We start from the raw sequence: 139,431 nt of genomic DNA, 5'->3' as shown, positions 1-139,431 counted from the left end.
TGTTCATCGATTATAAGTTAAAAAAAAAAAAAAAAAAAAAAGGCCCCTGAAGCAAAGGCGCCTGGTTTGGGGGTGGGCTTGTTACAATGCAGCGCTCCACACTGAGGGGAATCCCTCCAGTTCTGGGGCTTGAATTTCACAGGATGGTTTTCTTGGAACTAAAAATTGACAACGAAAAACATCGTTAGGAAAAATAAAGGGGTAAAGAAAGCCCAACGCGTTTGTTTGTGTTCGAGGCATCACCAGAGGCGAGAGGAGAGTGAGATGCGGTTGGGATTTAAGTAACACATGTGTGAGATCTCCCCCTCCGCCCCCTCCCCAAACAGCTGGTATTTAGCAGCTTGAGATTTAAACCCCACTCAAGGGTGCTGCAGGGGGCTGCAATAGGGTCAGTTAATCAAGAAGCAAATAACTGGCACACAGCTGAAAAGAGGTTAAATATATTAATGAATTGCAGTGCTGAGTGTTGCCTGTAATTTTTTTTCAGCTGTAAAAGATTTTCTTAGCTGGAAATTCACGTTCTGTTGTATAAATGAGAGGTTTTGCCTGTGGCATCTTTCGTCGTTCTCCCTCTTGCTTTCCAGCCAGGCCAAATCCCAGCACTGTCTGCTCTGGGGTTTGGCTGAGGGCTTGTGCCTTCACTTTTGGCCTTACTTTTGGAAATAAAGCCTTTGTTTCTCTTCCACCGTAAAGCACCGCTATGGAGAATCGCCCAGGCCGGCTGCACCAAAACCCTGCCAGGTTTCCAAGGTAAACCTCCCAGGGAGCTGTAGCTGCTGCAGGGTTTTCAGTCAGGTCTGCAGGGGTGGCTGTGAGCCCCTGGCAGCCTGGGGACCCGCAGCCAGCTCTTGGTCCCCTCCGGGCATGTGGCAGTGCCACTCCCAGCACTGTGGGACTGCTGGGCTGGCACAGGTGGCAGCAGTGACAGGGCTGTGTGTCCCCATGCCTCAGTTCATCTGCTGTGTGGTTTAGAATCTCATCCACGTGCTGTAGCGCTTTCTGTTCGGGTCTTTGCTATGTGTTTCACCAGGATTGTAAGAGATTTCCTTTTGGAAATTCACAGGAATTTTGTTAAAAAAATTATCAAGACTGCTCATTTTGTCGAGGGCAAAAGACGGTTTCTTGAAAAATTTAATGTATTAGTTTTACTGTTTGTGTTATAAAACATATATGAGGAGAGCTTTTTTTCTCTTTTTTACTCCATGTTCTGTGATTCTTGTGTAACATCATCATATTCTTGGAGAATTTACATTGTATGTGGTATGAAACCTACCATGACCTCTGAAAACAATACATCCTTTAATGTGGCTTCGGGGAGGGGCTAGCGAGGGAGTAGCCATAAAAATCTTCAGGGTTCAAGATGAGGTTGAGATTTTTGTGAGTGCTTTTGTCGTAGCAGCAACTGTTTGATTTAGTGGCCCCTGCTACAATGGGTTGGGAGAACAAAGCCAGAATATCCCGTGTATGAGTTTGTTAAATGTAAGACCCGTCAGGAAAATTGGGGAGGGGGGTAGGGGGAGGCTTCCTCAGCTCTCTCTCTCTGAAATAAAACAGGTATTTGAAAAAATTTCTTACCAATTGCTTTGTGTCCTAATCTGTGTTGTCTTGTGTAGCGTTTGAAACCAGAAGAATCAGTGAGATGAGAGGTGACAGGGAGGAGGGAGGGCTTATTCACTTAAAAATTGCTATTCTTGTTATCTGTTTTGATATTCTAGTGAAATTTCAAGGCTAAGGGAGTTCAGAGCACCCTCAGTGCAAAACTGCTTTGGGTTTGCTGGTGCTTTACCATTTCTGTGCAGTTCCCTGTGGTTCTGCCCCTTCTCTCCCATCCTTCACCCACACCAGGGGCTGCATTATGTGGGGTGAAAACTGGCAAAGGTCAGGAGCAGCAAACCCATGGGCCTGGCCACGGTCCCTGCAGGATTTTTAAAAGATCTAACCTCTAAGGCTTTCTGTAGGCCATCATTTTTCATCTCCCATTTGTCTGTGGGGAGCACGGCCCCCTCTGTGGTCCCTGGGCTCTGTCTTTGTTCCCGGGGTGTGCCGCTGCTGTTTCCAGCTCTACCCTGCAGGCCCAGGAGCAGTTTCTGCCGGAGGTGAGTGCAGTTCCCGTGGCCGTTCTCACCGTGGGCTGGGGAGATGGAGATGGAGATGGAGATGGCGAGGGAAGGTTCTGGTTCCTCCTGGCTTCAATCATCCGGGCTTCCCGCACTGCCGGGTGATGGCCCCATTCTTCCCACAGCAAAACCGGCAGTGCCTGGGAATGAGCCCTCGCTGACGCGGTGGGCCGGGGCAGCCTGTCCTGCCTCGGGCCGTGTGTGGGAGCCGCTGCCATCCCCGGTGCCGCTGCCCCGGGCCGGGCGCTGCTGCTGAGCCGGGATTTATGGCATGGCACGGCTCTGCGAGCAGGGGGAGGGCCGCGAGCTGGGCTGAGCCTCAGCTAAACCCTGCAGATAGGAGATCCTCTGTCCTGGCTAATCCCCGGCCCCCTCCCCGCGCTTATCAGATTGCTCAAGGTGGAGATTATGCACTCGGTGGCTGCAAAGTCATGTTTAGCTGCCTCCCTTCAGAGATGCTCAGATAGCCCCACTCCTGGTTGTACCCACATTCCTTTGGGTGCAGCACATACCTGAGGGGGTCTGTCATGTGAAACTGGGGATGTTTTGGTGCAAATCAGGAATGTTTATTCGCTTAAAGTTTGTATTTCCTTTGTTCATCCCTTTATTTTAATGTTTTGGAACAGTGAAATTTGCAGAACAGTGCAAATGTGCATGCTGTGCATAGCAAACCTTTTAGAGATTAACACAGATTGGTTCTGGTTTCTACTGGGTTTAAGCTCTGGAGAAAGCTGCTTGTGAGTAGGAGCAGCTGGTTTAGTTTTTTACTTGGCTTGTGTAACAGAAAACTGGTTTAATTTCTGGTCCCAAAACATTTGGCTCATTCATTTCTCTTGCATTCACATGTGCTGCAGCAGTAAGAAGCTACACCCTGGTTTGTCAGCTTGCTTGGGCTTTATTGAGGCTGGAGAGGACTTCACTGTGACTCTTACCTCCTGCTGCTCCACAAATCCATCCTGTGGATAAACACCTTTGTCTCACAAAACTCCCTGGTCAAATCTGAATGAGGAAAATCGGCTTGGTGCTGTGCTGGGGCGAGTTTGACCCAGCTCATCTCCACCAGTCAGTGCTGCCCAAAGGCTGAGCAGTGAGTGTGGGCAGCACCCTGGGCATGGTGTGGGTTTGTGTGTGCCCACTGTGAGCTCCCCTTGGCTCCCAATGTGGGTGACGGGCACGGGGAGCTGCTATGCCCTGCTCTGTGCCCTCCTCTGTGCCCAGGCAGCCACAGAGCCCCTGCCACCTCCTGGGTCCTGCTGGGCCATGGGTGTTTCTGTCCCCGTGGGCAATGGCACTGTCCTGCCTTCAGGCCAAGGAACACCAGAGACAGCCTGGTTTAACCAGCATCCCTAGGAGAGGTGTGAGGGAGTGAGAAGCAGCAGAGTGTGGTTTCTTTCTCTTCTTGTGCCTGGCTGAGCCAGGGTGATCCAGTCATCTGGGTAATGTTTGGCATTTGGGTATTCTCCCCATGGAGAATACTGGAATACTGCAGATCTGTGTGTCCCTGAATGTATTTGAATGGCTCCCACCTTTGCAGTGCAGATCTGTTTGCAACTGTTGGGATTTTATGGGGTTAAAACACAAGGTGGGGCCTGGGGCAGCTTGGCCTGGTGTACAAGGGGTTAAACTGTTGAGCTGTGGAACATCTGCTGCAGGAAGAGCTGCTGGTGCAACTTGCTGGCATTATTTTAAGCTGACTTGGTTGAAGTGGGGTTTAGGCCTCCCTATGCAGTAGGAGGTGATGAGAGTCTGGGTGCCCTACCTGGGTCTCTTCACCATCGTCTTCCTTTCTGCTTGACATCCCTGTCTGGACCAAGCCGAGCATCATCTCTGCTCTCTCCCTCAGGCAGTGTTGGAGTCTTAAAATACTGAATTTAATGTGACAGCTCCTGTTGTGGAGAGCCCTGAAGTTTACATTTTTAGTCATCCAAAGGCTTTTCAAAGATTTGGAAAAGGACCAGTAAAATCACATCACTGTGGCTCAGCTGTAGGAGGGTTTCTGTAACGATGCTCTCTCAGGTTCTGGGCAGTGAGGCTGTTGAAGCCCAGAGGTGCCCCTGGAGTCTGTGAGATGTGACAGGATTTCACAGTCACTGCTGTCTGCCAGGTTTCTGTATTTGCACTCTGTGCAGTTGAGGTGGGACATTTATTTCAGAACCCTTTTTTCCCCATTGGAGTTTCTGTTCCTGTCTGCTAAGAACAGCGGGGAGGTTGATGGAGGCTGCTGGGGAGAGCCCCAGGGCCCTGCCTGGCAGTGGGGAAGGGGAGGATGGAGCTGTCCCTGCGGGATGGACCCTGTGGCCGCCCCTCAGTTACACCCACCCGACAGAAACCAGGCCAGGCTCCCCTCAGAGCTCCCTCTTGCCTTGCAGATGAGCGGGTGGATCAGCGAACCTGCCTGATCTGCGGGGACAGGGCCACGGGGCTGCACTATGGCATCATCTCCTGCGAGGGCTGCAAGGGCTTCTTCAAGAGGAGCATCTGCAACAAGCGCGTGTACCGCTGCAGCCGCGACAAGAACTGCGTCATGTCCCGCAAGCAGCGCAACCGCTGCCAGTACTGCCGGCTGCTCAAGTGCCTGCAGATGGGCATGAACCGCAAAGGTAACGCCGGGAGGGGGGACACTGCCACGTGGGGGCTGCCAGGGCCATGGGGAGAGGGGACACTGCCACATGGGGGCTGCCATGGGAGAGGGGAGAGGGAACACTGCCATCATGGGGCTACCACAGCATCCGGGAGAGGGGACACTGCCACATGGGGGCTGCCCGGGCCATGGGCAGAGGGGACACTGCCACCGTGGGGGCTGCCCCTCCCTCAGCTGCCATCTTGTACTGCAGTTCTTCCTCCCAAACTCCCTGCAAAAAAACTCCAAGACTTAAGCAAAATCATGCATGGATTAAAAATTTTGCACAGATACTAAGCTCTGAGCTGCTTCATTCCTGTACGGAGGAATGCTGTGGGTCTGGGGGGTATCAGGACTGTGCTGTGGGTCTGGGGATGGCTCAGAGCCCCTCACCTGGGGGTCGGGGCTGTGCTGTGGGTTGGGATCAGCCCGGGTCCCTCACCTGGGGGTCGGGGCTGTGCTGTGGGTCTGGGGATGGCTCAGAGCCCCTCACCTGGGGGTCGGGGCTGTGCTGTGGGTTGGGATCAGCCCCGGTCCCTCACCTGGGGGTCGGGGCTGTGCTGTGGGTTGGGATCAGCCCGGGTCCCTCACCTGGGGGTCGGGGCTGTGCTGTGGGTTGGGATCAGCCCGGGTCCCTCACCTGGGGGTCGGGGCTGTGCTGTGGGTTGGGATCAGCCCGGGTCCCTCACCTGGGGCCGCTCTCACCTGCGGGAGCGCAGCGCCACCTGCCGGCCGCGCGCCGCCCTCCCTGCTCCGCTCCTGCCCTTCCTTTCCTCCTTTTTATTTTCCTCCTTTCCCCTTCCCTTTTCCTCCTTTCCTCTTTCTTCCTTCCCCCAACAACCGTGTGAATTTCACTCCCCTCTGGTGTCTCCTCCAAGGCCAGGGAGGCCTCAGGCAGCCCTGAAGGTCCTCAGTGTTGGGTTCTGGAGGTCTCTCTTCCTGCCCTGGTGCCCAATTGTGGCATTGTTGGGTTGGAAAATCCCTTCGATATTAGGTCTAAATACAATAATTTTTAAATTCAGATAAGGGGCAGGAAAACCAGGTTTGAGGAGACTGGCTGTCATGCAGCCCCGGACCAGGATGGTATTCCAGAGAGTCCATCTGGATTTGGGAACCATTCTTGAGGCCTTTTTGATGGACCACCAGCAAAAACATCGTTACATTTTGTTACAGCTGTAAGCTATTTTCTGCTAAAATTATGCTTTGAAATCAATCTGAAATCAAGGCAATTTGGGAAGCTTCTAAATCCCTGTTAGTGGTAAAATACATTGGAAATTGAGAAAAATTCCCCTAGAATTCCTGTAATTCCAGTAAGTTTAAAAAACCTAAAGGGGATAACAGCTAACTGACAGCTTTTTTTATTTTTTTTTTTAAGTGGGAAACTGATATTTTTTAAAAAGAGCTTTCATAGGAAATGCACAGCCAGTGTTGTGCCTTGCTGGGGTCAGTGGTTGGGGTTTGGGCAGGCACAGCTCAGCTCCCATGGCCCTCTCCTCTGCCCTGCTGAGGCACTCCCTGAGCTGCAGGAGCAGCCTCAAGGCACACGGGGAGGATTCCAGCTGAGGATATCTCAACCCAAGCAGCAGCGTGGGGCAGAAATTTTCGCTCAAATTTTGTGTCCTTTTCTGCTCCGGGAGGGCCTCCTGCAGCCCCTGTGCCAAGCAGGGTGAGGCTGTGCAGCAGCAAGGTCACCGTGCAGCTGGGCAGAGCCTCCTGCCAAGTCTGGCCAGGTCGTGGTGGGAAAGAGATCAGGCCCTGATAAACAGGGACACGGAGCAGGGCTGCCACTGCCTCTGCAGAGACAGACAGAGGGAAGGGCAAGGTACAGAAACTGCTCCAGGTTTATCCCCTTAGCTGGATTGCACTGCAGCTCCCTGGAAATTGATTAAAGAGCCTTAAAGAAGCTGAGAAATGAGGCTGCCCCTCTGAAATGCAGCTGTGCAGCTCAGGGTGGTAACTTGAGGTTTAAACAGCAGCTTTGCAAGCAGGCAGCAGGGTCAGACATCTCCCCTCTGTTTTCTGGGTGGCTGTAGGAGATGGGACCCTCTGAAGGCACAGCAGGGTTAGAATCCAGCAGTGCAGTGCTGTGTGTCTGTGCTGGTGGCTGCACTGGGGGTGTCTCTCTGGTGCTCCACGGGGCTGTGGGTGGTGGAGTTGGTCATGCTGGCCTCACATCTCATTTTCCAGCAGTCCTGGGCATTCCCTGGGTTATTTCCAGGGATCAGATAGAGTTCCTTACCCTGTTCCACTTCTCAAATTATGCTGAAATTAATTGTGATAAGGGATTGCTATTTCCTCATTACCTGTCAGTCAAGGAGCACATGAAGAAACTAAAATCCTTGAGTAATGCTTGTAACCCCATTGATGTGTCTGTGCCTTTTGGGGAGAGAACCATGCTCTGTGCTGCTCAAGCTCTGGAGGTTTCTCTGTAAACTTCTTTAATGAAAAAAATGAATCTTTTAAGGTATAAAACTTCTTTCAACATAAATAGATATCTACTTAATGCCCTGCAGTAGGGTTCCTCACTAAAGTTTGGTTGTGTCTTTCAGCAATCAGGGAGGATGGCATGCCAGGAGGCAGAAACAAAAGCATTGGACCTGTCCAGGTGAGCACGTGTGGCTGTCCCTCGTGGTTCCCTTCAGCTTTGGTCTCCTGGGCTGAGCCTCCATCACCTCTGGCCGTGCCTCCTGATGGTGTGGCAGGCTCTGGCTCTGTCAGGAACACATCAGGAGCTGTAGATGGTAAATGGAGCTGGGTGCTGCCTGGACACACGGACAGGCTCCCTGCACCCTGTCCTTTGTGAGCCACACAAGGACGTCTGTCCCTCCCTGACTCCCAGTAAATCTCATCTGCCTGCTGCAATCCCTTCAGCTGTGGCAAGCAGGGCACCAGTAAATGTCTGTCTGATTGATGGCCCAGCTTGTGCAGAGATGCCTTGTAAAGAGAGGGAATTCAGCACAGCAGCTTGTGCCACAGCCTGAGGAATGATGGCCATTTCCAGCTTGCTCCTGGAAGAGAGGTCTTTTAAAAGTTTAGTGTTTATTTTAGCAAAATAGAAATAACACTGAAAGCAATTTCTGTGGGTCTGAGTGCCTGGGAAGGAGCCCTCAGCCCAGCCCAAAGTGTGAGGAGCCAAGCAAGCTCTGCTCTGCTGCGCAGTGTCAGACACAGCCTGCAACCACACAAACCTGTTTTCTGCTGTTCACATTAAAGAACATACACAGAATTTAAAAAACACATACAGAATTTAAAAAAAAAAAGCCTCTAAATTTTTGTTGTATTTTCCCCATTAGTGGTGGAATATTCCTCCAGGGTCATGCCCAGCACTTTCTTGAAACTTTATATTACAGTGAACTCAATGTAAAAATTTCTTTACTCTATTTTAGCTTTGAATATGTTACTCTCGAGAACTTAAGTATCAGATGACCAATAGCTACTTCAGGTGCCACCTGGTTCTTATCTGGAGGAAAATAGGGAGCTCTGTCTCCCTGTAAATGTTTTCCTGACTGATTTTATATGTGTCACCTTGCCTCTCTTGATTGCTTTATCAAACCAGAGCCTGCCCCACCTCCTGTTTGCCATTCCCCCTGCCAGTCCTGAGTGATGTTCCCAATGCCCTGGCCTCAATTACTGCCAGGTTTCTCAGGGTGTGACAGTGGCTGATTTACAGCTCCTTGCCATGTCCATCTGACATCATCTCCTCCTGTGTCAGTTCCTGTCTGCTGTGCTGCCCTCACTTGAATGGTGCTGCTGGAGGTCACCACGATCACCTGTAAATAGAATTTTCCCTGTGTGTTATTAAATGCAGGGGTAGGATGTGGTACCTGCAGGGGGGCAGGAGGCTCAGCCCTGTTGGGGGTGTTTGCAAACAGAGGCTCTGCTTTTCTGTTCCCAACCATTGTGTTCTGTATTTGACAGATATCAGAGGAAGAGATTGAGAGAATTATGTCTGGGCAAGAATTTGAGGGAGAGGCAAACATGTCATGGAGCAACAATGGAGACAGTGACCATAGTTCCCCTGGAAATGGAGTTTCTGAGAGCAACCAGCCTTCACCTGTTTCTACTCCATCTTCAAGGTGGGAATGAAGAATTTGGTGTTACAGGAATCTTGGATTTCTTTCCCTGAGTGATACTTGGGGTCAGTGTAGGGAAAACATGTGAGTGCATCTTTGTGTAAACAAGATCATGCAGCAGGTTCTTACCTCTCTGATTGTGTTCTAAGACAAACAGGCACTGGTTGAAAAGAATTGAACTGGGAAATGAGATGTTTGTGAACAAAGGAAGAAATCTTGAGATACAATTATATTTAAAATATACTCAGTTTATATTGTTTGTGTTTTCTGCAGATGTTAAGAACTTGATCACCTTTCGTTGCTCATTCTGCATAAGCTCTTTCTCTGCACTTTGCTCAGATTCTGAAAATAAAACCATTTATGTTAGTAATGGGTGGTGTTATGTTAAAGTTGGCTGCTGTGAGTGCAAACCTCCTGATGCAGCCTTTGATTGCAAACACTGTAAGAATCTCAGACCTGATCCCATCTGCTTTCAGTGGCAGCTTAAGCTTGGCCTTGTTTGTGTTCTCTGGCTGTGCAAGTACTTAATGTACAGTCCTAAATTCTGGCCCTGTGAGGAGGCTGGGGTGGAAAGGCTGGGCACAGGTGGGTTTTGGGTTTCTGCTTTGCTCCCTGAATGGCAGCTCAGCAGCAGCTCCCAGATCTCCATCAAATGGAACCAGTGTCCAGCCAGGCTGGGTGTGCAGCAGTTGCTTTCCCTATTTCTGTTCACATTTCTGGTGGAGCTGTATGTGCCACTGCGCTGAATCAGGTGGAGTTTTGGGGGTGTACTGAAGAGCTTTTCCTTCTCCAGTAGGTCGGTGGAGCTGAACGGCTTCGCTGCACTCAGGGATCAGTACCTGGGCACGCCGGTGTCCACGCACTACCAGTACCTGCCGCACCTTTTCAGCTACTCGGCGCACTCGGCGCTGGTGGCGCCGCAGCCGCGCAGCCTGGAGCCGCAGTCGCACGGCCTCATCAGCCAGCTGCTGTGTGCTGAGGACCTGGAGCCCCTCAGCACCCCCATGCTCATCGAGGACGGGTGCGTGGGGCAGGGACAGCCCTGGGGCGGGCACAGCCACGGGGCAGCAGCAAACCTGACCCCGTCCCACCGGGCTGGGGCTGGCTGGAGCTGGGGCTGGGGATGGGGTACATGGACCTGGCTGGGGCTCCAGGCTGCATGCTCTGGGTGCTGGGCAGGTGGGTGACCCCAGCGGCTGTGAGGACTCCCCTCAGCCCCTGCCCAGGCTCCTGTCACCAGGTGACACCCAATTCCTTTAGCATTTGCCTTGTTTCCAAGCTCCCCAGATGTCAGATGATGTCATTCAACGTTTTTAATGGTTTTTCTGCCTTTGTACTAACTGTGCCTGCAGGTACAAAGTGACTCAGGCAGAGCTGTTTGCGCTGCTGTGTCGTCTGGCGGATGAATTGCTTTTCAGGCAGATTGCCTGGATCAAGAAGCTGCCGTTCTTCTGTGAACTCTCCATCAAGGACTATACCTGCCTGCTCAGCTCCACGTGGCAGGAGCTGATCCTGCTCTCCTCGCTCACTGTTTACAGCAAGCAGATCTTTGGTGACCTTGCAGATGTCACCTCCAAGTACTCTCCCTCTGATGACGAGCTGCACAGGTGAGATGGGATGAGGAGCCATGGGAGCCCAACACACAGGTGTCCTCTGACCACCTCCTGGGACAGGTCACTGTACCTGTGGCTGTTTTCCTCTTCTGTTTTTTAGGGAACAGTTGTTCCAGGCTTGGAAAGCACATCATGGTTAGTCAGTGCTGGATCACAACTCCCTTCTGCAGGGAAGGGCACAGTGATGTGTGGGGCTGTTTGAGTTCCACGTAGTAATGCTGTTGTCCTCCAACAGAGCCTTACAAGCCACCATTTATGAGGAGGGTAAAACTGACCAACACTTTGGGTAACCCTGACACACAGGAAAGAAAGTCTTATTTAAAAACCCTTTGTGCCAGTGGAAAGGTTGTTCACATAGCTGGTTGTCTGTATTATCAAAGTGTTCATTATTAATTGCTATTTCTTTGTTTTGATTAGATAAATTTAAAGATGTTGCAACTTAGCTCTTGTTTTTTCCATGGTACAGACTATCTGATGCTCTGAGGAGCCTGCCTTTCATTTATCATGTTGGTCAGGGTGTTGTTTTTTGGTTTGGATATTTTATTTGGAGTCTTGGTGCCAGACAGATTCTTCTTTTGGTAGTAGAGTCCCAGTCTCACCATAATTTGGCAGAACAGGTGGGATTTAGAGGATTTAAACACCTGCTCTTTGCTCTCTGCCCCTGCTGGGCTCACGCTGCTGCTGGAATCACCAGGAGATGTCTGATGAGCAGAGATTTAAACAGTGCTGTGCTCCTCGGCCATTGCGGTGTCTCGTGGCTCCTGGGGGCTCCTTTGTGCATCTGTTGTGACAAGCAGAGGCACTGGCTGGCTGAGCCCGTGGTGGGAGCAGGGAGCTGGCCCCAGGTGTCTCATTTCCTGGGACAGGTTGCTCTGCGGCGCTGCTCTGCGCAGCCATTCATCGTGCATCTGGTGCAGCTCCTGCGAGGAGCACTGAGGGTCATAGAAAACCACAATGACACTTGTTCTTGCATTCAGCTGTCCTTTTGTTCCTGCTGTCCTGGTCAGAGCCTCACAAGAGAAGTGTTTGTTTCATTTTGAGTTTGTGATAAATACAAGCGAGAGGTAGGACAAGGAGACAAAGGAGGAATCCTCACCCTGCAGAAACCGGCAATTCAGAGCTGGTCGCCTTGAAGGTCCTTCAGAGAAGATCTGTGCACATGGATGAAAATAGGTGTTCTTGGGAGAGGAATGCTTCTGCAGTCTCCTCTTGTGATTTAGCTTTTCAAGTGTCATTAATTGTCATTAGTAACCTGGGAGAATGCACACCCAAAAGCCATTTAGTGGGAGCTGCACAGATGAGGGGACTGGGGCTGTGTGGCTCCCTCCCACTGGTCTTCATGGTCCTTCAGCCATGGCTTGACTGTCTCCAGCAGCAGTGGGATGGCTCATGGGTATCAGTCTCCCTGTCCAAAGCACTCATGAGATATCTAGTCTCTTTGGACTCGAGAGGGGGCCTTTAGGAGAGGTGTCCCATTTGTGGGTGTTCTCAAAGAGCCCCCAGCTCCTCTGGCATTGGTCAGGAATGACTGCAAAGAGAACTTCATTAGAGCTCACACCTGGCTGGAGAAATGTCACTGAGCAGGGATGGTCTGGCACTTCAGGGTTAATTTCTGCTCTTAACAAAATGACAAGAGCAATGCTAAAGCATAGGTGACAAACAAAGGCATAGAATGAGCTCCCCAACTCCTTTGTTTTAATTGCTTCTAACAACTGGCTAAACGTTCTGTTTGCCTGCTAGATCAAGTGTTTTCTTTTATTGTGCTGTTTTTCTGAAGATGAATATGAAATGAATAGACTCCTGACCTCCCCCAGCACTCCTGATAGCGCTTCCCTTCCCCCTCCTCCCCAGCTGATGCCGACAACTCCCAGCCAGAAACTTGCCTGGTGTAAACTGTGAGGAAAAGTGTGTGGAGGAGTCAGTCCTCGAGAAGAAATAGGGCTGTGAAAAACAGAACAGCTTTGTTTGAAAGGGGGAGGAAAGTATGTGCAGAAAAGTAAGACAGTTCAACTGCAGGAATGAGAGAAGAGCTCTCCTGGATTTATGAAGTGATGAGTGGCTGGTAAAAATGTGCATGCTCTAAAAACAATTAAACCCCACGGATGACTGAGTGGTCTTTGTGCTCATTAACTTCTTGAGCTTTGCAATCTTGCACCTGCAAGATTTTTAATGTCAACTGGAGAGCAAGAAAACTTGTACAACTTTAGATTAGCCGACAAGGCTTTCATCACTTACAATATTACTTTCTTGAAGAACTGACCTGGAGTTCAGACAGCTTGTTTTCACTTCACAGAGGTCAAACCCCATCATGCATTTTACAAATAACTTTGAAGTAAACAAACACACATGCCAAAATAAGGTATTATTCAGTGAAAAAGGTTCTATTTCTGTTCTATTCAGAGATGGCTTGCTGGCTGTGCTCTTATTCTTTGTGCTGCACAATGCCAGAGCACGCTGAAGCTTCCCGAAACACTTCTGTCCCACTTCTGAGTGCTTCTGCAATATGTGCCTGCTTTGAAGCCGGGCTGTTGTTGCTGTGAGATGTGTTCCCAAGAGGCTGTTCTGGCCCTGGGCAGGCGTGGGATGGTCTGGAGGTGCCTGCAGACACCCACAGCCCTCCACACCCTCCCACTCCAGCCTGGTCCTTCCCCGTGGCTGTTTCATGGTGCACATGTGGGGTATTTCTCCTGATGAAGTGTGGCACCCTCTTTAGCAGGAGGACCTCGTTCTGCACCCACAAAATCTCCATCAGGCAATTTTCCAGGAGGTTTTGGGGTGTTCCCTGTGCATCAGTGTGCCCTATGCTGCCCATCTCTGTCACTGGCTTTGCTGCAGATTCCTGCCTCTGTGAAACCTTCTCTGCTGTTAGAACAGGCTGGTGGTGAACTGAATCACCAAGAAAGGGTTTTTTCCTAAAAATATCTGTAGATTGTGGGCTCCCCATCCCTGGGCCAGACAGGATGGGGCTCTGAGTAACATGGTTTAGTGGAAGGTGTCCCTGCCCTTGGCAAGGGAATGGGACTGGATGAGCTTTGAGGTAATTTCCACCCAAATCATTCCACAATTCTGATTCTGCATTTGTAACTGAGACATTTTCCTCCTTATTTTTGGTACCCGCAGACTTCAGGCAGTTTTGATGACTTTTTAAAAAAAATTCTCTTGCAAGGTGTTAAAATCTCTGAAGCTACTTTAATGAGCTTCATGCCTTCACTGTCCAGGCCGTGTGCTGTGTGTGCTGATGTGATCTCTGTCCTGCAGGTTCAGTGAAGAGGGGATGGAGGTGATGGAGCGCTTGATCTACCTCTTTCGCAAGTTCAACCAGCTGAAGGTCAGCAATGAGGAGTACGCCTGCATGAAAGCCATCAACTTCCTAAACCAAGGTGAGGCAAACAGGAGCTACCAGCCACACTTGCTCGTTTTTATGCCTCAAAGGGTGAATTTGTATGACTGGTTCCTCTCTAAAATTTTTAGAGTTTTTCAGAGTCATTAAAATGTTTACGTTAAGGATATATCCTTAGGTTGCTTAGCTGGGTTCCTACTTTTTAGGTTCTATACCTAAATCTGACTCTTCACAGTGAAAGGTAATCACAAATGAAGTATTTGCATGCAGGCCATGAATTCATCCTAGGAAAGGGCTGTATCCTTCTGTTGATTAATAGCATATTAAAGCTGGCAGTTCAGGCTCCTCCAAGACCCTGGGCATTTCAAAATCCATGCAGAGACAAATGCTCAGTGAATAGTGTTCAGCTGTAATTTTGGAAATAAATGTCCCCAAAGTCTTTTGTACTGTGAAAGATAGTTGCAGTCTGTAAAAATGTGCTGCGGGCTCCTTCCTCCCCCGCTCATTTCCAGAGGGAGATAATGCTGACACTTCAATCTGTGCCGGGCTGAGGTTCCGGTTTGCTTCCCTGGGCAGTTTCCTGACACTGGATAATGCACTTCTTGAGCTGTCTCCATTGTTTTCCAAAATGTATTTTCATTAACTTCCTGTCTTCTTTTATTTTTAGTTGAAGTTTGCAATTTTTTATGTGAAATACCTGAGACTTATTTTTAAAAGTCAGCTTTTGGGCAGTAGATCAATGCCTCTTCCGTCAGATGGTCTCCCAGCACCGAGCCCGCTCCGCAGCTTCCTTGCTGCTGTGCTGGGTCCTCCCAGGACCTGCCAGTGCTGCTGCTCACGCTGCCAGTGGGACATCCTGCCTGTCCCTTCTTCCTCTGTGTGCGCTGCCTGACACTGGCAAAGCTAAATTTAAATAGAAGAACTTGACAAGTTTATAAAGCTCCCATGACATAATTCATAAGCAGATGGGGAGGAATGTGATGATATCTTTAATTATAGAGGTGAGCACTGTCCTCAGCCAAGATGATACACCTAAAACCAATGTGTTCCTGTGTGAGGAGGTGTTACACTGATCTGCTGTGAGGACCAAACCCTGACACCTGACTGTGCTGTGCCAGGCAGGGATTTCAGGTTGCTGGGGCTGTTCTCTCCAAGAGCATTCATTGAGCTGCAGGTGAGCAGTGTAGGACATTAGCTGTTCTCTTTCCAGCCTTTTGTGGAGGGAAATCCTGGATCCAGACACACATATAAAGACACATCTGTGATGCAGGCACAGCAGGAGGGGAGATGGGAATTTTAGTATTGGTCCAGGTGCTGGAAGCCAGTCTCCAAAGCAGGGGCCCGGATCAGAGTGACAGAAACCAGCCTGTCATGAAGAAGTGGCAGTAAGTGTAAGGCTGCCGCTCTTCTGAGAGGTGTTTGTCATGTTCTCATTGCTCTGATTGTATTCCTTTGCAGATATCAGGGGTCTGACCAACGCCTCCCAGCTGGAGCAGCTGAACAAGAGGTACTGGTACGTTTGCCAGGACTTCACAGAGTACAAGTACCCCCACCAGCCAAACCGCTTCCCGGATTTGATGATGTGTTTGCCAGAGATCCGCTACATTGCAGGTAACCTGAGTGCTTCTGAAAGACACTTAACTTGCTGCAGTGAAACTCTTGTGGACTTTGCTCGAGGATGTTTGTGTGGGAGCATTTCCTATCAGAGTTTCTGCCCATCTTTAAGCCCATCCCATTGCCCTGAGCTCATCCAGTCTGAGGGGCTCTTGGCAAGGTGTCCTGGTGGTGCTGGTGGGCACAGGGTTAGTCCCACTTGGGGAAGAGGGGCCTTGCTCCAACCTGACACCCTTGAAGTGCATTCTTTAGTCTCCCCTTATTGTTCTTTCACTCCCAGATGGAGTGCATTTTGTCTCAAAAGGATGTAATCCTGGTTTGAGTAGTTATCTGATCAGAATTAGGGAGATCCCTGAACTGAGCAGAAAGTGATCAGCAGAGTTCAACCAGATCAGTGTAACCCCTAGGGTTCCTCATCTGGACCTCGGAAATCCTCAGGTGAATTCTCAGCTGCAGTTGCATTGCTAATTAGATCTCCAAGGCCTGGTGTTACTAAAACTGTTCCTGGATGTTATGGCAAAGGGAGATGCTTGCCTCCCTGTGTCAAGGCTCCATATGCTTTATCCTACTCCGTCATAATGAACTAGATAATAATCTCAGAGTAGCTCTCGTAATTTACTCATGGAGATCAACAAGGGGGTTTGAGGTGAGATGGGATTTAGCCTTTCCCACTTTCTGTAAATACTTCTCCATTGTGGAGAAATCATTTTGATCTGACTTTGCCCATTTATTTTGCTTTCTATTCAGTAAATAAATCATATTGTGTCCAAATGCATATCAAATGTCTAATGTAGCTGTAGGATGATTAACTGTTTCTGAGAAAGGTTCAAGGTAAAACCATCTCCAGTGCTGCTGGCTTAGGTGTCTCTGAAATCTGATTCAGTTGTGGCTGCTAATTCTGGTTTCTTTCTTACTAGGAAAAATGGTGAATGTCCCTCTGGAGCAGCTGCCTCTCCTTTTTAAGGCCGTTCTACATTCCTGCAAGACGAGTGTGAGCAAAGAGTGAGCGCAGCCGGCCCGGCCGGTGCCTTGCGCGGAGCCTGGGGCTGGCTCACCCGGACAGGGGCAGGGGCCATCCAGGCAGGAGACAGGGCACTGCGCCTCCCTGCCCTCGTAGCAAGAATCTTTTTTGTTTGTTTTTGTTTTTTTACTCGTTTTCCTATATATTTATTTCACGACAGAGTTGAATGTATGATCTTCAACACGATGCACATGGTTCTGTAAGAATGCAGCAGATGCATTCTCCAGCAGTTTACAGAATGTGAAGATGTTTAATGTTACAGTGTTTGTTAGGGTTAGTTCTTTTGTATTTGGGGCTGGGGACCGAGATGACTAAGACTACCTCAAGGAGAAGATGCTGTTCATGCACTGCTCTTTCCATGATTTGCATCCAAAGCATTTGTCACAGAGAGCAAATGTTGGCAGAGCTGTTATTATCCCAAAGGGACGACTTTGGAGAAGTGGGTGCTAGAGAAGTGCCAAGCTTTTTCTGTAATTTTAAAAAGGCAGGAGTGGAGACGGAGAAGTCTGTCCAGGCAGCTGGTTTCTTTTCCCCTGGCAGTTTTCAGATGCAGGTTTCCAGTGGGATGGCAGTGCTCTGAGGGGCTCCCTGGCCCTGTCCTGTCTGGGGGGCTGCAGGGGGGGTCTGTCCCAGCCCCTCCTGACCAGCTGCCCTCTTACTATTGCCACAACACCTGCCAATTCCTCTGAATTTGTGTTCCTGCAGTTCAGGACAGGCTCCTGGCATTGCACAAAGGTGCTTCTGTTGCTAGAGGATGGCAAGGACTTTATCATCACTTCCTTAAAATCCATCTAAGTTTACAAAAGCAGGAAAAGCCTACTTAGAGAAGAGGCAGGATTGCCCGTGTTCCTCCAACATGGTACCTGACTTCTGAGGCTTCTGCATTGCAGCAATCCCCATTTTGGGAGCAGTTAAATGGGGCCTATGTAGTGGGGTGAGGGACTCCAGTGTCCTCTGGCATGGCTTTCTCTGCTGGACTCAGGGAATGGATGTTCCATAGATAGATCCTGCCAGGACTGTTCTGTTCCTTATGGAATCCCAGGAAAAACTACATTACTGCTGTACTTGGTTACCTGTCATGTTCTAGGTGTTGCCAGGCTTGGATTTTCCATCTCACAGGCTCTCCACAGCTCCAGATGGAGAACTGGTTTAATGACAGCTGATTAGCTGATTGAGTGATTGGTTGGTGCTGATGTTTAGCTAAACTTGGGCATTCTCATGAGTGATCTCATGATTTCCTGCTCATGATGGGGAGGTTTGGATGAGATGCTCTTGATCTCATCTCCTTCATTAGGAATTAATATTCAAAGACTCTGTCACTCTCCTAGACAGCCTTGGCTGGATTTCCTTCCCTGCCTCCTTAGATGTAAATCTGGCATTCACTTAGCAAGGTGGCTCCCCGATAAGTGTTTGAATGCTGATTTTAAAATACTTGTAGGAACAACTTTTGTTCCCTCAGGGCAGGAGGGACGAGTCACTACCTTGTCTTTCCCTGGTGGCAGCTGCGTGGCACAGAGCAAGCACAGCTCACAGGGCTGCAGCTGCTGTGCATGAATGTGATGGTGAGCAGGAGGAGAATCCCATTCCCCAAAGTCGTCCCTCCCTGCTGTCCCAGCGGGTGCTGCTGCCTGCAGCCCGAGGGCAGCTGTGCCCTGCGGGTTTGGCACAGCCTGCTCACACCACTCCAGGGCCTGCTGCTGCCTCACCACGGGCATCCATCCTGCTGGGGCAGCTCCCAGCTCCACGTTTCCCTCTTCTCAAAGTCCATAGCTGTTCATTTTCCATTATTTAAACAGGAGGTTACGGGTACCAGCTGCTGGGCACAGCAGTGGCTCAGCTCGGTGGAGCTTCGCACCCAAAGGTGGTTCCATAAATCTCATTTACTTTCTGTGTGTATTCTCAGGAAAGCCTTCTGCATACAGCCAATACCTCACGTGTTCAGGGGAAGATTGTAGTGTATCTGTTTGTGAGTTAGAATGTATTTCTCAGCTTTTAAGTTTAATTTCCAAATAGCTTGATATGATCTTTTTATTACGGGTTATTTCTGGCTTGCTGTTCTATACACTCAAGGAATTGTTAAAATTGCATAGGAGTGATTTTATTCTACAGTTACTGAATTATTATAATCTGTTGATGAATAAGTGTTTTAATTAGTGTACATAAAAGCAGTAATCTTGTTGCCAGCTACCCAACAAAAATAATCTGTTGGGTAATCTGCAGTTTTCCAAAATAGCCTCCCAAAACTAATGCTGTACCAACAACAACCAAAAACCTAAATTCAGTTATGATGACAAACAGACATGAATGTTCCACTTTCTGTTGTAGAAAGCAAATTTTACAGCGGTTGATTGGCAGCAGTATCCGTTCCCAAATACACATTTGCCATAGGGAGTAGAAAATCCTTCCTGAACTGACAGGTAAGGAAGCAGCAAACAGACCAGATGGAATCACAGGACAGTCATTCCTGATATCTTCTGCACCAAGTCCTCTAATGACTTGTATTTTTTAAACAGGGTAATGTGAATGTGTTGCATTGCAAACTCAGGTATTATGAGAAGGTAGGAATGTAGCTAGAGATGTAGAGACGTTAGGTAGATGTATTTGTGAATTTGGTTTGAAGGACACCCTGGAAAGGTTGGAATTTTTGTTCCATTCTTCATGTAACATTCAGTTTACAGGGACTCATATTTTATTTGTGCTTAATGCTACTAGGGGGAAGTTCATTATCTTTGGTATCTATCTGCTCTTGCTTATCTGACCTTCTGTCATAGAGAAATCTATCAACAATAATAGTCTTTGGTAGAATTTTCTGCCATGACAAGTCAATTTTTATCCCTGATTTGAAAGATAGATTGGCTGGCTGACCCCCTCTTCTCCTTCAAAGCATCTGTGCAGATAGAAAGCTGAAGAGTTACTTTTAATCCGAGCAGAGATTTGGGACATAAATTCAAAGTGCTCAGGGGAGGCTGCTGAGGAGCAGCTGGAAGGGTCCCGCTCACAGGGCTGCACCCGGGGCCTCAGCAGAACCTTCTGGAAAGTGAGTGAGTTCTCTTCCCCTTGGGCTCAGGCTGTGCCAGGGGCTGAGCCTTGACCCCTCAGTGTGGCTGCTCTCATTGCTGGGGGGGCCGTGGTGGCCCCGTCCCCAGCCATGCAAAGGCTCAAGTGGCTCTGCCCTGATCCCTCCCCTGTGCCAGCAGGACCTGCCCTTGCTCCTCCTTGCTCCTCAGGCTTCTGCACAGACCCACAGCCACTTCAGATAACGGAGCGTAAGTCTTGTCCTTCAAACCAACTTTAAAAAAAAAAAAAAAACAACACTTGAATTTCTTTTGTCTTTACTGCATTTTTTAAAAGGAAAAAAAGAAAAAAAAATATTCTCCTGTGAATGTGCTATTTCCCATTCATTCTTTCTTTCTTGGTTTTGATTTGAAGCTTTGAAGCTCGGTGTCTGTGAAAATGTTGTTATTTCTCAGGATAATAAGCGGCAATCATCCCTGCCACATGAAAGGCAGGAGAAAGGGGGAAACTTGGGGAACTAGTTAAAGTATGAAACTAATTTTTAAGTTGTAGATGATGTGTAAATGGAGGGGAGTGCATAGCTATCAGTATCAAGCTGTGGTGTTTCTCTGGGTTCACGGTGTGTTGTTTCAATGCACAGAAGCTCAGGGATAAGTATTTAAAATGTGACCCAGAGAAACCCTGGTTTTGATGTTGCAACAGTTGCTTCTTTCCCGACTTGTCTGGAGGGCCCTGGAGAGCTGACAAAGCCCCAAATGGGGATTTTGGGGGGAAAACTCTGGGTTTGGCTGTGGGAAGTTTGCCTGCTGAAGGCTCAGACGTGGTGCTGTGGGCAGAGCATCCCAAAGGTGCACGGGGCTGTACAAGGCTGTGCCCTTGCACCAGCCAGCAGCTGGGGACCAGCTCTGTCTGTGGGGCTCTATTTCTGCATTCCCTCATCCTAAATGTTTGACTGTTCATGAAAAAGGGGAAACAGGAGTTTCTCATTGTGTCCCTGGCAGCCAGTTGCAGTGCTCTTTACTCTGTTGCTTATGAATTCCTAATTTTCATCAGTTCAACTTTCTCAGTGTGTAGGAACAGTCAGCTTGAGAAGGGCACTGGTGTGTGACTCTGATTGGGTTACAGCTGCTATGAGTGTCCAAACAGCCCCATCCAGCCACGGACAGGGCCAGGAGTCAGCAAAAGTTAGAAGGGCTGAAACCCCTTCCCAGCACCCTCAGCCAGACTCTGCAAATCTGAGTTTAAACCAGCCTCACAAAAAGCTGGGGAGGCCAATCCAGGCAGTGTCTTTCCCTTGGAAAAAAAAAAAATTAAAAATAGCTCCTGTGAGCTGCCCTCTGACAAGTCTGTGAAAGAAGCAACATGGATCAGTGGAAGAAATGCCCCCAAGGGCAAAAAGAAACAGAAATTGAGACCAGATGACGATCAACCTTAACAAAGCCTTTTGTGATTCATTGTTTCTTTCAATTTATAAAATGTCTTGTAATAGTTGATAACATTATTGACTCAATTTCCATAACTAAACTACCTCGTGTGACATCCTGTTTATCATCTCAAAGGGATTGTGTGAAAAACTAAACACTGCCAGTGTCTGTTGCCAGCGAGGAGCAGGGGCTGTGATTGCTGGAGTTGTTTCCCTTCCCGTGGGCTGGCTCCTGTCACTGCTGTGTGTCCTGTGCTGAGGCTGAGCTCTGCTGTCCCTCCCTGGGGACAGTTTGGGTTTTGTGGGTGCCCATTCCAGCTCGGTCCTGGTCAGGGGCTGCCCGTGTGGCCTGGGACCCCTCAGTGTGACCGTCCTGGGCAGCCCGGGGAGGCAGTGGGTCAGTTTGCTGCTGTGTCGGCCCCTTGCTGGTGTGAGGGATGTTCCCAAGAGGGTCAGTGCCAGCTGCTGGCTCCTTGGTGACATTCCCAGTGATGGTTTCTCCCTCGATTTTTCCCACAATCCCTTGTGTAAATCAGGGAAGCAGGATGTTCAGCATGGCACACGGTGAGCATTGGCGCACTCAGAGCCGGGGCTGGGGCAGCAGGGTGTGCCTGGCCCCGTGTCACCACCGCAGGGCAGCGGGCCCCGGGAGCTGCCCCCTCCCCACACTGTGACCAAATGAATGTTTCTGCCGGCGGCTCCGCCTCAGCCCGCCCGCCCCTGCTCCGCTGCCCCGCTCTGGGACTTGACTACCTGTGGAAATGTGACCAATAAGTGTTGAATGCATGTTTAGTGAGTGTTTAGCTGTATGAACTAATAAATGTGAAATGTTCTGCACCGCTGGTGTCTCCAGGCTGTTTGTGCCTTCCCCTTTGGTGGTGGCTCTGTCTCAGGGTGCTGCTGGAACGGGTTGTGGGTGTGGGGAAGGCCTTGGGGCTGCTGCTGTGGCTGGGAGCTGGGATAAGGGCACTGTGCCACCCAGGATTTATTCCCAGTGAGGGGCACTGAAGATCAGCAGTGGTGGGGCTCCCTGGGAGGTGGCAGAGGATGCTCTGTGCATGTGGGCTGCCAGGTTTGTCCTCACCTGCAAAGGAAGCTGGAGCTGCACAGAGGTGACGAGGCAGCCTCTCCCCTCAGCCCGCACTCACACGAGGTGCTGCCTGGAAAGCCAGGCTGGAGTGGGAAAAGTACCAGCACCTTTTAATTTTCAGCTCAACCCCTACTGACCACTGTATTTTGATTAGAGCTCTGCTTCCTTTTCATCTCGGTGCTCGGGCGGGTGACAGCCGCGGCGGCCCCGCGTGCGCGGCGCAATAGTTTATCACCGAAGGCCGGCGGCTCTATGAATTCAGAGCCAGCGCGGAACAAATCACGCTGTCACTAACGTCAAACTTGTTAACCTGATCTTTGGTGGATCACTAGTGTCAACATTGCATGGGACATACATTATCGGGCCCAAGGACTTAGGGAGATGTGTTTGTCAGCCTGCTCTGTCACAGTCCCACTCTTGACCTTCGCTAAGTAACTTTCAAGGGTAAGCTGCTTTCCTCTTGACAGGAGTGGCTGTTCCCAGGAGTGTCACCCCATGGGCACTGGCTGGGACAGGGCTGTGGGGTCGGCTGGGTCACCTCCCTGCAGCACCGCAGTTAGACCAGCAGTGGGTGAAATATCTGCTGGGATGGTCCTGGGGGGCCTCTTACAGAGCTGGGGAAGGTTCTCCATTGATGTCCACCCTGCCCATGTCTATTATGAGCTCTCCCCATCTTGTCACCAACTGCTCCCACATCTCTCCTCATCCCTTCCCCAGTCACAGTCTGTTTGGAGTTCACACCTGAAAAACAGACTTCTGAGGGCAGCAGACTAGTGGGTCTCCATTGTCTGGTCCATCACAAGTCTCTCACATCTCAGTTTGCCAAGTGTGGACACTTCCAATGCGGTTGGTCAGCACTGCAGAGGTCAGATGAAGGATATTCATCACCATGGATGGGCTGGTAAGACCATGGAGGGGAGGTGTGTGGTCTGGGTAAGCTCCTGTCCAAACTTCTGGGGTGAGTTGGGATTTTCAGTACCTTTATTGGGTGGTGGATCCCCTCCCTGCAGCCTGCCGTGAGTACGAGGGGAGCAGCTGGGTGCTGGGGGGCCAGCAGGTTGGGGCTGTGCTGGAGAAGATGCCTCATGGCTGGGGGGACCCTGAGACAACTGCTGGGTCTGTGCTCCACATCACTGTCCTCATGGGCCGACCCTGCTAATCAGCTGTGAAAGAGAGAGAGAAAGCTGGAGAGAAATCCTTCTCTCTGCTAACCTCATCACAATAAAGATTCCTATAAAGAGCTCTTATCCTTGAAGAAAATGAGGCACATAAGCAGGAATAGTAAACAAAAGGCTGTCATTTTGACCCAGGAGTGCTTCATGTTGTTGGCAACTTCCAAGAGGAAACATAAAGAGAGGCTGCATCCAAGTCCCAATTATGCAGAACTATGTGACTGATATGTCAATGAGTCCCCCCGGGAGGAGACCACCAGCACTTCCCAGCGCTGCCTGCGCAGCATCTGCACCCGCCGCCACGGCCGGGCCGCGCGCGCCCCGAGCGCAGGCGTGTGTGGCATCGGAAGAATGCGGGGGACAAGGTAATGTCATGGGGAACGCTATCGCCCGAGTCCTCGCCGCACGCGCATTATCAGCGCGGGCCCCGGAGTCAGGGACTGCGGGCAGGCAGCGGCGTTTGGCAAACAGTAGTGCTGGCCACACCTGCTGCAGGCACGCTCCGGGAACGTGGCGCAGGCAGGAGGGCTGCCCCGCGCCGATAAGCTGAGTGGATGGAGATAAAATCCAAGCAGGAGATATGCTTTGCTGAGCATCAAGGCTAAGCACCAGCAAGGAGCCAAAGCACGCTGCGGCCCGCCGGGTGGTGTGGGTCCACGGGCTCCGGCTGCGCCGCGGCCGTGAGGGAAGGAGACGGGACCAGGAGACTCCAAACCAACTGTGGGAGCTTTGGTGACAGATGTGCCAGTGCTTGGGCCCATCGAGGGCACAGAGCTGTGCTGCTCCCATGGCCAGGACAGCACTGCTCAGGGCGGCAGCTTTGGGGCCTGTCCCCATCCCTGAACATCCTCTCACCAGCACGTCCCCTGCTGCTGGAAGTCAGACCCACCTCATCCTTCCCTCCAGGTGCTGTGGCTTCCAAAATGTCGCCTGTCTGTGCCTCCTTGCTGTCCCCAGGAGCCCCTAAGGCCGCTGGCAGCCGGCTCTACCTGGTGCCTGTGCAGCCACTCCAGCGCGGCCTTCCCAAACCCACCCTCAGAAATCCACTCTGACGCCACGGCCAGGCCGAGCCGGGCCCATGCGCCGGCCCTGACCATGGCCGCACGCCTGCTGCAGGAGCCAGGCCGCAGCCTTGGCCAGGGCCCGCGCAGAGGAAAGTGCCCAAGGCCAGCAGGGACGTATTTACCCCCGAAAGCACCTTGCTGCAAAAATAGCAAGTGGCCGGTGTGAGGCCGGGGCTTCCCAGGGGAACAATGCCTGGCAGGAGGAAGCGGCCGCGGCCAGCCCGCAGCCCTGTCCCGCCTCGCGCGGCGCTGAGCCGCGAGCGCTGTGTGCCGGCCCGGCAGGGACCTTGAACCTGACACAGATTTATTTTCTCTGACATTGGCATCGCATCGGAACATCTGGCATGTGGCTGATAATTGCTGGGGATCAGGGCGGAAGCCACTCCAGGCCTGGCGCTTCTTCCAGAGCTCTGTTTTCATTAGTTTTTCTCCTCTCTTCAGCTGCAAAGCAAGGAAAAAACAAGCAGGGCTGTGCAGCCCGCACTCCCACTCCTCTCCCCTCAGCACCCGGGGCTCGCTGCTTCCCTCACTCTGCATGGGAATGCTGCAGGGCACCTCACTGTCACACTGTGTCGGGGCTGTGCTGAAACAGAGAGAGGACAAAGCTTTCCCTGAGCCGGGACTGTGGGTCCTGCTGTTTCACCCTGGTTACAGAGCAGAGCCGTGGCACAGCCTCTGCTGGGCTGGTGTGGGGCTTGAGGCAGCCACCCCTTCTCAAGGCTGTCGTCACTGTGGGATGAAACGGAGAGCAGGATACTGTGCAAACATGTGGGGACACACCGTGGTGATGGATGGATGGATGGATGGATGGATGGATGGATGGATGGATGGATGGATGGATGGATGGAGCATGGGGCTGGCAGTGAGAGCAGATCCCCTCTCTGGCAGCATGGAAGGGTTTCTCATGCAGCCTCTCGCCGTGGCACTGCAGTTCCTGTGTTGCACAGGACGATTGGAAGCCGAGATCTGCCGGCACAGTGCCTGTGGGCAGGATGGAGCATGGCAGTGAAACGTGGGGAATCACACATGGCAAAAACACAGCCAAGGTGTGGCTGCTAGGCCCAGGAGGGGCACTGGCTTTCAGTGAGTGCTGTTCTGGCAAATGAAGAGCTGCTGGCCACGGGCACAGTGAGCCCCAGGGACCTGGGTGTGGGGCCCTGAGTGTGGAGGAGCCTCCTCCCACCCTCCCCTGCAGAGGAGACTCTCAGGGCTGAGGAGGCCGTGGCTGCGTCCTGGTGCTGAGTGGGTGAGGTGAGCTCTCGTTCCTCCCAGAGGTGTCCTGCCCCGTGCCCTCGGCCGCCTCCCTCCTGCCCTGGGCCATAAATCAGGGTGGCCGTGGGTGCTGGGGCTCTCTGGTGCCCCCCACCTCCCTGCGGGGTCTCCCTCCCAGGGCACCTTATCTGCTCCAGGGGTTCCACTTATCTTCGCTGTCACTTTCTAATGCTAGTTTATGGGCAGCGTTTTGTAGCTTAATTATGATGTTTTTCAGCATGGTCACGTGGCTCCAGAAGCCAATAAGGCACCGAAGTGGGTCCATCCTGGCTGAGCCTGGCCCCCATGGGGAGGAGATTGGCCGGTGTCCTGCCCGGGGCGGCGTGTGCGCAGCCAGAGCCCCAACACCTTCCCAAGAGACGCGGGTCCCCATAAATCCCCCAGCGTGCCGTGGACGGGGCACGGTACCCACGCCCCACGGAGGCTTCTCGGGTCACAGCCCCTGGCCGGTGGAGAGCGAGGCTCTCCCACCCCCCGGCCCCACGCGCAGCAGCCGTGCAGCCGCCTCGCGGTGAGTACGTGTCCGTGGGGGGATCCCGCTCCCATCCCGGCCATCGCCCCGCCACGGCCGCCATTCCCTGCCATGGTGGCGGCCGAGGCCGGGGCTGGGGACGCGGCAGGGCTTGGTGAGGAAGCGGGAGTCGTGTGTGGGCCTCCGCTTCCCGTCCCGGCCCTCGGCGGGCGTGGGGATGGCGGCTTTGCAGATCACGGGCAGCAGAGCGAGGCCTCACCACAGCCTTGGCCCCACGGGCGAGCCGCTGGTCAGAAGTGACAGATCGGGCTGCTGAGGGGCTCTGGGAGCCCAGCTGGCAGTGCCTGGGGGTCCCCGGTCACCCGAGGGTTGGGAGTTGCCCATTGGAGCACAGGCAGCCTCCAGACCCTGGAGCGGGCATGGGAAGCATCTGGGACCCCTTGACCCATGGGGTTGGCTGGGCCTGTGTCCCGTCCCCATCCCACAGTGACAGAGATCACAGCCTTCAGCTCTGAGTTGCTTTTGTTCCTGGCAGTGTTTGCTCAGTTCTCCCAGCTCAGAGCCCCTCCCGGGCTCCTTTTCCAGGATGGCAGGCCCTGCTCCGTGGCTGCCTGGCAGCTCCCCCAGGAGCTGTGGTGACTGTTGGGGCCCTGGCCGAGGGTTGTGCCGGCAGCGGGAGCGCTCCTTCCCGGCTGAGCAGCGCTAGCCCGCGCTGCAGAGCGCTCTGCTGCTATTCTTAGCCCGGGCTCCATTCCTGGTGGCTCTGGAGTGATGCTCCACTGAGCCCATTTCCTGCTTGCTGCCCTCCCTGCCAGTGCTGCTTCTTACCCGCTGCACCCGTGGGCAGCTGTGTGTGGGGTGAGCTGGGTGGGATGAGATCTGTGGGATGAGCCCCTAAAGACAAACCATGCAGGGTCAGTCTGGCAGGATCAGCCATGGGGCCATCAGCCATGCCCTTCCTCTGTGGGGCACTGCCAGCAGCTCAGTCCCCAGCTGTGCCCCTCGGGCACCCAGAGCCTCGGCCCCGGTGCTGCTGTGCTGCCAGCAGGCTCCCACCGTGCTGGGACAGGCTCTGCACCAGCCACGAAGGGTCCCTGCCTCTGTGGGAGCCCTGCAGGACGGGCTCAGCACCAGTGCCCAGCTCAGAGCTGGAGCCTCGAGCTCCCCACAGCCAAGCCCCAGGCGAGGTGTGTGGCCCGGGGGCATCCTGATAAACAGGACATGCTGGGAGCCAGGGTGCTCCTGTGCTGGCCTACTGCCATCATGAACATTTCATCAAGAAACCCTAATTGTGAAGCATGGATTCAGTACCTGCTGTCCGACAGGCAGACCAGGACACCATTGGGTGCTCTTGGTCGGTGGCCAGTGCTAGGTCCAAACTCATCTCCTCAGTGGTGGCCCCAGAGGAGATTCCAGGAGCTGCTGCACACCTCAGTGTTCCTCACACAGCTCTCCCTGGGCTGGCAGGGGCTGCTGGTGGGGGATGATTTCTTTCTCAGAAAGCTGGTGGTCCAGGGCTGTGCACCAAGCAGAGCAGGCTCTTGCCCAGACGTGGTGAATTTTGCTCCAGCCCTGAGACTCCTGGTTCTCAGCAGGTCCTGCCTCTCTCAGGCCAGACCCTCCAGAGAGGTCGGGGGACTTGTTGTTGCCCACAGACGGTGTGGGGGAGCAGGGAGGGTCTCACCCCCTTCCCGCAGAGCGGTGCCCCTTGCCTGTCCCTGGGGGAGTCTCGGGGGGATCCCCGATGCTGCCGAGGCCTGGCCGAGCCGCTCCCCAGCCCGGCCGCGGTGTCCCCGCTGCCCGGTCCCTCCGCCCCCGCCCCGTCCGTGCCGCCGCGAGCCGCCCGCTCTCCCAGAGGAGGTTCCCCAGCCCCGGGGGGCTGGCCGTGAGCCCGCACCAACATGGAGATGCTCTTCCAGGCGCTATAAAGAGCTCCGGCTCCCGCACCTGCCGCTCGGTCTCCACCGCGCCCACTCCCGGTCCGCACCCAGCGCCGGGGCTGGGGCCGCCGTCCGTCCCCTTGCCCGTCCCATCCCGTCCCGCTGACCGCGGCTCGTCCCGCAGCAGGGCCGCTGGAGGGGATGGACTACTCCTATGATGAGGACCTGGACGAGCTGTGTCCGGTCTGCGGGGACAAGGTCTCCGGGTACCACTACGGGCTGCTCACCTGCGAGAGCTGCAAGGTAGGACCGGCCGGGGCCGTGCGGGGCCGGGGCCGTGCGGGGCTGGGGAAACGCGGCCGGGGCCGTGCGGGGCCGGGGCTGCGGGGGGAGCGCTGCACGGGGACGGGGGACCGGGGCTGTGCAGGGAGCGGGGAGGGGGCTCTGCAGGGCCCGGGGCAGCGGGACCGCCCGCGGGGCTTCTCTCGCCCGATTTCGTTAGCGGCGGATTCGCGCCCGGCGGCGGGAGGGGAGCGCGGCCGCGACGGGAGCCCCGAGCGCGGCGGGAGCCCGTGCCGAGCGCGGCTGGCGGGGACGGGGTGCCGGTGCCGGGATGCCGGTGTCGGTGACCGCCGCATCGCCGCCGCCCGCCGCCGCAGGGCTTCTTCAAGCGCACGGTGCAGAACAACAAGCACTACACCTGCACCGAGAGCCAGAGCTGCAAGATCGACAAGACCCAGCGCAAGCGCTGCCCCTACTGCCGCTTCCAGAAGTGCCTGACCGTGGGGATGCGCCTGGAAGGTAGGCATGGCATGGCACGGCACGGCACGGGCCGGGGGGCGGCGGGGCCGGGGACCGGGTCGGGACTGTGCGGGGACTGTGCGGTTGCCGGGACCGGTCGCGCTGTCCCCGCCGCTGCCACCTCCCCGGGCCGGTCAGTCCCGCCGCCGCTTCGATTCCGTTTTTCCCTCCCAAGCTAAGGGAAAAATCGTTTTTTCGCGTCGTCTCCTTCTTTTCCTTGTTTCATTTTGTTTGTTTCATCGGGGTTCTTGCTGCTACGGCTTCAACTTTCCAGGATTTTTTTTTTTTTTTGCTGGCAGGAAGGTTGGGAAATAGCAAATAAATTACTGTTTTCCTTAAGGACATAATTCCAGAAGCCGAGACTTAAGAAAAAACGTTAAAAATTATGGGGATCGCAGTAAAACTGCCGCAGACCCATCACGAATTATATTTTTCCTCTCGGTGACATTTAGTATAACGGATTTCTGACCCCCGGGGGGACGATCCCAGCCCCACAGCCACCGCCTCTCTGTGATGTCGGCGCAGAGGATCCCGACATCAGAGTCGGGCCCCGACAGCCCGTGCCGCGGGCTCTGCAGCGCTGGGCATCCAGGAACGAAATGTATTTGAGGGGCCAGGTGGCTGGCACGGGATGGCAGAGCAAAGGCAGGGGCAGAGGAGCCCCCCAGCCCCGAGCCGGCCGCCCCCTCCCCACATCTCCCCTGAAATCGTTTGCGTTTTGCAGCGGTGGGAGCGGGCTGAGTCCCCCGCCCGAGCCTGGGGGGCTGAGCCGGGCTCGCTGCTCGGGACACGGCGCGGTCCATCGCAAAGTCCTTCGTGTTCTGGCTCCTGGCAGGGCGGCCGCTCGCTCCGGGAGGGGTGGGAGCCTGCGAGCAGAAGCGCAGGAGTGAGACACAACATCGATTCAGCCCCTGCAAACTCCCGGCGTGGGCTGCCTTCCAAACCAGATCCCAGTTCCACTCTCCTCCCTGGGCTGGGTGAACTGGTGCCCTAAATCCGTCGGTGCATGCTCTGGCCGTTTAGATCGATGTCGCCAGGGGATTCGGGCCCTGGGCAGGGGCTGGAGACCCCACGGCAGACGGGCAGGGACAGAGGGAAAAGGCACGATCCCAATTTGTTCCTTTCCAGCAGTTTCTGTCGTGTATGCGTGGAGGTGCTTTAGCCCCAGAGCTGTCCCAACAGCCTTTTTGTGCGTTTCTTGCTGCTGGCTCCTCAGCAGAGCTGGGCAGATGAGACAATCACCCTGCGAAAGTGATATTCCATGGAACCCTCTCTTTTGTAGTAAAAACGAGACCACCTTTTTCATCTCCGAGTATTTTTGGGCAAGGCATCTGAGGTGATGTTTTGGAGGTGAGTCTACAGATCCACACAACAAGAGCACCCCCGAGGTGATTGATTTTGGGAACACGGTGTTGACACAGGCACCCCTCAAAGTGCCTGAAGGGAGGTGGCAGCGGGAGGAGAAGCGCAGCCCTGGCCGCAGCTGCCCACAGCCCTGGGGGCACTGCCCATGGCACCTTCCAGGCCCCTGCCCAGGCAGAGAAAGGGGAGGCAGAGCCTGGCAGCACCTGCCCCAGCCAGGGCTCTGCACTGCGGTGAGAGCAGGCAAGGCAGTGCAGGTGGGAAGGGGCTGAGGGTGCTGGGGACCCCTCCTGCCACCGTCTGGGTGGGTGCCTCGGGGATCATCTGCAGATGGTTTTGGGGTTGTTGCTGGGGGTGCAGGCGCTTCATGGGCGGCTCCACTTGAGCCCCCTTGCCCTGGAGGTCGGGATGCAGCATCTTCCTCTCGGCTGTCAGCCGGGACACAGCAAATGGCAAGTTGTTCTCAATCCCAAGTGTGGCACAAATGGCAGGAAAAGCAGAGCAGGAGGGAATTAGAAGGCCTTTTCTCTCTTTGTGTTCTTGCTAGGAGAGGGGAGGAGGTGTATGCAGTTGCCTCTGGAGGGCTTGTGAGACCAGGCTGTGAGCAGCTCTCGCTGTGTGTGGGAGCGCAGGCAGCCCTAGGAGGGTCTCTGCTGTGCCCCCTTGCCCAGGGTCACAGGGGTTTGCTTTGGGATGCCATCCCCGGGCGTCACTGCGCCCGACTGGAGCAGTGGTGGGATAACTTCGAGTGGGTGTGAGATTTGGGTTTTGGCGTGCTCTGAGGTTTGCGGCCAGGGCTACCAGACCTGCCTGTGCCAGCTCGGGCTGCCAGCCTGTGTGGGACCCCAGCAGGGGCGAGCACAGGTCTGAGTGCGGCCTGGGAGCCGGGAGCTGCCCGGACAGCTCTGCGCTGCCCAGAGGGGCGTGGGCCGGCTCTGGGGAGCGGGACGCTGCACCCCTCTCTTCAGAGGCTGCCGCTGGCAGCCCGCTCCAGCGAGATGCTGTTTTCATGAATAAAGAATGAGGGAGGAAGCCAGGGCGGCTCTCCTGGGAGCGCATTCCTGCTCGTCCTGGAAATGCTGCTGCTCCCGGCCACCCTCCGCCTTTCCAGCCTGCCCTGGGAGCGTTGGGGAGGTGCTCCAGCTCTCCGGGGGGGCTGGCTGTGAGCCCCAGGACAAGTAGGCGAAAGAAAGGCAGAGGTAACAGCTGAGAGGCAAAGCGGGACCCGCTGGCTGTCAGCAGGAACACGAGATAGCGGAGGGGCTCTGCCTTTGATGCTCGCTGCGGGCTGCTCTCGCCGGCGCACTCCTCCCCTGCTCCAGCCCCCGCTCCTGCCTGCAGCGATCTGGGGCTCTTCCCAGGGATGGCCGGGCAGAGCCCCGGAGCACGGCAGGGCAGGACAGCGGGACAGCTCCTTCTGCAGAGGAGCACCTGCTCCCCTGCACGTTGGCAGGTCCTTGGGGTCTTTGCTTTGGTGGAACATCTGCTTTGCTGCAGCGTCAGAGGGACTCTGCCAGCGGGATGCCCCAGCAGAGCCTTCGCTACGGCTGGGACCCCAGGGCCGGTGGGGAGAAGTGCATCCCAGCCGTGCTGCCCGTAAAAGGGGCAGGGATCTGCTGAGAAGTAGCACGTGCAGCCTGAACGGAGGGAACCAGGGTCCTGAGGGGACTGTGGGGTCCCAGGCTCTGTAGGGACAATGCCAGAGCTGGTCTGGTGACACGGGTTGTTAAAATTAGAGTGTGAAATCCCCTTCTCTGCCCAGGCTTTAAGGGCTGTCCCCTCAACCCACGGGGAATGAAAGCTGCTTTTTCCCCCAGCTCGTTTCGTAGTGAAAGCCCGAAGTCTCTTCGTTTCCTGCAATCCCCAGAGGCTCTGAGGGTGACATTGGCTCGGCTGGGAGTGACACAATCTTTCTGCAAAGGTTTCCCCAGTGCTCCCCAAACTCTTTTTGCCACTGTGTCCCCCAGCACTTTCCCTGTGCCCTGTGGAAGCCCTGATCTCTCTCCATGTGGGTTCACTGCAGCCTCTGCCCTCTCTCTGTCTGCAGCTGTCCGTGCAGACCGGATGCGTGGAGGGAGGAACAAGTTTGGACCCATGTACAAGCGGGACCGTGCCTTAAAGCAGCAGAAGAAAGCTCTGATCCGAGCCAACGGCTTCAAGCTGGAGAGCGTGCCTCAGATCATGTCCCCGGTGCAGAGTGACTACAGCCTGTCCTCCAGCATCCACAGCATCCACGCCATGTCCAAGCCCCTGCCGCCCAACCCGGCCGCCCTGACGCCCGTGGACTACGAGCGCAGCCCCTACGGGACCCCGTCCCTGGGCATGGCTGTGCCCGGGCACGCGCCCCTGCCCGGCTACCACTACCCCTCCTTCCCCAACCGCACCATCAAGTCCGAGTACCCCGACCACTACACAGCCGCCCACGAGGCCGTGCCTGCCTACGTGTACCCAGAGACCTACCCCAGCAGCTCGCCCCCCGACATCCCCGAGCTCATCCTGAAGCTGCTGCAGCTGGAGCCCGACGAGGCCCAGGTGAAGGCACGGATACTGTCCTGCCTGCAGCAGGAGCAGGGCAAGGGCCGGCACGAGAAGCTCAGTACCTTCGGCCTCATGTGCAAGATGGCCGACCAGACCCTCTTCTCCATCGTGGAGTGGGCACGGAGCTGCATCTTCTTCAAGGAGCTGGAGGTAGGAGCTGTCAGTGGGACGGGCGCTGCTCTGGGGGGACGATGGGGCAGGGTTGAGGCTGCCCATCCCCGAGGATGGGATGTGGCTATGGGCAGGATTGAGGTGAAATGTTGTGAGGACGGGGAAACACCCGTGGACACAGGCCTGGGGCCATCACTGCAGATCTGCTGGCACGTGCCAGTCCTGCTCCCAGCTCCTGCAGGGCTGGAGGTGCCAGGGCCAGGCTGTGGTGCCGGAGCGATTCCCACTCTGTGTGGGGCTGATGATTTCAGATTCATCACAGCAGGGGCAGCTGTTGAGGCAATTGCCGGCAGAGTGACTGTGGTGTCAAGCTCAAGACATAATTGAAAAATGTAACGTTGAGGAATTATAGTTGAGACAATTCTCTCCCCTGCCTTTAGGAGGAAAATCGATGTGGTCAGGTGGGCGCTATTAGCACCAGGCAGCAGGGGCAGCCCGAGCCTGCTCCAGAGCCGTGTCTGCTGCCAGCAGCCCACGAGTGTGCCCAGCTGGGGGACATGGAGCTGAGCTCCATCCTGCCAAGGCATCCCCTCTAGCAAATGTCCCTGAACATTTACTGCAGCCAGGGAAGGGTTAGCAGGGCTGGAGCAGCTTCTGCCATCCTGCACACCTTGACAAGCTTAAAGAAATTTTCCATTCATGTTCTGGGCTGACTTAAGATCCCAAACTAGTGCAAAAATAGGAGAGAAAATTTTGCAACATGGCCAAAACCCAGAGCAACATACTGGGGCAGCTGTGATGAGACTCAGGTGCTTTCTTGTGTTTCCAGCATGAGATTGTACTACCTGGCTCTGGCCAAAATTACCTTCTTCCAGTGGGACTGTGCTGTAGGACAGGACCAGGCTCTTCCCTGTGCCCAACAATGGGTGCCATGGGGCTGAGTGTGGCCAAGCCTCGTGGCTCAAAATAGCCCCCATCGTTCAGAACAGTGTCAGGAAATGGCATTGTGGGGGTGGGTTGGGCTTGTTTCAATCATATCAGTGTCCAGCCTGGATTTTGGGAACAGGGTGGTTGTTGTTTGGCAGGAGATATTGTAAACAGTGTAAATTCAGTTCCCAGCTGTATAGCTGTGTAGCCTTGTAGCCCCATTGTCAGCGTGATTGTGCCACCAAAATAGGCTGTTCCTGTGTGAATCGGTGTTGGCGGGTGCTCCTCCTGCCGTGGGACTCTGGGGGGGTGGCAGTGCCTCAGGCCTCACCTGGGCACAGCTACCAGTGTCCTGCTGGGAGCAGGGCGTGTGCCCTGCCATGCTCAGGACAGGGGGTTTGGTGCTCAGCGGGTGCCCACATCCATCACTGCCATGCTGGGGGCTCAAGTTTTTGCCTTATCCACATGGTGATTACGGGGTGCATTCCCAGCACCTCCCAGGGCTGGGGACTGCACAGGGCCCACAGCCCACCCTGGCTCCAGTGGCAGAGGGGGAATGAGGCTTGGCTGTCCTTGGCTCCCTCCTGTGCACAGAGCCCCGGGCAGCGCCGAGCCCAGCACAGAGCAGCCCTGGTATCCTCAGTGCCCCCACCTGGGGCTGCCCCTGCCCACCCCACACGGCTCATCCTCCCTGGCCAGGGCAGAGGCTTTTCCAGGCATGGGAGAGCAGCCAGTGGGAAGCAGGAGCAGCTCTGAGAACCTGAATCCCCATTCCTGCTCCTGCCTGGCACATAAAGCCGGCGGCGCCGGGGCGGTAAATGAACTCCTGCTAGCGCAGGGTTTATGGCTCTGCCCTAAAGCCAGCACGGAGCAACATCGCAATCTCCGGGATCGATGGCGTGGCAGTCCCTGCTGGGGGCTCGGGGCTCTCAGGGCAGGGCTGCAGCAGCCCTCTCCATGCCCTGGGAAGCTCTGTGCGAAGGTGACAGTCCCCAGCCCCAGCAGGGAAGGGCTGTTGGCCGAGGCCAGAGCAGGGATCCAGGCTGGAAAGGCGCCGTGCTGGGACACCTCTCCAGGGCATCGTGCCAGGCTGGCACTACATGGGAGGAGGTGCAGGCAGGTGAGAAGGGGGGTGTGGGCAGATTGCTCCATCATGGATTGCCCTGCCTGAGCTGGCCCAGCACTGCTGTGCTCCTTCCACAGGGCTGTTAGCAGAGACCTGGCTTCTCCCTGGGTCCTCACAGGGAGCCTGGAGAGGATGGAGCAAATCTTCAGGGGCATGGGGAGCTGCTGGCTCACACCTGGTTAGCACGAGCCTTTGGTGCCTGCCCAGGGAGAGTGGGAGCAGTTTCCCCTGGAGCTGGCCAGTCTAGCTCCCATTCCCATTCCCACCCTAGCAATCTGCCGAGGGCAGAATGGGTGCCTTGCTCTGCTGTCTCCACACTCCTGGCCTGGTGGCTGGGCCGGGAGACATCGGGAGAGCCCCCCTGGCTCCAGCGCTGTGCCCGGGGAAGGAGGGGGGCCACGGGCTAATGGCCTCTTGACATCGGCTCGCACGCCACGTCCGCCCGCAGGCGCGGGGCAGTCAGATTGAAAACAGATTTAACTTCCCAGATATATCGTTTCATTTAAGGGCCAGTAATTCTGTCAGTCTGCCACTGACAAACGAGGGTCCCCATGCCAATCCGCCGGGAGACTGATGTCGCGGCGCTCATCCCGTGTCACCAGGAGGAGAATTACGGACTGCGCTGGCCTTCGGAGGCAAGACTAATAACGCTGCTGGGCAGAGGGGATTTGGGGGCCCGCCTGCTCATCGAGGGCCGGCCAGAGCCGCGGCGCGAGGCCGCGCGGGCGGAGGGGGAAGAGGTCAGCGCTGACGCCCATAAATACGAACTTTAACTGAGTCTAGATGAGATGTGTCAGGACTGAGGGAAGATTTGCAGCATCTTTTCAGGAAGAAAAATATAGGCCGAGGGTGAAATATATTTTGTTGGGTTGTGAGTCTCAGGCAACTTTGTCCTTTCAGATGTAATTTTTTTATATGTATATGGAGAGACAGACAGAGGGATGTGCACGCACGCAGGCGCTTTTGCACGCTCACATTGTGTCTGGTTTTGGTGAGGTTTATACACACGAGTCTTGCACAGCCTGGTTTATATAGGTGTCACTGCCATACCTACATATCAATATCGTGAGCACAGGGCTGCAGTGACCTTTAGATTGGGATGAGCAGCCAGGAATGTTAAACAAATTGCCGCAGTTCCAGCCCGAAGGCCAGGCTGGGCTGGGTGTGCAGTGGGTCCCTGCAGCGCTGGAGGGGCACAGCACTGCTGCAGGGTGCTGGGATGGTGCCGACCCCTTCCTCAGCCCTTTTGTGCCAAGGGCCTGGGGCAAACCACCCTCCATGCACAGGCAAGCTCCAGGGATGGGGGCATGCTCAGGGCAGCACTGTTCCCACACACCCAGGGGTCCCTGAGGTCACTGGGTCTGTCTGCTGGGCTGCCCTCCCTCAGCTGTGCTCAGAGATCCCAGAGCCACACAAAGCCTATTTGCAGTCAATTGCTGCCTTTAACATGTGGGTCATCTTGACCCCATCTCCTGGCCGATGGCCAGAGCGTTTTTGGCAGATTTAAAATCTCCTTCTGGTGGTGGATGCTGCAGCAATGTTTAGCATCCCGTGCACTGGGGGAAATGTGCTGTTGCCCTGCCTGCAGAGCCATGGTGCCCGTGCAGCCGGGGCTGCAGCAGCCTGGGAGTCAGCAGGGAGATGGGATCCTGGCCTAGCCACACTGGTGTGGGTGGGTATTTGTTTTAGGATGCACATCGTGGTGGTACCTGGGCAGGGCAATGGGGACCTGCACTGACCATTAACACCTTGGACGTGTGTGGGTTTGCCATTGCGGGTCGCTGGTGGACACCAATCCCCTTCCACACTTCTCAGTAGCCGAGGTGATGGCTCCTGCTTGCACTCAGGAATTCCTGGGGCTGCTCGGGGCGCTGGCATGTGCCACACACCTGCCAGAGGGCTGTGGGGCAAATCCTGGGATCTGGAAGGACGCCTGGAGGGCATCTGTGTGGTGGGGACAGGTCAGGAGTATCCGAGTGCTGCTTGGGCCCGTGGCTGGGGATGGATGTCCTGGCACCAGCTCAGGGCTTCCTGCCAGAGCAGGGCTGCTGGTGGGCCACTCTCCTTCCCAAAGCAGCGGTACCCAGGGTACCCAGGGGCTGTCCTGAACCAGCCGTGCAGGGAGCAGGGAGCACCGAGGCGCTGCACCATCCCTGCCTGGCCTGGGCACACGCTGGGAGCCCCAACACTCGCAGGGACTCCCTCACCTTGTACCTATGACCCTACAGGGAAGGTTGCAGAGGATTTAAAACTACCTCCACATGCAGGTCCTGCATTCCCATTCCTGGGCAGCACCATCCCTGCCTCCCCTCCAGCACCTTTCCCACAGAGAATTGCATTTTCTGTGGGTTGCAGCCCATCAGGGATTGCTCTTCCAGGGTGGGGAGGGTTTCACGGCGTGTTTGTGAATGGGTTAAATGCTCGCTTCAAAAAAAGATAAGGATTGCCTCTCAAAGACAGCTTGCATCAGGCCTTTGATAAAGCACTCTGAGGAAGAGCCTTGACATTAAAAGGAAGATCCTTTGCTTAACTTTTAACGGGAGCGTGCGTGCTGCCGCCTCACCTTGCTGGGAGGATTGATTGCCTCTGAGTGCCCTCCATTAGCAGCCCCTGCTCCTTCAGGCCAGGCCAGGGCGGGGGGCACCGGGGACCCCAGCCTGAGCCCCTGCAGCAGAGAGAGCCCCAGTGCCAGAGCAGGGCCGTGGGGGCTGCCCGCTGCCCCCCAGCCTGGGCATGGCACACCCTGCTGGTGCTGGGCACAGCCCCACGGAGCCCCCAGCCCACCCCATCGTGTCCCCAGGCCCATTCCCCCGTGCCATGGCCGCGTGGCTCTGGTGCACTGCGACGTTTCCAGGAAACACCACGGCACATTGGAGCGTGCTGGCAAAGGAACTGCCCTGCAGCAGCCATGGAGGGTGAAATGTGCTGCTGAGGGGCTTCAGGCTTCAGCCAAACACCCCTCAGAGCTTGGGAGAAGCTGATTAGTAATTTTTAAAGGAAGAAAATAAGATTTCAGAATTATTGAAGTGCTTTCTTTGGAAAAGCTAACTTTTTAAAAAGGTTTTCAAGGCAAAGCCTTCTGTCTGCCTCTTCTGGAGCTCATCCCGCTCAGGAATGAGGCACAGGAAAGAACTTCCAAAACAACTCCCTGACTGAGCCAGAGCGGAGGCTGGGACAGTGCAGCTGGGCTGGCCCCAGATCCCTGCTTGGGTTAGCCACACATCTCTGCTCTGGTTAGCCACAGATCCCTGCTCTGGTTAGCCACAGATCCCAGCTTGGGTTAGCCACAGATCCCTGCTTGGGTTAGCCACAGATCCATGCTCTGGTTAGCCACAGATCCCTGCTCTGGTTAGCCACAGATCTCTGCTCTGGTTAGCCACAGATCTCTGCTCTGGTTAGCCACAGATCCCTGCTCTGGTTAGCCACACATCTCTGCTCTGGTTAGCCACACATCTCTGCTCTGGTTAGCCACACATCTCTGCTCAGGCGGGCCACTGCCACAGCTAGCCACTCGCCTCACAGCCCTGTCACAGTGCCCACAGCCCCACAGCTGGGCAGGAGTCACTGCCTTCCCACCCCACCTCTTCCCTGCCCTGCCACACTCCCAGCTCTGGCCACCCACCACCCTCGAGAGACAAATCCCCACGGCTCGCGGGGAGCGCCGGCTCTGAGACCATAAAGCTCTTTCTCATCTGGCTTCTATTCCTTCTGCAATCTCCCAGCATGGGTTTATTGCAGCCTCTTCAGCAGAACGAGGGCATTATCCAGCCCTGTGATGCTGCATCTGTCTTCCCTCTATTAACGGGGGAGCACAATGGCCCTGCGGAGCTCGGCTGCTGGCACTGGATTTGCTCCTCGGGGCCGTGGTGGAGGCAGTTCTGTAATCCCAACCCTTTCCCCACACTGGCCCTCAGCAGAGGGGAGTCAGGCAGGGCAGGAGCTCAGCTGGTTGTGGGAAGGAGTTGGGGTTCAGTGGGGAGCAGTGCCGAGGCGATGGAGCCGGTGACCTGTGGTGTTTCTTGGCAGGACAGCGGGGAAGGCAGCGTGATGGCTCTGCAGCTGCTGGCTCTGCAGCACCCCACCAGTCACTGCTGCTCCTGCAGCCCCCGTGCCCTGTGACACCTCTGGGGACCCTTCCAGGCAGTGTCCTGGCTCAGCCCTTCCCAGGGACAGTCCCAGGTGTTTCTCTGGGCACACACACACAGTGGCCCATGTGCAGCAGGGCACGTGGTCACAAGTGCGTGTGTTGGTGCGTGGGCAGGGCCGGGCTGGCAGCTGCAGGGCACAGCGATGTCCCACACCCAGCAGCTCCCCCAGCCTGCCATCCTGGCCAGGACTTGGGATGGGCACTGCCCTCTTTCGTTTTAAAGTATCCAGAGAGGCTCTCTGGACACACAGGCCCTTTGTGCAGCCACCGCGTGCCCCTCCCGCAGTCATTTTGTTAAAATTTGTGCGCAGTTTGAGGAGGTTGTGCCTGCTGGGGGAAGACCCGTGCTGATAAGAGCCAGCCAGTGCCACTGAAACATGTTGAGCTGCTTTGAAGGCAGCTCTGCAAAGCCACCTGCCCGAGGTGCCCCTTTCTGGGGTGCAGCTCCAGCTCTCCATGCTCACCCCGGGGGATGCCCCTCCCATGGGATTCCTGCCAGGCACAGCGTGGGTGCTGTGCCCTGCAGCACAGGGGGTGTCAGCTCCTGCTCTCTTTCAGGTGGGTGACCAGATGAAGCTGCTGCAGAACTGCTGGAGTGAGCTGCTGGTGTTTGACCACATCTACCGGCAGCTGCAGCATGGCAAGGAGCACAGCGTGCTGCTGGTCACTGGCCAGGAGGTGAGGAATGGCCTCAGGTCTGTGGGGGTGCTGTGGAGGGGCAGTGGGGATGGGCAGGGGCTGCAGGGGGGAATGGAGTGACTTCTTTTTTTCTTTCATCCCAGTGTGGCCAACTCGGCATAGGGCAGGCAGGGGGTGTTGTTACACGCTGGGTCTGCTTGTGAAGAAGGTCCCATCCTGTCCCATCCTGTCCCATCCTGTCCCATCCTGCCACACAGCTCCTGGCTCTGGAGAATAATGTTTCTTAAGGAGAGACCAACAGCCCCACCTGCACTGTCAGCAGTGGGATGGGAGGAGGGGCCCCTTCCCTCCCTGGAGGTGGCTTTTGGAGATGTGGTGCCTGCAATTCCAGCACCCTATTTAAAATGGTGTTCCCATTCCACCCATCAGTCTTTTTGTGACACCCCCACTGCTCAGTCGGTGCTCGGGGCTGGATCCAGCCCCTGCCCCGTGTGAGGTGCCCTGCAGCAGGCTGCGGGGGACGGGGGCTGCCGCAGCTGATGCCCCCTGTCCCTGTCGCAGGTGGACATGTCGGCCATCGCAGCCCAGGCCGGCTCCATCCTGAACACGCTGGTGCTGCGGGCGCAGGAGCTCGTCCTGCACCTGCACTCGCTCCAGGTGGACCGGCACGAATTCGTCTGCCTCAAGTTCCTCATCCTCTTCAGCCTCGGTGAGTGCAGCAGGGGGGCACTGGGGCGGCGCTGCGGGGTCTGGCTGTGCTGCACACACGGCCCGGGCTCCGGCGGGGTCACAAGGGGGCTTTTAACGAGGAGCCGGGAGCGAGAGGGGGCTCCTGTCTGTCCCCCTCTCCTGTCCCCCAAAGCCTCTCCCCCTGCGGGGCCGGGCTCTGCTCCAGCTGCAGGGGACGTTGTCACCCCGCCTGTTTCGGTGGCTCTCCCATGGCAGGGGCAGGGAAACAAGCGCTGATACGGCTGCGGAAAACAGGCGTGTTGACAGAGGCGGCCGGGCCGGGCCGGCCCTATCAGCCGGGATTTGCGTCAGAGAGCCGGGCACAGCGCTGGGCTCGGCTCTGATTAGGCTCGGCCTGGAGCCTGCGGTGGGGCACGCCGGCGCGTTCACACCTCCCACCTCAGCCAGACTAAATAACCGCAGAGCCGTGGGCGTTGCTGCCCTGCTGCCACAGCCCGAAACGGGCCCGGCGTGGCACAGCCCGCTCCTGCGCCTGGCATCCATCCCGTGTCAGCCGAGCGCTGGTGCTGGCACGGTGAGCTTGGGGGGCTTGGTGGGCATGGTGAGCCCTCCGCCGTCCGTGGCAGACCTGTCCCCATCCCCATCCCCATCCCTGTCCCCATTCCAGTGCCTTGCCTCTGTGCCTGCACTTCTGCACCCGCGGGGTCCCGGCCAGGGACCAGCGGTGGGAGCTGCGCTGCTGCCCCGTCCTGCACCTGCAGCATCTCCTCCCTCGGCTCTCCTTTCCTCTGGAGCTGTTTGGAAACCCAGAGAAGGAGAGCCGATAGTTCGTGCTCCAGCAGTGATAAGGTGTGGCACAAACAGTGCCCGGGCTGGGAAATGAACGAGCCGGGGGGCTCGGACCCCGAGCCAGGACCTGCCCCGGCTGCTGCCCGGGGGCTCAGCGCCAGCAGAGCCGGGTCCCCCATCTGCCCGGGTCCCCCGTGTCCCCTGGCACGGCACAGCCCGGCACAGCACACCATAGCACAGCACAGCACAGCACGGCACGGCACAGCCCAGCACGGCACAGCACAGCACAGCACAGCTCAGCACAGCACACCACAGCACAGCACAGCTCAGCACAGCTCAGCACAGCACGGCACGGCACAGCACAGCACACCACAGCACAGCACAGCACAGCACGGCACGGCACAGCTCAGCACAGCACGGCACACCACAGCACGGCACAGCACAGCTCAGCATAGCACAGCACACCACAGCACGGCACAGCACAGCACGGCACGGCACAGCTCAGCACAGCACGGCACACCACAGCACGGCACAGCACAGCCCAGCACGGCACAGCACAGCACGGCACAGCTCAGCACAGCACAGCACAGCATGGCACAGCACAGCACAGCACGGCACAGCACAGCACAGCTCAGCTCAGCACAGCACGGCACGGCACAGCTCAGCACAGCACGGCACACCACAGCACGGCACAGCACAGCTCAGCATAGCACGGCACAGCACAGCACAGCACAGCACAGCACAGCACAGCACAGCTCAGCATAGCATGGCACGGCACAGCACAGCTCAGCACAGCACGGCACAGCACGGCACATCACAGCACGGCACAGCACAGCACAGCACAGCACAGCTCAGCACAGCACAGCTCAGCACAGCACAGCTCAGCACAGCGCAGCCCAGCACAGCACATCACAGCACAGCACACACGGCACAGCCCAGCACGGCACGGCACGGCACAGCTCAGCACAGCACGGCACAGCACAGCACAGCACGGCACGGCACGGCACAGCTCAGCACAGCACGGCACAGCACAGCGAGCAGGAGCAGTGTCCCCCCGACGGCCTCCCCTGAGCAGCGGCTTTCAGGGAGGGCGTGGAATCCAATAGCCGTGTTTTCCCTTACATCATTTTGCCCCAAATGCAACTTTTTCTCTCCATATTGCAGAGCTCACTTGGAGTAATTTGCCCTTCGTAGGCTCAGCTGTAGAGGACGGGATTGTGTATTATGTGCAGGATGTAATTGCCTTTAACAAGAGAATTTCCCCATTTACCACTCTGCCACAGCACAGTCAAAGCCAAGCCCTGTTCACAAGAGCTGCCATTTGAGTTCTAAATAGATTTCTCTCCTGAGCAGGTAAAGAGATTTAATTAAAATTAGGGCTTCTCAAAATAGCAATATTTATGAGGACGGCACAGGTTAGCTTTGTTCTACAGAAGGGCTTAATAGAGCCTTAATGGATTGACCTATCATTCGATTTCATGACTTACATTCATGAAGCAGCTACTCTTGGGGAGGGGAGGAAAAGAGGCTTTTATAGCCCACATTCCCTTAAGCGTTTGCAATTTATCAGCAGCTTCTCCCAAACAAAAGGAGCTGTGAATAGGAAGAACACTTGAGGGCATAGAAATAATCCCAGGCATATCTGTATGTGTGATGGGAGGCTTTGTCACAGGACAGTCTTTGCAACTGCTGCAGTGTCTCTAAATGAAGTGAGTCAATGTTATTTGGACAACATTCTTTATTCCTTGCAGGAATGAAAAGATTATTCAAATATTCAATTAAACAGTGAATAGGGTCTTTCAGAGAACCAGGTGAGTTCATCGAGTAGAACTAGCTATTGTTGAGCCAACTCAGGGGATAGATTTGACATTTATCAATATAACTTCTTTTTTTTAATGACATGCACAATAACCTTATGCAGATAAAGAGATTTCATAACAACAACCCGGGTAGCAGGAGACAATAGGAGCAAATGTGCTGTCAGAGTGAAAAGGGAAGGGTGATCTGATCCCCTGCACCTTGGCACAACCTGTGCCCTTTGTGCCTGCCCCCGCAGTGCCCGTGGCCGTGGGCACGGCCCGGGGCTGGGGCTCCCCGGGGGCTCACGGCTTCCATGGCTGGGCTGGGGCTCCCCTCCCTGGGGCTCCTCAATGCCCCCGGCCACACCTCTGACCCCGGCAGGGCTGCAGCAGCCGTGGGTGCCACCGTCCCTTCAAGGGACCCCAGACTCCCAGCTTGGCCAGACCCGGAGCTCAGATTTCCCCGTTTGCAGCCCGTGAGTGGGGATTTGGCACATCAGGTCTGTGTGCAGCACAGCCAGGGGGCTGTGAGCGAGGCAGTGCTCCCGAGTACCTCGTCCTGCACAGTGAATCCACTGAATCCCCTTGGCCTGGATGCACCGTGCCAGGGCTCCTGGGGTCTCTGCTGGGCAGGTGTGTGGGACCTTGGCTGTGTGCAGCTGCAGGTGGTGATGGGGCAGTGCCCAGCCCTGGTTCCTAAAGCCACAGAAATCTGTGTGCAGGGACAATTGACCCTGCCTGCCCCTCGGTGCTGCTGCCTGCTGAGCTGTCACTGCCCTGCTGAGCTGTCACTGCCCTGCTGGCACCAAAGCTGGCAGCAGGATTATGGGAAGCTGCTGTGGCCCTGGCCAGGCGTGGAGGATTAGGGTTTCCAGGCTGGTGAGCCTGGTTGCCACATTGGAAAGACCAGGTTTATCAGGGAATTAATTCAGCCGCTTCCTCGACCTTCAGGAATTAAAGAGGGCTGATGGCAGCGGCTCCCGATGTGTTGGCACAGCTGGCAGCACCTTCTGGATGTGCAGCTTCCCTGGCAGCGAGGGCAGGGAGACAGCAGTCCTACTGCCAGGGGCTTTGGAATCTGTCTCCAGCATCAGGGAACACCTGGGCAGCGGGGCAGGGATGGAGAGCCCTGGCTGGGTGGGGATGGGGTGTGGGACCCTCCTGCGCTGTTTTCACGCAGAGTGTGGGTCCCTCCTGGCACACCCAGCACGGTGTGGCGCAGAGGGGGCAGAGCCGTGAGTTTGGCACCATTTCACACCCACGCTCCCCCCTGCAGACGTGAAGTACCTGGAGAACCACACGCTGGCCAAGGACGCGCAGGAGAAGGCCAACGCGGCGCTGCTGGAGTACACGGTGTGCCACTACCCGCACTCGGCCGACAAGTTCCGCCAGCTGCTGCTCTGGCTGGCCGAGGTGCGGGCGCTGAGCCTGCAGGCCGAGGAGTACCTGTACCACAAGCACCTCAGCGGGGAGGTGCCCTGCAACAACCTCCTCATCGAGATGCTGCACGCCAAGCGGACTTGAGCGGCCAGGCAGGAGCCGGCAGCACCGCAGTGCCTCCAGCAGGGGCAGGGCAGGGGCATGGGCAGGGCAGGGGCAGGGGCAGGGGCAGGGGCAGGGCAGGGCTGGCACAGGGCTGCAGGAGCCTCCCCTGCCTGCCCTCCTCTGCCATGCTATGTAACCTCTGCCCTTGGAAGCGCCCAGCAGGTCCGTGCACAGCAGGGGCAGGTGAGGCTGCAGGGCCGTGCCTTGGCACTGCCCCGTTGGCAGCGCTGACCTCAGCTCCACGCACACCTGGTGCCCAAACCTGTCCCCTGCCAGCCCGGCCCAGCAGCACCAAGGAAGGGGAAAGCCTGTGCCGGCTTTTCTCCTGTTTCTGCTCCTCCTGCTGCCCCCACCAGCTGTTCCTTGACTGCCACCATCCCTCCCCGACCCTGCCCATGTCTCAGGGCCCTCGTGCGCAGGGCAGGAGAGAGGGGAGGTGAAACCCCCCAGGCTGGGGTTTTCTGGTGGCTGAGGTGTCTCCAGGCACTGGGGAACACACAGAGGTGCTGGATTTCTGCAGGAATCCACACAGAATGTGGGGGCCGTGCTGGAGATGTCGGCCCCATGCAGCAGTGCCAGGACCTCAAGGTGCAGATGCCAGGTCCCAATTGCTGCCAGCTCTGTCCTGAAGCTGCCCTGGCCGGGACAGGGCAGGCAGGGCTGGGCAGTGCTGAACCCTCAGCTGAGGAGCATTTTCCCAGTGCCTGCTGGTGCTGGAGGCAGCAGCTCTGTGCCAGCCACAGTGCCCAGAGCCCAGAGCTGCCCACAGGCACCACAGCTCAGTCCTGCCCACAGCTGTGGGGGCAGAGCAGCCAGGCTGGAGGGAGGTGCAAGCTCCAGCATGTGCTCAGGATATTGGGGACACTTGGGGAGCTCTGCAGTGCCCCCCTGCATTTATGTGCTGAGTGAGTGGGTGAGGAGGAATCAGGATTGACCTGGAATCATGCTGGGCCCCCTGGCCCCCTCCTTTGCTCTGCCATGAACCCAGGGGACAGCAAATGCTGTGCCAAAGCCACAGGCAAAGAACTCTCTGTTCCTGCCCCACCGTGGGACTGGGGCTCACAGACAGGACTGGGAGCACTGGGGGTCTCAACCCCCCAAACTGGGCTCTGCTGGACTCTCACTGTTGCTTTCTCTCAGTCTCAGCCCCAGCCCTGGGGCTGGCCCAGCCCCTGCCCCACAGCCCCACAGCCCCACAGCCCCACAGCCCCCAGCCCCCCAGCCCCACAGCCCCCAGCCCCCCAGCCCCACAGCCCTGGGGCTGGCCAAGCCCCAGCCCCCCAGCCCCCAGCCCCACAGCCCCACAGCCCCACAGCCCCACAGCCCCACAGCCCCACAGCCCCCAGCCCCACAGCCCCACAGCCCCCAGCCCCACAGCCCCACAGCCCCACAGCCCCCCAGCCCCCCAGCCCCACAGCCCCCAGCCCCACAGCCCCCAGCCCCCAGCCCCACAGCCCTGGGGCTGGCCCAGCCCCTGCCCCACAGCCCCACAGCCCCCCAGCCCCACAGCCCCACAGCCCCACAGCCCCACAGCCCCCAGCCCCACAGCCCCACAGCCCCACAGCCCCAATGCCCTGCAGCATGGCTGGGGCTGTCCAGGGCTGTTCCAGGGCTGTCCTGTGCCCAGGGGCCACTGCAGCTCTGCAGAGCCGGTGCCTTGAGGAGCCGTTTGCGGAGTTTGTTAGACACAGCAGAAAGAGCATGTTTGTCTCTGCTTTAACACGTTTGTGCATTTTCCTCCTGAAGTCTGTGGTTTGGTTTCACCTTCTTCTTTTTGTGGACTTAACTGGAGAAAATGTTTTGGGAGGTAAAAGATATTTTATTTTCAGAAAATGAAAAGTGTCCTTAAGTGTCTCTCTCTGTCTCTTACATCCTTTCCTCCCTCTCATCCCTGCCCTTCCCCACTCCCCCCCATCCTTCCCAGGCAGAAGGTTACCAACTTCCTTGTCAGGAGCAAACCACTGTAATAAATTTTGCAGTTCATTTAAAATGGCAAAGTTTGTATTTTTTGGCTGTCTTTCTGACCCTTGTGGTTGGTGCTTGGCATGGGGAGGGCTGGGTGTTTGTGGGGGCACTCCTGGGGTGTCACTGCCTTTGTGGGACTGGGACAGCGTGGTTGGGGCAGGGTCTGCTGCTGCCTTTGCTTCTGGGCACTGGGGACCCCAGACTGGTTCAAAGTGCTCCTGGGAATTGCCACAGTGACTCTTAAAGTGTTTTGCAAGTGAGTGCAGGAACAGCAACATTTGTGGGCAATTACTGGGCAGTGCCCTGGTCCTTGCACCATGGCCAAACCCCATCTCTGGGCTCAGCCTCTTCCCTTGGACACAGTGCAACAAGGCGAGGAGGTTGTCTTTAAAATCAGCATTTATTGTTGTCATAATCAGCAAAACTCACCACATTTTCTGTGTCCTAAACACTACAGAGGTAATAGGAGGAGAGGGAAGGAAAGCAGTGCCCAGCTGGAGAGGGGCCAGGCCAGCTGGGCAGGAACCCAAGCAGAGGCAGGGAGAGGATTTCTGTCCTAAGCAGCAGAAGATGCTGTTGATGTCAGCTGGCTCAGAAAGGGCTTGGAGCCAGCTGCTGGCTTCCCTAGAGCATGTGCTTCCTACCCAGCCTGTCCCAGCTCAGGGTGCTCCCATCCCCATCACCACGGCAGCGTGGGCACTGCCTGGGCACGGCTGCCCTGGGCAAAGCTGGGCTCTCCCCATCCCTCTGCTCCAGCTCCTCCAGCAATGAGAGCCACAACCCTGCAGCAATGAGAGCCACAACCCCAGCGCTGCCAGCAGGAACAGGGACAGGGACAGTGATGGCAGAGCCACAACCCTGCAGTGCCAGCGCTGCCAGCAGAGATGGGGACAGCGGTGGCAGCGCTGTCCAGGCCAGCCCTGGCTGCCCTGGCAGGGGCTGCAGGAGCCGTGGGGAGCCCAGAACACAAATACCCACCCCGGGGAGGAGCAGGGCAGTCGTCAGCAGCAGCCCAAGCCCCATGGGACCCCACTCTGCCCTGGTTTGGCACGTGGGGCTGGGAAGGAGCGCAGGGTGGCAGCTCTGCCCTGGCTGGAAGCTCTCCAAGGGAAGCCAGCTCCTCCAGCCTGCCCTCCTTCCTGCTGGAGCACCCTCTGCACTGCAGGTCCGTCACCAGAAGCTTCTCAGAAACCTAAAGCAAAAGAGAGAAGGTCTCAGCTCTGCTGGCAGCAGGGGAGGGCAGGGGTCCCTCCCAGGCCTGGGGGAGAACTGGAGGGACCCCACAGCCCAAATCTGCCATAGGGCAGAGCTGTGGGTGCAGCTGGCATGGGCTGGCACAGCGAACCCTGCCTGCCAGTGGTACAGCTCTGCCACCCCAGAGAACCCCTGTCCCTTTGGGGGTCCTTGTGACAGGGAGCCAGAGCAGCCTCCGTGCACAGGGCCATGGCTGCAGGGAAACCCTTCTCCCCTGAGCACAGCACCCAGTGCTGGGAGCACGGGACAACGAGGTTCAAATGGCATTTAGGGACAACACCAGCTCTGCCATGGCAGGAGCACTGGTGCCCCATGGGCTGCATCTCCTCCCCAGGGCACACAGGGACACTCCAGGACGGGCCCTGGCACCAGGGCTGATCCCACCACGGGCACCCAGCAGGGCTGGCGTGGATGGGCTCTGCATTTCTCCCCGTGACACTCAGGAGATTTTCTGGCTTTGAATCCCAAAGACTCACAGATTCCTCATTATTTCAGTCCCAGCTCATGGAACACAATATGGTGAGAGTTGCAGAACTGCTCGGTATCGATCAGTGGAAGGCTGGGCTGCGCACACAGGATCCATGTTGCTATGTGTGGCTTAGCAACATATAAATGTATTCAAACAGAATAATGAAATTATCGTGGGGAAACAAAGCAGCCATCACTTGAGGAGATGGAGGATGTGGAGGCCTCTTGGAGCCCTTGTTTGTCAAGACAAGGAAGATGGGACTTATTGTTTGTGCAAATATGTGAACGCCCCAGCCATGCCCTGCTCACAAAATGTGTGTAATGAAGGCAGGCAGGGCTGGCTGCACAGAGCAGCTCCCTACAGCTGCCTGGAGCTCATTACTGCAGAGCTGCTCCTTGGACTGAGCCCCTGTGGGGGGAGGCCCTGCCTGGCTCATGCCACGGCCACGCTGCAAAATTCCCCATTTCCCTGGCTCTGGCCTGGCACTCACCTGGATTTTATCCACCCTTATCCTCACCCATCCCACCTGCCCATGGACCCACTGCCTGTCCCTCCACTTGGGGCCACTGCAACACCCAGAGTTCTCACTGAGGCCCTGGGGTAGAGAGGGGCTGCTCCCACCCCAGACCCAGCACAGCTTTCCTGGGACACACAGGTGGAACAGGGAACAAACACCTTTCCTGGCTCTGCCACAGCTCCTGCTGGCAGCAGCGCCATTTCATCAGCTCCCTGGCAGCTTCCAAATAAAGGTATCTGGGGCTAAACACATCCCTTTTCATTAAACTATTTGGGAGAGAACAAACAGAAGGGGGGCAGTGTCTGTGCTGGGATCATCTGTCCCCATTCTGCACCCAAGGGCTCCACAGGGCTTTGCTCTGTGAGCAGAATGGGAAGGCATAGCCTGGCCCAGCCTGGTGTTCCATCGCCCTCTGTGCAAACCTGAGCTTCTAAAACCACACTGAGGGCTCACCTGAGGAAACAAACCAAGCTAACAGCCCACATCTTTGCACAGCTGGAGTTTAATGACACACGTGGGCTATAAGATGTGCAGCAGAAGGTGAGGGTGGGTGGGCAGAGCACAAACGCCCGTGGTGGGTGCAGGTCTTGCTGCCTCTGAGACCCCACAGCCCGAAATGCTGCTGCACAAGGTAATACCCCAATAGCTGCACAGCTACTCCTGGGTGCCACCATCCCTGCCTCTCCCAGGTGTCAGTGTGGGGAGGAAAGCTGCCCTGCTGCTGGGTGCCATCATCTCAAAACAGCCTGAGGCTGCCCTGCTTACACACTTCATGTGCAGCAAAATCAGAGACCCGCTAAGGCACTGCTTGCCTTGACAAAAGGAAATGTCACAATGCAGAAGAAATATGGTCACTGCACCCCTGGTGTGTGCTCACTGCACTGTCCACCTGAGGGTCCCCCCAGGAGCTGCACTGGGAGTACCCAGCAGTGATTGTTAGAGAAAATAAAGTGAAATACGCTGCATTTGTACTGTGAGGAGCTGGGGACTTGCCCAAAGCCAGGCTGGGGAGCTGAGGAGGCAGCAGGGAGCTGCCACCCAGCAGAGGGCTGGGGCTTAGAGGGATTTCTGGTTTTAATGCTACCCACCTCCACGGTGACATTGGCCTTTCCACAACCTGAAACAGAAGGAGCTCAGTGGCTGCTTTTAAGCTCCTAAATCCAGCCCTGTCTGAATAGCCACCTTCCCCAGCCTCCCTGCTCTGGGATCGTGGCACTGCCAGCACCCTGCAGTGCTTTCTGCCACAGCTGCTGGTCTGAAGCAGCCCCGGCAGGAGGAGCTGCTGCCCCCCAGGCCCTGCCCCAGAGCGATGGGGCTGGGGGCAGCAAAGGCTCAGCACAGGAGCCTCAGCCCCCTCTGCCCCGGCCCTGCCTGTGCCCCCAGGAGCTGGGGCACACAAGGAGGGGCAGCAAGAAAGGTACAGAGACACGGGCAGAAACCAGGCAGGTGCCTTGGGGTGGGACCTTTGGCTGAGCCGCAGGAGAGGCAGCACCACTGGGGCTGCACAGCCTGTCCCTCCTCTGCTCAGGGCACTCAGAATTCCCACAGCCTGGCCAGGAACCCAGCAGGGCAGTTTGGAAATAAAATAATCCTGTCCTGGAGGCTGGGCAGAGAGAAGCTGCCCTCCAGCACACAGACACAGCAACCAGCAGCACCAACAAAAACTGCAGAACACGATGGAGGCAAATTTACCTGAGCACTTGAACGCTGTCAGCTCCACGGCCTGGAAAGGGAGGAGGTGTTAGCACAGGGTATGGCTGTGGTGGCTTTGCTGCTGGCTGCCCCCAGCACAGCCCTGGGGCCAGGCAGGGCTGCCCAGAGCCCACCCACCCCCTGTCCCTGCCCAGGACCCAGAGCCCCCAGCCCAGCCCCAGGGACGGGACCAGCAGAGGGTCCCAGACCCAGCTGCCCCTCTCAGAGCTGGGAGCTGACACCCCGGTCCTAATGCCTGCTCTGGGCACCCTGCCAGCCCCGTGGGCACCCACCAGGCTGGATGCCATGCTGGAGAGCACAGGAAGAGCCAGGAAAGGATGAGGGCACCCCTGTGCTGCAGCAGGGAGAGCCCACACAGTCTGCACTCTCTGCTCAAAGGATGGTAATGCTCTGGGAGATGTGAAATCCCTACTCCCAGTCCAACAACAACAACAAAGACCACCAAACAACATTTAAAAAAGCTGAAACACGAAGAACATCTTGTCTGTGTTTGCATCTCCATTCGCTCAGTGTTTTGTCATTTTAAGTGTTTTCAAACACCTTTAAGTAGCATCTTCTCTTCATCCAAACTATTGTGCAGCTGCCAGTGACATTCTGAGTGTGCTGCTCACCGTGACTCAGCCAGGGAGCAGGGAAACAGCCTGGCTTACATAACTGAGGGCACTGACAGCAGCCCCTGCACAGCACAGCACAGGGCACACGGGGAGGGCACAGGCGTGCCCAGCACTGCCATGCCCAGCACTTTGTGTGCCCAGCACTGTGCCATGCCCAAAACTGTGCCATGCCCAGCCCTCTGTGTGCCAAGCGCTGTGCCATGCCCAGCACTGTGCCATGCCAAGAACTGTGCCATGCCCAGCCCTCTGTGTGCCCAGCACCATGCCATGCCCAGCACTGTGCCATGCCCAGCACCATGCCATGCCCAGCACTCTGTGTGCCCAGCACTGTCCCATGCCCAGTATTTTGTGTGCCCAGCAGTGCCATGCCCAAAGCTGTCGTGTGCCCATCCCTGCCCTGCCCAGCCCTGTGCCCAGCCCTGTGCCCATCCCTGCCCTGCCCAGGGCTCAGGGCCCTGCCAGCTCTGTCCCAGGAGCTGCAGCCCCAGCCCTGCAGCACCTGCCTTGGCAGAGAAGGGAAGCCCCACATTAAAATGCAATGTTTATGCACAGCAAAGCCCTCGGTGACCCTCAGGGAGGGAAGCACTTTGTGTCTGTGCTGCTGGGAAATGCCACGGCCTTGGCATTCAGGGGATCTGCTGCTCCTGCTGGATCTGGGGTCCTTGGGCTCATCCTGGGCCCACGTCCTGTACCCGTGCCAGGGGCTCACCCTGACCCTGCCCACACTGCCAGCACCTGGGCCTGGGGAAAGCATCGCCGAGAGAGCCCTGGTGCTGTGCAGGGGCAGTGCTGCAGCATTAACCACAACATAAATCACCAGAGATGGAAATATGGATTTTACTGAGTGCTTCCAGAACGATATGCCAGCTGTAGAAGTATTATCTATTGGATAAATAAGAGCTGTCTATGTGACATAGGTTTTCAAAGGATAAATATTAGAGAGGGAAAGAGAGATCCTTCAGTGAGGGACTCATGAAAGTAGTGCTGGATTTTATTCTGAGGGAATTACAGCACTTGTATGTCAAGTACACAAGGACTGATGATCATTTCAAAAGCAGGAGATGGAAGTGGGAGCAGAGTAGTCAAATTTAAATTGTTCCCTGCTTTAGGCCGTGCCTTGCTGAGCTCTCCATCCCCATGCAGGCAGCACAGCCCCTGGCACCTGCCCCACTGCCTGATTCAATCTGCTGTCCTTGGGAAAGCCTCCTGCTTGATCCATACCCACCCCAGCCTAGGGGTTTATGGCCCGAATTCAGCACCACCTCCTGTTCCTGCAGGGCCCAGCTCTGAGCCCCCTCCTGGCTCCCCATGGGCTCAGGGCGAGCCCTTGCCTTGGCATCTGACTGGATTTGGCACAGAAGTGTTCTGGGACCTCTCCTGTCCCTGCTGTGCCCCTGCCAGCTCAGGGGTGTCCCCACAGACCTGCTGAGCCCTGCCAGGGGTGCAGGTGAGGAACAGCAGCTGTTACATACCGGCCTCTCGGGGGACGTGATGGATGAGATGCCCATGGGAATTCTGGCTCCAAAATTTCCTAAAGGTGAAGCAGCACAGTGAGTTCACAGACCAGAGAACAGAAATGTTTATGCTTTCCCAAGAACCTGGTGCTTTGTGTCCCCCACTGCAGCTAAGGGACCAAGTGGCTTTTCTGCATCACTGCACCCACAAACTGGTTGGAGAATGCAAAACCTTTTTGCCCCAAAGTCAAAACCCCTATTTTCAACTGTCACCTTTGCTCTTCCTCCAGAAAATTAGTTTTGAGACACTGAGATGGATTTTTGCCTCAGGAGAATGCAATGCTGCCATGATGCTGATGAGAGCACCCAGCCTGGGCCAACAACAACAAAACCCCTCTCACCTCTGCTGGTGATGCTCTTCACTGGAGGGTCCCTCTGCACTGGGCTGGGCAGGGCAGCCTCAGGGGCAGGACTCAGCCTCCCTGTGTCCCAGGAGCTCGTGTTCCTCGGGCTGGATAAGTAGTTGATGGGATGAGAGCAGTTCTGGAATGACAGGCAGGAGATGCAGGACAGTGAAATTGCAACGAGCCTTGGCTACACCCAGATCCGACTTCAGAGAAGGATTTCATCATCCCTGCTTTGGCTCCCATCCCACCCTGGCAGAGCAGGCTGCTGCCTAATGGGGGCAGGCTATCTTTGGGTCTGTGGTGTCCAACAAGACCACAAAGAACGCAGACACACATTAAAAAATAATATTTCTTTCCATCATCGTCTCCCCAAAGCAGACCCACAGCACAGCTGGGACCCTCCTCTGGTGGATGAAGGGGCAGCAGGGATTCCTCCCAGCTTACTGTGAATGAGAGGGCTTTCTTCTTGTCCTTCATCCTCTGGATGGCATTCCTCACCTGCAGCAGAGCAAGGACATGAGAGAGGCCACAGCAGCGCCAGCACAGCTGGAGATGCCCCAGCAAGTCACGGAGAAAGAGCAGCCAGGGCAGGAGCAGCACAGAACCCAGCTCCCCCAGTGCCAGCACAGCTGCTGTGACAGGGACCGAGCCCATCTCTTACCTCGCTGTTACAGACAGCATAGACCAGGAATATGTACAGGCCCTGCAAGGGAGGGAGCAGAGGAGGGGTCAGAGATGCACGGCTGGTTTGTGCTCCTCTGCACGGAGCAAAGGGGCACCCTGGGGTGGGTGAGGCTGGCACACAGCGTGGGCACAGCCCAGCAGGGACAGGGAGAACCTCCCACACCTGAGACCAGGCTGTGCACAGAGCTGCTGCTCTTGCTGCTCTCACACACCAGGAGGGGAGCAGAGAGCAGTGGCACCTCGGGCACCTCGGGCACCTCGGGCACCTCGGGCACAGCTGTGTGAGGGACGTGCCCAGAGCGAGCCTTGCCTGGGGGCCACAGCCTGGGGCTAATTACAGCTCCAGACCCACGATGCTGGCCTTAAGGCAGCCCTATCTGGCCCACCAGATTTATGTTATATCTGTGGGTGTTTTGTTATCGCAGCTAGATAAATCAGCTGCAGCAGGAGATGCAATCCATCTTGCCTCCAGCCAGCCCTGCTCTCATCTGCGCGCTCTTGGCAGGCCGTGGCAGGCCCCTGGCACCGTGCCCTGACCTGTCCTTCAGCCAGCAACGCTGCTCACTCCCCCAGAGCAGATTCTGGCCAGCCTTCCCAGGCAGGTCTTCCTTGAAGGAATCATTCTGGATCAGCGTGGGGAGGGCGGCGGGGAGGACAGGAGGAAGGAGAGGGGGAAGGAGAGGAGGCCCAGCTGCAGCAGAGGGTGGGAGCAGAGAGGCAGCTCTGGGGGAGCCCCTCCTGCCCCCTCCCCTTCCAGCCTGTCCTGCCCCTTCTCCTTCTCCTTCTCCTGCCCCTGTCCCTTCTCCTTCTCCTTCTCCTTCTCCTTCTCCTTCTCCTTCTCCTTCTCCTTCTCCTTCTCCTTCTCCTTCTCCTTCTCCTTCTCCTTCTCCTTCTCCTTCTCCTTCTCCTTCTCCTGCCCCTGTCCTGCCCCTGTCCCTGCCCCTTCTCCTGCCCCAATCCCTTCTCCTGCCCCTGCCCTGCCCCTGTCCCTGCCCCTGTCCCTGCCCCTGCTCTGCCCCACAGCACCAGGGCTTCCCTCCTGCTGCTCAGCCCCTGTCTGTGTTCCTGCCCTGCCTGCCTGCAGAAGGAGTTTTCATCTTTGGTGCCAGCACACAGGGCAGCCCTGAGGACAGGCTTGGGCTGCTGCAGGCAAACAGAAAAGAGTCAAACAAAACCCAACCCCAACCACAGAACAACTGCGCAGGACCCACACGTGAAGGGACACGCCGGCCTCAAAGGAAATTCCAAGTGGTCCATAGGAAGTAAGCAAAGGGGCTGGAACAGGATGGCTTTCTCTCAACTCTGCAGCTTCTCGGCAGCATTTATTTCTCCTCTGGGGCAGATTGTCCTGAACTTGGTAATGAAGGGACATGTGCACAGGGTGACACGGCCACCACGGGGTTCAGGGGTGTGCAGGGGTGTGCAGAGGCACGCAGAGATGTGCAGGGGTGTGCAGGAGTGTGCAGGGATGTGGAGGAGTGTTCAGGGGTGTGCAAGGGTGTGCAGGGGTGTGCAGGGGTGTGCAGGGATGTGCAAGGGTGTGCAGGGGTGTGCAGGGGTGTGCAGGGATGTGCAAGGGTGTTCAGGGGTGTGCAGAGGCACGCAGAGACGTGCAGGGGTGTGCAGGGGCGTTCAGTGCTTCTCTAGCTCCATCTACAGCTGCCTTCTCTCAAGGCTGGCAGGCCTCTGTTGATGCTGTGGATCGCAGGTGTCAGCACGTGTTCCAGGGGGTTTTGTCACCGTGTGTCCCCGAGTTCAGACGTCCCCAGTCCTGGGAACAGCCCCAGGGCACCAGAGGCTCATTCCCCAGGTGCAAACAGCAGGAGGGATGCCTGCCCCATCTGGCTGCACAGGTACCATGTTAATTACCCATTACTGGAGCAAATAAAAACTCTAATGAGTTTGTAACTGCCAATTTGCAACCACACTGATGTGAGAAAAGCTAGCACAAAAAACAAGGTCTGAACTGGAAACCTGTGGCACCAGCAGGACACTGCCAGAGACTGGTGCTGAGGGCCATGCAAGGTCTCCAGAGCTGTATTTTGTATCTTGGAAGGATGAAATGAGTTTCCCCAGACAAATGGCCCAGTGCCTGGGGAAAGCTGGGCTGGCTTCAGGGCTGCAAGGGCAGGCAGAGTGCCCTGCAGGTGCCAGCCTGGCCCTGCCCTGGTGGCCTGGGCACCCATGGGATGCAGCACTCACCTGCAGGGAGTTCAGCACGATGAACACGTAGGCCCAGACGATGCTGAGGTGCACCAGGAGCCCACAGAGCCAGGTGAGCCCCAGCACGGGCAGCAGCACCAGCACGGGCTTGGCTGTGGCCCTGCGGGAGGGAGAGCTCAGGGTTACCCGGGCACACTTCAGGGATGAAACTCTACCAAGACAGGAGCTGTGGAACAAATTCCTCTGCAAACAAAATAAGTTAAGACAGGAAAAACCAAATATTTCACCTCCCAGACCCCAGTGTGCCAGCCCTGCTCTTCATTTATCACTGCAAGTTAGCGAGAAGGGAGCTCTTTGACGTCATCAGCCATGAGAAAACAGCGATTTCCCCCCAATTTCTGCTGCAAGGAGGGTTTCTCTATTTGTTTTATTTGCACATGGATGTCACCCTGCCCTCCAGCAATGCCCTATCTTTGTGCTTCTGTAAATTTGGGAAAATTTATTTATGCTACAGGGGAACAATGCGTGTCTAGCAGGGGTATCCGGCGCCAGCTAACAACAATAAAAATTCACAGAGCATGATAAAGCAATGACTCAGGCAGCAGTTTTTTAGAGGTCTCTCAGTATTGACTGATTACAGAAGTCCCCACTGCCTCTCCCCCTGTGTGTGTAACCCCCACCAGCTTTACTTTCAACCCACCAAGTCCCAAGCTTGGATTTCTGCAGGCGCTGCCAAGGGTCTCCTGTCCCAAAGGGGTGAGATTGAGGAGCGTGAGTGCAGATGGAGACCAGCACAGAATGTGCTGGCTGGGCTTCTCATCTGGGGTTAGAGACCGTCTTTGGGTGGGACACAGCTGCCCTGGGGAGAGAATCCCCTCTGCCCTGCTGCTCTTACTCTCACACCTCACTGTCTTCCCTTGGCTGAGCTTCTCTGGCCAACCTGTGCCAGCGCCTCAGCAGCTTCTCTGGAAAGGATTTCCTCCTCGTATCTAACACTGCCTCACAGGTTTCCCACCCATGGCAGCCCCGCTGGGAGGGCTCACCAGAGCTGTGTTCCAATCTGGCTCTCCAGGCTGCTGTTGGGGGTCAGCATCCTGGATCTCCTGCGCGCGCTGGCCACGGTCACGGTCACCACGCGGAGCAGCACCAGGCTGTTCACCTGCCAGGGACAGAGGCACAGAGCTGGGCTCATCCTGCAGCCCCAGCTCCTCAGGTGAGCCTCCTCTGCTGGAAACTGGGGTCACAGCTTGGGGACAAACGTCACTGCCAGGAAAGCAGTGAAACCAAAAGGCTTCACTGAGCTATCTGCACAGGTGTGAAATCTAGGAAACATCCCAAAACTGCTCCCACACAACCTCTTCCCTGGTAAAGGTCTGTTCTGGACCCCATAAACATTGTGCTTTTTTCTGCTGCTGTGTCATGTATAACGATATTTCAAGGATGTAAATATTCCTGTATTAAAGTCAGACCCTTTGCTAAGGCAATGTCACACAGCACATTCCTAACTGAACAGCCAACCAAGAACTGGTCAGCAAAATTTTCTTAAAGCACTTTTTCCTATCAAAAAGCTTTTTTGATTAAAGAGATTTACTTGTGTTGCAGAAGTCTATATAAAGCAAAACAACACTTTTCCTCTAAAAGCAGCGGGCACAATGGGCTGCACCCCTGACCCTGCCCTGCTTTTCTGGAGCAGCCCCAAGGGAGTCCCCCCTTCCCAGCAGGGCTTGGCACTCACAGCCAGGATGAGGAGCACAGGCCCCACGAAGGCCCAGATGACGTTGGTCTGCACGTTCAGCCAGCAGTGGTTGGCTGCCACATACTTGTCAAAGGAGCTGGCAAGGGTCACCCCCACGATGAGGACTGGAAGCCCTGCAGAAAAACCCACAGGTTAAACCCTGGGAAAAGCAGAGATGCCCCATGCAGGGCACCGTGCGCCAGACAATTGCCTCAAAACCCCCCTGACCAGGCAGACTTCAGCGTGAGCCTCCAAAACCCCACGAGCAACATCAATCCTCTGCAGCTGAAATCTGTCCTGGCTCAACACAGCCAGATTTACAAGCTGTCAGCATCTTTCTCTGAGGTATAAAGCATCCCAAGTCCTGAGTCCTGACCAAAGCAATTTATTCCTCAGATTGCTTTTTTAACAAAATGGACAATCAAAGACATAAACCAATCCAAAATGGTTGAAGTGGTTGCCCAGTGTCCAACGAGGTGTGTGCTCCTTGAGCAGCACATCCCTAAAGAGGCTCCTCTTTGACACAAATCTCAGCTTATTCAAATAATTCTATGTCCCTAAAGGCCTCCCTCAGAATAAAAGGTGCTTAGTGAGGAACGCATTTATATTTAATTACTATCGGACAAGAGTGATGCTGTCCAAGAACGAGAAGTTACCATAAATCTCCTCCATTTTGTTAAATTAACTTCTGGGTTTAGAAGTATAACAGAAATGCCGCTCAACTTATATTTTAAGACTAGCAATTTGACAAATAATTCCAGAGAGCTCTGAAGGCCACCAGCACCCAGTTCTCATATTAAATTAAATCAAACAATTGTGCATCTCTCCTATCAAAACTTTCACTAGAAAAGAAAAATAGTATTTTCCTGAGGAGCCAAGGCAGAGGAGTGTGCAGATACCCCAGCCTGTCACGTAGTAGAACCTCATTCTCCTGCCTTCACTCATGTTGACTGCCACCACTTTGCTCCAGAGGAGAAGCCCCTCCACCAGCATCCATGAGAAGGCTGCCATGAAGAAGAGGTGCAGGAAGGCAGTGACCATGAAACACAGCACCTGGAGGGGCAGAAACCACACTGCACAACGTGTATATGTGCATCTCCAACAGAGAGACGAGTAACAGGTAATTAATAAAGGGGTAAGGTAATTAGACTTTAATTAATTTAAGGGAATTAGCAAATACTTCTGTTCTGTTGCTCTGACAGGGGCGCTGGAGCCTGGCCACGTGGGCTGAGCGGGCCATTCCTGCCGAGCTCACCTGGCTGGGCTTGGCCAGCTCGCTGACCATGAGCAGAGCCTCCCCTGCAGCCAGGGCCAGGATCAGGTTCTTGTGCACCGTCGTTCGTTCACTCTTGGGGACGCTGCGGAGGGACAGAGGGAGCCCTGAGCTGCAGCCACACTGGAGGGCCCTCCCTGTCCCCCTGGGCTGGGCAGGCCTGCCTGGGCCACTCGTGCCACTCCCTGCAGAATGACAGTGAGGGGGGCAGAGGACAGCCCTGCTGGGCACGCCCCTGGTGCTGGGGACACCTTTGGGCACAGCTGCTGAGCCCTTGGCCAGCTCCAGGCAGGGGGGCAGAGGTGGAGGGAGCTCCTGCCACGCTCACGAGGCAGAGCTCTGTGCTTGCCAAGTGACACAGAAGGGTTGGCAATCAAAGAAATAGTCCTTGCTTCATTTATTTTATAAAACTTAATTCCAGCAGAGCAGCTTTTATAGTAAACATCGTTAGCAATTGATGGAAACCTTGCCACAGACATGCAGGTGTGTGTGCACAGATCAGTGAGCATCTCCACAGAAACAGCCAGGGCTGAGCCCCTCTCCAGCCAGCAACAAGCACTCCCCTGTGCCATGGAGCAGCTCCCAGCTCTTCCCACACACCTGCCCCACCCACGCTGGCAAAGGACACTCTGACAAGGGCTCGGGAGGAAAATACCAAGTAGAAAATACAGAGGAGGCTGCAAGTGCCCAGGCTTTTCTTACCCAACTGCCAGGAACAAAATGAAAGTGACCATCAAGGCACAGAAGGAAACTCCACATCCAATGAAAGTCAAAGTCTGCAGGGTGAACTCTTCCTTGGTGGTCCTCTGCTCCAGACATGAAACAACAGAAGACTCAAATCCCTCCTGAGTTAACCCCACCAGCCTGGCACCCACCCAGAGGCAGGCTCCTCACGTACCTCCATCTCGTACACCTGCAGCAGGATGGCAAAATTGGTGGTGTGGTTGCAAAAACAGGCAGTGGAGTCTGGGAGAGACTTGGCCACAGAGCAGCCAGCTGTGGACCACATCCCACCAGCATCTGGGCTAACGTGCAGCAAAACCAGAGAAAACACAGGGAAATGACCCTTCACTTCCACAGAAAGCAGGGCACGATGGCAATTGCATTGTCTCAGGAAAAGCAGAGTTTAAAGGAGGAAGATGAGGATATCAGAAACAGGTCTTCACCTGGACTTCCCCTTGGTTCACCCTTTGTCTCAGCAGCTTTGCCCCACCCAGCAGGCACACAGTGAGAGCTGATCTGGTGTCAATGTGTGCATTAAAGAGTGGAGCTCAGCCATGGCAGCTTCAAACAGAGCCCAGCTATAGCACGGCTCTGGGCAGGGTCCCTGCACAGCCCCTGCACTGAGAGCAGCCCTGGGCTGGCTGTGCCCAGCTCTGCCCCCCAGCTCAGCCTGCCACAAACCCAGCATGGCACCCCTGGCTCCCCAGGACAGGCCTGTCCCAGCCCAAGGTTTTTTCACTTGAATGATTTAATTACCAATCTATAATTTATCACAGCCACAGTGTTCTCACCACAGTGACATGCAGCAAACACACATCCCAGTGCCAGGCAGGGTTTGTGAGGCTGGAGGTCCTGCATGACTTTGGGGTGTGTATCCTGGGCTAACTCCTCTTTGACACAGGCAACAACCATCATTAACCAGGGCTTTCCATTTGGGCTGTATATACCTCATTACAGGTCACTTGCTTGTGAGTGACTTCTCCAAAGGAAATCTTCCCAGGAAAGCGTTCTGCTCCAGCAGACAGGGGATGTCAGCATGCAAAGGAGGCAAAAAATTCCAGATCTCTACTCTTACCATTACATTTATATTGAGATGTTTGGTTTTCCAGTGGAAATAAAAAGCTCATAAATCTGGGGACCTGAACTGAGACAAGGCACCTGAGGCTGAAGTTCCAGAAGGCACAGACGGGTCCCACCAGAGTATTGGCCAGGTCCTGCAGGCAGAGAGGGGAGAGAAGGCGTCACCCAGCACTCACTGCAGGACAGGGGTGCAGTCAGTGCAGGATAGGGGTGCAGTCACTGCCCTGGCTGGGAAGGGTCTGTCAGAGCAGCACAAACAAGAGCCAGGGCAGGGACAGCCCCGTCCCAAAGCTCGGGGACTGAGCCGTGCCCGGGCGGGGCTGAGCCGTGCCAGGACAGCCAGGTGGGCTGAGCCGTGCCGGGACAGCCAGGTGGGCTGAACCGTGCCGGGACAGCCAGGCGGGCTGAGCCGTGCCCGGGCGGGGCTGAGCCGTGCCGGGACAGCCAGGCGGGCTGAGCCGTGCCGCTCTCACCGGCGCAGCCCGGGGTACCTGGGCACGGTGCTGCAGGCGGTAGCGCACGGCCGCGCTGATCTCCTGCTGGTCGCTGAGCAGGGTGGCTGAGATCACCGCTGTGCCCACCGAGGTGCCCAGGAACCTGCCGGGGAAGGAGCCGCTCTCAGCGCAGGAAGCACGAACGGGATCTCCCGAAGGGCTGCGGGGTCCGGGTGCTGCCGAGGGCGGGCACGGCGGGCCCGGGGTACCGGGCACAGCCGCAGCGCTGCCCGGCTCTGCCCGCCGTGGGCACCGGAGCATCCCCGCGGCTCCGGCGGAGCGGCTGAGCCGGGCGGGGATGCGCGGGCGGCCATCCCCACCTAGCGTCCGGAGCTCCGGGAGCGCAGCCAGCCCGCAGCCGCCATCCATCCATCCCGGGGACACCGGTGAGACGGACAGGGGTGCAGTGACCGCAAAACCCGGGCACCAGCCCAATGCAGATTGGAAAATGAGCTCTTCCATGGTGCTGAGGGCTCAGTTTCACTCACTTCTGTGCCCCATCAGGGGCAGCCGTGGCCTGGGACACTGCACTGCTGGACAGGCAGTGCTGCAGGGAGCCGTAGCCAAACCACATGTTCTTCATTGTGACTCTGTGCAGGCCTGCAGGGACAGGGACAGGCACAGGGCAGCACTGGACACCCCTGCCCTCCCCTGGGGGTGATGCTGGGGGCCCAGAACCCCCTGAGCTCCCAGCTGTGTCTCTGGAGGGGCTGCACAGACCCTCTCCCGCACAGCCCATCTCCCTTTCATCAGGAGTGTCCCCTCTCCACGCTTCTCCAGACCTCATATGGCCAAGGTAAGGAGTCTGTGGCACTCAGGAGGGCCATGCAGAGGTGCCAGGGGGAGCTCAGGTGTGGTTACAAACCTCTGGATTTCAGCCTTTGCATTTCTTCTGCAGGAACTTCGATGAGGTCGTGCCTGCCCTTCTCAGAGGTCTGCACCACGTAGGCCTCACCACTCAGCTGCTGCTCGCTCAGCTCCAGCCCCCTCACCTCCACCCCTGTGCACAGGCAACATCAGGTGCTGAACCAGGGCTCAGCCTTCCTCCAGAGCTGCTGCCACAGCAAAGTGCCACAGTGACACTGCAATGCCAGCCAGGGCCAGCCAGGACCCACAGCAGCAGCAGCAGCAGCACGGAGGTGCTTTCTGTGCAAACCAAGAGCATCTGGGCTCAATTTCTGCCATGCCCAAAGGCTTCTTACAATGCTCCTGCAATCCACAGCCTGAGAGGTGCCCTCACACTGTGCCACTGCACAGAGGCAATGGGAGCAGGCTGCAAGGCTGGCCAGAGCTGAGCCAGAGGAGCCAGGAGTGGATTTGGGCTGGGAACCAGACAGGGTGGCTGACCTGGGGCTTGGTGAGATGCCCTCCAGTGCCACTCACCAATATTCCCATGCTGGATCGTGATCTTTGTCCTCTCTGAGGTCAGCAGTGGGACCAGGAGTGACACCATTCTGTCACAGAGCTCAACCACAGCCATGGGCCCCCTGATAACCTGCAAAGGCAGAGAGAGCGATGGAAATCAGCACCTGCACCGTCAGCCCCCCTTCCCACAGCTCACAGGAGTTCCCTTAAACGTTTGGTCCTTGGCAGAAAAACAAAGAGAAGTTGAGACTGGAGGGCAGCACGAGAGCCCGTGGAGGTGCAGCAGGCCAAGGGAGAGCAGGTGAGGCACTCAGCCCCACTCTGGGGACACCAGTACCTGGCTGATCAGGGACCACGTCCCACTGTTCTGCTCTTCCAGAATTAACTCAGTGACTTCCATGTAGTACTGGCCCAACTGCTCCAGCATCTCCAGCTCATCTCCCTCCTGGATTTCCAAATCTGAAACTTGCTTTAGTAATTGAAGGACTGCAAGGAGGTCAGATGGCTCAAGCATGGGCACTTCTCCTTCTCTCAGAACAGCTGCCAAGACACCCAGAGCATCGAGAGCCACAGAGAGGTTCAGGTCTTGCACACCACTCGAGAAGACACTGTCAGGAATCTGTCATGGAAAAGAGAGTTTAGTTCAGTGCAGAGCCCTGGCTCTCCCTGATCCTCAGCTGTGCCTTGGCAATCCCTGCATGCCCCTGCTGGCACCAGGACCTGTCTGGCCAACAGGAATATCCTGGGGGAAGGCATCTCTTGTCCTCAGTGCAATGAGTCAATCTGAAGCGATGCTGCGTGTTTGATCGCAGCAGAAGTTACAGCTGTGTTGGTCACAATCTCCAACAGCAGCTCAGGAAAGGTCCCAGGCAGAACTGCTGGCAAAGGGACCTCAAGCAGCTCCAGGTGCCAACACGCCCAGCCCAGCAGCTCCTCCTCCCCAGGTGCCAGCTGGCCCTGCTGGGACTGCAGGACTCACCACTGTCCTCACTGCCAGGGCGTTCACACGGCGGGCGAGCGCGTGGCTGGACTCCAGCTGGGCTCTCTTCAGCTGCCAGTATGCATCTGGGGACAAACCAGAGCCAGAACCACTGCTGAGCTGTGCCACACTGTGGTTAGCACATGCCACGTTCAAAGCCTGGGCCGGGGTCCTCAGATGGTGGCTAAGTCTGCAGGACAGGCAGGACAAGGAGACTTCACAGCTGCATTTTATTTTTAACAATCCCATCTGGAGAGACAGTTCCACACTCCCTTTCTGCCTTTCCCATGCTCCCCTGGTCAATGAGCCTGGGAATGCCTGGACTGGGAGGCACTGACAGCCCTGCACCATGCAGGGTGTGCCACCACTGCCATCGCAGCTGGGGAGAGCCAAACCCCTGTCACAGTGCAGGCAGCTGGAGCAAAGTGCCAGCCCCAGAGGGGTTTGCATGTGAGCCCTTCAGAGCAGGGGCCTCCCCACCCCTGGCCAGCAGCCCAGGCAGGACCTCCAGGAGTGCATGCTTGAAGCAATGCATGAATAACTGACAGATGCTGTACCCTTGCTGTAGTGACAGATGAAAGGCAAAGGCTGCAAACAAGATGCATAACTGAATCCACTGCTGCCAACTTCCAAAACTCTGCATTCCTCCACAGGCCCTGTGGAAACACACGGAGACAGAAGGGTCTCCCAGGGACACGCCATCCCCAGCAGGCATCGCCTTTCCTGCGAGCCCTGGCACAGCAAACGCTCTGGGCTGGGCGTTCAGAGCCACGAGGATCCTGAGACTCACCTGGGCAAAGGAGCTTCATGGCCACTGTCTGGACAGTGCTCTCCACCTCCAGGGCATTGGAGCTCCACCCAAACAGCAGGTCCTGCTCTACCACCCAGCAGGAGCGAGCTCTCTCAATGTGCTCGGTGCTGAGGACCTTGTGCCAGATGTGCAAGTCGGTGATGTTCCCACTGAAGGACTCCTTGGCCCTGAAGGTGCCCCCCAGGGAATCCTGGTCCTGCCCAATGATGAAGGTGCCCTGGCCAGAGATGGCCTGGGGGGCAGAGGGTCCCACGGAGCACAGACCACTGGCTGCTGCCCTCCTCTTCCCATCAGCGTAGATGGCCCAGGTGCCGTTGTCCTGCTGCCAGGTGACACAGAAGTGATGCCACTGCCCATCAGCACGGAACACGGGCAGGTAGGGGGAATGGTGCCCGTGGACAATGAGAGCAAACCGAACAAAGCCCTCCTCATCCACGAAGCCACGCAGCTGGAACTCGTTGATGAAAGCAGGCACGGCGTAGGAGAACACGGTGGCGATGTCCTGGCTCCTGGTGTCCCACTGCAGGTGGGCACAGGCTGTGACAGCAGCCAGGGCCGGGAAGTCACAGAGCACCTTCACGTATTTTGTGTCTGTTTTGTCTCTGAATACCAGGACTGGGACAGTGTGGCCACCTGGAAGGAGAAATTTCAGTCAGCAGAAAGGAAGAAGCATAGGCCAATAAAGTGACAATAAAAAAGCAAGGGACAACCTCTCCAGCCATATTTTTCAGTATGAAAACATCTCTAAATATCCCATGTCCACTTATACTCACGTCTCCTCTTTGCTTTGTGCAGGACACTGTCCCTTTCCTTCAGCCACACAGAGCCTCTGATGTGGTGGGACTGCAGCAGTGTGCTGAGGGAGCCCTGCTCACTGTCCTGGGGCTCCAGGAGCAGCTGGGCAAAGTGCTGCTCACAGTACCTGCCAGCTTGCCACCAGTCCAGAGCAGTGCCCACGTACTCATACGTGTGCCTTGGGGTCTCAATTGTGACAGGAGCCAAGCCTGGAGGGAGACACACACACACAGCCTGGGGAAACAGAAACTCTCCATCCCACAGTTAAAATCACTGCCTCGTGCACCTCGGGGGAGCTGCTGGCAGGAGCCCGTGTCCCCAGGCAGCCCCTGGGCACAGGGTGACAGAGCCCAGGCCACACGGGAGCTGAACTGAGGGTGCTGTGACCCCTCTGCCCAGAGCTGGGGCTGGGAGCACTCCTGTGGGACACACAGACCGTGCTCAGCTCAGCACCAGGGAAAGGCTCACTCTGCTGTGCCTAGGGATGGCCCTCAGAAAAGCTTGTTCAGAGCAGCTGTGCATAAACAACTTTACTTGCTTTATCCCCAAAAAGCTCATCCCAGCTTCTGCACTTGCAGATGCAATTTTCAGGCACAAAATAATCTGTTTGGTTTGCAGATGCAGTGGAGCACAGAGCAGCAGCTGAGCAAACAGCCTGGCAAATACCAGCTCTGCAAACAGCATTTTAGGCACAAAACAGAGTAACAGAAAAAGTTCCTTTACCTTTGTTTGCACCACCAGACACGTTTTGTTTCTCTGTGCTGGATGTTGCTTGTAAAACACATAGAAAGTGCTGATAAAAACACTAACCTTTAGAGGTCTGGTTCTTGGCAAGCGCTGCAAAGGCAAGGAGGCTCCTGGACAGACAGACCTGGTGGAGAGGACGTGTTGTAACAAGCAGAGAGACACTAATATTATCTCAAATAGCCAGAATGGAAAAAAAAATTGTAATACTCACCAGAAAGCTGAAGAAGCAAGAATCAAGACTCAAGTCTCTCCTAACCATGCTGACCAGCTGGGAAGGTTTCACCCTTTGCTAGAATAAATAAAGTGTTACTGGAGATGCATCACGGAGACAGAAGCACTCTGCAGAAATGGCATTCCCTGATAATGCTGCTTTCCTCAGAAAGCCCCCAAACAAAAAGGAGAAAATTACTCCCTCTGGAATACCTGTACCGAATAGTATCTTATCCAAAGAATTCCCAGATCTTCTTGGAGACCTTAAGGTCTCAGTTAAACATTTGTTTGCAGGATATAAAATAATTAAGCATAAAACATAGAGATGTGCAATGTCAAGGAGCAGGCAAAACCGCAGAGCCTCTTCATCCGCATTAACTAAATAAAAAAGCCACCATAAATGGCATCATTAACGGTGTTGCATCACCGGCAGCTTTTCTCGTTGCTTTTAAAGCCTGCAGGACCAGAGTGGCAGAGCAGACCCTGCAGAGCAGCAAAGCCAGCCCCTGTGAGCCCAGACACGGAGCCCAGCACCACGGAGCCATCCCAGAGCTCAGGGCTCGGCAGCGATCCCCATCTCCCCCCTCTGCCCCTGGGCAGGAAACTCTGAGTGCAGACAGTAAAAAGCCCAGTAAAATCATAGATGAGGCACGTAAAGACTCAAGATGGAAACCGGCAACGCCAAAGCAAACAAGCCCCGAGCTCCGGGCGCTGTGAGTGATCTCTGCTCCCCTGGCGCTGTAAAAGCGCATTTAAGCACTTTGCTGCTAAGGGGCTTGGGAGATCCGCTCTGCCACCGGGCTCTGGGCTCACAGTCTTTCAAAGTTCAGCAGAGACTTTGGAAACACCCAGCACGGCTCTTGGCCCTCCAGGGACAAGTATAAATCTGATGGGTGAGAGGGAACCACGGCACCGCCGACCTCCCTCTCCTCAGCCTGCACCTGCAGCCTCAGGGTCCGCTTCTCCAAGGAGGGCCCTGGAGATGGTGCGGGGAGAGCTGGGACCGCTTTGGGCAGAGAAACGGGGCGGTGGGGAGAGGCGGGTGACCCGGGGGGGAGCCCGGTGGCTCCGGGCACCCCTGTGGCTCTGGGGCCGCCCTGGGGAGCCCGGGCAGGGTCGAGCTCCGGCACGGCCACGGCGGGACAAGCGCGACGGCCGGCGGGGCGGGGAGCTGCGGGGCCCGGAGCGGCGGAGAGCGGGAACCGCGGCCGGTGCGCTCCGAGGGGCCAGGGCTCCGCACCCGCTCCGAGGGGCCAGGGCTCCGCACCCGCTCCCAGGGGCCAGGGCTCCGCACCCGCTCCGAGGGGCCAGGGCTCCGCACCCGCTCCGAGGGGCCAGGGCTCCGCATCCGCTCCCAGGGGCCACGGCTCCGCACCCGCTCCGAGGGGCCACGGCTCCGCACCCGCTGCGCACCCGCTCCGCATCCCTCTCCGCATCCCTCTCCGCACATCTCCCCGCTCCCCACACGCCGTCCCTCGCAGCCCCGCCTGGTCCCGCACACCGCAGGTGCCGCCGCTCCCGCACCGGGCCCGCTGGGCAGAGGGACGGTGACTCCACGCCCGCACCCCACTGCCCCCATCCTCACCCCACACGGCCCCCAGACCCCTCCAGCCCGCCACATCGCCGCAGCAGAGCACTCACAGCCGTCCCTGCTCCGCTGTGCCGGCAGCACCGGGATCCTCTTCCCCGGCAGTCACTGCTCCATAGAGGTGCCCAAAAAACCTCCCCAGGAAATCTGGCCCATGATCATGGCAAAGGAATCAGGGAGTGGGGGAGTGACGCGGGATCCTCGCAGCAGAGAGAGCCCAAAGAGCCCAGGAGTGCAGCTGGAGAGGGGCAGCTCTAGAGATGTCCAGAGGGCTCCTGGTGCCATGTCCCCACCCAGCAGCTTCAGCGTCCCGGCGTTTCCTCCCGCCAGGGCCCGCAGCTGCCCCGGGGGCAATGCCAAGGCTGGGGGGTCCAGGCCACCCCCATGGCTGTGGCTCTCCCCAGCTCACCAGCCAGAGCTGCTCCTTTGGTGATGCCCACTCACTTTTGCTACAGCAACTGGCACACAGCTCCTACTCCTCCCGCCCCAGAAAATGCTTGAATCACACCACGGATTCACCAGCAACTGGCTTTTGTTCTCCAGGGTCTTCGCCTGGGAATGAAGGCAGTTTTCCCATCCCAACGCCTCTGCTCTTGGCAATAAATCTCCCACAGAAGAATGGACCTTGGAGGCAGCTGCTCTGGAGCTTGGGTGCCAGTTGGAAGTGGCCTGGCACCCCTGGCAGCGTGGCACAGAGCCCCAAGGGGCTGCCAGCAGCATGGCAGCCCTGCAGGAGGCTCTGCTGCCACCGAGGCTTGGCCAACGCTGGATCCTGCTTCCCTTGGGAATGGGGACAGCAAAGGGCACGAGGCAGAGCCCAGCTTTACACCAAAGAACTTCAGAGGGAAACTGCAAAATTATTTCAAATTTAGGGCTGGATTAGGTTTAATGAGTGTTAGAGTTTCCCAGCAGACAGCAAAACTGTGGTCTTTGTGCCTGTGTCTTAGAGAGAATCAATCACCTTTTGTAAGAGCACAAAGCACAGTTTCCTGGTAGCATCAGAAGAGGGATCAAGCCCTCAGCCTCACTCTTCTCTGTATATTCAAATAATCCTTCCTCTGTGCACATGCAGGGAGGTGAAGGGAAGTTTGCTGTGATCACTGAATGCCCCCCAGGTTTCCAATCTCACCTACACCAGTTACCTGGAGTTAAACATAAACTAATTTCCATAAGTATACCCTGGACTTTCAAATAAGACTTGATGCTTTGGCTGGCATCAAGGATGGCTCTGGACACCCTGGCAAGAAAGCACCACTGGCATTTCAAAGGAAAGGTCACAGCCAGCCAGTGGGAACCAACAGTTGGCATCTCATTGGCTTCACCCAAAATCACACTGGAAAGGCCCCAGAGAGCACAGCCCAGGGAGTGTGGATCCTTTGGACCTCCTGGATCCCCAGATGATTTCTGTGCCCACGTGGGCACTGCCAGCTGTTTGATCCCTTGCCATCAGTGCTGGCAGCTCCTCCCTGTACCAGCACTGATTCCCACAAAGGCAGTCAGCTGTCTCCTTAGGGCAGCTCAGCTTCTGGAATCACCTCCATTCATACATCTGAACATAAACCAGAGATGACAGAGTTCCTGGAGCTAAGAGGTGTCTGTCCTGCACATGAAGACCTTGGCAAGCAGACATACAACCTTGGGATGGTTGGATGGCAAAATCCCAACGCACTTTTAATGCTGGTAAATCTCTCTAACAAGCAGCTGAGCAAAGGGCAAGTTGTTTTGTGCCTTTTGGGCGATGCTGTCACTCTGGGTTAGCTTGGTTTGGGAGAGGTTGCAGTTCTGTTTACACTCAGTCAATTTAAAAAATCAGCTCAGGTGCATTTTAGGGGGTGTTTCCTTAGCAGTGAGTAAACCCTGAGCTGCCACCCTCAAGGCACATCATTCACACAACCCTTCCCAGCACATGGGCAAGCAACATGTTAATCTTTATAAATCAAATATTTGCCAAATGGAGTAGAAGCCATGTGTCTGAGCAAGATGCACTGAGAAATGGAACAAAGCACAGAGCGTGTCAGAGATCACTCAGTCGTGTGCAAATCTGTCCCTTGCAGAGTTATCCCTCAAAACAGCATTCCTCTGGCCCAGATGTACATGTTATTCTCCTCCAGTCTCTTTTTGTCCTGCTGTTTGCTGCTCAGAACTGACACTCTCTCTAACCCAACTCCTCCTCACTCAGTTTAGTGTCACCCAAACTTTCATCAGCACCAGTCCTGACCCCAGGCAGGGTTTCCCAAGGGCTGACTCAGGAGGCACCACTAGAAGAGGTGCAGACTTACCTCCCTCCCCAGCACTGTGAGTGTGTCACACCACTGCCATATCACGATTATTTTACCCTTTCACACATCTGAATGTTTCACAAGCTGCTGCTGCGGGTTCTCCACAAAAGGAGATTCATCAGCACTCAGGGAGCAATTAACCCCGCACTGCAGTGCTCAGGCCATGGCACAGCTCCTGCTGCCAGGGAGCCCTCAGGGCAGGAGATCCCATCTCTAGCACTCCAAGCAGGCTCTTACACACGCTGCCACCCTCACATGGGTCAAGCAGTGCCGGGAAAAGCCCAGCCAGCTCCCCCAGCCCCTCTGGACACAGGCACAGGTCAGCCCCTGGCCCCACACTCCCCTGCCCAGCAAACAGGTCAGTGCCTGCACAGCCACCTCTGACTGGCCACGGAGCAGCCATCAAGAGCCCAGCTGGGACCTGGCATGGCAGCTGCCATTTCCCATCCACAGCTTTCTTCAGGGACCCAAGGAGTTCCTCACCCTGCACACTGCAGGTCTGCACTGATGTGATTTTATGGCCAGACACACACATCTTTTGCAATGCCATTATTTGTCTATTTGTCTCAGTTTCCTCTCCCCTTCTCCTTTCAGGTCTGTCACATCAGGGTTGCCCAAACTCCTGATGCTACAGGCTTCCCATCCAGAGCCTGGCAGGTGATGGATGTGCCCCCAGGAAGCTGAGGGGAGAGGGCACAGGTCACAGGCAGAGCAATATCTCCCCAGGGGGACAGAGTGGCCCATGGAGGTCTCAAGAGCCTGCTTGTAGCAGCCACCTCCTCACACAGAACATGAACAGCTCTCCTCAGTCCCAGCTTACACCCTGGGCACGTGGAGCTGATAGCAAGGAAAAGGTTTTCCTAATTTTCCTCTGGCTTTCCTGATTGCTGTGTGATGGAAGAGCACCTGCACCAGGAGAAAAAAATGTTTGAGACTTGCTGAGCAAATGAGTTCCTTTCTAAGAGCTGCTCCCTCCAGGCTCAGGGCTGGTCACAAGCAGCCACTGACACCACTTGTGTCACACACTGCCTGTGTCACACACCACGTGTGTCACACACCACGTGTGTCACACACTACCTGTGTCACACACCACGTGTGTCACACACTACCTGTGTCACACACCACTTGTGTCACACACTGCTTGTGTCACACAGCACGTGTGTCACACAGCACGTGTGTCACACACTACCTGTGTCACACACCACTTGTGTCACACACTACCTGTGTCATACACTGCCTGTGTCACACACCACGTGTGTCACACACTACCTGTGTCACACACCACTTGTGTCAGAGCCTTGCAGCTGCTTTGCTTTCAGGGCCCTTGTAGGGTCACTCATTTGGGAGACCTTTAAACATTCAGAGTGCGAGGTATGGAGTCCCCAGTGTGGAACTTGCATTAATTAGGTAAAAAATCTTGTCTGTGGAGGCTGCTGCTCATTCCTGGTCCTGGCTGAGCAATGCAGAGCTGCCAGAACTCTGCAGCCCTTGAGTGCAGAACCTGCCTTGGTTTCATCTCCTGTGGTACACTGACATCTCAGCTGAGAAGAAGGTTTCCTCTGCAACCCCAGACTCACATTTCTAGTGCAAAGGGTCCTATTCCAGTGCTATTTTGCTTTCTAACTTGTTTGTAGAGTTAGATTTAACCAGGGTTTTATTTTCCTGTTTTTGCTTCTCAAATGCCCCCAAGTCTCAGCGAGGTTTGTTTCAGCAATCTCATGTGGACATGCCAGCCTTAATCTCACTCTTGCAGGCCCTTGCCATTGTGTGGGATGAAAGCTCAGCACAGAGCCTCCCCGTTAATTGCCAGCTCTCTGTTCCCAGTGACAGGTGTATTGTCTGGAGGAACAGACCCAATTGTGTCCCTGCTCTGTGGGACATCAGCTGCTGATATTCCAGAGCCTTTCAGGGAGCTCGGGCTGCTTTTTTAGTGCCATCATTTACAAATCTGTGTAGCCCAGAAACTTCATGGAAAAAACAGGAGTTGCCTGTATTACTCATCTTTTAGGTGTTGCTTTTTTCCTCAAGCTAGCTACTCCTAAATCTCCCATCCTCCTACCAGCAAGACAGGGCATTTGGTTCTGATTCTCTTTGAAACCCTAAATCTTTCTGATACCTTTTTTCCATACTTTTCTAATGAAGGGGGTTTGCTGGTTTAACCAGACACCCACTGTGCATCTCTTTGAACCTGGAATGACAGCTAGGAAAACCTCTGCAAACAGTCATTTCTGTGAGGTGTCAATGTGCACAGGCTGAGCCATCGTGGGGAGATGTTCCTGTCCTCTGGAGGCCCTGAGGAACACCCTCAGCAGGGATCTGGACTTGGGGACAGTGGCTGTGCCTGCTTTATCGAGTAAAAAGGGGAGTCTGGTGCTCAGAGTGAGGAAAGGCAGCAGCAAGAGAGCTCCTGAGAGATGAGAGAAAACATACAAGAGCAATATCAGCCCCAGATTGCATCTGTCTTTCCCGTTTTTCACATGAAAGGCTAAAGCTTTCCATCCGTGGCTGTTGCACAGCAGCAGAGCTGCAGCCACCAGAAACACAACAGACCAGTCAGCAGATGGCCCGGCCTCCTCTGCAGGAGCCTGGCGCAGAGAAACCATCTCTGCTGGCTTTCATCACGCCAGCCACCAGGCAGGAGGGTCTACAAACAACTGGCAGGAGCGGTTCCACACCACTTTACAGGAGCACAGATGCTGAGCAAGGGGAAGCACGTTGTGTCCAGCTGAGCCCGGGGTCTCCACAGCTTTGGAGCTCAGATAACTCAGGTGTGCATTCCCAACCTGCACTGGGAATCCCCCCTCAGGTGCCTTTTGCTGACATCCTGTCCCATGGAGGGAGACAGTCTGCTCTCACATCTACACCCCTGCCAGAACCTGATCCCATTCAGAAAATGGCTCTTCAGGAGCTCTGTGCAGGTTCCTCCACATCTCACCTCTTGTCTGCTCCAACCTCTTCTTTCCGTTTCAGAGTAATGAGGGCATCCTCTTGGACTCAAATCAACACTCCATTTCCTCTAAGGAATTTAAACATGTCAAATAAATCTGCTTTTGGGAGTTTCAGTTGCAATGAAGAGGATCCCAGTAAGCTCACCTTCTGTCCTGCCTGGGCAAACACTCGCTCCATTAGCTTTGGTTTAACCACAGGTTGGTAAAGTTTGAGTCTGTCTAGTTCTGATGCTGTCAGAATTGTATTGAAATTCTCCTGACAGATCCTTGGCTTGCAGCTCGTTAACAGATCGTTGTTGAGGCGAGATGTTTGAAATTGGAGCGGTTTGGAGCAGGAGAGACACATGGTGCATTCATTCTCCGGTTCAGCCCTTCTCTCCCTGCCTGGCTGCACTCCTGACACAAGTTCACCTTGGGACATTGCAGGAGCTGCTGTTTGGGGGTCAGGAGCACACACCAGCCAGGAGTGTGCTGGCATGGGCACCAGGCACAGCCTGGTGAGGGCCAGGAGCACCACCAGGGCTCTCCCTCCTGGCCAGTTTGCTTTGCCTCTGACCAGCTCTAATGAAAACCTGTCCTGGGCAGGGCTGGTGGTGCAGAGGCCAGCCTCACCCTGTAAGACTTGGCTTTTCCAACTCCTTCATTCTAGAGAGCAAAAAACTGCTGGTGATTTCCTGCAGTCACCCTGCAACAGCGTGTTTGCCTCTCACACTGCAAGAGCAGGTGCAAGCTTCGTGGAGGAGAACCATACTGAAGATCCTGTTCAACGTTCCAAGTTACCCAACGTGTCTTCAAAAGGTCCAAGAACTCAAGATGCCATTTGTCATTCACACTTTGAGAAAGCACTGAACACAAAAGTGGGAGAGCAGGCAGGTGTCGGTGCAGGCACCAAAATACCTGGGAGTCTGTACATGACACACAGACAGAGCTCAGCACCTGCTGAGATAGCACCAAACATTCTCCCATCCCAAGCAAGTTCTAAAAAACGTGTCTGGGGCGCTATTTAACTTCCCTGTCAGATGTCTTGTAGGATGACAAACCTGGATTGCAGCTTTGTTAAGGCTAGAAACAGATTTCAGGACTGCTTTAAAAAAAATATAAAGGGAAAATTTTGCATTTTTCAGGCTTGGGTGCAGTTCACTGCAGCAAGTTGAGGTGAGCTCTGAGGTGTGCAGCCCTCTGAGTGTTCCCAGATGTATAACCAGCACTTTTTTAGAGATGGGATCAGAGCATTAACAATTAATTGGACCTGGCACTCTCCGTCCCAGTGTTTATTCTTCTTATGGACTTTTGAACTTGCCCAGCTTGTCAGAACAGCAGCATCCTCCAGCCCTGCACGAGGGGGTGCCCAGGGACGCCTCCTGTCACCCTCCATGGCCTCGGGGACACCAAGGGGCTCTGGAGGACACCAGCAGACACTGCTGTCTGCAGCCACACCAGCATTGCTGTGTACAATACTTTGCTATACAAATACAGCAGGTGTGGGAAAGCCCACGGCAGACGATCAGAGATTTTATCCTTCACACCATCAGTTGTATCTCCATCAGTGGCACTGGAAACAGGCATCCCAGGCAGCAGGGGAGAGACAGGGCTGTGTGAGCCCCTGAGGCAGGCGTTTCCCTGCAGTAGATGGGGCTGGTGGAGCACAGGGCACCTCTGGAGCAGGGAGGAGAGGCACCTGCACGTCTGCAAAGGGCCAGCCCTGCGTACCTGCAGGGTGGGAGAGGCTCTCTGCCTCTGGAAGGTAAGGCAATAATTGTGGGACATCTGCTTGGTTGTCAAGGACCAAAAGGGAAATAAAGCTGTTGTCCCCTCTAGCTAAAACCTGCTGTTTCCTTTTCCCCAGACTCCCCACCACCAACTGCTCCACAGTTTACGTGCCAATCCAATTTTGATGCCTGTAATTCACCCCAGAGACTGTTTATTTTAACTTTATCAAGTGAAGAGAAAAACAACTGTGTTAGAATGAAAAAAGAGCATCTGGCAGCAGGATATTCTGTCTCTCAGACAGTTTCCCAGCTTTACTGGTGCACAAGAACATGGGATTTCAGTTACCCAAGGGCTGAAAGGAGGGGAGAAGAGCGTGCAGAGCACAGTTTCTCTGGGTGTTTACTTGAAGGATGGTCCTGCCTGGTCTGGTGGCTTTTTTCTGCAAGACTGCCACTGGGGTTTGGATTTCTTCCCCGTTTTTGTTCTCTCCCATTGGCAAGTGTTTTTGAGCATTGGAGGGAAAAGTAGACATTGCCCAGTAGCTTTGCCCACCCATCCCGTTTTTGTTGTTCATCTGGAGAACACCCTGATGGACAACACTAATTTTTCAATAATTAGGAGGGACAGTGCAGACATGCAGGTCTGGTTTGACACAGGGGACCCTGGGCTCCTTTTCCTGCAAGAGAAAGGGTGTCAAATAATTAATATTTAATATTTTGAACAAACGGCACTTTATTTTTTTAATCAATGAGGTTTTTAATTTCAGACACTTGTAATATCTAGAAAGCAAATGTGTGTGAACTTTGGAAAAATCTCACTCTGCCTTGCTTTTTGCGCATTCTTTCTGCAGATGTTCCAGAAGTTCTGCTCTCTGTGGATACATCTGAGCATTCCTTTAATGGTTCGGGACACCGGAGGAAAAGTTAAACTGGACACTGGATGTAGTTTATTCAGAAAGCACTAAATTAATTTTAGCGACATACAGCTAAACTCCTGCAATTTTGAAAATGGTTTTTTGTTTGGTTTTTTGTTTGGCTGGTTGGGTTTTTTTGCCACAGAACCATTCCATTGCCAGCACGTCGGCTTGGGGTCGGCTTGGGGTCTGTTTTGGGTCGGTTTCGGGACGGTTTTGGGTCCGTTTCGTGCCCCGCCCGGCCCCGCCCATCTCTGCCCCGCCCGGCCCCGCCCATCTCTGCCCCGCCCTGTCAGGCCCCGCCCATCTCTGCCCCGCCCCTCAGCGCGCGGCCCCGCCAGGCCCCGCCCCTCAGCGCGCGGCCCCGCCGCCATTTCGCTGCCCCGGAAGCGCTCGCGCGCCCCCCCTCCCGTGCCCGGCGGAACATGGCGGCCGTGTCGGTGCTGCGCGCGCCCGCCGGCGGCTTCAGCTTCGACAACTGCGCTCGGTGAGGCCGGGAGCGGCACGGGGCCGGGAGGGGACCGCGGGGCCGGCGGGGGGGAGCGGCACGGGGCCGGGAGGGGACCGCGGGGCCGGCGGGGGGGAGCGGCACGGGGCCGGGGGAGCGCGGGGCAGGGCCGGGCCGGGCCGGGCGGCGGAGGCGGCACCGTTCCGCCCGGCCCCACCGCCCGCTGTGTTGCAGGAACTCGCTGCTGGAGGCCGAGCTCGCCCAGAAGGGGCTGCGGGTGCCCGCGCCGCGCAAGACCGGCACCACCATCGCCGGCGTCATCTTCAAGGTAAGGCGGGCGGCGGCGAGGCCGGGCCGGGCCCGCGGCGGCGGCTCCGCGCTGCTGAGTCAGCCCCGGTGTGCCCGGCCCGTACCGACCCGGCCCGCTCCATCCCGGCCCCATCCCGGCCCCCGAGCTTCCCCGGAGGAGGTCGCGGCCTGGGGAATAATTCTCCCTTCCTGCAGGATGGCGTCGTCCTCGGAGCGGATACGAGAGCAACTGAGGGGATGGTTGTTGCTGACAAGAACTGTTCCAAAATACACTTCATTTCCCCTAATATCTAGTAAGTGTTACAGTGCTTTGTTGGGTAGTAAATTGTTTATTGGGTACGTTATTGCGTATTGTTGGTACTGGGGCTTTTAGCGTTGTTCTTTACTAAGAGCAAATTCTAAGCTCTGTTTCAAAATGATGTTTTATTAGCAAAGCTTCGGGGTTTATGGCATTCCATTTACACTTAAGTGGGCTCTCTTGTTTCACACTCTCTGTGTGTGAACTTAATTCCCTCAATTTTACAATGAGAAAGTTTCTGCTTGTTGCCTGAAGCATGGAGGTTTCTGTCTCCTTTTCCTCACTTGCTGATGACGTTCCTCAGCTGCTGCGGTGCGGGCACAGCTGCAGACACCGAGATGACCACTCAGCTGATCTCCTCCAACCTGGAGCTGCACTCCCTGTCCACGGGCCGGCTCCCACGAGTGGTCACTGCCAACAGAATGCTCAAGCAGATGCTCTTCAGGTAACTGGGGGGTTTCTTGTTCATCCCCTGTGCTGGTAGAACCACCAAATAATGCTTAAGGAGTGTCCTATCTCAGCCTGCTTCACCGTCATAACTTCAGGACTTCTTTCATAATTGCCCTTTGCTTCTTGGGCTTGTTAACTGAGATGGAAGAGAAATGGAGTCTGTGGTGTTTTACAGAATTATGCAGCAATCACACAACAAAAGTAGAAGGGTATTAGTTTAATACATAATCCCACCCATGAAAACTGCTGTGTATCCTTGTGGTGAGAAGGCTATACCAGTAACAGAGTAATGTGCAAGCTTATAAAGCTGGGAGTGGTTTGCAATAGAATCACTGCCTCAGAAAGTCTGCTGGACCCTGAAATAAGCCATATTTTAGTACATTTCTCACTCTATTGCTGCCAGCTGGTGAACGCAGCCTGTTCAGTGCAGGGCTGCACCCGCTGGCTGGGGAGCAGTTCCCAAGCCCTGTATGGTGTTGAGCAGCCCCAGACTCACAGACAAACCTTGCTCCCAGGTACCAGGGCTACATCGGGGCCGCGCTGGTGCTGGGGGGCGTGGACGTGACGGGCCCCCACCTGTACAGCATCCACCCCCACGGATCCACCGACAAGCTGCCCTACGTCACCATGGGTGAGTGCTGCTCCGGGGCCAGGGCACGGAATGCCTCGCACTGGTACCTACAGGGCTTTCACTTAGAGCCCTTTGTGTGCTGGGAGCTGGGTGGGCATCAGACCACAAAGATAGAGTTGTGCCTGGGTTTATAAGGCAGGTGCACTGTTCTGTTGCCTCACATACGTGGGCTAGGGTAAAGCTCAGCTGCCAGGAAACTGATATTGGGAATGTTGCTCTGTGTGTTCCACACCTTAAAGCACAAGAATTGTGGGATTCCCAAAATCTTGCTGAGAGAAACAAAAAAATTCCTAAGAAACTTGATTTGCAGGTTGTCCCAACTCGTGGCGTGTACAAATTCACTTGGGGAACTTGTGTATTGTTTGGAAGACTTGGGTTATTTTAAAAGGAAGCTTGTGTTTGATAGAGCCATGGAAGTGTAAGGAAAAGTTCAAATAAATATATCAGAGAGCTAATCTGAAAACCAACTGTTTTAGATTAGCAAATCAGCCTGTGCCTGGTGCAGCTTTTGAGCTGCTTCTGTGGTGGGGAAATACACATTTATGGATTCTCATTAATATTTTCTGTTTCTGGCTGGCATCTTTGGCTAGAAGAGCTGCTCAGGAGGCGGCGGAGGTTCCTGTTCTCGCGGGTGGCGGTGTAGCGAGGCCGGGCTGATGAACGCCCGCAGTCAGCGCCGGGCCGGGCCGGGCTGGGCTGGGCGCTGCGGCGGCCGCTGGGTGGCGCCGGCGGGCCGGGCACGGCGGGCCTGCCGCGTGACGTCATCGGGGGCCGTGAGGGCTGTGGGGCTGCGGAACCGGCCCGAGCGGGGCCATGGAACCGCGGAACCGGCCCGAGCGGGGCCGTGGAACCGCGGAACCGGCCCGAGCGGGGCCCTGGAACCGCGGAACCGGCCCGAGCGGGGCCGTGGAACCGCGGAACCGGCCCGAGCGGGGACATGGAACCGCGGAACCGGCCCGAGCGGGGACATGGAACCGCGGAACCGGCCCGAGCGGGGCCATGGAACCGCGGAACCGGCCCGAGCGGGGCCATGGAACCGCGGAACCGGCCCGAGCGGGGCCATGGAACCGCGGAACCGGCCCGAGCGGGGCCATGGAACCGCGGAACCGGCCCGAGCGGGGCCATGGAACCGCGGAACCGGCCCGAGCGGGGCTGTGGGTCCGCGGAACCGGCCCGAGCGGGGCCATGGAACCGCGGAACCGGCCCGAACGGGGACATGGGGCTGCAGGGAACCGGCCCGAGCGGGGCAGAACGGGGCTATGGAACCGGCCCGAACGGGGACATGGGGCTGCAGGGAACCGGCCCGAACGGGGCTATGGGGCTGCGGAACCGGCCCGAACGGGGCAGAACGGGGCTGTGGGGCCGCGGAACAGGGCCGAACGGGGCCATGGGGCTGCAGGGAACCGGGCCAAAGGGGGCTATGGAACCGGGCCGAACCGGGCTGTGGGAACCGCTCTGCTCTCCGCACATGCTGGCTTTCCTGCCTCAGTTTTAAAAGCTTTACATCGCGGCCTGTCAGGAAATGCTGGCAGCTCCTCTTTCCCTCCACAAAAATAGCACAGTAGCAGGCTTAAGTTCAAACGAGGGGGCCGTAGAATATCAGAGGGTTCAGTTCCGTTTAGCTTAAACTTCAGTTTGCTGCGGGCAGTACCAGGTGTGTGTGGTTCTTTTCGGCCACGCTGTCAGACAAAGCCCCTCTCAGCATCAGGGTCCTTCACCTTCCCACCCCTGGTGCTCTAATAAAAAATTAGGTAATGCATATAGGTGAAAGATAGAATCGAGACAGCAGAAAAACTATGAAAAGTCAAATTTAAGATAATAGTTGGAAATGTATTTCAGTCTTACTTAGACTAATCTACTGGTTTTTGGGGGTATTTTATCCCAAATGTTCAAAAGGCGGTTTATTAAATCAGGGAAGGTGTGTATGGCCAATTAACTTCTGGAAATTAACTAGGAAAGGTGGTTGAGAAGTTGAGTTTTATTCTGGTGTGCCAGTCTGTCTGGATGGACAGTGGTGTCCCGCCTTGCAGGAGAGATTTAAAGGGTACACAGTGCTTACTCAGGAGCGAGAACATCAAATTAAACTGTTTATGCTGACAAAGGACAAAATTGGATTTCAGCAAACGATGCAAGATTGTCTGATTGCTTGGCTTGTCTAGGAAAGCTTCTGGCCAAGGCTTATAATGAAATGCATGCATAAAATTAAAGCACTTGAAGTGTGTAGTTGAGCTTTCGGAAGCAGGCGGAGTGCTCAGGAGTCTCTGGTGGCCGGAGCTGCTCCCCTGGTGCCAGTGGTGCTTCATATTCATAAATCAGCTCTTCATTGCAGTGGCAGTGTCGTGCTGCAGAGCAAGAACTCCCACTGCTGGGAGCCAGCCCCCAGCCAGGAGCCAGCTGAAAAATGATCCTGGTCCAAGGGGCTGCCGAGATCATGGAATTCTTACCTGGGATGAGCAGCAAATTGAATAACAATGAGTGCCTGTGAATAAATGCCCTGTCAGGGAGCCTTGGCAGTGATGGATGAGCAAGTGCTCAATGTTGCTCTCCAAGCTCAGCTCATCCTCTGGTGTGGCAGCAAACAGGTCCTTGGGTGAGGAGAGGGACTGTACCTGGCAATGAGAACTTGTCTTCAGTGAAGGTTCTGCTGAAAAGATCCAGTGCATCTGCTTTAGAAAAGTTCCTGCAGTTCTGATTCACAGTGAAAATTATTGTGAGCTGCACTTTGCTATGTATCAATAATTATCTTTCACTTAAAATCAGTACTGAAGTGGCACAACTGGTTGAGTGAAGACCAGATGGAATTTTTACAGTCATTTTATTAGAGTTGCATGCAGAAAATTTAACACCTTGGTTGGCAAAAATCAGGAAAGCACCAGTGTTACTTAAAAAAGAGAACAGTAAATTCTCTTATCGTTTCCTAACTTACCTGGTTCATACTGAGAAGCATTTGCCTCGGAGTAGTTCAGCTTCTGTAGTTCTGTAGAATTTGTTTGCAGTCAATATTTTTATGTATGTAGGTATTAGATTAATGCTTCCTGAATATTTGGTTCTGAAGTGTAGCTTACTGCAAATATATGCAAAGTAAATTCTTTGGAATTGAGATGGCATTTTTTACTTGATGTTAAGTGTAAGCATTCTTAGAAGATAGTGGATTTTAAAGATCTGAATGGATTTCTTCCTGAGTGCTATATAATACAAATAAATTATGACTTTGCTAATTATCCTTTACACATTATCACACAGCTTTCCTGGACGTTTTAATGGATTTGGGGTTGAGCTGCTGCTGAATGTGACCTGGTAGTGGCTCACCGTGTGTATGAGGTGGGGAATCCATCCCAAGTTAATGGATGGTGTTTTGCTGTGTTTGGATTTTATCCTTCTCCAGACTTTATGTTTGGGAATTGTGAAGCTTGTTTCTGCATAAAGGCAAAGCATGCTTGTTAAAAATGAATTATTGGTGGCCACTGAGTGCACGGACAAGAGAGCAGCTGTTTCCCCACACACAAACAAGTTCTCCATAGACCCTTAATATCCAAGTTTTCTGTGTTTTTATAGGAGCTGCAATAAGAAAACCGTGCTTGCAATGTTTACTTAAGTTCCCAGTTTTATTGCCTGCTCTCCTGTCACAATGCAGCTTTCAGGAGGCAGCTGGAGAGGCTGGAACATTGTGGGGCTCTTTGGAAGGCCAGTGGGGTGGGACAGGGATGCTTGGCTGTGCTGGGAGGCTTTTGCTGAGGGAAATTTGAAATGTAAGCTTCTTTAGGATTTATAAGCACCAGAGAAAAAATGAAGCAAGTCTATTCAGCTGTTCCAGCTTCCTGTTCTGCTAGAACCTCCTTAGGATCTTGGTTTTCAGATGTAAATGTCTCCATGTAGGTTTAATTAAGTTAAGACTTTAAACAACTCTTTGAAAATTTACATTATAGGACTGTCTGGATTTATTTATTTAAGGTTGATAGTAGATTTGGCATTTATTTGTGTCTCGGCAACATAGTGAGATAAATAATTAAGTGTAATTCTTTATGTATAAAGGATTTCATGTACTGTAACACAAAATTCCGCCAGCCTTTTTCATTTTTCTGTTTCTTGTCTCTAAGTTACTGATTTCCTGTCCATAGTTCTTTTGGGAACTTCTTAAAAGGAGCTGGAGGAATTCAGCATGAGCCGTGTATGCAATTGTTTTGTCAATAATTATTTATTTGTCACTAGAAGTTTTAAGAAATTAAGATCACTTTTCCCCAAGTAAATAGCTAATGTAGTAATTTTGGTCAGATATTACATTTTGAGTTTTCTTTTTTTGCACTTTTTCTCGTCTTTGTACTCTGATTTTGTAAACCTTTCCCCAAGAACAGGGTTGTTTCCAGCTTTGAGGCTTCCCACTCAGCTCATGGTCGGCCTTCATTTGGGAATAGCAAGAATGTTTGGGCTTGGTTTGAGACCATAGCCCAGATTTTTTTTCCCTCTCATTAGAAATATTCCTGTATAATTCCAGAAGAATTATTGTTTTATTGTTCAGGTTCCTTTATTTGTTTTGGCACATGCTTTATTTTGACCTTGTTTGAAGGGTCAGTAAAATTCCTTTTATTTGTGATTTGTTCTGTGATATCAGCTGTTTGCATCAGCAGTTCAGTTTTGCTATTAGTTGCTTTAAAATCTTCTTTATTCTCAGTTTCAGCATTTAAAAAATGGAGTTGTGTATTGCTCCAAGGTGTAAATGAATAGTCATTGCCTGCAATACAAGTGCATACTTAGAGTGTCCTACTGCTTTTAGATGTGATGTATTTGGTACTGTAAAGGTAATGATCCTCAACCACAGCAATATTCTGTAACAGGAATATCTGTCATATTCATCAGGATTACCATGTTCATTGATTTGTGTCTGTAAATCTGCTGTTTCAACCCTTTAAATTTGATCTATAATTGGACCTCCTTAAATGGTTCAGCTAAGGTAGTCTGTATTTTCTCAACAGTGTCACTGTCAGCTTCTCCTTTTTCATTATACATTCAGCAGACTTGATAAAATCAGCAGGACACCTCATTTGAAACTGTTTAATCGCTGCCTTTTGCTTTCACTAAACCATTGAGGTGGTCAAGCGATATACACAAATCATTTTAAATAGGAAATATGGCTTTCTCTGTGACCCAGCTAAACAGATAGCACTATGCAAAACAAGTTAAAAAGTAATAAATGCCAAAAAATCTTCTAATTGGAGTAAAAAATTGCAGGTAACTTTATTCACTCCCCAAAAGTAGTGCTCTCTGAAATATGGGTAGGGCCACCGACAGACAAGAAAATCTTCCTGAAGGCTCACTCTTTCTGAACAAAGCAAGTTTACAGTTTCAAATAGTACCATCCTGCTTTTTGTGTATAAATGTGACAAAAAGCACATTTATAACCTTGCAGTCACGGTGCTTTGGGCAGAGATGGCTCCTGTTCCATCACTGCACTTGTACTTGGTCCTTTCTGCAGAGGAACGTTAAACTCTGCCACTTTGTTCAGCTGTTATTGCTCATTATTGTAAAAATAATGGCACAGAGCAGGAGCACAATTAACTGTTTAACTGCAGGGGAAATGTGCTGGTGGCAGCAGCCCCTGCCCTGTCCCACTGCTGGGCTGCTCATCCCCAGCCTTGGAGCCATCTCCTCTCTCCTGCAGCCCTCCAAGAGGGGCAGGAGGGATGGAGGAGTGGGGACTGCAAACCGTGGCATTCCCCTGAGTCTCTGTTTCTAACCCCACTTTTGTACCTTATGTTGAGGATGGTGAGGAGGAAAGGCAGTCAGCATGGGCCTGTGCTGAGTCTGTGCCCAGAGCTGAGCCCCAGGATTGAATCGGGTTCTCACAGTGTACACACTGTACCGTGCAGAGGAAGCTGTGCTGGGCTTGGTTTGTTTGTGCTGATGAGATGCAGTGTATTTTTCTCTAAAAAAGTGCCAAACCTGAATGCACTGGCTGAAGGGCTGTCCTGGTGTTGTCCCACAGGTTCTGGATCGCTTGCGGCCATGGCGGTATTTGAAGATAAATACAAACCCGACATGGAGGTAAGTCCTGGCTTTTTGAACCTCAGCCTTTCTTCTCTCAGCAGTCCTCGTCACCATAAGAATATAGGAGGTTTAAAACTGTTAAAATTAGGTAAATATGCTCTGGTGTTGCTGCACTTAAAATGTACTAATGTCAGCTTTCTGCAAAGCTGTAAAAATTGGCGGGTAAAATAAATAAATTTGCAAGAAGCTGTATATATATATGGGAGAATGTGTGATTTGAATGTATGTGAAGGCTTTAAAAACATACAGCTTACTGGTTATAGTTTACTTCAGCAATTTACCAGCCCTTGCACAGTCAATATTTTTGTTTTTCTGTCCTTCTATCCATCTCTCTCAGTCTTGAAAAGAGAATGCATCTAAAAGTCTTCAGATGCTCCTCATTTTTGTAATGCAGCTGATGTGGGTCAGTGATGGTCCTATAAATCCTCAGTTCTTCTCTACAAAGCTGGTAAATGAAGTTTAAAATGTGAGATGATCTCCTGTACATCTCCTGACAAATCACAATGTGCAATTCCAGCAGGTGTTTAAAAAAGCAGTCAGCTGCCCCACCTTGTTTTGAGAAGTTTGCCATTAGTTAATTGCTTCAGCATTAGTATAAAGCAGTTCTCCAGTTATCCCTGGCACCTCCTGTCAGTACCTAAGCAAGAGTTGTAGGTGTGCAAAGTTAGGGACAACAGTGGGATCAGGATTGCTGTGATTTGGGCAGCATGTGAAGATGCTGGACTTCTGGCCTGCAGTGTATTTACAATTGGTATCAGAAATACTGGAGTATGTTTAGTGGGCTCCCAGGTGGCTCTGGGAAGGATCCTCACACCAGATGGCCGACAGAGCCACAAGACAGAGAGGAAGGCTCTGTTTTTCCCTCTGCCCTCGTGCTGCTGCAGCAATGAGAGTCTCCTTGTGCAGCCTCCTGTGTGACTGTGCACTTGGCATGTGTGCCATCCGCTGCAAACACGGACTGCAGTCCCTGGGAGCAGCAGCTCCAGCACAGCACTCCTCTTTCCAAGATACAAATGGCAAAGAGCTGTGCTGTGCAACTAAAGTTTTCATTTATTCTCAGCTAGCTTTCAAGCTTAGATTTTAAGTCATTTCTTGTGTTAGAGCAACCAAAAAAGGCACCAAAAACCTGTAAATCTCTAAATTTTCCTATTTAGAAAGGTCATCCTCATTAAACTGTCTTCACACACAACCATAAGTGGCAGCAGATAGTCACTTATAACAAGCCTGTAGAAATGCAGCCTACCAATTTGTTGAAATAGATATTTAGATCTTTGAGACTTGCATGCACCTTAACCCTTCCTTTGGTTTTCCTGCGTAATCTGTTATCTAATAACAGTTCAGGAATTGTATTAACCAAACCAGCAAAGTTTTATATGGTAAAGTTCAATGGTACTCAAACACTTCCTCATATTCTGTTATGGCTGTGAGTTTGTATTTACATTCCAAGTCAGATGTGGGATTTTTTTTTCAATTAATTAATAAAATAACAAATATTTCTATTGATATGAATCCAAATTAAATATGAAATATGCTATGCATATTTTACATAAAACTGGCTACAAAATGGCAATGAAGATAAAATTGCTGGAGATTCATTTAATAAAATTGGTAGAAAATTATTATTTTTTTCTGTCAAGATCAATGCTCCTTTCTTTTGCACTAATTGTCAGAATAGCTTGCTAGGGCTACTGGAGGGTAGTGGTGTGCTTCAAGACCATCACATCACAGAAAAATGATTCAAAGGCAAACTGTCCTGCACCCTCTGGTATCAACTTGCAAATTAGCATCTGGAATGTAATTAAACAAGCTTAATGAAAGTAGCAGCTGAATACTACTGGAAAAGACAATCAGCTTTTTTGCCTCTGATATATATTCTGTACTATTGAAGCTGATCACCAAATGCATCGTGTGAGCACAGTTAAAAAAAAATTAGCATTTATTTGAAGAATAGGAACTGTTTTTCATTCTGTTATGCTTTTGGCATGCACTGGTGTCCCAGGAGAGCCATGCCACAGCAGATAGTGCACAATATTTATAAATCCATGACAGGCAATAATAGCAACTTGAAAAATTCTTTTGCTAGAATTTCAAGTTGAGAGCTGCCAAAAGCTGAGAGGATCAAATCTGCAGTGGCAGCTGCTGTGCCCTACAGTTAGAATCATAGACTTTGAAGATGCTCAACTAAAAAAAATAAAAAAAATAATAAAATAAAAAAAGACTGCAGGCTTAGCCAATTTTTGCAGGTTTCTAGAGCCCTGGCTCTCTGCCTTTTGAAGATGAGTTGCTGAAGCTTCTCCCAGTGCCTGAGGCATGCTAACACCAGCAGGATGTGTTTTTTTCCATAGACTTAGTGTGTCTTCAGATTTCAGTAGCACATGCTTTGTCAGTGCCAGCTGTGATGGTCCTTCCCTGGCTGCAGTGCTGGGAGAGGATCTTTCCCCCCTGTCCTTCAGGGGAGCTCTGGAGATGGATGGTGACGTCCCCGAGTGCCACTCGCGAGCCTGATTTATGGAGGCAGGGTTTGTTTGTGGGGAAGGAGGGCTGGCCTCTGGAGGAACCATTATAGATCGCTGAGGATGGGAACACTTTCAGCCCTGAAGGCCTCTAGATGCTTCAAAAATGTAATGCCAAGCACCTAACTACTGTGGAACAATATTAATCTGTCATGTGGGCAGCTATAGATCTGCTTTAAAAAACATAAGTGGAAGAACAGCACATCTAATGGAGTGTTTCCAGCTTAGATCTTTCATTGGAGCCAATTTTTCTTCCAATAGACTCACCACTGGTTTTAAACCTTACAGTCATTTTGTAAATGCATTTGTGCCTTCTGGTGTTAAACAATAGCAAAGAAATACTTTGAGTCAGTGGATATGGAAAGCATTGTGAGCTGGGGAAAAAAGTGTACAGTATTAAATGCTGGAATTCTGCATTTATCTGTGGTGGTTGAATTCCTCAGGAGATGGGGAGGGGGATATATTTTCTTCTGCTATTTGATTTCTGGTGTTTGAAAAGTAGAAGCATTTTGTTTGTAGAATTACTTGATGCTCAGTGGGGCTATGTTGTAGACTTCTTGTTTAAGCAAGGAAAGGTTGCTTGTAAGTTCATTTCTTTTCTGTATTTCATCAAAACAACCAGGTTTAATAAAAAGAGGGTCCAAAAGGAAGAGAATCAGAAGCCTCAGAAAACAGAACTTTTGCAAAGAAAAGAAAGTAAATCTTGGAGTAGCAAGTTAGGAGAATAACAGGTGGAAGACAGGAGATAGGAGACAGTCTGACAGATATTTATTTCTAGGATAGATCACCACAAAGGTGTGAGATTATACTTACAGTCATTTCGACTATTTCTTAAGTGTGGCAGGAAATCAAGTGGTGCTGAATAAAAACAAAAATACCCTGGAGGGTAAGAAAGATGAGTAAGAGAGGACTGTTCTGAGGGTGTTCCACATGGAGCACAGACCTCTTGGTGCTGCAGCAGCTGTGCTGTCCCAAAAGCTGCAGCTGGCTGTCCCCTGGTGTGCCTCAGTGACCCGCCTGCAGTGGGGGCTTTGGCTCACCTGTTTGGGTGGGATCTGCATGGGCTGGGAGCCATCTGGTGAGCAGTTTGGTGGGCACGTTTGGGAGGAGAGGTTTTTGAGGCACTTCTGAGTAGCCCCTAAGCCATAAGTGAAGTAGCTGAGGAACAGAGAGCTTTCCTCAGGATGCTCCATGTGCTCTGGGATCTTTGCAGTATCAAAATGGAAAGTAGCCTAATGCAGCTTTTGCTGTGCACCTCTAATTTCAGTAAAAAAATGCATCAGGCACAAAATATGAAAACATGTAACTTTCTTCCATTTTTAAGCAGCTGACACACAGATCCTTCAAATGTTCCTGTGCTCACATTTCCTACATTTCCTGTCCCTCAATGTGGTAGAATTATTTTTGTTTATGAACTAGTGACAACAATGCTGAGCTATTTTTGGGCTCTGTCACAAGTCTCTGATGTGCAGCAGTAGTTGTCTCCGTGGCCCTGGTGCTGTGTGACAGGGAGGGAGCGGTGACAGGCTGCAGATGAGCCCGGTTCATTAGCGATGGTGATCAGCTCTGGGCTCAGGTGTGGCAGCCGCGCCGATCCCGCAGCTGCCACTGCTGCTTTAATGACTCTGCAGGACAGTCACCACTTGCTGCGAGGTTTGTGGGCTCCACTCTGGCAGCAGACAATGGAGATCAAGCCAGACTATGGGAGTTAGGCTGGAGAGCCTGCCTGAGATACTTGAACCCCTGTGGGTGTCAAACACGGAATTAAGTAAATGGGGGGGGGAGATGAGACGAAATCTGACTTGGTGAGCAAAAATCAGGACTTTGTGTTTCTGTGCCTGTGTATTTCATTATCCAGTGACAGCAACTGAGGCTGTTAGTGGCATATCTTCACTCCTTGCTGCCAGAGCTTGTGGCACTGCAGTTTTCAGCTTTCCTGACATAGCTGTGTTCGTGTCTCCTGGAGACAGGGATTTCCATGGGTAAATATCAGGTCTTAGTGCATACAGTCAGCCAGAAAATAAAGGCTTATCATACCTGTTTCTTATTGTTAGGTTAGATCACAATTATCCCGTGGCAGCCTGGTTTCTGCCTGACACGTTGGACAGTTTGTACTGTTTTCATCATCTTTCACAGAACTGCGCCGTGGATCGATTTCCTTTGTGGAACTAGTGTTAAACAGGAAATCTGGGCTGATTTGGAATATGCCAGCTAGGTATGCCTGGCATGGTGGGATTGCAGGAGAGGTGTTTTGTGGGGTGCTTTCTGAAGGAATGAAAGCCTGGTTTGTGTGCTGAAGTCAGGGGGACACTGCCGGCAGCACCAGTCTGAGATCCCAGAGATACCCAGCAGTGCTGCCTTCCAGTTTGCTGATTGCAGACTGTATCAAGGGAAATAAATGTTACCTTTGTTTAAATTGGGCCTTGCTGCATGTCAAAGAGCAACAATTTCTTCACCTTTATGAAAGTAACAGTTAAACTTTGTCCGTAATAATGTAGACAAGCTGGCCAGAAGCAGGGCTCTGTGTTAAGGGATCATTTCACTGCACAGGGTAGGGGGAGGACAGGTAATTATTTTTGATGCATTTCTCAGGAGCAGGTGTTCCAGTTTAAATTGTTCCAGTTTGTATATCTCCCATAACTGCAGAACACAGGCAAAATGTCCTGGAAGATATTTCACATGGCACGCAGCCCGAGCGCTGCTCCCGCGGCGAGGCCGGCGGGGCTGAGGGCAATTGCTGGGAGGGAGCAGGGAGGAGGAGGAGGAGGGAGCCAGCCTGGCCTTTATGGAGCATTTTGGTGTGTTAGGAAGGATATATTACCAGAGGGCCCAAGGCTTCTTTTCCAAATAAAACATTGACCTTCATCCCCTTCCATCCTTTTGTCAGAGGTAAAGCAGTGGTCTGATGGGCAGAGTTTGCTTTATTTGAAGCCAGACATGTTATTGCTTGATATTATTTTTTTTATATACAGTAAGATAAAGTAACTTTAACCATAGTGTTTTGCAGGGTTTGCATATCTGGGTGGCTGAGGGTTGGTGTGTTACTGCAGAGCAGCACAGAGGGGCCAGAGGAGGAGCTGCAGCCTGGCAGGATTTGCAGCTCTGGTGCTGTTAAGCCAGTTCCAATTTTGAGAATCGGTTCCCTAAAATCCCATGAACTTTACTAAGTGATGGATTGAATGAGTTTTTGTAATCATTCTTAGTTCAGAGAATGGGAATAGTGTTAAAAGAAATCCCATAGTTGTGAGAAGAGCTTGTAATTTAATTCTGTGCCATCGGAAATATGGATTGTGCTAATCCCCGTGTAGGGAATGACATACAGCAACTAATGTTATTGAATAGTAGTTCCGAATCATATAAGTTTCTTGTCTTGGCAGGTAATTTGGCATAAATTGTTAATGTAAATCCAGGTTAGTGGGGAAGACATTATTTTACTAAAAAAGATAAACTGCTGATTAATTCAGTATAGAACTCAATTACAAATTGAAAGTGTCTCTGCGGGACGCCAGTACCCTAAAGACAGCAGATGTTGAATTGATACTCCAGCATATTTCACCCTGGTATGAAATATTAACGTGGTTTATTATACTGGTGGTGTATGATATCAGAGAGGGGGTGGGGATGAGCCTGCGCTCACAGGCAGCTTCCTCAGAACAGGAAAAAACTGTTATCTCTGAGAATAATTACCAGGGACCACTGAGCAGTTTATTTGAAAGTTCTTAGCAGAAGATGGTTAGAAAAATAAGCATTTACTGACACTTCAGTCACAATGAATCCAAACATAAAACACATAGGTCTAATTAAAAAAAAAAATTAAAAGAGACAAGTTCCTTATTCTTGGTCATTCCTTATTCTAAGGCAGGACTGGAAATGCTCTTTTTTGGTGGGGGGAGACTTGTTAAACCTGAGTGGTTTGAAGGACACATAGCAGCCCCTTTCCTGACAGCCAAACCAAATCTGTTCTTGCTGCTGGAGCCTTCCAGCCTCCCCTTACCAGAAACAGAAAGTCCTTTGCTTCTCAGGTTTGTTCTCTTTGGACTTAGAGCAGACTTCATCATCTCTTGCAGGTACAGACTGATCTCCACCCCAGCCCCTCACTCCCCATACACTGCTGATTCTCTTCCAGACTCTAATTATGCTGCTCTAGGTGCTTATGTCCTTCAAGAGGTTTTGCTTTCTACCCCCAAATTCCCAACACTCCTTTATTGATTTATTTTTTGTTGCCATTGTCCTTCCTGAAGCTTCTGATTTTTTTTCTTCGCTTCACACATAAGTCTTGGGGATTCTCATTTTAAGTAATATCAACTTTTTATGTGATAGTATTTGAAAAAATCTCGTTGTAAAAGACTACTATGGTAAGTATTTGCATTTGTTTATTCTTACAAAAAAACTTGTTTATGTTGATATTGTACTGATTGTGCATTGCATTTCAAATCTTTCTAAGAATTGCTTTGGAAAACTGCACAATGTATTGCATCTCTAACAGCATCCTGATGACCTGCAGAAAGGATTAATTTTATTTTTGTAAGAGAAAAAAAAAATCAGGAATTTCTAAAATTTTAAAATCTGGAAAAATCATCTCCTGTTTAACTTGCTTGTGAAGTTACAAAATGTGAGGAAATGGTGTTCACAAAGCCATTCCAGCTGCTCCCTTTGCTGCTAGAGCATGATGATAAACCTGTTTACAGGTTATTAGTGAAGACAGTATTAATACAATGTAGAAGTAGTCTCATCTCCTGTAGGAAAGTCTCTTTTTTCCTTCAGTAGCACTTGAAATTTGGAAATTGCTCAAGTGAGCAGAGAAAGTTGATCCAAGTCATATACAAGAATAATGTGTAAAAGTTGCTCCTTGGTGCTGTTTGGGACTCGTGGCACAGCAGCTGTGAGAGGCAATCCATCAGCTCTGAGTGTCTGCAAACTGCAACTCTCCAGATAACAGGTTTAAAGTAAAGATTTAATACAGCCTCTATCTACTGTGATGTTGCAGTGACAGTTTAAAACTCATTCTCTAAATCTCAGCAGACTTTATAGCCAGCAGTGGGCCCATATAAAGCTTAATGGCATTACAACACATAAATCATCTTTTAAAGATGCTACCAGTAGCGCCAATATTAAATGCAGACAATTGTCTGCGTTATAAATAATTTATCAAACGGCGTTTCAGATGAGCCTTCCGTGCTGAGTTATTTATTTTAGCCTTTGCTGCCCTGCTCCTCAGGCAGGCCCTGCAGGGCCGTGGTCAGTGTAATGAAGCTGTCCCCCAGCTCCGTGCTGACCACGGCAGCGCTGCCGTTTGTCAGGCGCGGGTAAATGGAGCTGCACATTGGAGCCAGGGGACACATCGTGGGCTCTGGGACGGGGACAGACAGATCACCCCATAAAGTGCTGCTTGTCACCGCGGCCTCGCCGTGCACTCCATCACTCGGCTGTAATCTCATTTAAGGAGCGCTGGGGGCCCCAGAGGAGGATATTCCCAGTTAGCTTGGTCTTTGCAACCATAAAGCATGAAGTGCTCCTTTTATATACTCTGAACTTTTAGGGTTTTTTAAGATTAATTATTATAGTGACTCATTGAGGGCCCTGGACTTGAGACTGTGTCAGCACTTTCCTGCTAACCCCTTATTTTGTGACTGTAAGTAGCAGTCCTTGCTGAACTCCGTGCAGGATCTCTGTAAGGAATACTTGGGGTTTTTCTTGTGGCTCTTCTGTTCAGCTTTGTAAATTGTCAGAAGAGGAGCAGGAAGCAGCACTGAGGCAGGGTTTTCTAATGACAATTATTCCATGTTCACAGCCTGAGCTGCACTGTGTCAGTGAAGGAGCTGAGGTTACAGCCTGGGCTCTCTGTGCAGTGCCTGCCTCAGTGCAGTTACAGCTCAGCTCTTCCAACTGCACTTTATTAGGTATTTTTTGAACTATTTTGATAATATGATAGAGTTCATTTTTCAAGCAAATCAGATTTAAATTAGAGGAGTCTGTGAGGTTTGCAGTGTTGACTTAAAAGGATGCAATTAAAAGGAGGAGTGGACCAAACTCCACCTATCTGCTGTAGTTTTCCTAAGCTGCTTTTCTTACACCTAACCCTCATATAGCTTAAAATTACTCTGCTTTTGCTACCACTTAGTTCTTAGACCTACACATACTTCTTTGGTTTATTTCACTATAGTACTAAAATAACCTTTGTCTGCAACAAATTATTGACAGTCTTATGTCAGTTAAGTGAAGAATTACTTGCTTATCAGGATTTTATTGCCCAAAACACTGAAGGAAAGGTACAGGAATTATTTTTGCAGCGTGGCTGTATTGTCCTAGTCAGCTCGGTAGGAAGCATAATTCAATTTATTATTTTTTATGAAGAGTAATAGTTGTGAGACTGGGAGTGAAGTAAGAATCGCTACTGTTTCTGTAGTTTGGTGGAGGCTGTGCCCTGCTGCCATGGCTGTTGGCACAGGAATGCTGCCATTGCCACTGTCCAGAGGGGCAGCAGGGAGTGCAGGGCAGGCAGGAGGTCTGGGCTCCTTGAGCCACACTCGGGGCTGGAGCAGCTGCAGTCAGGGCTGAGGCCCCTGGCACTGCAGCCCCTGGCACTGCTGCTGGCACACACTGGCTGTGAAAATGAGGCATTTTCACAGCTGGTGCATTTATCAAATTCAGCGTTGACCTCATCTCTTGTTCCTGGTGTCTGGTGGCAGAAGATTATTCCAAGGTGTGAAATAGCAGCAAAGCAGTGAGGAGGGAGCCTGGCAGCCTCAGCATTCCAGCAGGATCTGCTGGGTGAGCTGAGCAGCCACTGCTGCACAACCTGGAGATGAGTCCACACCTGTGTGTCCGTGGATGTGTGCCAGCCTTACTGTTTGTGTACTGGAATAGGCAGCTCTAGTTTTCAAGTAACACACCTTTGAGAGAAAGTAAGGGGTCCACATTCTGTGGTTTGTACTTTCTAGGCCACTGAAAAGATTTGTGTATGTATATGGTGTGTGCATATGTCCATATACATATTTATATGTTTTCCTTGCATTCTGACCCCTTGGCCAGGTGATGGGCACAGGCTCAGTGGAGCTGAGGGTGCAGGATGTCCCCTTGCTGGGCAGGGCTCTCCAAGGCCTGTGGTGCCATGGGAAGGGTGCAGGGCTGGGCTGAGGGGCTCTGGCAGCGAGAACATGTCCTTTGACACAATTTAAAATGATACATCAAGAAAGGTTACAGCAGGAGCTGAGGCCATGTCAGATGGTTGCTGATGGCCCTGAGCTGAGTGTGGTACTTTGCTGGTTTGGAATAGCCCCAGCCCTGCCCGGGAGCTGCAGGGGGAGCCAGTGCTGCTGGAGAGGCTGCCAGCCCCATCAGTGCTCCCCAGGCCTCCACAGCAGCACCAGCCATGTGGTACTGCTGAGGGGGGAATGTGATCTTACAGATCTGCTGTAATAGTCTAATGGGTATTTTGATTAGTTTAAAATGTTTCTTAGATACTCCCGACTGCTGTTGTGTAATATGGGCACTGTTGCACAGGGGTTCCTTTTAACTGGTAACTGTGTCTTAGTTAGATCCATTATGTAGCAAAAGTTCCTCTTGTGTTTCACTTCAGTGTTACAAACGTAGCAATCTCAGCATTTTGACTGCAGTGCGGGTGAGTGGAGGGTTGGTGTATCATCTATTGTTCCAAGCTCAGCCTCCACAGGCACAGGGACTCAGAGTCCTGGGAAAAGGCAGCACGGGGGCAGTGACAGCTTTTCCCTTCCCAGGAGGAGGAGGCCAAGCAGCTGGTGCGGGACGCCATCGCCGCCGGCATCTACAACGACCTGGGCTCGGGCAGCAACATCGACATCTGCGTCATCAGCAAGAGCAAGCTGGACTTCCTGCGGCCCTTCGACGTGGCCAACAGGAAGGGGGACAGGTGAGTGGGGCTGGAGCTCCTGTGGGGTCCCTGCTCCGCCTGGCAGGGCCTGTTTGCAGTAATGCCAGTTCTGTCAGTGTTCCCTGGCTGTAGAGCTTTGAACTGCACAGTGCAAAGGAGCGGCTGTAGCAGCAGCTGAACTGAGGCAAATACATTGGTGGAATGATTGTAGAGTTGCAAAATAAGTAAATTCTTGTTCTTTGGTTTTTAGCACAAATGTCCCTCCCCACTTTGAGAGCCCACTGATTTCAATAACAACCCCTTCAGTTATGTGGCAGTGTTTTTGTGAGCAGTTTCCTGCAGTGCTGGTTTATCTGAAACTCTGTCAGTTATTGCAGTCAGTACAGATTTTGCAGTAAGCACAGCCTCTTTACTTTGGACTTTTACAGGAAATGTCTAAAGCTGATCAGTTATAAAATTTTAAATGCAAGTTTTCCTCTGTACCATCTTCAAGACTAACTTTTCCCCATTTCTTTACTAGGTTTGGTAGGTACAAGTGTGAAAAAGGAACAACTGCTGTTCTCACAGAGCATGTGGCACACCTGGAGCTCGAGGTGGTGGATGAGACCGTGCAAACCATGGACACATCCTGAGCCTGGTGGGTGCTCAGAGAGCAGCTGGTACAGAATAAAGAGGCTCTGCCCACTGTCTGTGTGTCTGTACCTGGTGCTGTTGCTGCTGCTTTTCCCTTCCTCCTTTAGAGCAGGTGAGGCTTGAGCAGCCCTGAAGGGCTCTGGGACTGACCCCAAGGGGAATGAGCAGGTGAGAGCTGTGCTCCCCTCCAGGCACCACCTGGCACTGGGGGCAGAAAAGGAGCTGCTTTGTTACCTCACTCCAGGAACAAAAACAGCAGGAGTAAAACTGCTCTGCAGAAGTCTAATTTGATAAGTTTTGATTTAATAGAATGTAAGAAAACAGTGAGCATTGGTGGTTCTGAATTGCTGCCCTTGCCCCCTCCAACAGACACTGCTCTCCTACCTCACTGCAGGGTATCTCTCACTGGTCAGCAGGGGCTGGTGCTGTTACTGCTTCCCTCTTTGCTGTATATGCAGGGCACATCCAGCATCATTTCAAGTCTGATTGTCTTGTTATTCACCTCCACTTGGACCTTAATACTGGACTTTTTTGTTTTTTAAACAAAAGTGTTTATTTTGGAAATAATTTTTTTTATTTATCTAAAAAGGCACAGTTGCAAAAAATTACCTTTTGAAATACATTTCTTTATAAGCACTACAAATTTTCATGTAGCAAGAAAGTGATCAGACTTCTCCAGATACTCGTATTTGAGCTGAGCTTCCCTGGAAGCCATGGCTCCAAGGAAAGCTGCAGTGGAACCAGAGAGGTTCAGGCTGAACTCTGGCAAGTGCTGGAAGAGCTGGTATAAATAACCAAGCTGGTTGGCATGGAAATGGTGGGAGCAATTTGGTGCCTCCACGACATTCTCCTGCTGATTTAAATTTCCCACATCTCTCCCAAGAGCAGCAGCCTCAACTTTCTGCTGAGAAGCCTCAGTAAGTGGCATCTTCCATTAATGATACCAACCATATTCACAGCAGTTAATGGCTTTTCTTGGTACCCTATCCAAATATTCCCAAATTTTACAGGAAGTAGTTGAAGATGGCACTGCAGTTTTCCTTTAAGTAAAGAAAGGTAGGTTAAAAAAATCCACTAAAAGCATATATATGTATGTAACCCCCTAACCCTAATCTTAGTTCAAAAAAGTTAAAGATTGTAAGCTTTCTTTAAAAAAACAAACCAGGCACAGGCTGCATTTGAACTGTCTCACACAAATGTATAGATTGGCACGAGCCCCTGTCCCACGTGGCAGGGCACTGGAGCAGCACAGGCTCGAGGGGTTCCTCTGGAGCACAGCCCTGCTGCTCCTGACAGGCACATGGAATGGAGACACTGGAACGTGAATCCACGGCTGTTCTAAGGCAGTGAGTATTTCCATTGGCAGTAAGGAAACAAATCATTGATTCAATGAATGAATTTAGCTGGTTGACAATTTTCATGCAGTTAAAGACGATGACTCCTTCAGATCACGTTGAGATTTTATAAACATTCACATTCTGTAATGAGCTTTCACAGTTTGAGAGAAGGGGCTGATCCTATGCAGAATTCCATACACAAAGCATTTCATTTATTTTTTTTAAATTTTCCAAGTGTTTAAAACACTGCTGAAGTTCCACTGATAGTACCCGATGTACTATTGAACGTGTCAAAGTCTCTGCACCAAAACTGAGTTGGCTTTGATAAACACTGGTTTTGAACAGGAACCTGGAGGTGAAGAACCATTCCAAAAGGGAAAAATGAGGGAAAGGAGCAGGAGCAAGGCTGGTATGGGTTTGCTTGGCATGTTTATCTTCTTTTCCCCAGGCTCATGTTTAACTCATCTCTGACAGAGAAATGCATCAGCAAAATACTCTTAAGTTTTCAATTAAAAAAAAAGAAATCATGAAACAAAAGGGTTTCCCACCCCCCCCCAACGCTTCCCAGTTCCTAAGTCTGAAGAGGAGGAAATTAATAAAAACATAAATGGCTGCTTTAAAATACGCCAAGTAAAAACTGAATTTGCTATTAACCATTTGCAGAAGAGGCAAAGTAGCAGTTATACAAATTACACAAAATCTATGGTAATCCTTACATTAGTATAAAGTGATTTCACTGAAGGAATTATTTCAATATTTCACATTACAGTTAAGATAGAAGGTCTGGCAAACGCTGAGCCCTCGGTAGTAGCTGCTATCCTAGATTACACACGACAGTTTTAAGAAAGGACCCTTAAATGATCTACATCCGTAACATTATTTGCCTTAAAAATAAAAAATAAAAAGAATCACTTGCAATACCTCACAGAATCTTCACGTTAAAGCACAACCACCTGTAAGAGTCCTTGTCAAATAACCTGCAAATGATGGAGCCTCTGCTGCGAGTGCTCAACCTCCCACCTGTGTGACCTGGCACCAGTCGTGTTCAGCTGAGAAAAAGAATTCAAGTAAGACTGAGCTGTGCCGGCTCTGGCTCATGTGCTCGAGGTCCACACGTGCATTTGTTTGGCTATCTGGTGCACGTAGCTGATGTCGGGCCTCTGGTCTGGGTCGGGGTAGATGCACATGCTCACCAGCTCCCGCAGCTGCAAGAGAGCAGGACAGGCACATGAGTGACTCCTCTGCAAGAGAGCAGGACAGGCACATGAGTGAAGCCTCTGCAAGAGAGCAGGACAGGCACATGAGTGAAGCCTCTGCACTCCTGGAAGGGCTGTGGGAAGCAGGAGAGGGGAACCTCTGCTGCTGGGCAGAGTCCAGGCATGTGTCTGTCTCGTGTCTGTGTGTCCCACCTCCAAAAGAGCCAGGAAGAATCCTTCCCACCAAATCTTCACTCAAGACTTAAATCTTCCTCAACCCCAGAATATTTTACATCCCAAAGGAGGACCCAGTCTATGCACCCAGTGCTGGGGAGAGCATGGGACAGAGGGAGGCACTGTGGCACAAGCAGAACACAAAGGAAGGAAGGAAACCCGAGATCGCTTCCAAGCTGTGACTGAGGTGGGAGGTGTGGAGGGACCTGCCAGTGAAAGGGAAGTGAGGAAAGGGGGAGCCTGAGCAGAGTTGTCAGGAACTGCAGTTGTGTTGCCCTTCCTGCACCATCCCCAGCACCCAGCACTAAACTCCAGCCTTCAGCATGAAGAGTCTGACCAGCACTTGTGGATCCCAAGCTACTGGACACAGCTATGAGACCCTGGTGCTTCCTAAAAAACCTGTATGAGGAAGAGAAACTGGTCATTGATTATGTCTAATAAATAAAATGCAGAAGGGCTGCAGTGTCCCCACCTCCCAGCCCTCTTTATTGTGCACATGAAAGATTGTAGCTTTTAATTATACAGACACTGAAAGCTGCTGGTACCCCTGAGGCACCAGGAAAAACAGCCTTGAGCCTCTGATCTTCTCACATCCTCCCAGTAACCACAGTGCCAATTATTTCACCGGTAATTAAAAGCGTGGCCATAGAGCCATCAAGCACTCGGCTTCAGCTGCATTAACGAACCCGAGGATTCCAGCTCTGGATGGAGCTGGGCCAGCCCTTGCTCCCAGCCCAGACCTGCTGCCTGGCCCTGCCCCATTCTCTGGTGACTGACCAGCTCAGGGCAGGGACACTGCAGCCTTCACAACCCTGACACCCCAAAGACTGAACACGAATCAGCCCTGACCACAAAACTCCCACCAACAGCCGAAAATGCTCCTAGAGCTCTGCCCAGGGCCTGTGCTATTTGTCCAAACAGGAGCTGTGCTCCCTGTGCCTGCAGCACTGAGACACAGCCTGGGCAGTTCTGTCCTCACAGGCATTCACCAGCCCCTGCAGGAACCACAGGCTGAGCCTGGATCAGCATCTCCAGTTACCAGCAAATCTGTTCCCAATATAGCAAACCAACCCTGGCTGGATCCCAGCTCCTCCTCCTGCTTCCAGCAGCATGCAGTTACTCACAGGAGGATGTGGACTGGTGAGGCACAAAAAGCCACAGAGGAGAGGAACATCCCTGAAAGGAAACTAAAGCTTAAAAAACACTGCCTTATTCCTCTTTCTTGTTCCAAGGAAGTACACGCTTGGTGCTGTTGGTGCTGGAGCCCTGTTCTAATTCCCTGTTTGTGCTGTTCCAGTGAGCACCAGCAGCAGCTGAGGAGCTGCAGCCACAGGCACAGCCTCCCCAGCATCCTGTTAATAGTGCATGAACCATCTGCAGTTCTCTGGGACCCGGCGCCTTTGAGCTCTAAACCATCCTTCTCACCCCGACTGTATCACTGCACTCCACACACTCTTTAGCACTGCCAGAGGGAAGCAAACAGACAGTAATTGTAAAGACAGGAAACACATCTGTCAACTTACACTAATTCCTGCTGCCAACAGGCATATCCTGAAATGCAAGCTGCAGCAGCACAGCAAAGGGATGCATGGAGCTGGGCGCTGCTACGGAGCTTGGGGCAAAAAATGGTAAAATTCACTTCTACAGCCTCGTTCTTAAAGCACCGTTTTGCACGAGTTACTTGGCAAGCAAAAACAAAGCAAAAAGTGAAGTTGGTGCAGGTCCCTCCCAGGGCCGAGGCCAGGCCGTGCTCTCCCGGCTTCCTGCCCCCTCCTCAGGATGCTGAGGCAGAGTGAAACAAAAGAGAAACCCCATAGGATACAGTGAACATTCAGAATGCCATTAGCCATTTCCTTTCAAAGAGAAGGCAGTGTAAGAAATGAGGAGGTTAAGGAAATCCAGCTGCTTTGTCTAGGTGAGGCAGAAAAAAGTCAAGCTCATCTCAAGGGGCCCTGAGGAAATCCAGCACACATGTCTGCAGCTGGGCCAGCAGGAACTGGGACACTGGGTTTATGCACTGCTTCAGATGCTGCTGCCCATCCCTCGTGTCCAGACACACAAACCTGGACAGCTGCTGTACAGGTCTTATTGCATTAAACTAAATGACTTTTTTTCTTAAAATTAATCCTTCTCCACTTTGTCACACACTGAAGAATTCATAAACAAACATATCAGTGCTCTTTTATGAAATGTTTCATGGGAAAGGAAACAAGGAGAGGGCTTTCCTACAGGTCACTGCTGGTTTCTGCCAGCCCCATAGACTTTCAGTTTCACAATATTTCTTACATTAAAAAATCTTTTTTGTCTTGATTTACCTTGTCAGTATTCAGACACTACAAAAGTAATTTGCTCAGCCCAAGGACCCACTGGCCATCCCCTGTTCTTCCCTAGATGTGGGGGGTTCTCCTCCTGGGTTCCCTTTCCCTGTGCCTGGAGAAGCTTCACTGCACCTCCCCATTCCCCTGCAACCACACTCCCAATTTACCTTTTCAGAATAATGTTCAGCTGGAAGAGGTGGGTAGTCACATTGCTCTATTTTTTGGCAAAGAGAAAACAGGTTCATTTTATCTCCATAGAAGGGACTTTGCAGAGCTGCCATCTGGAGAGAAAAAAAACAAAATGTTTCAGAAACATGAAGGATTTGAGAGTCCTTGGTGCTGCCAGTTTGCAAGAGCCAATTCTGTTCTGTGCCAGTGAGCAGAGCAAGGGATGCTGCTGCTCCCCAGCCCAGGCTGCTCTGAGACCCCAACAGCTCTGCAGCCCTGTAGGGCTGGTGCCAGGCTCTGCCAGAGTTCCCAAGAAAAAACCCCAAGAAAGAGGATGCTCAGACCACCAGCCCATCAGCAAGAACTCAGCTGGCTCTAAGACAACTCTGAAACCCTCTCAGATACAATCCTCTCTCTCTGTCTTTGAACATTTAGCTGCTAAGAAGATGAAGAATCTTGAAAGCATGAGCATGTACTTAATCTTTTAAAAAACCCCTAAACAACCTCAAAACAAATGTATCTCCTGCCAGAAATCTGCTATTTAAAAAAGAGTATCCCAGGCAGATATGAGAACAATACTACTGAAAATGTTCATCAATCTGCTCCTTTTCCTCTCAGCTTCATCTCAGGCCAGCTGAAGTTGATGCTTCTCAATGCACATTAAGGGGGTATTTGATGATTAATGGTCTGTTGCTCCTTACCTGTGCAGTGGAAGTGTCTGGAGAACTCTGGCTCTTTCTGACCCAAGAGAGCTCCCAGCAGGACTGGAGAGAGCCAAGACCAAATCCTCCAACCTCCCACCCCACAGTGAGGAACCAAGACTCATGCATTATGTTTCTTCCTCACTCCTCACCACTACTATCAGGAGTAACACTACGTTACTCCTCACAAACCCACAGACCTGAGGGTGAAGAGTCTCCTGACAGGATCCCAAAGAACCCCAGCATGGGGCAAGAGCATCTGGAAGATTTTTGAAGGCAAAAGGTGTCACTGTTACTTCATTACTGTCACGACAGTAGTAGGCAACTCAGTAGGAGAAAAATTACACAGTCCAATTAGAGACTCTGCTCCCCAAGTAGGACTGATAGCAAACTGCTCTCAATCAGCTAAAACAAACTGGAGAACCCAGCACAGACTGTTCCAGGGAGAGCACTAATGGGGACATTAGGGAAAACAGAGAAAGCAAGCAAGAGTTAAACAGGGTCTCCAGGATCTCAATACACACATCAATAATGCCAGGGGGGTTGAGAGGGGTTTTCCAATTCCCATTAACTTTTCATTCCAGGTTTAGTTAAGTGCTCGTGTGCAAAAGGAAAGGATTGAAAAGGACACACTGTGGGGTTTGGGATGGTAAATGCAGGGAATTAAAGTGGAAAGAGAGAGCACCCAGTTGTGACCACAGCAGCCAGGGCTGCAGGGCCATGACCACAGGCACTGTGAGTATCTCACTAACTACACTTTGTGATGCTGCACTGGGGTTTGCTCCTGACATTTTGATTAGAGCAATTACCCCAGGCCAGGCAGATCTCCATGGCAAACGCCCACCATGCAGCAGCACTGGTTCAAACATCCAGAGATGGGAATCCCTGTTAGTGCTTAAATTGATCATCTTGCCAGAACTGCTGAAGTCATTGCTTGTAGCTACATTCTGGGAATTAACAACTTATTTTTATCCCCTCCAAGTTATCTTGCTGACAGATATCTACAGGAAGTGAGGGATGAAGACAGTTACTACTATATTGATAAGATTTAATAAAAATCACTATTATTATCAATGTCAAAGTTAAGTGGTGCTATGTGGCATCATGTCCCAAAGCCCTCAATGTTCCCTAAGTGGATTCCAGTGGACACACATGTCTCTGAAGGCAATTTGTACATTAAATCTCTCTGCAGCTTATCTACACAATCTATCTGGAGAAATATCAGAAGTGACTCATACCCAAACAAGCATCCCTCCCTTACTTCTAAGCCAAATGGAAAAACATTCTCCTTACAAGACATAAAAGCAGATAAAACAATTCCTTCAAAGACACGCAGATCTGATGCTTCATTTTCAAAATTCTAGAAAGTTTAAGAAGTCAAGTAGTTGTTTAACAACTAAGCATAAAATTGGTAGCTGTCCAGTCCTCCCTGGAATCTGCAGTATCTCACAGCTCCTGTTCCCTAAGTTAAGGTTTACCTACGTAGGAAGGAAATTTAAAACGCTTCACATGCCAAATTTTTCAGATGTTACTGTAGTACTGCTACTCCTACCAGAGAATTATGTTTAGTGTGCAATTAATTCAGCTTCTTGAAATACAAGGAGTACCAAGACTCCTGTGCCATAAGGGGACCATATTGCCTGCAACAAAAACATATCTTAGCACAACGCTAAATATTTCTCTCTGCATAAATCTGGAATCCCATCCCCGGGAGCTGAGCCTGCAGTGACTCAGAGCACCCTGGCACTGCAGCAGCAGTGGGCACTGCAGTCCAACTGGGCCCACTCTGGCTGCTCCCAGCAGCCCTGGGCAGGGCCACAGCCCAGCTCTGAGCCCTGCACATGTAATGGGGAAATTTACTGTTACCATGTCCTACAACGTTTGTTAAATCAGCCAGCTGAAGTGCTCACAAAATGAATTACATTTCTGTTTACTCTCTAATTTCATGGGATTACTAGAAGTTGTGTTGAGAAGCAAAATGTCATCAGTTCCCATAATTGGTTAACCAAAGAGGATGTGAGCAATATTCTTGACTATATATCCCAGAGATTTTTAATTCTCTGGGTGGGGATAAAAGCTTTCTAAATGCTGGCATGCACTGTCACTTGAATTGGAAGGAGCATCCATCTAAAAAAGATTTAGATTAGATTATAAAGAGGTACAACACTGATACCCTTTGATCCCTGCTAAAAATTAAATCATAAACCCAAAAGCACAGTTAGTAAATCATAACACTTATTTTCAAAATACATGTAACAGCTTTTAAGAACAAGTTGCACACTGGGCAGTTCATCCAAATGTGTCTGCTCTTACAGCCTCAAGCTGTAAGACAATGTACAATTAGAAAAAATTCCAGTCATAATACAGTAGGTTAGAGACACTGATTTCACATCACATAAAACCTCTGTTTTTCCTTACTGGAAGCTCCCAAGATTAAAATACCACAATTGGTCAGAATTCCATCTAAGAAACCAGTACCTTGCATTCAAATGAATTTGCTATTTTCAAAACAAAGGCAGTCAGGAAAAACTCTGACTGTGCTGCCCTAGCAGAGCTGTGCTCCCAGCAGGAAGGGGCATGCAGTGAGCTGGCTGTTCATGGCTCCATCCTCCACATCTCTCACTTTGGGTGGCACAGCCCCCTCACTCTGCTCAGGAGGGGCACAATGGACACCAAATGCTTCTTCCAAGGATTCTCAACAAGTTGACTACAGGCAGTCTGACCTACTCAATCCCTGTCCCAGACTCTGTGGTTATGGAAAACCCAGGAGAAAAAAGTGAGAAGATACTTGCCTCATACAGTAAACAGCCCAAAGACCAGATATCAGATTTAAAGTTATAGCCGTTCTCGTGTATTCGCTCTGGGGACATATAGTAGGGAGTTCCCACTGCAAAACAAACACAGCAGGGTTAGTGCCTCACAAGTGACTGTGCAACCCATGTCACACACACACAGACTGCATTCTAGGGTCAGCTGTAGCACAAAGAGCTCACCAGAATCAAATATATCATCATAAACAGAGCAGAGAATGGTGAACGTGGTTGAAAATATTTCCTGTATTTCTGACATTTGGGAAACATTTTGTTTCCCTTCCAGGCTCCCAAGAACCTTTAGAGTGTCTTGGATGGACAGAGCCAGTGGAAGGGATCATGCCCTTGGACACCACTGGGTCTGGCAGGGCCGAGTGTCACAGGGAGACCTCTGACAGGTCACCAGGCACTGCAGGGACACTAAGCCCAGCACCAGCCAGGAATGCAAAACCTGTCAAAAAAACCAAGATAATAATTGCAAGCTTTAAAACCCTGCTCCAGCTTGCAGCTATGTCAGAAGCTAGGGGATTTCCATGTACTTCCACAAGTCTGTATTTTATCAAAAGAAATTTACTCAGTATTTTGGACAGAAGTTACAGGAAATTATTAATAAATTCCTTACCTCAAAAAGGTTCTTTTTAAAATCCTAAATAAGTTTCAGTTGTGGTACTGGAAATGCAAGACATCCTGGCAGTCTCAACTACATCAAATAATCCTCAGATACATCATTTATTAAAACATCCAAGGACTGTATATGCTCTTTCCTCCTGCTTCCCCCTTGCTTGTCCGTCCCCTGTCAATTTTTTTTCCTTTTGGCATTCCAGTGTATCCTTCTCCTAATTAAAGACCTTTTCTCACAAGATGGCAAATGCTTAATTTGCCTGTAATATTCAGTTTACAATTTCTCTGTTTGAAATGCTGCCTGAAGACAGCTGCAGGACTAATAAGCTGAAGGATGGTGCTAGAGGTGGAAGAGCAGCCACCACCTTCCCCAGCGTTCCCATGGAGGGAAACAAATGAGTTCTGGGGCACAAAGAACAACCTGGAGAGGCAAAACCAGGCCCTGGCACCTGCACATGTGACCCAGCACACAGAAGGTAATTTATTTGAACCCTCGAGATGTTCAGCAATCAGCTGCCCTGTGTGATGAACTCGGCTCATGCTTCCAGGTCTTTCACTTTAGAAATTACTTCCCTTTCAATGTGAAGAGTATCCTAATGAGAAGTTATATTTTTGGAAATTCTCTAAAAACCACAACACAGGGAGATGGCTTTGTTTCCATGCTCAGGAGGTGCAGGTCAGACTGGCACAGCCCCAGGCCTGGCTGGGTTCAATTGCCTGTGAAGGGCCCCTGTGTGGGGAGCAGACCTGAGCCCTGGCAGTGGTTAAGGATTCTTACTGGGCTACCCAGAGTAACTTCCTGGGACACCAGGAGCAGACAGGACTCCTTCTGAGGCTTTCCACGGCCCTGTCCACACGACGGACAGCACAGCTCTCCAAGTAATTCCCACACATCTGCCAGGTTTCTGTACAAGAACTGACTTGGCTGGGAGAGCACTGATTCATTTTCCTGCTTAAAAATATGCAGCTGCAGAAGAAATGGTGATTCATTCCAGGAAGTTGTGGAAGACACTTCTGGAAGTCCCCACTGAGCAGCAGCATAAGACACTTCCCCAGCTGCAGCTCCTCCTCACTGCTGCTCTGCCAGCCGTGCCAGGAGCTGCTGGAGCTGCGGAGCACAGGGCGGGCAGGAGGGGCACGGGGTGGGCAGGAGGGGCACAGGGATGGCAGGAGGGGCACGGGATGGGCAGGAGGGGCACAGGGTGGGCAGAAGGGGCACGGGGCGGGCAGGAGGGCACAGGGATGGGCAGGAAGGGCACAGGGATGGCAGGAGGGCACAGGGATGGCAGGAGGGGCACGGGGCGGGCAGGAGGGGCACACGGATGGCAGGAGGGGCACGGGGTGGACAGGAGGGGCAGGGGGCGGGCAGGAGGGGCACGGGATGGGCAGGAAGGGCACAGGGCGGGCAGGAGGGGCACGGGGCGGGCAGGAGGGGCACGGGGTGGGCAGGAAGGGCACGGGATGGGCAGGAAGGGCACAGGATGGGCAGGAGGGCACAGGATGGGCAGGAAGGGCACAGGATGGGCAGGAGGGCACAGGGATGGCAGGAGGGGCACAGGGTGGGCAGGAGGGCACAGGGCGGGCAGGAGGGGCACAGGGCGGGCAGGAGGGGCACGGCAGCAGCCCCACTCGTGCCCAGGCTGGGCGGTGCCAGTGCCAGGAGCTGCTCTGGCACTCTGTTATTCCAGGTCACTGCATGGGCACCAAGAGCAGCGTGTGGGCTGCAGAGCCAGGCCCTGCTGCCAGGGCAGCAGCTCTGCTGGCCCCACTGTCGGCTCAGATCACGCCTGCCCGGCCGTGCCAGCGGTGACAGGGCTGTGACAGGGCTGTGGCAGGGCTGTGACAGGGCTGTGGCACGGCTCAGTGCGTCACCAGCCCCGCTGTGGGGGCACAGGGCTGCTCCAGCCCATTAATGGCTCCGGGAGCGCTCCACGCCTGAGCTCATTTCGTGGAGCCCACCTTGCACATTTACCTATCATTACTGTGGCCTTGTCAGCAAATGTACAAACAAGCAGGGCTCTGCGTTTCCAAACTGATGCATTAATTTTTAAATAACTGCCATGATAAAAGACTGACAAGGCCAATTCTCTTTCTGGCCTGTCCAACATTACGTGGGAATCTCCTGTAATGAGCATCTTCTAGGAAGCTGCACAAGGCTTCCAGTGCAATCAGCCGGGGCTCGCCCTTGCATCCCATTAGTCAATTTGACAAGAACAGTCTAATCGGAGACTATTAATCAGAAACTTTCTTCAGCGTTTGCCCTGCTGCAAATACAAAATACTGCTCAGATTCAACATTACTCACCAGGCGGCAGAGTAATGCATTTGAAGTTATAAAGGTCGCAAAACCACAGGGAAGATTATGGTAAAGGAAGGAGCTTCCTGCTCTGTTTCTGGAAGTTGGAGCCCTTCATTGCAACATCAGCCACTTCAGAGATGCCAGAGCATTCCTGCTCTCCCAGCACTGCCCATGGGCAGCTACAACAGCCCTGGGATAGCTGCAACATCCAAGGTAAGGAAATGCTAATTATTCCCAGTTAAGATTAGGATCGAGTCTCTTCTTTCACAAGGAAAACACAAAGGCAAAGGTGGCAAAGTTATTCCAAAAATGAAATCAAAATTCCATTCCTCTCACATCTGCAAACATGGCTCAGCAATGAGCAATGCTTCCTCAGAAACTCATCTCTAGATGAAATCTACTTACTCTTCGAGAGAAACAATAAATATTTTGTGCATAATACTGCAGCTGTTGTTCCAAGACCTGTTGTCCTAAGCTCTTTTTTTTTTTTTTTTTTTTCATTTCATTCATATAATTGAATCACACAATCCTATCAAACTCCTTATAGTTCTGTGGTTGGGTTGGGGTTTTTGGTTGGCTGGCTGGCTGAGTTTTTCACATGTAAATAGCACAATCTACCTGCAGCAATTCTGCAGCTCTCTTTTCTTCCACAAATACCGAACTAGAGGCAAACCAAGAACTCCAAACACACTTGGCTGGTGACGTTTTCAGTGGATTTCTTGTGTCCATTTTTTTCTTACCAAGTCCTGATTACCAGCCCCTCCAAGCCCTGGGATTTTGTTTCAGATGGCAAACTGGCTTGGCAAGCAAAAGAAAGAAAAGAAGGCAGACAAATGGTCCATTTATTGAAGAACTCTTCAGTTCCTCCCTGCTCACCCTGACATGCAAGCAGGAACCAGAAGGAACGTGTAACAGCCCATGTACTCCAATCCAGGGCTATTGGCATGTTCTAAACTGGGAAGATTTGACTTATGTGAATCTCCCAGAAGGAAAATCTGCTCCAAGTATATTCTTGTCCAAGAATAAATAATAAATCATCTGCTCCAAAACAAGACTATTCTGTGTAAAATTGGTTTCTTTTGGGGTTTGGTTGGATGTTTTTCTTATTCCTCTTGTTTCTTCAAAATGTAAAGCCAGTCAGAAGTTCTGGATAATGCCAAGTTTATTTGGCTAAAAATGGACATTATACCAGTTCTCAAAAATGTTATCCATTGTATTATTAATGGAAATTCTCTGTATTTATTACAGCTCCTATTAAAACAAGCTCTATCAAGATTAATGTTAAGTTTGCCAAGTCCAAAATTAGGGAAGGAAGGTGAACCACCATGTTGTAACAAGTAGTAAAATTCGCTTCAGCTACACCCAGTACCTTGCAAACATGAATTTGCTGGTAAGGCTTGTACAGGAAGAGCCCTTCCCTATGGAGAAGCATCTCCTGTCTCTCCAGGGAGCAGTGGCAGTTGAGGTGTCACCCTGTGAGCTCCCACAGCCCCAGCTGGTTCCCGCTGCCTGTCCCCGCACTGTGAGAGCTGGAGGTGCCCTGCTGCCCCTGTGGCAGGTGTGCCCATGGAGGTTTCCCAGGGGCCAGGGCTCTCCCTGCCCCGTGGTGTCCCTCTGCCCCGGCGCCGCTCCCGGCTCCCGCTGGCGCTCCGAGCTCGGCGCGCGCCGGCATCTCACGAGCTGTGTACAGGCAAATCTTTCATTTTTCTTTCATTACCTCGGCATGTACTGTCACTTAATTTTTATGTATGCAATCCTCCCTGACAAATATGATCTGCTGCCTGGTAATTCATCTGACGTTCATTCTGTTCCTTGCTCTAATTACGGCTCCGTTCCCGCCGAGGCGGCGGGCGCTGCCGAGCCCCTGCTACACCTGTCAGCCGGGTCGGGGCTGCCTGATGCCCTTTCATGCCAGTCTGCTGCTAGCAAATACAAGCAAAGGGAGAAATGAGATGAATATATTTGCATAAGCCGCACGTTCAATTCATGGGTCAGCAGCCAGAGAAATGATGGCTCGGGGCGGTTGCCAGGGCAACGCAGCAGCGGGAAGTGCCCGGCCCCGCCGGCGCCCGGTGCCCTGCCCTGGTCTGGGGCGTCCGTCCCTCACAGCTCCTTCAGCAAACGTCTTCATTAAACCAAACCCAACACCAGTCCATTTCCTGCTGCTACAAAACCTCTAGCTCTGGCAAACTATCCAAAAAATAGAGAGAAGCGTCACGTCTGCGTATTTTCTGATTGTTAAAATATTCTTTTTCACTTGGATCCAAGAACCGCTGGAAATGGTGATGTGTCCATCCCGCCCACAACATCTCCAGTCCCTCTCACTGCTCCCTCTGTCCTGCACCTCTCACCTGTTTGCAGGACACTGGTGATGTGAGGAAGGGCAGGGTTTGTGCACCAGGGGCTGAGCTCTTCCTACTCCAGCTTTCTCAATTAAGAGGGAGCAGCCCTGGTAAAGGTCACAAGCTTGGCTTACATGTGCAGCCAGTTTCCAAGCCCCAATTTATTCTTATTAATATAATAAGTGCAGCAGTCAAACTGGATAAGATCATATAATTAGACATGATCATATTTTGGCCTGTTCAGATGATGTGATTGTAACTTCCTGTGAAGAGGATTTATTTTCATCTATTAAGTATGGTGGGGATATATCCTAGGACAGCTTTTGATACAAAGGGTAATCTGAAATCTCCTATTTTACAAAAGTAAACTACAGAAATGCTTCCTATTTTTTAAGCACACACAAAACAAGGCAGGTATTTTCCTTCCTTGTGCACTGAGAAGCCCAGTGCTACTGGCCAGGATTAGCAATGAAATTTGTTCACATCCAAGAAAGGATTCAGCAAGACACACTCAGCAGAGGAAATTGCACAAACAAAAATGTGAAACAAATATTGTGTGTTTCAAAGGCAACTGAGAGACATTAGTTTAAAAGAGCTTAAATATTACAACAAAAGCCAAAGTTCCTTCACTGCTGTAATACAGAAGCACCTTTGGGACTCAAAAAATTCAGATCCCTTAATAAAAATTGAAAATCAGCCACCTCTCAAGAGGTTATAGAGACAATTATGAAATACTTTATACTGTAAGACTTGAAGAATGAACTGCATAACTATGCAATTTTCTATAGCACTAGAATTAATGTTAAAACTAAAAATGAGGAAGACAACCTTGAGACATGTGTAAGGTATGAAGAAAAGCTGGATGTTCAAAGCATAGGCCAGATTTCAAGTGAACTCCCTTTTTAGGACAGATCAGACATGAGGGCTCACCCACCTCAGGCAGTCCCAGCCCTATCAGGGCAGAGTCCTGACCAGCAAAGGTAAAAAGGTAAAAGGTATTTGGGGGGAAACACTGAATTCCAGCAAGCACCGTGCAGCCAAAGTGCTCTTTAGAGTGGAAAAGCTGCATTTGCCATGTGTGCTGTAAAACACACACCAGGCCAGGCCTTCCAGAAAAAAATAACAGGTTTTTAAACAGAAGATACCTATGAATGCCTGCAAAGAGCATTTAAAATGCAGTCCCCATGGCCTGACTCCCACTCGTGTCACCCCAGGGGGACAGACACCCTGCATGTGAACATCAGAGCTGGGAGCGCACGCCAGGCCCTGTTAACGAGTACAGCTTACCTAAGGAATGTGCTGCAGTGGTTTTAGAACTAAAAAACCGGCCTAATCCAAGATCTCCCAGCTTCACCACCCCTGTGGCTGTTATAAACACGTTGGCTGGTTTTATGTCTGCAAGAAGAAAAAGGTAAAAGGTCAAAGCCACAAAAGGTTATTTGGTTCTAATGCTGCAATAGAAGCATCGCCTGGAGCGCTCACGGTACAAAGGGGCTTGAGCAGAACCTGCTTCTTTAGAGCTTTGATAGGCTCAGCCTTCCAAGGCTTCCAGTTCTGCACAGACACAAAAATCAGAGTGTACTTCCCAGCACACAAGAAATACCAATGAGGGAAAATGTAGGAAACAGCTCAAGAGAACAGAGGCAACCTCTTTAACTGCTGGAAATCAAAGACACGAGCCCAGTTCTCTTTGGGAATGATCACTTTGCACAGGAAACTGCACTGCCCACCACCATCCCCTCATGAAAAGGGTAATTACTGTTCCACATATACATAAATTCTGGGCTCTACACAGCCCAGCTGGTTCATGGAGGGTAGATATCACTACAACCCCAGTTTCCCAAGCAGTCATGTCAGAACTGAGTGAGAGGCTCTTTCCTCATGTTAGAGCAGACCCAATGTGAGAGACTCCCCATTTCAGCCATTACAGCCCTAATTCAGGTACAAGTGATACACTGCACCAGGGGATGTGTAATGGAGCAAAAATGATATCACATTGCTGAAAAATACAGTGAAGAATTCCTCCTTCAAAGGAGAAGGAACTAACAAGCAGCCAAGATGGGTGCTGGTACCTTTTGGGAAATTTGCACTTCCTGAGTCCAATCCTTCCCAAAGCACCTCACTGACACTGAAAGCAATAGTGTAATTTTTGGATAGAGCTCAAAGTTATAAGATGTTCTGAGACAAGAGACTCAAAAATAATTAATGAAAATAGAGAACAGGTTATGAGAGTGTGGGACATATTTGTATTAATATTTCAGAAAAGCCTGCTAGACAGGAAAACTCTTCTCAACTCTCTAAGGTCACAGCTAATATAATGAAGACTATTTCTTAGAGTTCACTGTATCCAGGAGTCTCAGCATTTTATTTCTGACACTTTTCTAATGGCAAGTTTGACACTTCTACTTAATATCAGTGTCTGGAATACAAAGCAGCTCATCTTCCTAATACCACCCTCACTTCGGCCTGAATGCTTTAACGATGAGGCAGAGACAGAAGGAGAAATCCATCTCGCAGGCTCCAGCCTCTCTAAACATGCATTGGCTGAACATCAGCATAATTGTTTTTGAATGTAGGCGCTTACTAATTGGAACATTATATTATTATTCAGTGAAAAGAGACTGAATTAATGTTACCTCTGTGCATCACCCTGCGGGAGTGCATGTGTTCCACTGCACTGCATAACTGCACAAAATATTTCCACACCGTCCTTTCCGGGATTAACCGTTTCTGCTTTTTAAAATACTGTGGGAGGAAATAAATAAAAGATCAGTGAAAAAGCATATTTGACTCGTTCCTGGAATTGTGTTAGTCAGCTGCAGGTTGCTCACGTCTTCCAGATCTGCAGCTGCATGACTTTTCTTCTGATTAGCTTTTAACTCCTCCTCTCTGTGTGGAAACTTCGATGCAGTTCGCTAATTAACAACTATTATGAAAAATATGCTTAAATAGGTTTGACATTTTTGAATGGACACAATTATGATTAGCATTAATCTCCTTAATTACCTTGCAAAACATATTTAATGCCTCAAAACAACAAATGTCTCAAATATTTTGCCTTAAGAAACAAAAGGCCATTAAACACCCCCCTTGTAAACATTCGTTATTGCATTGTCTACTAACATGAATAAGGAAATCTGCTTTCCTTTTTTAAAAGATGGCCAGAGCATCAATAAAGCATCCATGTTCTTTCTGTGATCAGGTAGAATAATATATTCCATTTCATGCATAACAGGAATACTAAATGCCCTGCACTCTGCAGTGACAGAGGCTCTCCTGATCAGCTGGGTGTGCTCAGGCAGCACCGAGCGCAGCCGGGCCCGTTCCAGGGACCTCTGGTGCCTCAAAGCTCTCAGAATAATGGGCAGCACAAAGCAGCACCACCGAGGGCAGCGTGGCCCTGGCTCCCTGCAATACTGGAGTCTTCTTCAAGCCACTACAGGAATAAAGAGCCAGCTGCACACTTCAGGGAAGGCCAAACATTGCAGACCTTCAGCTGCTCTCCCTCCTTTGCAGGGGGGCACCCCAGCCGTGTCTGGCACCGCACCCAGGCATCCCAACACTGCAGGGTTTGGATCGTAGGTCCCTGGCTTCTCACTGAGCCAGCTCTACAGCCAGAGCATTAACAGAATACCCTTCAACACTTGCGGAGGTTTCCCACTGCTCCTCGAGCCCTGCCACACAGGGTGGCACTGGGAGCACCACGCACCCTCCTGCCTCAGCACAGCTGCACTTCCTCTGCATGGCACCCGTGAGGATTCCCCCCTGCAGCAGGAATAAAGGAAGGCAATGGCTTGCTGCCCCTTTCTGCATCTCATGCTTTTCCCCTCAGCACTGACATCTGATGTCCGTTGTCACATTCCCTATTTTATGTGAAACGCTGTTACCAGTTCGTGTTTGACTCAAGCAATGGCAAATTTTCTTTTGCAGATCAGCTGTGAAGGGGCACGACTGTGCAATTCCCCAGGCAGCAAATCTGACAGATTGCAACAGTCTCAACCCAAAACTGGAGAGAGAGCACAGAGGAATTACAGAGGGTGAGGGAGAAAGTGTTATATACACAATAAAATTATTTCATTCTCATTAAAATATTTAAGACTGGATATGCAAGACCACAAGTGATAATTTTCTAAATGTCATGTCCAATAAGGTTCACCTGACATTTACAAGGAAGTCCCAACTCTCCAGTGGGTTTTCCTGCAGCTCTACATCCCTCATAAATAATGCAGGCACCGGGGCATGACAGAGACAGGCCCTGGGTTTATCACCCTCACACCTTGCCTGGGTTGTCACTGCTGCTCCACCAAAAACCCACACAGGAGCTTCAGCTCCCAGGGAAGGAGAGAGTGACATAGAGGAGCTGGTGGGGAAACTCCCCTGCTGCAGTGCAGCTGCATTTAACAGGCAGCTTTTGTTCCCTCTTGCCTTTAGGGCTTGGTTTTGGGTTTTTTACCTCTGTTAGAAATTGTAAAAATTTAATTCCTAGATTTGTACCAGTTGAAAAACTTCATTTATATGACCTTGAAAAAAGAAATGCATCTTCTTCATGTCTGAAATACAGAGGGAACACAGAGCTGTGGACACTGGAAGCCAGCATAGTCCAGAACTGGGCAAGGCACCAATCCGAGACTCTACCAGTTATGTTTTGGAAAATGTAACTCTTATTATAATGACACAGAAAGTTATTTTTAAAATTTAAATAGCCAACCCTGATAAGCAAATGAATGTATTTGTCAGTATTTTTGAACTAAAAACTATAGATGACTAAAAAATACAAATATTTCATATAATGAGATCTTAAAATTCTGTAGGTAAAACTTTTGTAAGTCAAGATTGCAAAGTCAAGCAGAACCCTTGCACAGCCCAGGGAGGCCTCACACAGCCCTGACTTCTGCTCCTACAGTCCCTGGGCTTTTTCCATCTTTGACCACAAGCACAAAGGGCCTGAGATGAGCTGCAAGTCTCCCAGGAAATGGTGGGAAAAGGGCAGAAGGCAGCAGGAGCCCCAAGGGAAGAGGGAGGCCAAAGGCAGAGCTGCTGTGCCCCCCCAGCTCCCCTTCCCCCTCGGGGGAGGCTGCACTGGAGCTCCAGGGCTGTCCCAGGGTGACTCTGCCAACTGCTGCTCCCAGCACTCGCCCAGGGCTCTCCTCTCACACCCAGCAGATTTTCCTGGATCCTGGAAATTTAGCCACTGACTATGGACTGAATGGGGAACTTGTTTGACAGCCTTTGGCCTAGTGCCTCATGGCTCTGCTGGCAAAGAAAACAAATCTGTTAATAAGATATTTTAACTGTGACAACAAGGAGGAGGAGAACTTTCCAAACATTCATTTATGATAATTACAGAATAATGATGGCTAAAACCAGGTAAAACATAGAGAGAAGGTTGAGAGTGCTAACAAACATGATATAACACATCTGTTCTCACAAGGGATGTATGTCTAAAGATTAACATGTCAAAGAAAATATAAAAGCAGGTGGTAACAGCTTAACTAAAGCTGGTTTGCAGCAATACAAGTATTCCTAAGAGCAACATAAAAGAAGAACAAGTACTTGAAACATTTTCTCAAACCCAAATCCCCATTGCAAAGGAAGTCAATAGACTTCCTTGAATGTCTTCAGAGTGGCAGACAGGCGATGTGAATAGTGAACCCAACAGTAATTAAATGTCCCCATCAATCATGGGCTGGGTAAATCAACCTTGCAAATAACACACATGTCCCACCAGATCACAGACACTTCCCTCTGCAGCAGTGACCAGAAACTCAGGACATGGCTGGGGTATTTAAAATGCCACCAGCCACTTGGGCTCAGGTCTGGAAGCAACCCATGGGTGTGCAAAACTGCAAGGGGAGTAAAAAAGTGTTTCTAACCCAGCTGTGCTCACCCACTGCCTCAGGCCTGCCTAATCCTGGAAGTCTGCAGCACCTCCAGGACAGACACATCCTTACCTTAATCATCTGAGAGAGATCCCCAGCATCAGCCAGCTCCAGGACAATGTTGAGTTCATTGTCTTCAATGAAAGAATCCAAATACTTAATTATGTTGGGGTGGTTCAGTTGCTGCAGAGGGAGGGAATGCAAGAGGAGCAGTTACAAGGTGGTCAGGACAACTCCAGGCACAGCACCTGCACCTCCTGTGAGCCACAAGGGCACCCACAGCCTGGGCCAAACTGCTCCAGACAAAACCCTGGGACAAACAGCATCTCCCACAGGCACAGCACCCTGGAGGTGTCCTTGGCAAAGAGCAATTCCACCCAAACAGAGTGAAACAACCTCTTCTATTGCAAACTTACAAAACATTTGAAAGCAATGTCCTGAAGGATGCCTTCTTAAGCAATAACCAATTTCCCCCCCCCATTAAATGGGAACAAAGCCCCAGATGTTGGTTACAGTACTCAAGGTCTTTTGCCCTTAAAAGAACAGCTCAAACTAAAACTTTGAAGGAGGACAAAACCACACAAATTGTACATGTCAGCATCTGATTATTTATGCTGGCTTTTTCACTAATTCCCCTCTTTCATTTCAGTATAGCTCATTCCTACATTCACAACTGATCTTGAATTTATTTTTTTTCTAGAACCCAAAAATACCACAGATCCTCTTTCTGAACGTAAACCTCAGCATTATTTTCCTCCTTAATATTGAGCAATTGGCTCATGTTTATCCTTCCCTACAGCCTACAGACTCAGGCCACAACTGCATGAATTTGAACAGAAATCCCCAAAATCACAGGCACAGAAGTAATTATTTAATACTTTTAGAATGAAATTTGACTTGCTAAACTAAATTTTTAGCCCTTTGCAGTCTGTTACATTTACTAAAAATAGGTATTTGAAGTGCAACACATCCATGTTTTTAACCAACAATTTAAAATTAGCTACTAAGGCATCAAAATCACTACTTGTTTTAATCACTTAAACACACTCTGGTTTCAGAGCCTTTATCTAAATGATCATTTTTCATATGTGATATTTATACACACACATATATGATATGCACAGCCAAAACTGCTTTCTCCTTTACTATGTAAGCTTTATTTGCCAACCTGAAAACAATTTTTTCCACAAAACAAAACAAACAAAAAACAAAACCCCAAGAAAAGAAAAATAAAAAAAAAGAAAAAAGTTATTATAAAAATTCTTACCTTCAAGAGGTCAATTTCTTTAATGCAATCTTGCCTTGCCTTGGCATCCATCATTTCAAAAATCTTCAAACACAAAAGCATAGAAGATAAAAATGAAACAACAAAAAAAAAAGTACTTTATACTTTAACAAGCAGTTGGTGTTTCCTTCCCCAGTCTGTACATCCTCTGCTGTAATGAGTATTCACACAATCCCCAGATCAAAGAAAGATCAATGTTTTCTTTATTTTGAAACCACCACAGGGATAACATTGGGGTAAAAACTAATTTTAAAACCCAGAGGCAATATTCTAACCAGCACAAAAAAGAAAGATACAAGTTTGTGAATTTGCTGCTGTGATTTTCATTGGTTTAATTATTATCAATTCCATATAGTAAATAAAAGACAAAATGTTTACTTTTCTCTTTTAAACAGATACAGCTTCCACTGATTTCTCTGTAATAATTAACAATAACTTTGAGCATTAATACGCATTCTGCAATGATCACTAAATCACTGGAAATGGGAGTTTCGAGGATTTGTTGAAGGATTAAAGGGAAATTTCTTCAAACAAAATGCTGTTCTCAATACTGTCCTATACTTTCAGCCAAGTTTTAAAAAATCTACACTTCTGACATCCAAGTTCTCACAAATTCTTCTCCAACTCCACCAGCAAGCCCCAGCCTTTTTTCCTTCCATGTTCCTGTGGCTCAGCTGTGTTGGGATGGCAGCTCCTCATGGCACCAGCACAGCCACAGGCCCTTGCTGTCTCACACATTAAAAACTATTTGGTGAGCCCTCTTCCCAAAGTAAAAGGTGAAATTTGAAATAAATATGAAATAGCAGCAGTGCTGTGCAATCCTGACGTGGACACAGGAACCCCCTGAGGGGTGATGAGGGACCAGACCCTGCAGGGCAGAGCTGGCAGCCCTGGGTCACCAGCCCTGGATGGTTCCCATCCCACCCCAAAGCAGGGGCTGCAGGAAATGCTCACCTGCACCTTCTTCAGAGCCACAGGTTTCCTGTCCAGCAGACAAGTAGCTCTGTAAACCTCGCTGAACTGGCCTCGGCCGATCTTTTTCTCAATCTGAAAATCTGCCAAGGTGCAGCGATACGGGTACGACGTTAAATGTCTCTGTCAAAGGAAAGGCAGTCAGGGACCCCAGAGAGCCACTCGGCCCCTCCTGCTCCCCTGCTCGTGGCCAAGGGCTCAGCCTTGGCCCTGGGAGTGGAGAACATCCCACCACAAACACACCAACTCCTGGCACATGTAGCAGCAACACGGGCTGGAGGAAGCCAAAGGACTCCTGTACAAAGGGAGTTAGAGTCTTGCCTTCCGTGTAAGTAACTAATTAATCCCCAACTGCTCTGGCTCGTTCCACAGCCTCTCATCAGCTCTGCCTGCCTGTGTCAGCGGGGAGATGCAGCCCAGCAGTCCCAGGTAAACAGGCAGGCAGGCAGGGAGGCCCAGCCTGACGAGGAGCAGGGACCCCACGGACCCCAGGGCTCCTGGGAGCCCCGCTCGGCTCCTCTGGCACAGCACGGCTGCCAAACAGTCCTTAAAAAAGAAATTATCAAAATTAATTACTCCAAGTATTCAGTTTCAGCATCTTGAGCCACTTCAGAGTTTGCACCAAAACCCCCAAAAAGAGAAGTTACCAGCACAGGGGGTGGGGAAGGGCTGCCCAGGGATGAGGCAGGCTGCAGCCCAGCCATGCCCAGCACAGGTGTCCTGGGAAGGCTGCAGGCATAAGGAATGACCATTGCTAGCACTGCCATTTCCTAATGCAGCAGGACAGGGCTGGAACTGGCATCTGAAATGCAGGAAAAGCTTTCAGCCCAGTGTTAGGACCTGCAGATATTTCTGAAGGCAAGTCCCACAGAAAGAGGAAGGTCATTTCTCCACATGCTCCTTTCAAGCAGTTCAGGCCATGGTTCACTTTAGGAACCCTCCTGTCTCCCCTGCACTCTGGAACAAGTCACCAGCGATTAACTGCAGTCAAAGCAAAAGCTTTTCTAACTTGCAGTCACCATTCACAATAGAAGCAGCACTTCTAACAGTGTTTTATGAGGCAACTACTACAAAACTTTATTTTTCAGAAAGAAATTCATACCGAAATCAAGGACAGTTTCCACTCACCTTTCCTAAATCATTAAAGTGTGCGTTTACACCAAGAGTGCTTACATGTAAATTAATATTTCAAGCACGAGCCGAGAAATATCTACCAACTCCTGAACTTGAAAGCATAAACAAATGTTAGGCAAGTGTGAGGGGAATGTGCCCCAGCCCCTTGGCCACGGAGAGCCCCAGAGCCTGCTGGTGCTGGGGGTGATGCTGCCCATGCCTGGACACCTCTGCTCATGTGTTCTGGCACCTCCAGGACTGCAGCTGCACATTTACATATGCAATGACCTAGATTTGCATGGGCTATCACAACCTATCAGACCTAATTAAAGTAACGGAGCTTTCAGAGAGGGCAGGAGATGTTCGATTGTGGAACAAACCAGGAATCATCCTCAGGTGAGCCCAAAGAGCACCAGGAAGCTCCCTCTGATCTCAGGCCACGTTCCCTTCTTGCTGTAGCTGAAGGCTGGCAGGAAACTCTGCTGAGCAGCACTGCAAGGACACCCAGAGCACTGGGACCCAGCTGCCTCCCCAGGCACACACTGCATCTATTCAGGACTCCTCACATGGGGCTCTCCACTGCTTTCTAGTTCTTCCACAACTCACCACCATCATTTTTCAGAAAGCTGGCAAAGAACCAATCCCTATCCATTCAAACCCATGATCTTTATTTCTGCAAACCTCAGAGTTTTCATGTACAGATATCAATTGTGTGCAGTAAGACACCACCATCATCTTCTAACTTGTCCATTAAAAATACATTTTCTCATTCTTAGGACAGATTTAGGCTCAGGTTTCCATAACTGCAGTAAAATCAAGCCCCTGCCTCTACAGATCAGGTGTCAAGGTCAACAATGGAGCTTGAATTAAAAAAAAAAAAAAACAAATCCAAACCTAAATGAGCCAAGAAAAGGGAAGAAAAAAACCAACCAAGCAAAAGGAACCCCAACCCTGGACAGTACAAAAACTGGGCTGTTTGCACAGTTCTGTTCCCAGGGCAGCTGTAGGAAGGGCACAGTCTGGGAAGAACTTGTTTTCAGACAAAGGCTGTTCTCTTCATGCACACAAGGAAGTCTCATTCTTCTCCTACTCCATGAAAAAAAAGCGCCAAAGAATTCCTCATGCAAATAAAAAACTCATTCATTTTGAAGAAGAAATGCAGAGATCATTCCAAGAACAAGCTCTTCTGGACATCTCCTCTGGCACACATGTGCTCTGTGAGATGGAACCAGTGGTGCCAGAGCAGAAATTCCAAAGCTGGCAAAAGCAGGCAAGGGCAGCCCTTGTCAGAACGTCAGGAGGAATCCTGCCAGGGCTTTCAGCCTCCAATTTTGAGGTGTTACAAGATTGTCTGCAGAACAGAATTTGTAAGGTTTCTAAGGACAGGCAGGTAGGATGCCTATACACCCTGAACACATTTGTTGTGTTTTATTTTTCTTCAGGAGTAGTTGTCCAGAATTTGTGTTTTGGGATGGGGAATAAGAAGAAACTCTTCTGTAGAAAGACTTTCCATCTCCAGAACAATTACTGCTTGGCCAATACATTTGCCTCTTTGTAATGACTTAAGATCCAGGGCAAACCTGACCAGCCCCAAGAGAACTGTGGGAGCAGCTGTGCCTGCAGCCTCTGAGCCCTTGTTTTGGGCCAAGGAGCACCCTGAGAGTGAAAGCAAAATATCCCAAATACTGCAGAGCCAGACCTGTCCCCTGCTCCCCCAGAGGCACAGGGAGCCCAAGGGCTGAGAAAGGGGATTGCTCACTGCTAATTGGCACAATACAGAAACCCAGAGTGCTAATGTTAATTAATAATCAAGTCAGTTGTTTTACTGCTGATTGGCATGAGGAAAACAGGCACCAGTCAGCCCTGCACAAAGGGCTGCAGGCATTTAGAGTATTTGTAATCAACCTAAAAACTGTTAGGATTAGTTAACCAACAGTTAAAAAGTCAGACAGTCCAATCTTCAGATGCCAATAAAAGCATCTTTCCTGTAGAGCCATGAAATGAAATATTCTTTAGAAGAGTAAAAACATACTCGCCCAATTAATTTTCTGAAATCTCATTAAAAAATTTAGCCCGACTAAGTCATACACTTCTGACCTGAATTTTAATTATCTTTACGCTGGATATAAGGTTTTTTCTGATATTTGCAATGCATCATTAATTTTAAAGGAACGGTTTCCTTGCCTCTAAAGTGCATACTTCATCTGAGTGACATTTACTGTAACTAATTTCACCTTTAAAAGACATCTGCAGTGGTACTGGGGGAGCTCCAGCCCCTCCTGCAGAACGTGCACACACCATAAGCAATGATTTACTATCAACATCAGTATTTCAAACCCTTTTAGGATGTCCAAAATTATACACCTGCCTCCATTCAATAATGCCTACCTGAAAAGAATTTTGCATACTTTAAGGCTGAAATTCCAGTGTGAATTTATGAGAACACATTAGAACAGATTGATTAAAGAAGGAACTTCTAAGCTTGCAAGAGATGAGGAAACTTTTAAAATATGGATTATCCTTCAAACAGGTAGCCAAGTAATTATTGAAGAATACATCAGGTTTTTCAATTTGAGCTTCAAAATTAGACTACACAGTCATAAAATACCCTTCACCTGATATGTTACTGGAATTAAAGTTTGCTGAAGAACTTGGCTTAAGTTTCAAAGTTTCAGCATCCCTGTCAGCATGATTGGGATCTATCCTGATATCCAGATATTCTGGGCCTATCTAGACATTTGTACTACTACACCACAAGGGAAGAGAAAAATACCAGCTTGGAAATAGTAGGACAAGGTGACATTCACAAAGAAATTAAAATTACCATAGAAATAATCTCTTAACAGCTCTGCTGCTAAAATGTGAGTATATAAAAGAGCTATTTAAAAGTGAGTTACTGTGTTTATTTAGTATGAAAACTAAGTGAAAAATTACAACTCTATATTTTTATATCACTGATTTACTCCTAAATAATTTTTATTGCTTACTGCTACTTAGTGTTTACACACTAAGTAATCTGGAGACTTAAATAATTAACACCTTCATTCTGGAACATTACTAGAAAATGTTCTCCCTCTTGCTAATGAACTTCCTTGGGGTATTTCTGGGCAGGTATGAGAGCCAAAAGCCAAAACTGTCATTTTATTGGACATTTTAAAAAAATGTTTTTATTACAGATAACTTCTAAGTATCCAGCATTACTCAAAGGTTTCATCTTATTAGCTAAACTACAGCAGTTAAAGACAGAAGAGCCTGACTCATATTCTGTACTGATGAGCTATAAAGCAGAAACAACACCTCTGTCAGAACTGACAAAAAAAGCAGCTTTAGGAAGCAGCATAATTATAAGAGAAGCTTCTGGGAGAGGAGTTGCTGCTCGGGACTTTTGGGGGCTGGCACAGTAGTTTGTAATGAAGGGGCTGCAAGGAAGAGAAGGCTGTTCCATACAAAGCTCCCTCCTCATCCAAGGCTCTAAGAACTCATGTTCTGGTTTTTTTCTCCTTAAGTTTTTATCTCTGCCATAAATGACATTTCTCATAAAACCAGTTTGGTTAATTTTATCTTCCCAAACCTCCCCCCCACAAGCCATTACACAGCACGTCTGCATTACTCAGATTTTTCAGAAGAAAGAAAGGATCTAAGTTCAGATTCTCCAGGTAAAAAGTATCAGAGATTTGAAAAAGTGTATATAAATATATTCCTGAAAAATGGAAAAGCAGAAATATGTCATCAGCAACCCCATCATGCCACCAATGGAAGGCTTCTAAACACTGCCTTTTCTATATGCATTTTTCCAGTTCCTTGGTAGACTGTATATTCTTGTTATTCAGGTCTTTTTATGTTATTTTGACAGCAAAACCAAAGGCAGTCTTCCTGCAATTCTAATTCCAAATTAGACCATTCTCAGAACAGTTTACTAGAGCCCTCCATTAACAGGACTTGGGTATTACCAGAGTTGAGGGGAGGTTTCACTGAACAATGACCATACAGCAAAATGAGCCCACTCAGCATCAGCATCACAGCAGAACACAGATTATTAGCTACTAATTACACTTAACTATGTCATTACAAATTCTAACATGTGCTCCAAGATGCCATGAATGTATCTGCTGCACAGGAACACTTCCTAATCTTGTTCATGAAATAATTACAGGGGCACTATCCTGCCAAATGAGGCAGTAATTAACCCTAATTGCTCAAAATGCAACTGGCTAATTCTAGGAGATTAATCAAGGGGATTCAATTATTATTAAATGACTTAATATGACAAATTGCTACATTAGGAGAGGGGGCTTTGCTCCACACCATGGTACTTTCCCAGCAGTGCATTCAGTGTGTGCACAGAACTCCCCCTCAGCAGAGGCTGTGCTGGGCACTGGCAGAGCTTTCCCAAGGAAAGTGGGATTGATCTCCAGCTTGGGGACCCTGCTCAGCCCTGCTTGGGGACCCTGCTCTGCTCAGGGACCCTGCTCACCTCTGCAGTGGGAACAACAAAGGCTCACCAGCCCTCCCCATGGTCACATCCCACCACTGCTGCAATTCTCTTCTTTCTGACAGCTTTCCATGCTGCTTTTGGTTCATTCCTTAATACGACACAGGGGCAAAACTGAATTGCTCTGATCAACAGAAAACAGGCTGAAAAGTCAAGCAGCCAGAATTCACAAAATCCAAGTTTCATGATTACACAGACTGTGGGTTAATCCTGGTTTTAGCTCCCCTTCTGCAGAAAGGCAGGAAGAGAGAGGAGCTGCTACAGTGAAACTTCATTATAGTGTGGACAAAACACATTGCAGGATGAGTTCCAGAGACTCGCAGGGAGCCTACAGCTCCATGGAGAATGAGCTTTTTCTTTTATCTGGTAATTACTTCTCTGGCACTTACTATAAAAAGAGATAAAATACATTTATTCACTTACACAATAATCTATTTTACTTTGGCCTTTTCTTCAAAGAGTCAAAGACATGAGAAAGCCAACTCAGTATGTTTTCATAAGATGATTTAAAAACACTAGCTTTAAGTAAAATTCAAACTATTTCCTCTTTCTTTTATTATAATCAAAAAATGGGTTCAGGAAACTGTCTGTCTGGTAGAATCCCAAACTGGATATTCCCTAAAACTGCTACAACTGCACTAAAAACAAAAGGAGGGGGACAAAAGCAGCTAAATGCTAAGAAATCAGGAGACCTTTATGGAACGAAGATAAGAAAAGACAGAGGGAAAGGGATCAGAGACACCCGCACTTACCTGAGGATCATGCTGGAATTCCTGCCCTGGCAGCTTGCACAGAGGGTTGTTCTGGTCCCCTAGATGATGAGGATGGTTGTGCTGCCCTTCCATGGTATCATACCAAACTCTGCCTCTCGGCTCTGCTGAGGCAAAAGAAAGGGGAGAGGTTTCAGGCCAGCCCAACACAGCAATGGGAAATGAGAGTCTGATCCCCTTCAAAAATGGTACCAGAACCTGCAGAAGCTGTAAAGAGCTGCCCAAGAGGCAGCTGGGGCATTCCAGTGCTGGAGTCACACTGTGATCCCAGATTAACTGATCCTCAGGGACAGGGCTGTGCACACACTTCAGGAACACCGTGGGCAACAGTGATGGGGCAGCTGTGGGACACCTCCCCTGCCTGCAGAGAAAGAATGAATGTACCCAGATTTTCCAGCCCTTCTGGGAAATAAAACCTCTACTTGAACCATTTGTGTTCAAGCCTGACTCGGGGACAAACTCTGCTAACTCTGTCAGCTGCTCAGGGAAGCAGGACTGGATCACAGCACTCCCTGCTCCACAGCAGCTCTGGGGCCAGGCTCTGGCCCCGAGCAAAGTCAGGCCCCAAAACACAGTCACAGCACTTAGAGAACACGCACAATAAATACACCCAGAAAAGGCCATTCACAGGTTTTGGCCATCCCTTACCCACACCCTGCCATTCCCAGTTGCATCTTTCCTGTCCTTGGCACTGACTGAAGCCTAATGGAGAAAAGGGAAGATTCAGTGGCCAACACAAGCATTTGCAGAAACTTATTTCAAGAGTTTTGGCAAGTATTCACTCAGTGAAAGAACACAACCTGACCTCATTAGTGTATTAATAGTGCATGCCTGGCACTTGGTCAATGACTAAGTCTTAGTTTAAAATACAAAGGTATTTTAAATATTTGTGGGAGTGGGGGAGAAAATATGATGAAGAATTTCTGCAGCAAGTAGTGCTCAATTCTTTTAAAAGTTGTCTGTGAAATAAACCCTTAGCTCTGGCAGATCTTTCCCAACACCAGCTACCATAATACAGGGGGAAAGCAGAGAGAGGCTCTTCTCATGTCTCAAGCAAATGAACCTTCACTCTGACAAAACAGCTGCAGCTCCTGCTACATTACACAGGTGAACACACGGGTTGCTCTCAATAAAAACAGTTTTTCAAAGTCAGTACCACGAACTCCAGTGGGGGAAGGAGAATCACTGCTAGTATGAAGAAATTTAAGATCTTCTCAGTCTCAAGCATGCGTAGGTTTACTAGTAACCAGGTAAAGATACCTAGATAAAACTGTCTCAATACTGACACTAAAGTGCCCTATGAAATTCCTACCTTATGTTATACTGCTGGAACTATCTTAATTATTTTGTTATTCAAGATCTGTTGAAAGGTTTACTTGAAGGGAGAGCCACATGTTCTCACTCTTCCAAGTCCACACACACAGAGCAAAGCCTGGTTCCAACACAGGAACCTGGACAGGGCACATTCCCAGCACAGACACATCCAGGCAGTGCCACTGAAGTGTCTGCAGCCTGACACTGATCAAACTGGGCATCCACTGTGTCCTGCCTTCTGAAGGACTAACACTCAAAAACAGGGGAGGCATTTACTGATTTATCTCTGGACATGGGAACCTGAACGCCCTGACCACAGCCCAGTCTGGGCAGTCCCCAGGGACTCTAAGGAAACTCGAGGAGCGATCTTTGCTGTGAGGCAGCACCAGGGCAGGGACTCACAGCCCAGGAGAGCCCACGAGCAGGGACGGGCCAGGGCAGGAGCTGCACTCGGGCACTGCTTGTTTGAAGTGCTGCAGCTGGAAGCAGAGGAAGGAGTAAGAACAAAATAGCAGCTTTGAAAAGAGATCCAGCAGAGCTCACATGACAGCACGGAGCCCGCTGACACCTCGGGACAGCGTGTCCTGCCCAGGCTGTCAGCTTGGCTATTCCAGGCTTTGGCACTGCACAGGGACAGGGAAGGGGAATCCCCGGGAAGGGGCTGCACAGAGGATCTTCAAATAGCTGCCAACAACACACAGGCACTGCACTGCAGCAGCAAAGGTACAAGGCACACTCTGAACACTGGCCCGTTTTTACTTGGCACTGTCTTAGCTCTGCACTTTCCCTTTTATTCCTGCTTCCAAATTTCCTACAGAGTTCTGCAGTATCACACATTTTAACACTGAGTCTTGACTATGACTGTAAACCAAAACATCTTTAAATTGTGTGAAGCATCACATGGCTTTCCAGAAAGTGAATAAAAGAACAGGATCATCATTAACATCACAGGAAAGATGGCCACAACCCACATGGGATGAACAGCTCCTTCTCCCACACTACTGTCACCTTACTCTGTACAGTTATTACTCCATGCAGCAGCACTCACAGGTAACCTGGGGTTTTTCCGAATACAGGGAAAACAAAAATTCTCTTGTGCAGTCAGCTCCCCTGTCACATGCCCAGCTGCAATTCCTCTCTGCATACCAGTGTCCATACACCTAATCAGTAGAGAGCAAAACACAAAATCCCATCAAACCCCTGATACCTTGCAGGTACCTGACAGGTGGGATTCTCAGGGCAGAACAGCCCAGGGCACTTGGTAGCAAAGGCCAGGATCATTAGTTACAAGACACTCATTAAGGAGCAGAACCTCATCAGCATCCTGGCACTCAGTCCCAGCCGCCCCGGTGCCCCGGGTGCTCCTGGTGAAGCAGCTGTGCCCAGTCTGATCGGGTATCACCATGTGTCTCAGGATGCCTCCAACTCAACTGCAGGCCAAATTATTTGCTCCCAGATGTATAATCAACATGACAGCACCTCTTGAGCAGGCAGCAAAGCAGCAGCTTGTGCTCAGCGTTACAACTGCTTTCTGTACCAGCACTTTTCACCTTCCTGCAAGACACAGCAGCTGCTCTGTGTGCCCTGTGCTCAGCCCTGCTGCTGCCCACCACACACACACACAGATACACACACACAGAACTGAGAGTTAAAGCACAGGTATGTCACACACACAAATCTGCTTCCCCCTCAGTCCCTGTATGCCTCTCTTCTCCTCCTACACAGGGACCTGTGGGGGAGCCAAGCAGGTCTGGTTGGGCACCTTGTGTAAAACAAACAGAAACAAACAGCAAGTCATATATGGTTCCAGAAATCCACAAGCTGATTAAAACCAGTCAAGTACACGACTTAACCTAATGCACAAATGTCCATCTTTTACCACACATGGGGAGTGTGAGACTGAAATGCAGCAGGGCACACCCACCAGGACCCCAGGCAGCTGTGATACCCACAGGGATGGGAGTACCATCCCTGGGTATCCACTGCCATGGCAGCCAGGCTGGGATACCCACAGGGATGCACTGCCATGGCAGCCAGGCTGCCACTCCTCCTGGAGCCACTGTGCTGCTCACTGCAGGCTCCCCAAAGGCTGCAGCAATGCAAACTGTTTTACAGAATAAACACAACCACATCAGCACCACTTTCTTCCTCTCTACTGCCCAATAATATTCTTCCTCTTCCTTGCTCATAAAATAAATCTGCCAGGATACTCTATGAGATTACCTATATATTTAAATGATGATCTGGCCTTATGATTACATTATCGCTGTGGTTCAGGGTAGGTGCTCTGGGGAAGGCAGCCCAATCCTAGGAAAGTATTATTTTCGAGTGACTTTTATTGTCCATTACTTTACACCATTTCTGCCACAGCTATGATGCCTGGTAGGAATAGTTCACAACAGAAATATCTTTGTCGTTAGTATTCTCATTGCAATTTAGTCAGATCAACCTTTAAATCTCATCCATCATACTGAAGAGCTTTGGCAAAGCGAGCACAGTAATATATGCTTCCATGCAAAACCTAATTACAGGCTAGGTTAAAAAGCCTACCCTGTTCCTTCTGCAGTGCAAGGTGACAGGAAATCCTGAGCATCCCTTGGTTTCTCACTCTCCCTTTTTGCCGGTGAAGTGCGTAACCCGTTCATTACAGCAGACTGATTCTGTCTGGCACATGACAAACTTACTTGAACCTAACAATTAAACTTCTGACAGCGTTTCCAAAAGCAGAGAGTATTTACTGTAAATGCCTGACAATTTTTTTCCTCTCTGCTCATCTCTCTCAACAGTCACCTTATGATGACTGGAAATTACCATAAGCAAATAGCAGTTAACATCCAAAAACCCCTCATGTAAATGTGAAATACACACCTGCCAACACTGAAAAAAAATGAATATGAATGTTAAACGAAACAAGACGAGGAATGGCACTGAAACGCTTGAGGAGAGAACACTGCAAGAGCACAGTTAGAGAATGTGATTCAGTAAAAAAGTGCCCAGCAAGAGCTGCCTGTGGAGGCTGGTGGTCATGCACGGCCACCCTGCCCTGTGAGAGGGACTGGAGCCTCTCTCACCAACAGCTCTGGCTGCACTGAGGGAGTTCAAGCAAAAACTGTTAAACAGAGTCCAGTAAATCACCCAGAAACAGCTTCTGAATTTCAGGCCTAGCATCACGATGAAACTGCATCTCTAGAGTCACACACACAAACATTACAGTGTGAGTTACCTGCAATCTGTAACCCCCTGGGAAGGATGAGGGTCCTTGTAACAAACTGACCACTGAAGAGAAGATGGTGGTTTAGTCACACCTCACATTTCAGAGGGTTGGATTTACCCTGAGAGCAGATGCAGATGGGTTTCTGCTAAGACTTTGTGCAAACCAGATTTTCAACAGCCAGTAAGGGATGGGCTCCTCAAAGACCCCAAATCCCCTAACTGAGAATGTTTTCCTGAAATGGCTGAAAAGCCCTGGAGCTTTTTCATACCCTGTCAACAACTGATACTCATTAAACAAATGCTGTGACAGACACCATAATTCACTGTTCCATACCTAGAAGCAAAATGACATTAAGTCAACTATTTAAAGCTACGCAGAGTCATCTCTCTGTGGATGTCAATAAAACAAATGCTTCCTGCCAATAATTAACTGCATGAAACATCCCACTCTGTTTCAAATCACTACCTACACCCAGCTCAGGTCTGTATTCCCATTCTAAGCAAGCAACATTATAACTTCAAATACTCTGTCTTCTGGTTTGGGGGAAAATCTAGTACAGTGGCTGGAAAATAGCGAGGTTGGGCAGAGTGTGCTTGGCTGGATCACTGTGTTTGAGGATGCCACTTGAGCTAATACAACACTTTTGAGAGAACATTTCAAGTGCCCATCTCTCACCAGGTAGGCAGGCAGCTGACTTCTAATTTTAGTTTTAAGTTTTAAAAGTTTTAGCAGAGTTACGGGTTGGGTTTGTTTGGTCAGTTTTTTCCTGTGTTGTAGTACCAGCTCCCTAGAACTTGGTCCTGAACCAAAAACCATAATTGTCTAAGTCTTCTGGACACATTTCAGATGCTCTGCAGATCCATCCATTCCAAGGGATGGTTTCACAGGGCTCCTATGAAACAGCTCCAGGATCAGTGCCAAGAGCACTTGGTGATTCATATTTTAAGGTAAATGTTCCTTCTCACCAGCTTAACTGGACTATTCCCACCCCTTCTTCCACTGCACTCAATTTCCTAGTAAACACTACATGTAAATATTTATGTGTGATGTTTGTGTAGGATGTAAACATCAAATACATATTCACATCCAAAAGTCAGGGTGGATAGCAGTCAGCAGCATTTAAAGGGACAATACTTCCTCTGAAGAGAGGTGATACTGTGACCATGGTACAGCAACGGCAGGTTGCATTCTTCCCCTAGCAGTTTTCACTTAGGTGTGTTTCAGTAAAGTAACAAGCCAACTTTAATTTATATTCTTGCAGTTGGAATTCTGAGCCCTCCAGAAAATTCACTGTATTCATTTTTATCACCTTTGAACCATTAGAGCCAGATCTCTCAGGCCACTGCTGGTAATGACACACATGTCAAAAATAAACACATACCAAATCTACCTGGAATTTTACTGTACTGCTTACCAAGCATGTGACAACATGCTCACGTTTTAATTTATAATGCAATAAAGCTTTCAAACACGAAGCCAAATTATTTAAGAACACTTCTGTTATCCTTCTTGGAATTCATTCATTTCTGATGAAGGGAAGATTAAATATAGGCTGGAAATATATTCATAACGTAAATGTTCACAGAAACTGCCAGACATTTTCACATCATTAAATGCTAACTGAAATGAGTCCCATCCCGTGGAACACACACTGTCTGTACCAGCAGCACCACCCCCGTTCCAGGCTGGCTCCTGGCACAGGAGGGAACATCTCTCTGAGCCCCCAGCCAGGTGACAATGACACTGAAACACAGCTCCGCTCTCCTGCTGCACCCGAAGAACCCTTGTCAAGGAGAAGAGTCAAAACTCAAGCACTCGGGCAGATGGACTGTTCTGAGGCTATGGTGAAACCCCTCAACCCAAACCACCCCCTAAAACAAGTTTCTATAAGACACAGCAAAGAATGCAAACTGCTTCCACAGCTGGATCCTGTCAGACACCTTTAGTGACCACCCATCCCACACAGCAGCACAAGTGAACAGACCATCTTAAGCCGGTAAGACAAAACCAGAACCAAGATCCAAAGTTAAAAAAAAAATTTGAATCAGCTCTGCTGCTAAAGGGGCAAACCCTGAACGTGGCATCCATTCAGCCCAGCCCGTCCTCAGAAAGTTTAACAAAGTTTTCTATAAATCTTTATGTACATATATGATTGGAAACACCACCACTTAGCACTTACAAATATCTTTTAATTAGAACACTTCCAAGCACTCAAGAAGTGTTAAGCAAACCTCACAAAAATACTTCTGAAATACTGCAGAAATTTCTGAAATGTTTGAGAAAGGTAGATCAAAGTACAAGAGCAAGCCCATGTCAGATGGGCTCAAAATCCACAAAACCTGCTGGAACCAACTCTGCTCATGCAGCTTCTCTCTACAGCCGTGCTGTTGGCTATTAAAGACTCAAATTATATCTTTAATCCAGGGAAAAGGAATGGAGGAAAATAGAGATATATGTTCCCCCAACTTCAAAACATCAGAACAACAGCTTGAAGTATTTACATTTCCCATAATCAGAAGGAAAAGGAAATGATGCTGAGAATTGTGCAGCCCAGCCAATCCAAAGATTCATGTGATTCAAATCCAAAAGCAACTTCAAAGCCACCTCATAAAACTCTACCCAAAATGTGCAGGCAGCCAGATGTTGGCATCGCAGGAAGTGCTTCACAGCATCTGGATCCTGCAAGCAACAGCCAAACGGAAGCAGAAACTCTTCTCCACGTAACATTTCTCTACTTACAAAAATAGCTATGCTAGAAATAGCATCTGTGGGTTTTCCACCCCAGCATAACCGGGGCGGAAAAGTGAGTGAGTGAGACGGCATTATCAATATTGCTACTAAATAAAAGTCAGCTTCCCTGCACATTCCTGAGTACCTGCAACTGATGGCGCAAGTTTTCCAAAAACAAATGCAGCTCTTTGGTTCATCTCCCCGCTTCTGTATCCCTGCATGCAGCACATCTCCATCTCCCCTCCCACACAGGCACAGCTGTCCCTAAAGAACAAGATTCATTCACCAGTACCTTGCAGACCAAGGCCACAGGGTAAAACAAAGAAGATCTGTTCTTTACAATGTCTGCAGAGCTACTTTTATTACTTATTTTGATGACAGACAGGGTTAATGAAGTTCTTGCAGAGAACTCTCCCTTTCCTGGGCTAAATGCCCAAATTCTTTCAGGATTCACAAGACTTGTCTATTTAAATTGGGTCCAATTTTTTTTCCCTACAGAAAGGCCTGCACAGAATGTTCTGAAGAGAAGCTGGGAATTAACCTTTCAAGAAAATTATAACTAAATGTGCAAGCTCTGTATAAGAGACAAATCACATTTCCCACTATATTCTGCCCTCTGTAACCATTTTCTATTGGTCTAATAAGCTTCAGTGTTGAAGCATAAACTCAGTAGTATCAGATTATTAAAAACCATGAGCTTACTCATGGAAACAAGAGTCCTGCCCAGCCTGCATTTCTTTCCTAATCTTCCCAATGCTGACACCTTATTAATACCTGTGAATAACACACTACAACTCATCAAAAGAAATTTTTCAAGTCCAGCAAAATCCAGGTGCAGCTATGCCTGACCAGGGAAGTTGGAAGCCACGTGGCAAGGCAAGTGCAAAAGCAGAACAGTCCCTCTTCCTGCATTAGTGATGAAGCAGAAAAGTTAAAATAAGACATTACAGTCACTTCAAAGCACAAACCACAGGAACTAAAATAAATCCCAATAAGTCAGTCACAGAGTAAGTTATTGCATACCTTAATACACAAAGAACTAAGTGCAAACACAGGTAGAGAACCATCCCCAACACTGTTTACTCTTGGATGGTAAAGTTCTTACATCTGACACAATGTTATAAATTGAGTAATTGACCCACAAGGAAGTAAAGAGCTCAAGAGAGTTAAAAATTACCCTATAAATACCATAAAGATTAACAGGTTTGTAATACCCACCCAAGAAGCGCTTACTCTAAGTAGAATGATTATGAACACACAGCAAGAATATTTACTCCATGGCCCTGAGTTCAGTATATACAGACTCCACAAAAGGCAGCACTGCTTCTTAATACACTGACAGCTGAGAGTCACTCCTTGGGTTTCCCAGCTGATCACAGGGTGGCACACAGACACATGGTTGTGACTTACTTGGTTCCTTAAAATACAGTCATGTTTTTTAAAACCTTTTAATTGTTTCTTGGGGGGTTTTGTTACAATTTAATATTTCTGAGGCTCTCATTTTTTTTACAACTCTGATAGAGTTGTAAAAAGCAGCACAAAGAATTAATCAGAATCTCCATGAAAGAGGAAGGAATTTTTGTGTTCATGTTTAGTATCTGTGTACCCTGAAACCCTACTCTTGGGGAAAGAAACTTAAAATACCTACAGCTTTTCTCCCCTCTCCTCACTGCAATGACAGAGATTTGCCTCAAGAAGCAGAGCCCACCACAAACCCTCCAAGAAAGGCTTCACATTCAGAGGAAAGGAAACAGGCAACACTGTTCCAACAAGGAGAAAACTCATGCCTTTACAGGATGGCAGCAACAAGACACTGAAATTCCTGAAGGGATCGTATCAAATGTACTTTGAAGCTGTCATCTGTGCTGTAGGTGGGCATTCCCCAACTACTGCACCCTCTGCAGGGACTTTCCCCTCTGACTCCATAGTTTAAAAATCACCAAGTTAAGAAAAAAGTCACTCTCCCAAGTCAAAGGGGACAGTTGGCTCTAAGGAAAGAAGAAAAATCGGAACTTACATTATCCTGGACCACTTGAGGCAGGAGACAGTGGTGGTGTGGGAAGTGAGCACCACCAAGCAGGGATGAAAGAGCTCGGGCTGTGCCACCCCCAGCTCTCAGAGGCAGCAGTCCCAACCACCCAGCATCTGCTTTTCCTCTCAGCAGGGACTTAAAACTCCATGCACTCCAAAAACCATGAGTTTTTAACAGGCTGGTGGATACTTCCCACCTCACAGCAAGAGGGCTTCCCAAAGACCCAACGACAAAAGTAACTGGAGAACAGGATCTGTCACTGAGCTCTGCAAAACGAAAGACTTGCAAATCCTCCCCAGGGTGTGGAGCAACACCTGCTCTGTCAGCAGGCTGAGCTGGGACCGGGTCACAGCCCTTATCAGAGCGGTTTCTGGCCCTGCAATCCCACCCACGTGCTGAGGAGACCGTGATTCATCTGGAGACACTGCGTGGAGGAGCACGATGGCAACAGCCTCCCCCAAAGGGACAGCACAACCAGTCCCAGAGTCCCACCACATCAAACAGGGAAGGGTGTTTGGGCTGAAAGGTGGGAGGATGCACTGAAACCAAGACACTGAAAGCTCCCCTGGAAGGTCCCTCAGGTTTGCTGGCAGTGCTGCCCTGGCTGGAGGGAACACTCTGACAGCCACTCGTTTTGGAAGGTGCTGTGCAGTGCCAAATGTTATCACCCTGCTCTGAGGGGAATCTCTGCCCTTTTCTCCAGCACTGCCACACTCGAGTTTGTCACCCTTGGCTCCTCCAGCTTGGCTGGTTTGGGATGGTTTGAGTTCATACACCCCCATATGTCCTCCTGCCACCACCAACAGCACATGAGGAGCAGCCCCTGCCTGCTAAGAGGGCTCACTTCCAAAAGGGAAGCAGCATCTCCACGCTTGGAAAATCAGCATTTCAACACCATTTCCAACTGATGTTATACAAATAATCCATCCATCCATCTGCTGAATTCAGAAAAAAGCCTTTTACACCCTGGACTGGGATGAGCCCACCCAGAGGTGCAGCCTTGGGGAGCTGAGGCGAGCAGGGACCGCTGCTCCCAACAGGGAAAGCTCAACAGCTTCACAGAGAGAACTGCCTCACACTACAGCCCAAACCAGGCAGTACTTGGATAAAACAAAAAAATTAATTGCCTTCCTAAACATTGCATTGATCTGTCCAGACTGGTGCCCAAGGTCTGGGGATGGACTGGAACATACTTTGATTCATCATGTGAAGCACAATTCAAAGGTTGGAGTCCAGAACTGGAGACCAAAGTCACTCAAAACAAATAAACACAAAAACTTTAAGAAGTGATTAAGAATTGTAAAATGCCTATAAATAGTCCAGAGGGGTTAAACCAAGAAAGACAACAAGGAAATCACTATAAAGGAGACACTAGATGCCAACAGCAGCAACAACTTTGTCATTTAAAAAGAATAATCCTACCATCTTCTGCACTTTGTGATTTGACATGTTTTAACTGTTTTAATAAGTTTATAATTGCCATGGTGAACTAGCTCATAGAACAATGAACTAGCACATCCAATTTATAATCCCAAACTTCATGCAGTTTTGTGCCAAACTCCATTTCTGCCATCTCAAGATCTCAGCAGAAAACACTCAACCTTAAACCTGAAAATTTTTTCAGACTTACTTATACCTGGACTTGACTAAAAATGTGGATTTGCTGACAGTCTCTAAACTACCTGATTTTCTCGGGTGAAACACAGTGCAAGCACAGGACAGACAGCACCACCTGATCTCACCAAAACACAGCAGACTATGGAAGGCATGAACTACCTGCAAGGCCTTTTTTTTTTTTAAAGATGCAATAAATAATACATCTGACAGCTCAACAAGCATCTCTGAGGTTTCAAGAATGCTTTGGAGTACAAAATTCCCAAGGTTGCATTCACTTACACCACTTGGTTTCAAATAGATCCGAGTCTGCTGTCGGTTCACTTAAACGTGTAACAGGAAACTCAAATTTGACTAAAAGGTTGTATTACATTTCTACAGGGTTTATATGGAAACCTTTTTAGAAGGAAGAAGCTAAGGATTTTTTTCCTCTCCCATCTGCGACAGACAGCTGTTCACTGCCTGGAATCTCTGATAGCAGACACTTAAAGTAGCACCACGCTGAAGTAAATAATTTAGAAATTTAATTTCTTTAATTGTACTGACACTGTACAATTATTTGCAATTTATTGTATCATGCCATGTTATAAGCCATGTCACAAGATTTAACACTGGAAACTACATATACTGTTTTAACAGAATAGAAAATGCAGCTTTTTGCTGAAATATTTTAAAATGTTAAAAAACAATCCAAGAGCCTTCTCATGTCTGGACAGCAATGGCGCTTACAGTGAGCCCAGATGTTTAAATACTTAGAACAGGTTGGAACTTGAAGTAATCTTGATTAAATTCAAGGTGCATATAAAAAATATGTCAAGATAGAAAAATACTTATCTGTAAAAATATCTGACACTTTCACAGGTTTCTGCATTTGAACCACTATTAAAAATAACTCCTTGTGCTTTTCTGGTTTTAAACAAAACTTTACTGCCAGGCTCTAGCACTGGCACTTGGTCTCACACTCAGAACCTCAGCTCTACCCGTCCTGCATTGCAGCCAGCTCCAGACAGCAGCTCCCAGCCCAGCTTTAGAAACACACACCTCCTCAGCACCCCCAAAACCTGGGAGAAAAGAATTATAAGTACTTTATTGTGCAGTTTAATTTTCTATGTAATTTAGACACACTGCAGCAATTCCAAAAAGCACTATGACTTTCCAGTCAGACCTAAATCCAGATTTTGCATGCAAATGTTTTGGCTTCTGGGTTTTTTTCTTCAAAAAGAAAAACACTGACTGGGCCACCATCACCTCTCAGCTTGAACACTTTGAACTCTTCTTTCACCTCCTAGATACTACATGTTCCTCCATTTAACTTTAGAGACACAGCTCTGCAGTGAAACATGGAATTCACAAGTGGAGAGACCCAGGGTCCAGCCTGTTCCCAGGGCACCCACCACAGTCCCCAAAAGCAGGCTTGGATCCCTCAGTCCCACCAGGGGAAAAGGCAAGGACACAGCTTGGGAAAGCACCACCTGCCCTTCCCAGCCACAAAGAGCCAGGCCCTGAGCTCTGATTTAATCCAGCCCCTTTGGGCTCCTTGGTTCTACAGCAGTTCGCAGAGAGCTGAGGCAGCCCACAGGATGGGGAATGCCAGCCTGGGAACACCAGGGAACCCTCCAGGCCAGCAGCAGTGAGTGACATGAGCCCACGGAGACTGCCTGGTGCTGACACACGGAATCCTCCCCACTGCTCCCATCAGCTGGAGATAAGGTGCTCTTATCTCCCAGAGCACTCCCTGACCTGCCAGGAGAGCAGCAGGGCCTGCCTGAGTACTGGCGTGTGCTTGTGCTGAAAGCTTTACAGAGGGTGAGTACAATAAACACAGCTTAACAGCATTTGGTAACACAAAAAAACTATTTTCAAGGCCTCTGCCTTTAAGAGGACAGTGTTCACTTTGCCCATTTTAGACAACCTTTAAGTTCCACGTGATTGTGTCCTGGGAAAGGCCACTCTGCCCAGTCCATGGAGTGTGGCACGGGCACAGAGCCTCCTCTGCCTCCGTGCCTGTCCCACAGCCAGGAGCAGAGCAGCTCACCATTCTCTTGCTACATTGTCAGCATCTTCAGTGACAAGTGGTATCAAGGTCATCATCAGAAACTATATTTCAGCTGCATGGCTATGAAGTTTTTGCCTTCAATGTTACAAGATTTTTTCCTGCAGCTTGTATTTATACTGGCTACAAGGACACACATCACATAATTTCCTACAAACACCCCAGTCAAGCACCTGGGGAGGTGTACACTGGGTTAGTCACCAGCTGCCCATAAAAGGTAAAACAGACTGGTTCAGTGAGTTTCCAAGGCAAATGCAGGAGTGTGTGTCATGGGCAGAACGGCCATTCACGACTTCCAGAACCATAATTCTGTGCTCAAACCACACAAAGCGTCACAACCACTGTCTGTCTATACAAGTGCTGAGCTGTAGTAAAACTGTGGAAGTTGCAATTAGAAACAGGTTTGTTCAGTGGTGAAGGTGAGCCCAGCTTCTAAAATGAGGTTCCGTGTACTTAGTGTTCTCATTGCTGAAGATCACCATGAACAACCTCCTTTGCAACAAGAACCTCTAAGAAAAGCAAGTCAGAATGACAAACACTAAAGCAGAAGTTAGGCTATTAAACTCATTTTCCCTAAGGACCCATCTAAGCTTTCATTTAGGACAAAGCAAATGTCCTACAAGGCCCAGATTTCCACTTTCGTCATTTCATTTTTGAAATCTTCCTGCAAGTCCTTCCTCTGCTCCTCCAGCCACAGTTCCTTTTTTTCTTGCTTTAAATTCAGACTGAATACATTTGATTTCTCCCACCTGCCCCAGCTGTTGGCTGCTGCAGCCACACGGGTTGGTCTGTTCTGCCAGGTTGGTTGTTATTATACATTTTTCATAGCCTTGAGGTCAAATATATTTTGCATCACATAAAGGAAGAAAAGATGCTAAAATACATCCACTAATGAATCCTTTACACTTCTAGAAAGCTGCAGGTGTTCAGGAAGGGGACTTGTTGGTAACCACCCCCATTTTACAGCCAAGAGAGCAGAGGCAGAGCAGGAGAAAAGACCACACGGGCATTTCTGCCTCCTACCCCCATTCAAACAAAAATACTCATTTTACTCTGAGTAAACAACAGCTCATTCAATATGTAAAAACCTCTTTCAAGCCATTGCAAGAGCTCCTCAGACCAACAGGTAGGTGTGAATAAAGCCCAAAAATACATTGCATGAGGAGCATCAGAATCTCTATTTTCTCCAGTACAGCCTCGATAACTGCAAGAAATAAGAAAAAGCCAGTGTAGGCTCAATATTTTCAATGTATAAGTCAGTGTTATAGACTGACATAAAATTTTTCAGGCAGGATCATAGAGGGCAAGTGTTACAAAAAAACCTGTTTCCCAATATGGGCTTGGGGTTCAAGTTATTCATCTTCATCTGGTTTTCTCCCAACAAAATGAACAGTGAAGAATTTGAAAAGGTATATAAAAACATTCCAATTATGCATCCATCCTCTCTCACAAAATACCTATTTGTCAAAAAACAGACTTCCAGAGGAAGGAGGGGAAAATTAAACAAGCAGAAACATTTTATACATCACAGGTGTTAAGAAAGCAAAAGTTTGGTTCTGCTCTGACAACTCCTTTGGGGTGACAGCAGTCACTCACATTCCATCTACAATCTCACTTCCCACAGAAGATGCTCTTTTTCCATCATAATAAAAGTTTCTCACAGCTCCCATTTTTTTAGGTCTCCAAGAGTCAGAGCCAGAGGAAACAGGCAGCAACAGTCTTATCTAAAAGCAGTTCCTTCTTTTTTTCTGTTGTTGCTTAACAGAACATGACTGTCACAAAGAATGTCTACAGGAAAAAAATAACAGTGGAAAGAGTTTGACTCAATGTCAAGAGATGTCTCAAATGTGAAAGCTGTAGAAATGCTGCAGAAGTTAAACGGTTGCTTACAGTGATTCACCAAAAAAATGAACTTTTAAAGGAGATACAGAACTGACAGCAAGACAGCCTCAATGTGTCAGGAACTTGCATCACTGGACTTCTAATTGCTACAATATTTCCTATCAAACTACTTCTCCTGCAATAATGCCATAGGCAATCACCATGGGCAGAGCTATTCCATGCGTGCGAACAGGCAGACAAACAGATGGGCTCAGAAATTCACCGTTATTCGAACCAAGCATAAATCACACTTTGGAGAGAAAAGATGGTATTTGATAGTTCAGCTGCACCATGTGCTCTCCCCATGCCGTGTGTAATCCTCCTCCGGCAGCGGGGTTACCGCGGGCTCCCACCTTCGGAGCGAGCGCGGCAGAGGGAGCGGGGAACGGCCGGGACGGCTCTCAGGAGACCCCAGCGTGCAGCACCGGGCAGGGTCTGGGGCCGCCCGCACAGCCCGGGGCTCCCTGCGCCAGTCCCGGGCACCGCCGAGGGCACAGCCGAGCACATCCCGGCCTCGGGGGCAGCGGCGCTCGGAGGGGCGCGGGGCAGGAACGGGGAGCGTGGGCTCGGAGCAGAGCTGCTGCTGAAACGGAAACCCCCCAAACCTCCCCAAGCCTCCGAGCGACGCCGGAGCGCGCAAACGCTCGTGTTGGTGCCACGGTCTCAACTTTGCTCGAGTCGCAAGGCCGCCGCTCGGCCCGTCCGGCGGCGCCGGGCTGACCCGCCCGGTGCCGCTCCCGGCCGCTTCCCGCTCCCGGCCGGGCACGTGCGGGCCCCGCGGCCCGGACCCCCCGCTCCCGCACGGCCCCGCCGCTCGATCCCCCCCGCCGCCCCTCGCTCGGTGCCGCGGCCCAGCCGGGGCTGCCCGGAGGCGCCGCGCGGGGCCGGGGCCCGCGGCGGGCGGGCACACAGCCCCGGCGCGGGGCGGCGCGGCCCGGCGGAGCGCAGGGCCCCGAGTCTCACCTGCGGCGCGGCGGAGGCGCGGCGGTGCCGGCGCGGGGGCGCGGGAGCCCCGCAGGACCGAGCGAGCGGCGCCGCGTCCCGCACGGAACTTCGCCGCGCGCGCGCCCGCCCCGCGCTCCCGCGCACGCGCCGCCGCTGGGGCGCGCGCGCCGCCGCTGCCACGCAGGCCGGGCGGGGGCCGCGCGCGGGGGGCGGCGCGTGCGCGCTCGGCGCCACCTGCGGCCCCGCACCTGGAGCGGCCCCGGCCCCACGGCCCCACGGCCCCACGGCCCCACGGCCCCACGGCCCCACGGCCCCACGGCCCCACGGCCGCACGGCGCTGCCCCGCGGGACCCAAGGGCCGCCCGCCGCTCCCCCCGCCCCGGCTCCCCGGGCCCGGCATCCCCTCCCGCCGCGGCTGCGGGAGGGCGGCAGGGGCCGCTCGGCTCGGAGCGGGACCCATCGCAGGTCCGGCCCAGGCGTTTCGGAGCCCCGGGCCTCAAGTGCGGCGCAGCCGAGTTCCTGCACGAACCGGCCTGAACGGGTTTGGCTCCAGAATCTATCCAGCTTTTGGGATAGAAAATCCTCAGTCTGCAAATTGAGGCATGAGTACTCGGCATAGGTTGAATTTGAACCTCCAATTCAACAGGTTTTTTTCACAAGTGAGCACGAACGTGGCAATAAACACAAACCAAACGAGCGAGGCTCAGCAGTGGTCCCTGTGCAGCGGCGGGGCTCGGGACCAGGCAATTGCTCCTATTTTGTCAAGTGCTGTCACCTTTGTCAAACTTC

At 51.3% G+C, this 139,431-nt stretch overlaps 5 protein-coding genes across 9 annotated transcripts in view; 3 read left to right on the top strand and 2 right to left on the bottom strand.

The window, feature by feature from the left end:
* NR6A1 (nuclear receptor subfamily 6 group A member 1) overlaps positions 1-17,997 on the top strand; it is a 67,695-nt gene extending 49,698 nt beyond the window's left edge. For 2 of the 3 annotated variants that reach the window (XM_058038297.1, XM_058038299.1), the window contains 8 exons: positions 4,487-4,717; positions 7,287-7,342; positions 8,656-8,813; positions 9,604-9,831; positions 10,163-10,417; positions 13,682-13,803; positions 15,222-15,374; positions 16,295-17,997. In XM_058038297.1, coding sequence (XP_057894280.1) covers positions 4,487-4,717; positions 7,287-7,342; positions 8,656-8,813; positions 9,604-9,831; positions 10,163-10,417; positions 13,682-13,803; positions 15,222-15,374; positions 16,295-16,383 — 1,292 coding nt within the window. In that variant the 3' untranslated portion in view covers positions 16,384-17,997. The remainder of the gene's footprint in view (positions 1-4,486; positions 4,718-7,286; positions 7,343-8,655; positions 8,814-9,603; positions 9,832-10,162; positions 10,418-13,681; positions 13,804-15,221; positions 15,375-16,294) is intronic. The other variant, XM_058038298.1, reaches the window with a different exon arrangement.
* A 9,990-nt stretch (positions 17,998-27,987) lies between these two features.
* Positions 27,988-44,239, top strand: NR5A1 (nuclear receptor subfamily 5 group A member 1). Its single transcript, XM_058038218.1, has 6 exons — positions 27,988-28,089; positions 28,446-28,587; positions 31,997-32,637; positions 39,357-39,476; positions 39,999-40,146; positions 43,992-44,239. The coding sequence occupies exons 1-6, from the start codon at positions 27,988-27,990 to the stop codon at positions 44,237-44,239; spliced, it is 1,401 nt and encodes a 466-aa protein (XP_057894201.1).
* A 2,418-nt stretch (positions 44,240-46,657) lies between these two features.
* ADGRD2 (adhesion G protein-coupled receptor D2) lies at positions 46,658-67,463 on the bottom strand. Its single transcript, XM_058038217.1, has 26 exons — positions 67,354-67,463; positions 65,714-65,791; positions 65,566-65,626; positions 64,734-64,964; positions 63,940-64,593; positions 63,707-63,805; positions 63,150-63,235; positions 62,508-62,789; positions 62,189-62,300; positions 61,671-61,805; positions 61,294-61,405; positions 60,803-60,908; positions 60,390-60,445; positions 59,407-59,533; positions 59,211-59,314; positions 58,491-58,593; positions 58,135-58,288; positions 57,236-57,369; positions 56,544-56,659; positions 55,540-55,660; positions 53,315-53,356; positions 53,098-53,151; positions 52,648-52,789; positions 52,265-52,323; positions 50,158-50,188; positions 46,658-47,417 (listed from the first exon to the last, which is right to left on the bottom strand). Exons 2-26 carry the CDS (start codon positions 65,759-65,761, stop codon positions 47,410-47,412), a joined length of 3,177 nt encoding a protein of 1,058 aa, XP_057894200.1. The 5' UTR covers positions 65,762-65,791; positions 67,354-67,463; the 3' UTR covers positions 46,658-47,409.
* Positions 67,464-75,530: 8,067 nt separating this feature from the next.
* Positions 75,531-94,379, top strand: PSMB7 (proteasome 20S subunit beta 7). Its single transcript, XM_058037897.1, has 8 exons — positions 75,531-75,637; positions 75,833-75,926; positions 76,103-76,200; positions 76,510-76,650; positions 77,171-77,286; positions 83,267-83,325; positions 93,578-93,729; positions 94,211-94,379. Exons 1-8 carry the CDS (start codon positions 75,576-75,578, stop codon positions 94,320-94,322), a joined length of 834 nt encoding a protein of 277 aa, XP_057893880.1. The 5' UTR covers positions 75,531-75,575; the 3' UTR covers positions 94,323-94,379.
* A 1,471-nt stretch (positions 94,380-95,850) lies between these two features.
* Positions 95,851-138,724, bottom strand: NEK6 (NIMA related kinase 6). Of its 3 annotated transcripts, none has more exons than XM_058037895.1 (10): positions 138,661-138,724; positions 122,842-122,963; positions 116,467-116,607; positions 115,495-115,557; positions 114,300-114,410; positions 110,985-111,093; positions 109,636-109,743; positions 103,070-103,164; positions 99,576-99,689; positions 95,851-96,865 (listed from the first exon to the last, which is right to left on the bottom strand). In XM_058037895.1, exons 2-10 carry the CDS (start codon positions 122,932-122,934, stop codon positions 96,755-96,757), a joined length of 945 nt encoding a protein of 314 aa, XP_057893878.1. In that variant the 5' UTR covers positions 122,935-122,963; positions 138,661-138,724; the 3' UTR covers positions 95,851-96,754. The 3 variants fall into 3 exon arrangements, with proteins under 3 accessions (XP_057893878.1, XP_057893879.1, XP_057893877.1); XM_058037896.1 differs by having other exon boundaries at positions 122,842-122,966; positions 138,661-138,678; XM_058037894.1 differs by lacking the exon at positions 138,661-138,724 and adding an exon at positions 123,058-123,105.
* Positions 138,725-139,431: the final 707 nt, after the last annotated feature.

This window comes from Melospiza georgiana, chromosome 20 (assembly GCF_028018845.1).
Source record: "Melospiza georgiana isolate bMelGeo1 chromosome 20, bMelGeo1.pri, whole genome shotgun sequence".
Classification (NCBI taxonomy): Eukaryota; Metazoa; Chordata; class Aves; order Passeriformes; family Passerellidae; genus Melospiza; species Melospiza georgiana.
The sequence above is the reverse complement of the archived record's forward strand: the minus strand, read 5'-3'. Positions and strand labels throughout refer to the sequence as shown.

Excerpts from the sequence above, each read along its gene's own strand:
- NR5A1 (XM_058038218.1), top strand. The coding sequence starts at position 27,988 with ATGGACTACTCCTATGATGAGGACCTGGACGAGCTGTGTCCGGTCTGC. Across the intron at positions 28,090-28,445 it reads TCACCTGCGAGAGCTGCAAG|GGCTTCTTCAAGCGCACGGT; the intron begins GTAGGACCGGCC and ends CCGCCGCCGCAG. Across the intron at positions 40,147-43,991 it reads CCTCATCCTCTTCAGCCTCG|ACGTGAAGTACCTGGAGAAC; the intron begins GTGAGTGCAGCA and ends TCCCCCCTGCAG.
- ADGRD2 (XM_058038217.1), bottom strand. The coding sequence starts at position 65,761 with ATGGTTAGGAGAGACTTGAGTCTTGATTCTTGCTTCTTCAGCTTTCTG. Across the intron at positions 63,806-63,939 it reads CATGAAGCTCCTTTGCCCAG|GGCCTGTGGAGGAATGCAGA; the intron begins GTGAGTCTCAGG and ends GTGTTTCCACAG. Across the intron at positions 58,594-59,210 it reads ATTTTGTTCCTGGCAGTTGG|CGTCCCCAAGAGTGAACGAA; the intron begins GTAAGAAAAGCC and ends GTCCCTCCGCAG.
- PSMB7 (XM_058037897.1), top strand. The coding sequence starts at position 75,576 with ATGGCGGCCGTGTCGGTGCTGCGCGCGCCCGCCGGCGGCTTCAGCTTC. Across the intron at positions 75,638-75,832 it reads AGCTTCGACAACTGCGCTCG|GAACTCGCTGCTGGAGGCCG; the intron begins GTGAGGCCGGGA and ends GCTGTGTTGCAG. Across the intron at positions 76,651-77,170 it reads CTCAAGCAGATGCTCTTCAG|GTACCAGGGCTACATCGGGG; the intron begins GTAACTGGGGGG and ends CCTTGCTCCCAG.
- NEK6 (XM_058037894.1), bottom strand. The coding sequence starts at position 123,100 with ATGCCCCAGCTGCCTCTTGGGCAGCTCTTTACAGCTTCTGCAG. Across the intron at positions 115,558-116,466 it reads TGGCTCTGAAGAAGGTGCAG|ATTTTTGAAATGATGGATGC; the intron begins GTGAGCATTTCC and ends TTGTGTTTGAAG. Across the intron at positions 96,866-99,575 it reads CTGAACATTATTCTGAAAAG|CTGCGGGAGCTGGTGAGCAT; the intron begins GTAAATTGGGAG and ends GCTCTCTTGCAG.